This window comes from Onychomys torridus, chromosome 18 (assembly GCF_903995425.1).
Source record: "Onychomys torridus chromosome 18, mOncTor1.1, whole genome shotgun sequence".
NCBI lineage: Eukaryota > Metazoa > Chordata > Mammalia > Rodentia > Cricetidae > Onychomys > Onychomys torridus.
This window is the reverse complement of record NC_050460.1, coordinates 52944704-53088882: the sequence shown is the minus strand read 5'-3', so window position 1 is coordinate 53088882 and position 144179 is coordinate 52944704. Positions and strand designations below refer to the sequence as shown.

The 144179-nt window shown below is 45.2% G+C and overlaps 3 protein-coding genes and 1 long non-coding RNA gene across 4 annotated transcripts; 2 read left to right on the top strand and 2 right to left on the bottom strand.

The window, feature by feature from the left end:
- Positions 1–11350: 11350 nt before the first annotated feature.
- Ipmk (inositol polyphosphate multikinase) lies at positions 11351–47770 on the bottom strand. The gene is made up of 6 exons (XM_036168084.1): positions 47412–47770; positions 30515–30600; positions 27552–27648; positions 21399–21571; positions 18325–18406; positions 11351–12523 (listed from the first exon to the last, which is right to left on the bottom strand). The coding sequence occupies exons 1-6, from the start codon at positions 47548–47550 to the stop codon at positions 11907–11909; spliced, it is 1194 nt and encodes a 397-aa protein (XP_036023977.1). The 5' UTR covers positions 47551–47770; the 3' UTR covers positions 11351–11906.
- A 1415-nt stretch (positions 47771–49185) lies between these two features.
- Cisd1 (CDGSH iron sulfur domain 1) lies at positions 49186–64042 on the top strand. The gene is made up of 3 exons (XM_036168086.1): positions 49186–49358; positions 58096–58301; positions 63359–64042. The coding sequence occupies exons 1-3, from the start codon at positions 49328–49330 to the stop codon at positions 63446–63448; spliced, it is 327 nt and encodes a 108-aa protein (XP_036023979.1). The 5' UTR covers positions 49186–49327; the 3' UTR covers positions 63449–64042.
- A 23771-nt stretch (positions 64043–87813) lies between these two features.
- Positions 87814–98358, bottom strand: LOC118569698. Its single transcript, XR_004943086.1, has 3 exons — positions 98211–98358; positions 90284–90452; positions 87814–88675 (listed from the first exon to the last, which is right to left on the bottom strand). It is a non-coding gene; the product is annotated as an uncharacterized LOC118569698 (long non-coding RNA).
- On the top strand, positions 98232–129520 carry Ube2d1 (ubiquitin conjugating enzyme E2 D1). Its single transcript, XM_036167857.1, has 7 exons — positions 98232–98564; positions 120635–120698; positions 120787–120818; positions 122792–122869; positions 124083–124188; positions 127799–127892; positions 128585–129520. Exons 1-7 carry the CDS (start codon positions 98541–98543, stop codon positions 128628–128630), a joined length of 444 nt encoding a protein of 147 aa, XP_036023750.1. The 5' UTR covers positions 98232–98540; the 3' UTR covers positions 128631–129520.
- Positions 129521–144179: the final 14659 nt, after the last annotated feature.

Below are 144179 nucleotides of genomic sequence, written 5' to 3'. Positions count from 1 at the left end.
ACGGAAGTGAAAAGTACCCTCCCTGCAAATTGTGCCACAGAGACCGATGGAAAAATACTGTTGATATGACGTGAGCTGGGGATTGCCGGGAAGGAACCGGAGTAGTTTTTCTAAGTAGGTGTGAAACGCTTAGTGTTCTAGCGTAGTTGAATTATACTCTGAGTACGCTAGTTTACGTACTTCCTTGCTAATTGGTCAATGGCTTGAAGCCTCTTGGGTGTTGGAACTGAGTAAGGACTCATTATCAATTAGCTAATATTTAGCCACCACTAAGCTCACAGGTTAACTGCTAAATGAAATCAATTATTTTCATATATGTATATATAAACCAGCAAACTGAAAATAAGGATAGCCTATGAGCAAGATACCTTGCGCTTGTCTGGTTTAGGGATTTGTGTCTATCTCAATAAAGGGAGGGTATTCAAGTGTGTGACCAGCTCTGAATTTGAACACAAAATTCTGATCTTTCCTTTGCAATAAATGCAGTGAGCAGCTAGGAATGGAGACTGGGGAAGGATCTTTAACATTTGTAGAAGAAAACACTTCCCTTTCCAGCAGCTCTTGTCTGTCCTTTGAACTTTGTTTCTATAGGAACAGAATGTGTGTCTTACAAATAGATAACCTGCTTAGCATGAGCAGTCCTCTTAGGGTGAATCACTGTGCCTGCAATTTCCCAGTATGCAATTGGTCCTAATGTCTGGTTGGGGCACCTGCTGGGGTCAGCTCTGAGAGGCTCGCTCCGTCACAGCAGTCTTATCCTAGTGGTTAGGTGGGAATGGAGCTGTGACATTTAGGGCAATGCTTTCTGGGGCCACCTTGCCCTTGGGGCCAATTTGTGGCCTCTCAGTCCTGGCCTAACCCTTCACCCACAAGAAAAATGATCAATATCTTTGGAAAGCCAAACCTTGGTTATCTCCAGTTTTCCACCAACTTGAAACTTGTGCCTTGGAGCTGAAAATGTTCGGAGCAAACACAGCTGTCCAGCAGCAGCCCTTGAAGTTTATGGCTTCAAAGGACAGCAGTCTCTGGGTTCTGGGAAGGAGCCCATACATACGTGCCACCATCTCTACACAGAACCATATCACCAGGCCCCTTCATCTTCTCTTAATTTACCCGACCAACCCTTTTTTTTCCCCTAAGAAAATAGCAGCAATCAGGGGAATATGACCCATAGGACAACTGAGTGTTTGGCTGGGTCTGGTGGGGGTGACTAATGATGCCACGTCCTATCTAGCTGCTGAGGTCAGGTCAGCTGTGCCTTGGGGTTTCATAGTTCCACCAGGACCTGGCTTTGCCATCTAGGTTCTTCTTCTTGCCTGCGGGAGTGGGGGGGGGGGGAGCGTGGGTGGTGGGAGGGGTGTTTCACCTACAGGAGAGAAGCAGAAACCACAGCAGATAGAGTAGGGGACTCAGTAACATTGTAACATGTAGGGCATCCCTGCTCAGATGAGAGGCTGACGGGGAGATGAGAGCAGTGGTTGGAATTGAAGGGAAGGGACGGGAGACTTAGTGGTTAGGGTGCTGGGAAAAGACACCTGTGCACATGGAACTCACCAGGAAAACCGCTGGCAAGGGAAGTAAGTACACAAGGTACCATATTGGGCATGGGAACATGAATAGGTAACTACAGTGAGGATGGCCCCATCTTCACGGACACCTTTCTGTTCTTTCAAAGAAAGGGACTAAGGAGTCAGGCCACCCTACGCTATTTGCATATGGGTCAAACAGCCGCCACTTACCCACAACCCTTGTGAAAATACCAAGAAATGGGCAATGGCTTTTGAAAGGACTACTGTCAACAAGTTAAGGACACCTTGAAGGATACTTGAAAAATATACTTCAGTTGTTTGAAGCCGAGGTAGAGGGGAGGTTCTCCATTAGTTAGTTGCTATTTTCGGCTTTACTTCGAAAAGATAATGCCACGTTGCAAAGAAGCAAACACTCGACAGCCCTTTTGTAGAAGCGAGGTCTCTACAAACACAACGGAATAAGAGTTATCCTACAGAAGCCACGCGGTGCATTCGCAGCTACTGAGCACCCATCTGTCCATCCTCCTCCTCAGATCGGGAGGTCTGAGGAAAGGCTGCAATCTAGAAACCAAGATTAAGCCCCGTGACTAGATGAGTTACACCCAGAGTGTTGCATACTGTCCTAGGTCCTGGTTAGCTTTCTGTTGTCATAAACACCATGACTAAAAGCAACCCAAGAGTTCATTTCGGCTCACAGGCTGTAGTCTATATTTCAGGGAAGTCAGAGCTGGTACTCGAGGCAGGCACCTGGAGACAGGGACTGAGGTAGAGGCCATAAGAGTGCTGCTTAGTGGCTTGCTCCCATGGCTTGCTCAACCTTTCTTACACAGCCCAGGAGTGGCACCACCCAAAATGGGGTGGGCCCTCTCACATCAATCATGAATCAAGAAAATGCCCCCACAGCCTTGTCTAAAGGCCAACCTCATAGTGGCATTTCCTCAACCGAGGTTCCTACCTCTCAGATGGCTTTAGCCTGTGCCATGTTGACAAAACATTAACCAGTGCATCATCATTTGTCTGAGAAGACACAGTCCTGTTGCTAGGCCAGCAAAACAGACTCAAAGCACAGTAGGCAGACTGAACACTATGGAGGTCTGAGTGCTAGAAGCCCAGCCCTGTACAACCATGCCAGATGCTGCGACCTTTCACAGCTGGGACCTAGATAGAGGGACTTAGGTCATGGGGACCCCACCCTTAGAATAGACTAATTACGATTGCCTGGAGTGTATTGGTTCTGAGCAGAGGGAGGATATTATAGTGATTGAGCAAGGCCCCTGAATTAACTCTTGCTTCCCATGTTCCACATGATCTTTCTTTGGCAAGTCCCAACCACAACCGCAGGCTCCATGCCATGATGCAGACAGAACACTTTGTCCTAAAGTTAAGCAGATGGGGTCACCTTTCTGCCTCCAAAACTGAGCGCCCAATGGACCTGTCTTTATACAGTTCCTAGGCGAGGTATTCATCCTTGCAACACAAAACAGAAATGTTTGCTGCAGCACCTCCTCTAGGGGGAATGCATGAGGAGCACATGGGGGGGGGGGGGGATAATTATAAGCAGAAAACATGTTGGAGCTCAAATACTGCATTAGAGGCAAGCAGCTCTCTCACCTAAATTGAAACTGGTCTTTCAGAAGAAAAGTTAGTTCAACAGCCACTTTGTGAGCTAACATTGTGCTAAATATAGAACAAAAATCATTGTCACAAACTTTCTTCCTTATGTGCATTGGTGTTTTGCCTGCATGTATGTTTGTGTAAGGGTGTCGGGTCTCCTGGAACTGGAGTTACCAGACAGCTGTGAGTTGCCATGTGGGTGGTGGGAATTGAACCTGGGTCCTCTGGAAGAACAGTTAGTGCTCTTAACCACTGAGCCATCTCTCCAGCCCCTGTCATGAACTCTTAAGTTTCTGTACACGTAGGGGGAAAAACCATCAGCTGTCACTTGCCATCACTGAGGAAGTTCATGAATAAGATGCATACGATAACACTCTTTAAAATTGAGGAGGGGCCGGGCGGTGGTGGTGGCACACGCCTTTAATCCCAGCACTTGGGAGGCAGAGCCAGGTGGATCTCTGTGAGTTCGAGACCAGCCTCATCTACAGAGCAAGATCCAGGACAGGCACCAAGACTACAGAGAAACTGTGTCTTGGGGAAAAAAAGAAGAAGGAAGAGGAGAGGAAGAAGAAGAGAAAGAGGAAGAAGAAGATTGAGGAGGGTGGGTAACAAATAGGAATCTGGGTAAGAGGCAAAAAGGATATTTTTAAGTGTATTTATAAGTATCCAGTATATAAGATAGGGCTGCCCAATGAAAAAAGGACCATGAGAAGACAACTCTGGCCTCGGCTGATAAGTGGTATGAGGATGAAGTCTGTGGCTGATTGTGCTGTGGCCTCCAACATCAGAGCCCCTCTCCAGTACCATCCATGGGGACTGGGTTGGCAACCTAGACAACCCAAATGGTAGTTTGCAACCTGTTTGCATACACCCATTTCTCTTGAACCCCAGGCTAGCCTTTGCAGAGAATGTCCTGAGTTCATTGCCCCAAACCCCAGAGTGCAGAGTCAACTGTCCTCCGTCTCCTAATGGAGAGACTGAAGTGGAGCCCACAGGAGCAGATCCACCCACTCTGCTTAAGCCACGCTCCAGAGTTAAGCCAATTACACTGGGGTGAGCACAATGCCAATTACTGCTGGAGTGGCCAGGCCGACCAATTACCTGAATTGTTCTCTCCTCTGACTTAGCCTCAATGAGTTGGAGCCAGTTGCTACAGGGAGTAAAAATATGCCAACTGAAGCCGATGAGGGCCACAAGGCACTGTCGCAGTGTTACAGATGTGAAGGGTTTCTCTGAAAGGCATCCAAACCCATGAGTTGTACGCCTGTTCCATCTAGGTTTATGGTCCTCACACTGCATGGTGAGGTCCTTATAACCGACACCTTCCTTGTGCCTATCCTGTGAAGACACAACTACAGCTAATGGTTAAGCCACAGAATGTTCCAGATCTGGATAAATAACTGGTCAGTTATCTGTAGACTTTTAACATGGCTCAGCAGGGAGAGCCCTAACTAGCTTGCCATTTCTGCCCAATCACCTGCCTTCCCAAATGGTGGGGGGGGGGGGGGAGAAAGTCTCAATAGGAATCCTGGCCCACATTGCCCTATGTGACACTGTTCAGAACTGACTTGATACCTGGCACACAAACTGCTGTGGTGATATATTGTATACCCCAATAAAGCTTATCTGGGAATCAGAGGACAAGAGTCAGCCACTAGACTAGACATAGAGGCCAGACAGTGGTGGCACACACCCTTAATCCTATCACTTGGGAGGCAGAGATCTGCTTGGATCTCTGAGTTGAAGGCCACACTGGAAACGGCCAGGCAGTGGTGGCACATACCTTTAATCCCAGTACTGGGAAACTCATATACCTTTAATCCCGGGGAAGTAAGATGACAGGGAAGAAAAAGGTATATAAGGCATGAGGAGACAGGAACTCACTCTCTTGAGGCTGAGGATTTCATAGAGGTAAGAACATGGCTGGCTTTGTTCTGTTTCTCTGAACTTTCAGCATTCACCCTAGTATCTGGCTCCAGGTTTTCTATTAATAGCAATTTATGTTACAAACTGCAATTGTTTCCAAAATAAGTGATTCATTTTTGTCAGTTTTTATTGGCACAGGTGGGGTGCAGTTCAACTCCCAGAACTGCAGGGGAAAAGATCCTAAGAGATTTAGTCAGTTTTGTTAACATGCGATAGTTTTGTGTATATGGGGTGGGGGTGTTGGATGCTTGCCCTTTCAGAGGCTAGAGCAGGGAGGTGGTGTCTATTGTTCTCTGACTTACTGCCTCCACGCAGGTTCTATCACTGACCTCAAAGTCCAGTTTTTCAGGTAGGCAGGTTGATAAGAGACAGGATCTGCCTGTCTCTACCTGCAATGCTAGGATTACAAGCGCCTGAGGCTGTGGCTGGTTTTTATTTTTACACTGGTGCTAGGAATTCCAGCACCTTATTGCTTACATAGTACTCTTATTCACCATGCCACGCCCCCCACTCCAAGGCCCTCCAATAACAATTGTAAGGACTGCGGGTGTAACTCAGAGATCATGGTAATTTCCAGCGAAAACAGCTGGGCCGCGTTTGGATGTGCAGGGTGCTGTGGTTCACACAGAACATGCTCCAGAACTGGCAAAGCTATCAGCAAGCATAGCGCAAAGGCCAATGCACCAATAATAATAAAAAAAAAAATGGCGAGTCTAGTCTGTCATTCCAGGATGCCAAACCTACAGCAGAAGTGGAGTTGAGGTCTGGACAAAGCTAACAATCCTACCTTCTCAACTGCGAAGGGCCAGCACTGAACCACTTGTGGCTGCATCCTCTCACATCTCAAATCCATTTTGTTGTTAATTTTTGTTTGAGATAGGGGATAGGGTTGTTACTCTATGGCCCCGGCCAGGCTTAAACTTGTGGCGACCCTCCTACCTCAACTTCCTTGCCTATTTCTTTTTCCTTTGTACCAGCTCTGGCCAAGTAGCCCACCTGGTCCTGCAATCTCCACACCCAGGGGGTAATGTTCAAGTCTTGCTGCATACAAGTGCAATCCCACAACCAGCAGTACTACAGACGCCCCGGAGGCCAGACTTAGCATTTTCTCAGCAAACCCACTGACTTCACTTTTGGTTCACTTCAGCAGTTAGTCTTGGTACTTAGCCTATGATGCAGGGACTATGGCGTGACATTCTGATCTCTTCAGGACTTGAGCAGCCAGTCAAACTAAAGTATTGCTGGGTGATCGTGGCGCATGCCTTTAATCCCAGCACTCGGGAGGCAGAGCCAGGCGGATCTCTGTGAGTTCGAGGCCAGCCTGGTCTACAGAGCAAGATCCAGGACAGGATCCAAAACTACACAGAGAAACCCTGTCTCGAAAAACAAAACACAAAACAAAAACCTACAAAGAAAAAGTATTGACTTAATTTGGCAGATGTGAGGGCATCATGGCTCCCTGAGTATTAACTTGGTATGAACTGACAAGGAAGGGCCATGTCCTCTCTATGCCATCAGCACTGGTTCCCTGTACAGTTCTCATGAAGCAGCTTAGCCTCATCACTTGCCTTTCTTCAGTACTAGAGAGCACACATCTTGAGAAAGACTTATGGGACTCTATTTTTTAAATCTCAAGACAGGTATGTTGGCACATCATCATCATCTCAGAACTGTGGAGGTGAAGGTAGGGGGATCAGGAATTCAAGGCCAGCTTCATCTGTATAGAAAGTTCCAAGGTCAGCCTGGGCTATGTGATAACTTTGCTTAAAAGTCAACTGTGGATGGGCAAGGTAGCTCCGAGGGTAAAAGCACTTGCCTCAAAAGCCCCCCAGATCCCATCATTATCTCCCTCGATCAAGTTATCCTCTGGTGTTCAAATGAATCACAGCATGTGTTCATAAGCACCATACAAGACTGAACGTGGAAAGATGCTGAGCAGTCTACAAGAGGCAGGGAGCCTTAGTTCAGTTCCCGGCACATGTGGACTGGTTCACAACTGCCTGTAACTCCAGCTCCCAGGGAATCCAAGACACCGCTGGCTTCCAAGAGCACATGCACTCCACACACATAATTTTTCTAAATCAAAAACTCAAGCAGATCAATATCTCTAACTCCTCTTAATGAATGAAAATCCCATGGCCACTCAGTAGGAGACCAAGCCACAAAATTTAAATATACACAAGTCTTTTCAAAATCTTTTAAATACTTTTAAAAATCACAGTATTTTCAAGCCATGCGTGGTGTCCAATATCCCTAATCTCAGCACCCTGAAGGCAGAGGCAGGGAGATCTCTGAGTTTGAGGCCAGCTTGGTCTACATAATGAGTCTGCCTCACAAAACAATACACCACCCATAACATTTTTATGGCAGCACCAATTTCCTCAAGATTTTAGTTTGTATGATAGAAAAAAAAAAGCATTCATACAATCGATTCTACTCCCCCTCATTCAGTGAGCAAGCTTCTCTCAGCTCCGTCATCTGTGAATCCCTCCCGATGACATCACGTCTATGCCACGTACCCAAACATTTGCTGAGTGTCTTTTACACCATTGGTTTGTTCAAATGTGGTAATTAACGAAAGAAACTCCAATGCAAAACATTTTAATAAGTTGTCGGATATACAGTTATTAGAATTATCTAAATATCACTTATAAAAATTGGTATATCACATTAAATGATTCTAGAAACAGTGATGACCCCTGCACTCCAAGAATATCCTGTCAATGTACAAATTACAAACACTGAAAAGAAAACCGGACACATTTAGAACATTTACACCCAAGTACAGCAATACATTCATTCATCAAGTATGGGGGTGGGGGCTGGCACTGTTGCCTGTAGTTACCGTGGACATAACTGGGGTGCAATTTTCCATGATTTTGTACATCTTCAAGTAAAGATCCCACAGCAAAGTGTCTGTGTGTGCCTTTCCCCTTCTCTACAGGGGATCACAAACCGACCTTCAATAATGAAACTGTTAATCCTGTAAGTGGACACTAGGCCAAAGTTTAACCTCAATGATATATTTTTAAAAATTTAAAACAAAAACAAACAACCCTCCAACTTTCTACTGACTTAATGGCATGAACCGTGGCAACTCTTAATAGAAGCTAGCAAAACGAGTTGGAAGACTTTCAGTATTGCCAGCAAAGATGTGGACTCCTTCTCCAAATATCAGTATTTTATGTTGTCATGTGACTACTCTGAAGTGAAGGCGTAACTTCATATCCACTGACAAATCTGAAATACTGGTGATTTAAATCTGAGGTCAGAAACATTCGTACTAGTAAGGGCTGACCGCAGTGAAGCCATGCTGATATTGTTCTAGAGGTGAAGCTAAACATACCTTTACAAGCAAAAGTGGAATTGAAAGTTGTTTTACCTTGTCTATAATTGCCACCCAGTCAACTGGAGGTGACAATTCTGCACATCTGATCTCACCTCACTTTCACTTGGTCTCAGTCCAAAAGTCAAAAACTATCTGCCTTATTTGTTAACTCCATACTTACCACTTAATCTTTACCCAAACACTGTCCTTAACAGCTTATTAAATGCAGGTGTCTGTAGATCTCTGGGATAGAGTCCCTAGCAACCACTCCACTGCTAGAATGCTGGAAGTGGTTAGTCTTGACTGGTTCACAGATGTACACTCAAGAGAAGTTGAAAATGCTTGACATGGTGCATGCTTGGTAAAGGAATCTGAGTGAACCACCCTAAGGGTAATGGCATTCTAAAAAGGACTCGATGTTTCTGGGCAATTAAACCATTTTAGGGGGAAGAGACAAGACAACTGCAGCTACAAATATACAAAACTCAAGGTCAAGGGTCTGGAAGATGAGGACAGCGGCGTGAACAGCTGTTTAAACATCTGGCCTCAAGTGGAGTGGTACTAACAGTCAACCATTCAAAGGCCCATCTCAGCGCCCGTCATTACACAGGTCAGCAACTCCCTCCTGCCTACACATCCCAAATTCAAAACTCAACGAGAAGACTGCAACTGAATTATGGAAATTCATTTTCCCTCAAAACTTGATAGTTCCTAGGCCTGGTGGGAAGAGCATTGCCACAGAGATCACAAACCACTAAATTACAGGACATCAACATTCAGAAAATAGTTCTTAGTCAGTTGAGCAGCCTGCGGGGCCACAGCAGCAACCTGTAGTGTGGACAGGCCGGGCGCACAAGCCCCCTTCAGTCACACAAAGCAGAGCATCCCGTACTAATTTAACAGCTATTAGAGCCACTTACACACATTTTCAAACTCTCTCCAAAGACGATTTAAATATTTAACAATTATAATTTATGCAACTTCCATCCATATTAAAATAATTAATGTAAATACTTTATTATAAAACTATTTTACAATTTAAACTTTTATTTGAGAAACGTATGCACATCCACAATTTCTTAAAAGTCCTTTCCATGAGAATGCATCCCATAAGATATACATGAAAATCATGTTGGGGGCGGGGCTAGCATTTCCATCAGTCCAAGCGGTCTCCTCATTTGTGTAGTTCTTAAATACCTGTGTGTTCACATATGCTTGGCTAGTGATGGATGATGCCTCATCCCCAAAGTGGCAAATCTCAGCATCATCTTACAAGACAGGACAGACCAGAAAACGCCACAGGTTGGTTACATAAGCACGTTGATCACGTCATCAAAAGCATAATCAAAAAGTAACATAAAGTGGGCAACAGTGTTAAAATGTAAACAAGAAGAGTTGAGTATTAATCCCTTCCCTGAAAAGCAGAGATAAGAATCGCTTCCTTTTTTATTCAGACAAAACCAAGTCATCAGAAAGGCAGGATGCTGGCTTCCAAAATGCTTCAAACAGCTGTAGATGAAGGACTTTACTGAGCAACAGTGTGCCCAAAGCTCTGAGTACTTAAGTTGACTTATTCATCGCATATAGCCTGATATCACCCCAAACTGCCTCTTAAGATTCAAAATAGTGTTCACCAGATGAGCCTGAGAGTTACTGAATCACACCCAGGAACAAAAGCCAATATTGTAAGAAAAAAGGTAAAACTCAAAGTTTTCTAAGAATTATCACTTGAAACTCACTCCCACAAAATGAAAGAAACAAAACCATCTCTAGCCAGTACACACTTGGGCAGAGAACATAGAGTCCTTGTGGGGGAGACTTGGAGCCTCCTAAGTGAAAACTCACGAAACGCACATGCCGGAGGCACACTGGTTAATGACCCATTTATTCCTGGCTCATGTTTGGGCGTGGGCATTTGCAAACTACCCTGTGATGGGGTCAGGAGACTAAGATAAAACTTAGCATTCCCTCTACATTCAAGAAAATGGTTCTAGGGTATAACAGTTTAATTTGTAATTCTGAAGGAAAACGGGGGTTTTAAAAAAAGGTAAAGTCACAACTCAAAAATATTTTTCAGAAACGTGAAGCTGTTCAATTATTTTAACACACCAGTGAGTCAAAGTGCAAGCCACTACATCACTGACAGCGAAAGGATTTAAGAGTTTAATAATTTCAATTTTAAAAATATTTTACTGATAAATAATTAGTTTATTTGAAAAAGGCGGTAGCTGTAAAAATAAACACAACACTTATAAATCTATTTCTTCAAGGAAAAGTTGCCTGCCCTTACTCTGAGTGAAATTAAACTATGATGTCTCTGTTCAATGCCACGGGCGGGAATCCCACAGAGGATTCCGATCTACACCAGGTATGGCATTCTGTCACTACTTAACCAGATTCTGAGAAATGTGTTCATGTTAAGGCTTGAAAGTAAATGGGGATAGATTTTTTAAAAAATGGATTTTTTTAAATGGCAAAGGGTCTCAAAAATTATTTAAAGAAGAAACAAAACTAAGTTTTCACCATGTGCCTTTCCAAAGCCTCAGAATGGTAATAAAAAGCATCGTACTTTTCACAAGAGAGTAAATGAAGACTTTTCCAAAAATGAAATCCTTGAGGGGAAAAAAAAAGTAATTTGTTCTTTACAAATAACCTCTCTTCTCCTGACCCTAGGGAGGAAAAATTTGTGCTATTTAATTCCAAGACTGTTGCCAGCCATGTGCCTCACTCACCTTTCCCATGAGGCACAGCACGGAGCACAGAGAAGGAACTGCAGAGGACCCCGAGGGTGGACCACGCCCGGTTAAGCACCTTTCATCCACTGCTCTCTGCTTTTTGTTTGTTTATTTGTTGTTTTGTTTTTCGAGACTGTTTCTCTGTGTAGCTCTGGCACCTTTCCTGGCACTCACTCTGTAGCCCAGGTTAGCCTCGAACTCAGAGATACACCTGCCTCTACCTCCCAGGTGCTGGGATTAAAGGCATGAGCCACCACCACCCAGCTGTGCTCTCTGCTTTTAACATGAAACCCACACAACCTCATCTCTGTGTCAAATGTTCTCCAGTTTTAGGGAGCTCGAGCACACTGGTCCTGATGAACACAACCTGCACTTTCTAGATCTTGAGGTGGTCTGACAACGTCATAATTTAGATACAGCTCACCGGCAAGGTTGAGTGGACAGAGATTCCATGGTGACTGGCTATGGAAAGCTACATGAACTCTGAATGGCTGAGTAATGGTTTGCAAATGTGTTACAGCTGTTTACTCCCTGTCCCACACAATCCCTGCTCGACATTCCTGTTTCTTTATTCTTCATAGTTTTCTAATGAACAAATTAGTATTCCTGAGTAAGAATATAAAAAAGTTAACCTTCTACCAAAAGTATAAAGACAAATAAAACATTGACTCACAATACAAACTTTTTTTTTTTTACAGAGCATTACAGGGGCACAGCTGATGCCTGGGGCTCTCCACGGTGATCGGGCCGCTCCTTCACAGACTGCGGGGAGACTCAACTGTCTAAAATACTCCGGAGGACAGCAACTAGATGCTTCAGACCGTAAACATACCCCTCATCGACTGTGTTGCTGGGGAACACATGGGCGAAGTCTATCATCCGCACTTCCACATCTGTGATCTCCGGGCGCCCTGCAGGAAGGTGACAGAACACCTTTTCCAGTTGGGAGAGTACGTTTCCATTTAAGTGTTCCTGGGACACGCTTTTCCACCCGTTGTCTTGCTCCAGAGTCTCCACTTTCAGTGAAGTCTGACTGTGGTGCTTTTTTGCGTACAGCTTTCTGTGCCTGGCGTACACCTTGGATAAGCTTTTGCCGACTGATGTCCCATTGGCCATCGGGGAGCTGAACAGGTGAAAGTTGTTATTCCGCTCCAGCACGTCTGCGTCCGACAGGTGGCCTTTGGAGAGAAACTTCCCTGCCAAAGTTCTATCATTTGATTTTGTAGTAGCTGGCTGAGATGAACCTTCATAAACAAACAGTAATGAGCTGGCATAAAAGTTAAGCTGCTTCTGATTTTCAAACCATTGGAGAATCTTCTCAACCTTCTGAATACTAGCAGCAACCGCGTCTTTTCTTAAACAGAAGCCATTGTGGAAAAACTTGGAGACACCTATAAAGGAAATACATCAGAGTTAGCAGCACGGTTTGACCCTGTCACTTGGAGAGTGAGCTCATAGCAGATAAAATTCTTCACTTGGTCACAGCATGCCTTCCTTCTAGCTAATCAAATGATTAACTCCACAGTGACTGACACATAGAAACACAGACCACAAGGCTCTGATAAAGAACTCTACTCTTGATATAACTGACATTGGTATTGAAAAGGAGCTCTAAGGCCTGGGGTGCAGGCCTGTGCCAGCAATGCAGATGGCTGAGGCAGGAAGATTACATGTTCAAGGCCTGCCTGGGCCACAGTGAGCACAGGCTAGCCTGGGGGACCTGGCTAGTCTCAGACTCAAAATAAAAATCAAGGAGATGGTTAGGGATGTATATTGTGATAGAGCCCCTGCCTAGTGTACGCTGGAAAAGGAGAGAGGGACTGAGGGAGATGGGGAAGGAGATTATTAACCCTATTTTTAAACTACAACTTAATGGGGCTGAACAAATGGTTAGTATACCACAAGAACACTGGCTGCTCTTTAGAGGACTCAGGTTCAAGTCCCAGTACCCACATGGGGCTCCCAAGCATCTATAACTCCAGTCCCAGGGAATCTGATCCCTCTTCTGGCCTCCATGGGCAAAAGGCAGACATCCACAAGGTACAGTTATATATACACAGGAAGAAAATCCATACATATAAAATAAAAAATAAACCTTAAAAAAAAAAAAAAGGGCTACACTTTAATGTATTGAATCATACTTGGGATTTTACAGGTTTGGCAACTTGCTTTTATGTAACTTGTTCCCCCCAACTAAGAGGCACAAACTTAAGAAAGGAAGCCAATCATCAGGAAAATAAAAATCAAAACTACTTTGAGACTTCATCCTACATCAGTCAAAATGCCAAGATCAATAGAACAAGCAACAGCTCGTGCTGTCGAGGGTGTGGGAGAAGGAGAACATGCATCCATTGCTGGTGGGAGTGTAAGCAGTTACAGCCACTATGGAAATCAGTGTGGTGTTTCCTCAGGAAGCTGGGAATGGACCTACCCAAGATCCCGCTAGACCACTCTTGGCCATATACCCAAAGAATGCTTCATCCTACTAGAGAGACATTTGCTCAATCATGTTCATTGCTGCTCAATTCATAACAGCCAGCAATTGGAAACAACCTAAAGGTCTGTCAACAGATGAATGGATAAAGAAAATGTGGTAAATTACATAACTGAGTATTACTCAGCTGTTTGAACAAAAAATAAAATCATTAAATTTGCAGGCGAATGGATAGAGTTAGGGGGAAAAATCATCTTCAGTGAGGTAACCCAGATGCAAAAGATAAATATGGTGTGCATTCATTTATATGTAGATGTTAGCTGTTAAGGCTTTCATAAGCAGGCTGCAACCCATATAACCACAGAGGTTAGTTAGGTGTACAGGACTAGGAAGGACTTTGGATCATCCTAGGTAGGGGAAGGAGGATAGTTATGGATTGGGGGTGTAGTGCTTTGAATGAGAATGGCCTCCATGGGTTCATAGATTTGAATGCTTGGTTATCAGGGCGTGGTACTAATTGAAAGGATTAGGAGGTGTGGCCTTGTTAGAGTAGGTGCAGCTCTGTTGGAGGAAGTGTGTCACTGGGGGTGGGCTTTGAGGTTTCAACAGTCCGAGCCAGGCCCCTGGCACTCTCTTCCTGATGCCTTCAGATCTGGAGGTAGAACTTTCAGCTACCATGTCTGCCTGCATACTGCCATGCTCCTCACCCTCACGGTCATGGACCAAACCTCTGAAACTGTTAGCGAGTCCCAACTAAATGCTTTCTTCATAAGAGCTGCCATGGTCATGGTGTCTCTTCGCAGCAATAGAACACTGACTAAGTCGGGTGAGTGGAACAGAAGAATCAAATGGGGAGGAGGAAAGAGGGTGAGGGAGGGAATACGGGAAGCAACAGCTAAAATTAAGGGCCATTTGAAGGGTTGCATGGAAACCTAGTACAACAGAAGCTTCCTAAAATATATACATATTATGAAGGTGATCTAAATGGAATCGCCAAATAATGGGGAGATGGAGCCCCAGATGGTCATCTCTTGTCACTAAATGAAGCATCCGGTTGAAGGAATGGTTTACATCTAATGGAGTTGCTGACCAAAGGGAGCCCCATGGGAACCCCCAAGCAACCAGGATGGTTGCCAAAGTTATTGGTTGCTACCCATAAACTGATGCTAAAGACCTACACAAGTCATTGACCATGGAGAAGTCAAGCTGGTCCCTACCTAGAGCCTTCATCCTTAATGACTAGTGCTCATGGTATAGAAAGGTACTCTGTACACTACCAAAGGTGATGGTAAATACCAACCCAGTACAAACCCTTCGATCTATAAGTGTGGTCTCCCTGCAAGATGCACTACTGTAGTAGTGGCATAAAGATATGGGACTAACCAACTAACATCGGATTTGAGTTAGGGAGGCCCAATCCATGAGATGGAACCCATCCCCAGCACTGCTCAAGTGACCAAAAATGGAAGACTAGATAGGCCAGGCATGTAGGGGAAAACCAAATACTACTGTTCTGCTAAAGAATTGAAGCAGTAAAATGAAACCTAGCAACATTTTGCTATACCCACGTATCAGTGTCTCTCTCAGCCATCATCAGAGATGTTTTCTCCTGCAGTAGATGGGAATAAAAACAGAGACTCATGTAGCTGGAGTTTTCTCCAGTCCTGCCTGGCCGATGGTCAGAACAAATCTCTCTCACCTGTCAGTCCCACAGCCGCTCAGACCCCACCGAGTAAACACACAGAGACTTATATTGCTTACAAACTATATGGCCACAGCAGGCTTCTTGTTATCTAGTTCTTATATCTTAAATCAACCCATTTCTATTAGTCTACAAGTTGCCACGTGGCTCGTGGCTTATCGGTACCTTACATCTCGCTTGTCATGGTGGCTGGCTGGCAGTGTCTCTCTGCCTCAGCCTTTTACTTCCCAGGATTCTCCTCTTTCCTTGTCCTGCCTATAGTTCCTGCCTGGCTACTGGCCAATCAGTGCTTTATTTATTAACCAATCAGAGCAATACATTTAACATACAGATCATCCTACAGCAGCCCCACAGGCAGACAATGTGCAGAGAGTGAAAGACCTGGGGACACTCAGTCCCAAATGGGAGGTCTCCATCAATCCCCTCCCCTCATGTATCAGGGAACTCTGTGGAAGAGGAGGAGGAAAGAATGTAAGTGTCGGTGGGGATGGTAGTCGCAAAAAAAAAAAAACAAAAACAAAAACAAAAACAAAAAAGCCTTCTAAATACAGCAGGACCAGCACACATATGAACTCACAGACACTGTGGCAACATACACAGGGACTGTACAAGTCTGGGCCTGATGAGGGTTCCAGGGCTGAGAGGGGAAGTGGACATAAGCCCCCATCTCTAATGCAAACGATATCTCCAAATGATAACTGTTCTCAAAAGAAAACTCAGTCTCACTAGATATACAAAGAACTCTTCAGGCCAGGCCCTACGTCTAGCAGTAGATGGCCAACACAAAACAAACGCGGTGGCATTTTATCTAATTTTACTTTATTGCTTCCTTTCCTTCCTTCCTTCCTTCCTTCCTTCCTTCCTTCCTTCCTTCCTTCCTTCCTTTCTTTTTTTCTTCTTTTGAGATGGGGTTTCTCTATGTAGCCCTGGCTGTCCTGGAACTCACTCTATATAGACCAGGCTGGCCCTGAACTCAGAGATTTCCCCCTGCCTCTGCCTCCGGAGTGCTAGAATTAAAGGTGTGCGCCACTACCACCACCAGTCTATTATTATTTATTTCAGATGCTTGTTTGTATCCTAATGAGAAAAAGAAAAGGTGTGAATTTGGGTGGGTGGGAAAGTGGGGAGGATCAAGGGAGAGTTGGGGGAGGGGAAGTCATAATCAGAATATATTGAATGAAGCTGGGCAGTGATGGCGCACACCTTTAATCCCAGCACTCGGGAGGCAGAGCCAGGTGGATCTCTGTGAGTTCAAGGCCAGCCTGGACTACCAAGTGAGTTCCAGGAAAGGTGCAAAGCTACACAGAGAAACCCTGTCTCAAAAAACAAAAAAAAAAAAAAAAGAATACATTGAATTAAAAAAACCAAAACCTATTTTCAATTAAAAAAAGAAAAGGAAGGAAGGAAGGAAGGAAGGAAGGAAGGAAGGAAATCAGATAGGACCAAACTACAGCCCAAAGAGGGGGAAAAAAAAAACTATATATTTTTTAAATAGTCAAATTAAGTACTAGCCTGCTTTGGTTAAGTATGTCAAAACAGTAACTAACCATTAACCATACTGAAGATGTGTTTTCTGTATGTAACACTTGTATGTTCCCACAAGCTCTACATTACAAGTCAACTTTTCATAGAGCTAAGAATCACTGTCTTAGGGTCTCTATTGCTGTGAAGAGATACCATGACCATGGCAATTCTTTTTTGTTTGTTTGTTTGTTTAGTTTTTCAAGACAGGGTTTCTCTGGAGGCTGTCCTGGAACTCGCTCTGTAGACCAGGATGGCCTCGAACTCACAGAGATCCATCTGCCTCTGCCTCCTGAGTGCTGGGATTACAGGCGAGCGCCACCACCACCCGGCAGCAATTCTTATAAAGGAAAACATTTAATTGAGATGGTGGCTTACAGTTCCAGAGGTTTAGACTATTATCATCATGGCAGGGTGCATGGCGGCTATGAGTATGGTGGCAGGCAGACATAGTGCTGGAGCTGAGAGTCCAACATCTTGACCCAAAGGCAACAGGAAGTGAACTGACTCACTGGGTGTGGCTTGAGCATATATGAGACTTAAAAGCCCGCCTCAAAAATGACACGTTTCCTCCAACAAGACCATACCTACTCCAACAAGGCCACACTTCCTAATAGTGCCACTCCCTTTAGGGGCCATTTTCTTTTAAACCACCACAATCACCTAATGCAAAATTATTTTTAAAAGACAGATGTCCTTTTGTAATGTCCAGATCATCAGAATTTTACAGAAGCACGTATATTAATGGTTTATAAAGCCAATACCACCTGCTTATTCATCAATAACCTTAGAAGCGTCAAAGCTACACATGGGAAGCTATAAAAAGACACTCCACACGAAACTACACCTTAAAGTCTCCTGCACAGTAAGCACTTTAAATACAATTTATACTCAGTACATTTTGTTAATCTATAATTTAATCCCATAACTGCTGGGATTAAAGGTATGAGCCACCCAGCCCAGGAGACAATGACTGAAAAGCTGTGGTGCTGAGGTGGGCAATGGTGTTCAGCTGTCTGTACTTCAGGAGTGCACACAGCTAAGGGACAGCTCCGTGATAGTTCTGAGACCCCATGTTGAATACATGACACGAGGTAGCCGGAGGATTTTGAGAGGTGGGCTAATAGTACACAGGTCATGAGTGGCCTCCCTGCCTCCTGGTCACCAGAGAAGAGAGCACATTTGCTCCCCACGGCTCCTCCAATGATGTGCCTAATGCAAAGAATCCACATACTGAAACTGGACCAGAATAAAGGCTTCTTCCTGGGCGGACCTTATCACAGCAGTGGGAAGTGAGCGGGCCGGCAAGCTGACTAGTGAGGACACTAACCAAAGCGTAAAAGGAAGGGGCACTCAGAACCCACACTTGGGTACACTAGGGTCCAGGGGTGATGGCAAACCTACTTCTGTCTATTGCGGCTTCTTTTTTCCTAAAGTTTACGAGTTGAATCGTTATTCCCCAGGAGAATTACAACAAATATGATCAGAGCCATCTGGCTGACTGCCATAACAAAGCATTCACTGTCGGTGCTCACCTTCCTTTAGCGACTCTTTTGTTAAGCTTCTTCCATAGTGCTGGTTTTGTGTCTCGTAGCTGTCAGAAGGAACATGATACACCTGTCAAAATAAAAGAGCAGTGAGCAGTCAAACAGTAATATGGGCGCCCTTGGCCGTGTGGGGTGATTTCACCACTAGTTACATGATCCCCCAACGAGACGTGAAGGGAATCATCGCCACACAAACAGGCTGAAAGAGCACCTAGCATTCAGGCACCCCACTTCTGAAAAGCTGCTAAGGGTAACAGATTTTCAATATGACAGAATTACCTATTTCAATCCATCAAAAATTATTCACAAATTTACAGGGCCAAGATGACAGCATTTCTTAATATTGCAAGCTTAGCTGAGCTTAGCAACATATATGCCTCAACACTTGGGAAGCAGAAGCGGCAGGTCAGGAGTTCAAGGTTACCCTTGGCTACACAGCAAGTTTAAAGCAATGGACTACATGAAACTCTGCCACAGAAAAAGAAGTTCAAGTGGAGAGGAGCTGAATACAACACAGGGATACCCCCCAACCCCCCTTTCCTGCATGCAAACAGCCCCGGGCTCACTCTCCACAACCAATAAAAAGCAGGTGTGGTTGCACACGCCTGTAATATCAGCACTTAGTCTGAGATAGAGGCAAGAGGATCAAAGTTCGAGGTGAGCTCACCCACACAACAAAGATGCCAGTCTTCAAAAAACAAAAACAAAGGCTGGAGAGATGGCTCAGAGGTTAAGAGCACTAGCTGTTCTTCCAGAGGTCCTGAGTTCAATTCCCAGCAACCACATGGTGGCTCACAACCATCTGAGATCTGATGCCCTCTTCTGGCCTACAGGAATATATGCAGGCAGGATACTGTATACATAATAAATATTTTAAGAAAAAAAAAAAAAGCTTCCAAAAAATGTGTTCTTGCCACAATGTCTTTTATTATTATTTCCATCTAAAGTTGAATTCTAGAGTCAGGTGGGGGGTGTGGTGTGGAACCAGTTTAGGGGAGGCAGAGACAGGAGGATCTCTGTGCCCCAGCCTGGTCTACAGAGAGAAACTGTGTCTCAAAAAACAAAACAAAAAAAGAAGTAGCCATGAAAATAATTTTATGGTTGAGGGTCACCACAACATGAGAAACTGTACTAAAGGGTTGCAGCTTTAGGAAGGTTGAGGACCGCTGGTCTAAGACACTGCCAAGTGCCTGGCCAGGAGCAAAGCTCGCCCACCGGAAGCCTGATGCTCAACACAATGCCGACTGCCTCAGCCATCAAAGCTGTAGACTCACATAAGCCAGCACTCCACCTCAGACTGTGCCAGGACACACTGCACAGCGGCAGAGCGAGGCGGACCCATGGCTCACGATGGTAACACGATGGGTAAGAGCAATCACGGAGCCATCAAAAGGAGCGTATTCGATTATAGTATGCTAGTACGAGCCACTGAGACCTCCGGATATGTGAAACAGGAAAAAGAGCAAGACGCAGACATTTTGTGACTAACGAGAGAGCTATGTCACAGCAATGAAATGACTTTACACAGGAAAGGAACTGCTTTGGTTTTCAAGGGGAGACAGCTCAGTCTACAACTCACCATGGTAAACACGGGGTTTCTTAAAACAAACAACAGCAAAAGCCCGCAACAGGCAGAAGGTGAAGAATAACCAGAGAATCAATAGTGGAAGGTTTTGGGGAGCTGGGAGGGAAGGAAAGGCAGGGGACAGAGGAGAAAGAAAGCTCCTTTTAGACTCCTGAGAGAAGGTAAGAAAAGAAGACCACAGAGCACGCGTGGGGCCAGAAGAGAGCTCTGTACGTGAGCCCTGGGGACCGAACAAGTTGTCACGCTTTCACAGCAAGCTCCTTTACCCAGTGAGCCATTCTGCAGGCCCCTTTTTGTCTTTTCTTACAAACAGGCTCGTGTTTGTTATCGTTTTCTGAAATGAAAAACCGCTTGAACAGTTAGTTCTTCGGCTTTACTGATCAAGACATCAAGTCCAACACGGGGTCGAACTCTGCTGTCGTCACCGGCACGGTAAGTAATCTCCCATAAAGCCTCCTCCGAACGCCCGGAAGGAAGCTCATCCGTCACTTGAACGAGCTCGCAAGCTGCAATTGTCAGGCACATCTAGATCTAGACACACTACTGGTTTAGAGGATCACGTGACACCATTACTTCCCAGCTGTGGTTTCAATGATCCTTCCTTCCCATCATACGCATTCTGGTTGCGCCACCGGGGGTGGGAAGCGACCATGTGACAGCCCTACAGAATGACAGCAAGTCTTTCCCGCCTCTGAGGCTTCTGCTCTGGCCCCTCAGAATGTGGTCCCAGGGCAAAGACGCTCAAGTTAACCTCCTGCCAGATGGCATATGGACAAAAGGTCCAGACCACGAGAGACCCAAGCAGCCCCAGCCACCAGATGACGCCAACCCCGTATCTATTCTGAGGTGAACAGAATGTGCACATATCAAAGCATAAATATGAGATTCTTATGTATCAGCTAAAATAAAAACATTTAAATGCTAAGTCATAGAACTATGTGCAAATAAAAACTGTTTTAAATAAAAATATGAAATAATGTGGGCTCTTTTGCTATTTATAAAATAGTTCTTTTCCACAGCACTTGGGAGGCAGAGGCAGGTGAATCTCTGAGTTCAAGGCCAGCCTGGTCAAAAAACCAAGTTACAGAGCAGTCAGGGCCATATAGTGATACCCTGTTTCGAAAAAAGACAAAAAGTATAAAATAGTTCTTTTCTTATAGGGAAGCTACAATGAATATGTAGCTTTAAATATCTATTGTGCACTTAAGCTTAAAATGTCTTTAAAAGAAAATCACCAGCATTACCATCTTTGGGTCTGGTCATTGTGTATTAATTACCTACTAGGTTTCGGGACCAGTGTCACAGACCACAGACCAGCGAGAGACAGATAAAACCCCTGCCCTCGGAGCTCACAGGCCTCATGGATGACCCACCAGCACAGGGCCCTCATTCTTCTCTACCAGCACTGAGGTAGCACCTGCAGTCCTACGAGTGGTGTGTAAGGGAAGCACACACACCTCACCAAAACCACTCTTACCCTCATGCCGAGCACCAGGAACCCGATCTCCTCCATCAGAGGGTACTTGCTGACCTGCTGCTGGATTTTCTCTGATGAGGCAAAGGGGTCATAGCTCTTCCGCCCTATCTTCACATCCATTATACAGGGCTTATTAAACTTATGAGTCACATCTTCCAGTTTTAGGTATACATCTGTTATTAGAGGAAAACCGTAATTAACCACAGGCAATGAAATCACTCAAAAAAACCTCCAGAGAAAAACAAAGAGGAAATGCTGGCAGAGAACAGACTCAAGGTAAATCTAGAGTCAACAGATTCATGAACAAGCATAAACATCAGAGAACTGCCTCCCATGTGTGACCGCTGACGTCACTGGAGCAAAGCGAATGTGCAGCATTACAAAGCTACGGGAAGGAATTCCATCCCCTAGGAACACAATGCCACCCAGGCCCAGAAGGAGATTTCTTCGTATTTAAAAATTTTTGTAATTTGTTCATGTGACATCAGTAAGCTGGGGACCGAATCCAAATGATATCACCAAATTCCCTCCCGCCACTTTCAAAAGCACTGTTGCTCTGCCTGTCACTCACTTCAGGCCCCACCCTCCTATCATCCCCCCCACCCCAAATCTGCCCACAGAAGACTGGCTGTCTCACCACAAAAGCCCCTTCTGGCGGTTGACCTTGAAAGCAAGGACCCAAAAGCAAAGAGAGAAAGAAGAAATAATTCTCCCTCCTCCTAAGGAAAACAATCCTGCCAAAATTCTCAATGAAATCCTGAGTCATGTTTTCGTTCTCGGGGCTGAGGAGATGGATGAGTGGGTACAGTGTGTACAAGCACCAGGAGTGAAGTGAGTTAGCACCCCCAGAACTCATGTAAAGCTAGACAAATAACCTGCAGGCCAAGCCGTCCTACAGGGAGATGGGAGGCAGAGGTAAGTAAGATCCTGAGGAACTCGCAGGCTGGCCATCTGGCGTAGGCAGCAGCCAATAGGAGATCCTGTCCTAAACAAGGTGGAAGGTGACAGCCAACACCCAGGGTTGTCCTCTGATTGCTACATGTGTGCCATGGCTCATACATGTGCATGCATGCAAAATGTATGTGTGCACACACATCGTAAGGTTGGAGAAAGTTTATGTTTCCTCTAACCCAGGTAAAGGGCACCAGAGTAAGAGAAGCCCTGTGCACTAACTAATGTCCCTCTTTCCTGTCCCACCCAGACTGGCAAACTACAACAAAGATGTTCATGTGGAACCAAATGAGAACAACTCAGGCCTTGAAAACTTTCAAGGCCCTCAGACTTAACAGGGATAAACCTGCAGAGGATGAGGGCAAAGAGGCAAACGTTATCCCTTGATCAAGCGGAGCAGGCAGGTTAGCACTGTGTCAACGGGACAGCAGCTGGGAAGAGCAGTCAAGCAGTCTAGGAGCCTGAACCTGAAACAAGCTGCCCAGGCACCTCGACAACAGGCCTGGACACAGCCACAGCACAGGCCCAAACAGCAAAGGACAAGTGGGCAAGCCTCAGCTGGACATAGCCAAGCTTCTGTGTTTGAAAAGGCAACCCCAGGATGGGGAATCTTTCCAGGAGAGGATAGCTTTCCCTTACTGTACTGCTGGAGAGTGTCAAATGTCAAGGTTCACACCCCAAGCACAGTGGAGACGAAAGGCCTTTACCAGGGAGATACCCAGCATCAGAGCAACATCATCATTAACTTGGAGATGACATCCGAGTCATATTGAGGTAAGGCGGGGGTATGAGTGTGTACTGTCAGGTGGGGGGGGGGCTGCACACATCTCAATGGAAAGCTGTTTTCTATGTGTCAAATGAGGGTCTCCCTTGATAATTTAGACATTGACCTGCAAACCTAACTTAGAAATCTCTCTTTGGGGGTTGGGGATTTAGCTCAGTGGTAGAGCTGGCAAGCGTAAGGCCCTGGGTTCGGTCCTCAGCTCTGAAAAAAAAAAAAAAGAAAGAAAGAAAGAAAAAGAAATCTCTCTTTGTTCTTTCTTCTCCTCCCATACAGTGAATTCCTACAAAACATGGGTGTGGCTTTTCTCCTCCATTCCCAATGCACTGGACACTGTGGACCCAGTCCGCCTTACACTACAACAAGCTAAGTCATTTCCTCAGTAAGTAGGGCCCAAATGCACGGTTTGATGTTTAGCTCAAACAGCCAAGTGCATGTTTCCTTAACTTACCTGGTTTTGTGTGTCTATGCTTGGAATTATATCACTACTAGATCACTAACATTCAACACGAAAATGAGTTAAAGCTTTCTGAGGACTGAGTAGGTGTTTTCCTTTCCATACCCTGCGACTCTGTTACACACACACACACACACACACACACACACAGAGAGAGAGAGAGAGAGAGAGAGAGAGAGAGAGAGAGAGAGAGAGAGAGATCAGAATAATCAGAATGTCACCCCCTTCCCTTCTTTTTTGATGTTTTGAGACAGGATCTTCCCAGGCTGGCCTTGAACTCACAGCACTCCCCACTTCAGCCTGCCCAGTGCTAAGACTACAGGGTGAAATACTGTGCAGCTAAGACTCTCTTTTTTACCTTTTCTTCAAAGCTGTAAAAACTAAACATCAAAACCTGCTTTAGGCATGCAGAATTCTAGGCCTCTGGGGATGGGGATACGTGCCTGCCATCTCAGCACTCAGGAGGCTGAAGCAGGAGCACTGTAGAGCACAGACCAGCCTGGGCAGCGTGGCTACCAGGCCAGCACTTGTCACACAAAAAGAAAGGACCAGGAGTGTTCTTAGGGGAGAACTGGGTGCGGTGTAGCGAGCGGCTTAGCACAAGCATTTGAGAGAGAGAAATAAGAAAGTGGGCCACAGCGCGAGTGCCAGCCTGTGAGACTGACCGCTGTCTTGTCTGTAAGCCTGAATACTGGTTCACTTGAAAAGATGTTACTGGCAAATTCTTCCAGTGGTGTAAGTAGAATAAAAGCTCAAGTCCAAGCAGGTCAGTCTTGAACTCGGTTATGTAAAGATCAAAGGTATGTCTACAGGACTGTCGTCTGCTGAGGCCACTGCAAACCAAAACAAAAGATGTCTCCTCGTGGAGGCCCCTCTGGACCCACTGTTTTCCCATGGGTCAATTGCAACCGTCAGTAAGCTGTGCACTGAATGGGAAGAGGAAGAGATGCCTGACATGTAGGAAGTGCGGATGTGGGGCTGGTCCCCAGCAGAGAGAGATGTGTCACAAACGTCACTGTGTGTCATGGTGCAGACCTCAGAAATGCTCCTGTCACGGGAACCCAGCCCCCAACCACAGTCACCGCAACAGGCAAACATCTGACCCAGCCTGGAACTGGGATTTCAGAGGTAACCTGCTTAGGACAGTTCTCTGGATCTTCAGCTCACGCCAAAACACATAATTTCCTTTGTGAGAAGTGAGTGATCCCTTTGGTGGGAACAAAGAGGGAGAGGAAGGGCTAGGGTCATATGCAGAAACAAATGTCAGCGCCACCATGTGTTAGCCTGCGTCATCCTAGCATGTCCCTGTACCTGAAGGGCATATAAGATTAGAGAGTCCAGTGCGGGCCCACCATGAGACAGAGGCATCATGGTCCCTAATGCTAAGGATGTGTCAGTACAGTTCCAGAAGTACCTCCCATGGAAAGACACTGCTCTGAGACAGACAGGCAACAGCATTTAAGCCTTGCCTTCCAGAGCTGATCCTGAGGAAGAGAAGTAACACTTTATCCAAACAGTACCTGGAGCCACCTGGTACTCACGGAGCACTAGAACTGGATTGCAAGGATACATTAAGTATTAAACATGAGCATGACTGACAGGTACTAAAACCCATGCTAGGTCACCGTGCGTGCAAGCTGAACTGCAGCGCCCAGAATAAACACAAATGCAGGCTGATTCCCTGGAGCAAACTTTTTCCGTTCCCAGTAAGACAAACACAACGTAATAACCACAAAATAAAAAGGCATAATCACAACTCAATCAGGCACTTGATAACAGATACCCTCCACCCTGAAGCTAATCCTAAACCTTGGCCCACAGTTAAACATTAACAAGAACATCTATTTATTACATATTGATTTTATCTCAGGCTAAAAAGAGCTAAGGCAGCAAAATGTAATCTGATCGCCAGGCTCGTTCAGGCCCTTGCAGGTGCTCGGCTGTCACGATGTATTTTCCCAATTTCCTCCGTTCCCACACAGACACACCTGCTCACGCCGCTGCCAACCACACCCGTGCCTCCCGACTTTGCTCCTGCTAAAGAAAGTCTTATGGATTAGTTTCAACCGAAGACAGAAAAAATGCTGCACCAGATGTGAGAACTGCTTTTCTGATGCTATATATCCTTTCTAATATGCTATATCCACAGCTTAGAGACGATGGAAAACAATGATGGCAGGGGACACCTTCAATCCCAGCACTCTAGAGGCAGAGGCAGGTGGATCTCTCTCTCAAGGAGTTCCAGGATGCCTTGTCTGCAGAGTGAATTCCTAGATAGCCAAAGCTATGTAGAAAGTCCCTGTCTTAAAGAAAAAGAAAAGTGCTGACTATATATACATATTACACATGTTTATGTTCATCTAAACATAACTATCATGCCCAGTTCTCCAGAGAATTTCTTTTTAGTCTATGTATGACTGTTTTATCTGCATGTATGTATAAGGCACCAGGTGTGTGCAGATGCCTGCAAAACCAGAAGAGGTATCAGATCTCCTGGAGTTATAGATCATTATGAGCCACCTGGGTGCTGGGAACTGAATCCAAGAATAGCCGGCGCTCTTAACCTCTGAGCTATCTCTCCAGACCTTTCCAAGAACCTTGTTCAGCCGAGTATCTCATTACCCAGCCCTCCACCCACACTGTCCTCAGCACAGACTGTTCTGCGTCAGGCTGCCACTGTCAGCACAGCTCACTGGCACCCGGATAAGCAAGCTTCCTTCTCTGGTCTCATGAATGGCACTTCTGACAAGTGCCGCTCACAGCAAAGGGGGGGAGGGAAGACACTACAATGCGAAGTGTGTTTACAACCACGAGTAGGGCAGAACACGGAGAATGAGGACCCGTGGACGTGGCGGCATACGCCTTTAATCTCGGCATCCGGGCAGCAGGGGCAGGTCAACCAGGACTACAAAAGACCCAAGGGCAGCTACAATGGTCTGTGTGTGGAGTAGTTGCTCAGAATGCTATTCTCAATTACAAACATCTACATATATTTGGGACTAAGACCTTTAAGACAGACAGACAGACAGAAAAAAAGATGGACTCAATGAATCCAACATTGCTAATCCAAACATCTGAAATCCAATCTGGGCCACACTCTGAAAGTTTGTGAGCACCAACATGGAAATGGAAAATTCCGTGCTGGCCTCACAGGTTAGATTAGAGTCTAAACTAGGCACAGCACAAATGCCATCAAAACTGCCTTCAGTTTCCACAAAAGTGGGTCTCAAGCCTGGGCCTGGGGTCTATCACCAAGACACCTCTGTCTACGCAAATATTCCCAAATACTTCTAGTCCTGAGCATTTCAGTAAGCGGCACTCACCCTGAAGACCACAGAGCCTCAGCTCACTTGCTTTCTCTAAACTATAAAGTACAAGTGGTTCTTAAAAACCTCACACAGCCCTAGAATGACCACTATTCAGCTAGGAATTCCCACAGAGGGGAGCCTAAGACACCCCAGGAGTGACACCTGACACACACTAAGTTAGGAACCAAAGCTCAAAAAGTGTTACAATGTGTTTCAAAACCCACATCAGCAAAGCCTGCAGCTTTGGTTAACTGAACCCGTCACCAGACTCCAAGACAGATGCACAAGATCTCATTTCTCCTCTGTGGCACTTCCCAGGGTTTCCCAAAAGCCTGCAGGTTGGGAGTAAGGCGGGAGACAGAGCTATGCTGGGGAGGCACTTCTGTGTGGGTTCTTACTGTTTTATTCTTTAGATAAGAAACAAACATCTGTAAATGAGTACAGTACTAAGATGTATACTCATGCAATTGTAACAGATTTATCAGTTCATGTGTAACATGTCAATCAAGAAAATGGTGATTAAAAAAAAGTGAAAGTAGCAGTGAGTTTTGTTTAGTGAAGGGAGGAAAGGAAACCACACTCGTTCCATGTTTTACAGCCTTGACACGCACCCGAGCTTGGGAACTGAGCCTCGAGACGTACGTAGCATGCATTACCGTTTGGTGCAGTGGGAGGGGACCAGACGCCGTAGTACTTGGGCAGGTGTTTCCGCAGCTCCAGGAGAACAGCATCAGCGCAGTCAGCAGCGTAAACCTGAACAGAGAGGGCAGCGTTCGTCAGGGTTCCTCGACCCCTCAGGAGGACCACGCAGAACAGATTGGTAAATTCATCTGGCATGGCTTTGTAATAATAACCGGCTACTTACAGCACACCGGTGGTTCTGGTGACCCATGGAGAAGACTTACGTCCTGCCTGGCAATGTCTTTCAACTATCTGCCACTATGTGAGTTATACATAACTGACCCCAAATTCAAAGTAATTCTATGGACACAGACAAGTAAATTCTGGTGGGGGGGGGACAACTAGGCTAACTTTTTGAGCCATTTGTATTTGTATTTGTATTATCTATCTATCTATCTATCTATCTATCTATCTATCTACCTATCTTTGAGATAGGGTATTTCTGTGTAGTTTTAGTGCCTGTCCTGGGTATCCCTCTGTAGACCAGGTTGGCCTGGAACTCACAGAGATCCACCTGGCTCTGCCTCCCGAGTGCTGGGATTAAAGGCGTGTGTCACTTTTATTTGTATTTTTTACATTTGTTCATTTAATGTGTGTGTGTGTGTGTGTGTGTGTGTGTGTGTGTGTGTGTGTAGAAGACAACTTAAGGACATCAGTTCTTTCCTTCCACCACGTAGTGCCCAACCAAATTCAGGTTATCAGGCTTGGAGGCAAGGCAAGCTCCACACTGGCTGAGCTATCTTACCAGCCCTTGAACCACCTGTAACACTTGCCTGGTTTTCTCACTACATTAAATAGTTTACATATTATCTATTTTATATCTACGAAACAAGTTTTATTCATTTTAAACTCTGAGGGCCAGCTTTAATATATGTCTAAACGACACACAATTTTATGAGTGAGCACACCACACAGGTTAAAATGAAACTACAATAAACTTTTAAGAAATGTATAAGATAGAATTTTATTTACCAGAAGCTGAACTTCATATCTGAGAGAAAGGGGAAAGAAAATAAATTATCGTCTTTCTACCAGAAATCAACGAGAAACTACTGAGTGAGGGAACCATGTTTCATCTGCACAAGAGTGTGAACACACCACTCACACCACACACAGGCTAAACTGAAGATTGGAACACAGTGCCCTGACTCCAAATCTTCAAGCCTCTCAGGAGGAAAGGAAACAAATTTTCACTTCTTGGGAAAGGATCGTTTACAGGGTGAGCTATGAGCCACCACGATTTACCTGTGTGACCCGACCCCAGTGCCTCAGATGTGAACACACCGGGAGACAGCATGCATGACCATCGGGGTTGAAACCAGGGTTCGTCATGCTGAGGGTGTGCTCAGGAAGCACATTAAGACACAAACCCCACAGAAGGAGATCTCAGGAGACGGTGTGGGAGCAGGAGAGGAAGAGGCCTTCAGAAGAAACTCCTGACTACAGCCTGACCAGGAGGCTAAGTGTGAAAAACTAAACTTTGCTTCTGTACTTCAAGCCAAACAACTTGTGTTACTTTGTTATGGCGGTCCTAGTGAGTGAGCACACCATGGAAGAGCAATTTTGGAGGGTCAGAGACAACACGGGACAGAACAGCGGGTAACGAGAGAGGGAAAAGGAGCTCCCAGTGGGGTGGAGGCACCTTCCGCGCTCTCTTATCAGAGCCAGGAAAATCAATTCAAGCCCAAACAGAACCAATTAGAGTTGGGTGTGGTGGTGTGATGCACACCTGTAACCGCAGCACTGGGGGAGACTGAGGCAGGCGGCTGAGAGCTCGAGGCCGTCCTGGGCTTTGCAGTAAATTCCTAAGCTATAGAATAAGACCCTTTCTCAAAACAGCAACCGGAGAAACACAGATATAAGCTGGGCCTCATCGAAATGCATGGCTTTATGTTTGAGAGAACACTGCCAAGACAGAGAAAAGACAACACAGAATGGCGGGGAACACCTACAAGTGGTTGTGTTTGGTCAGGGCTTGTATCCACAATGTAAGGATGTAACTGGATGTTTTATACACACTTCAACTGCAAAATGGGAGAAATATCTGAACAAAATTACCCGAGAAGACACACAGAAGCCAGCAAGCATGTGGGGGGAAAAAGCGAACCTGTGGCTGGTGGGCAGGGAAGGTGGAGCCACGTGGTTAAAACATTTTGAAGTTGGGGCTGGAGAGATGGCTCAGTGGTTAAGAGCACTGACTGCTCTTCCAGAGGACCTGGGTTCAAGTCCCAGCACCCACATGGCAGCTCACAACTGTCTGTAACTCAAGATCTGACATCCTCACACAGTCATACATACAGCAAAAACACCAGTGCAAAGAAAAGAAAGAAAGAAAGAAAGAAAGAAAAGAAAGAAGGAAAGAAAGAAACAAACAAAGAAAGAAAGAAAGGAAGGTTTTGAAGTTAAGAAATAATTGGTAGTCACAGAACACTGTGAACACACTGAAAAAATATTCTGGGTCATATGATGAATGAGGTATTAGTAATGAGCCCTTCTCCCACAGTGCAGAGAAACACTGAGGACTGGAAGAGGCGGAGCATGGAGGCACACAGCACTGGGCAGGCTGAGGCAGGAACTGTGAGTCCTCAGCCAGCCTGTGATACACAGTGAGACCCTGCCTCACAAAGCAAAACAAACACGACTCTAAGAAGCCGTAATGAAAACACCAACTTAGCATTTCTGAGAGCGACAAACTCTCTGTTAAGTGTTTTTCAAATGGTGGGTCATGACCAGTCGATTGAAATCAATTCAGTGAGTCAGAATAAGAATCTCTAGAACGTGAACCAGAACAGAAAATACTACGTTGCTGGAAGATAAACCGTCTCCACAAAGCATGGAGCTTGTCTGTTACTCTGGGACCCAGAGCACGCTGTCAAGCATGTTTCTCGCTCTGAGTCACAGCAGAGAACTGAAGGGCAAAGCCTCCTGCGTCACTTACCGTGGTATAAAATTCCAGCTCTCTCGGGCCCCGTGGCGGCGGCTGGAGCTGCTTCAGAACTGTACCATCTGGGTGTTGGAGTATGCCTGCACAACAGAAACCAGGCGGTGGTCAATGCTCTGCTTCTGGTACCCGGCTTCACAAGGAGCATCTGCTCCTGAAATAGCAGGTCAACCACTTCCATTAAGTGGAGAGGTTTACTGTTACTTGGTGCGTACGTTTTAACATTCAACCAACATTTTCTTTTTCTTTTCTTTTCTTTTCTTTTTTTTTTTTTTTGGTTTTTCGAGACAGGGTTTCTCTGTGTAGCTTTGCGCCTTTTCCTGGAACTCACTTGGTAGCCCAGGCTGGCCTCGAACTCACAAAGATCCGCCTGGCTCTGCCTCCCAAGTGCTGGGATTAAAGGCGTGTGCCACCACGGCCCGGCTTTCAACCAACATTTTCAGTACTTGCTACAAAGAGAGACCAGCGCACGCTTAAGCATTATTATCCTCAGGGAATCTCTTATGGGCCCCTGGATTTTCTAGGAACTTCTCAGTCATAGATTTTCCTATGATATGTTATGATTACATAAAGAAAACAAAAGCAGTAACACAAATCCAGCTCATTTTTATAAACAGGAAAAAATGTGTGTTTACAGTAGCCGTATACGAATTTCATACTTGGCAATGTTTTATAATTCTCTCATCTTCCCAGCTCAGATGTACTGTGCACAGCTGTGCGAGGTCCCGGAGTGGAGCGGTCAAGGATGCCTTTCTATAATCCGTCCATGCAACACAAGAGTCTTTTTCTAAATCGCCATATGCACACCAACACTGGTACGATGTAAGTAACAGCACTCATTATATATTGAAATCCTAAATCTTTATCTGTTGGGATTTCACAGAACCATGGCAATTGGGACAAAATTCTACTTAGAATTTTATAAGATACTCCATTTGTATCCATACTTCTTTTTGGCAATTGGCATTAACTTTTTTGTTGTTGTTTGCCTTTTTTTTTTTTTTTTTTTTTTTTGGATTTTTTGAGATAGGATTTCTCTATGAAACAGTCCTGGCTGTCCTGGAACTCACTCTGTAGACCAGGCTGGCCATGGACTCACAGAGATCGTCCTGCCTCTGCCTCCTGAGTAATGGGATTAAAGGAGTGTGCCTGTACACTCTGCTGTGACGTTAACTTAACAATGGCAAAAATGTGTAATTTAAAGGCGAAGCAGAAGTCTAAGATCTAGACACCAGAAGGACAGAAGGAAGGAGAGAGTAAGCTACAAAAGAAAGCTCGGCTCTTGAGAAGATTCGAGGACTACAAGATTAGTCTAATATAACTGAAGATGACTGGAGAGAAACCTGTTTCTGAAGATGGGAATTTAGGGCGAGCATGCCCTCTACTCCTGCAGCCAAGAAGATCGGCATTTGCAGACTCCTGGGTTGAAGCCCACAGGGAAAAACGGAGGCATTAACAGCCAGGAGAGCAGTACATCTCCCCCCCCCCCCCCCCCCCTACCCCCCACCCCGTGCCTCTCACGGCAGGTCAACACAATTGGGAGCTTCCCAGACATACGCTTTATTTACAAGCAGCAATCAGCTGTGTGGAGGAGCGGACTGGATCCAAGACTATAACCTCACAGGAACAGACCACTGGGTCTTACGAAATAACTAAGTGTTCACCAGTCCCAGGTGAATGACGCCAACTGAACGGTGGCATCTGAGACCAAAGCCGCATCCCAACCAGCAAGCTCCACGCTGCTAGGACAACAGACATCAGCCATTAACTAAGAAGCAGCATGGTCCTCCTGCGCTTCGTGAAGAGGAGACAGGCCCTCCAGAGGAAAAAGCAAAGCTGTTCACCCTGCTTTCCCGTGTCCTGTAGGCAGGATGCCCTGTGTTCAACAGCAAATGACGAGGCTTACCGAAGAAGGGGAAGAACAGTGCAGTCAACAGATGCTGACGCAAGACGGCCACATGATTATAATTAGGAAGCAAGTATGTTCAACAAAAGCCCGTGTATGCTACAGAAATTAGAGAAAAGTGCAGAGACTAAGAGAACCCAAGGAAATTCCAGAACTGAAAAACACAGCACACGAGATGGGAATGTTCTGGGAGAGTAAATCAAATTACCATAGAAGAGGCAAAATGAACCTTAAGAGAGGCCAACAGCTAGCGGGATACCAAGGCTGAGAAAGGACTGCCACAGGTTCAAGGCCAGCTGGAGTAACTGATCAAGACCCTGCCTCAAAACAAAAGGGAAGTCGGATGTGGCGGCACACTCCTTTAGTCCCAGCACTCGGGAGGCAGAGGCAGGCAGATCTCTGAGTTCTAAGCCGGCCTGGTCTACTAGCAGGTTCCAGGACAGCCAGGGTTACAAAAGTCTCAAAAAACCAAAACCAAAACCAAAGACCAATAATAGCTGGGCGGCACACACAGCTTTAATCCCCGCACTCGGGAGGCAGAGCCATGCGGATCTCTGTGAGTTCGAGGCCAGCCTGGTCTCTACAGAGCGAGATCCAGGACAGGCACCAAAACTACACAGAGTAACCCTGTCTTGAAAAACCAATAATAATAATAATAATAATAATATAATAACAACAATAAAAAGGAAAGGGACAGGCATGATGGCACATGCTTTTAAGCCCAGCTCTGAGTCCCAGACCAGCAACAATCAAGTGTACTAGGTAAGGGGGCAGGAACATGCGCGGCTCCATCTCTGAGGCAGGGGCATACAAGGGGCAGAGTAAAACAATCGCTGAGAGCAATCCTCTGGTGAGTCAGCTGCACCGGAACTGACACCTAAGGCCTGTTTCAAAGCCATGGGGCTCGAGGTGACGAGTCAGCTGCAGCTGCTGTAACAAATGCCTCGGAAGGTGCCTGAGATAAGCCGGTCACAAAGAGCCCAGTACTTCAGGATTCCACTCACATGAAGCATCTAACACGCTCACACTCTTAGAAAGCAGAATGTGGCTCACAATGGCTAACAGCAAGGACAGGCAAGTGTTGAGCAGGTATGGAGTTCGCAAACACCCAAGAGTCTCAGACCAGGGCAGGAGACAGCTGGCTGCTCTGAAGGTGCCGGGTTCAGCTCCCCACACTCCATCAGGTGGCTCCCAATGTCTGCAACTCCAGCTGCAGGGGCCCCGATGCCCTCTTCCGCCTTCCACAGGCAACTGCACACACGTCGTACACACAAACTCTTGTAGGTACACATACACACATGTGTAAAAATAATGCACTAACAAACATTTTACAGATCACAGGCTGATGTGCGCACTGATGGCAAATTCAATACTGTGACTTTCACCAGAATAATCACTGCTGTAAGAGCTTAACATTTCAGTAACAAGCATTCAGAAAAACTGTAACCACATGCTCAAATTTCTATGAAAGGAAACCAGGTACAGTGGTACAGGCTTTTAATTCCAGCACTCTGAGGAAGAGGCAGACACAGATTTCAAGTTCAAGGCCAGGCTGACCTAGCAGAGTGAGACCCTTCCTGTTTCAAAAACAAAAACCCAAACAACAACCACAGAACAGATTTACATAGAAGGAGCATTCTAAGTGATTTCAATTTATATCTTTATGTTTTTCTCCCTTCCAGAAATTATTATCATAAACATCTATTAGGGTCGTGTGTGTGTGTGTGTGTGTGTGTGTGTGTGTGTGTGTGTGTGTGTGAGAGAGAGAGAGACAGACAGACAGACAGACAGACAGACAGACACTGACAGGGTCTCATTGTGTAGCCCTGGCTGGCCTGGAACTCAAATGACCAGTTCCAAGAAGGCTTTTCTATCTTTCTGTGATGGGCCACCATAAGTGGCTAACACATAATCCTTTTATTATTAGAAATAGAATTGTGTCACAAAAAACAAGCATATACTGAAAGAAATACACATTCTACTTAAGGTAATTATCATAAATTTAGTATTCAAAGTGGAGGGAAGAGTTTAAAAACGAGAGATTATAGAAATATAACAAGACTAAGATGTTCTAAAAATAAATTTAAAAAGTTTTAATCCACAGTCAAAGACATTGAGGATCCTAAATACATGGGGGGGGGGGGGGGGCGGAATCAAACCTCCAGACACTTCAAATATACAGATAAAGGTAAAGGTGGGTTATAAGTAAAAAAAGAAAGAAAGAAAATGGGCTGGGTATTCACTCCATGGGCACAAGGCTTACAGACAGAGAGGCCCTGTTGAGCCTTTCAAGGGGAAAGGAAGGATGGGAGGGAGGACTTGTAATCTCCAGTCATAAGGAAGATAACTACAGCACATCACATGGTAAGCTCCGCGAGAAGGAGTCTTGATTTCAATCTTCTTAAGTGTGTGTGTGTGTGTGTGTGTGTGTGTGTGTGTGTGTGTGTGTGTCTGTATGCATATGTATATGTATGGGGTGAGGGCGTATGTGGATCCCTAAAGAGTCCAGAAGACAGCAGCAGGTCCTCTGGAGCTGGAGTTACAGCAGATGTGGGTGCTGGGAAATCGATCTTAGCCACTGAGCGATCCTCAAGGAAATGAATCTTTTCATATTTAAGAAAGACATTTCATAATGACAAGGTCAGCTGATTATGATACAAAATTACAGATGTGTAACGGAGCTTAACATGGCTTCAGGACACAGGGAGCAAAAATGACAAACTGAAACAATAAACAAATTCACAGAGACCTTCTGGTATTTGGTAGAGAAGGCATTATAATGATATATAAAACCTGAACAGCAAAAAAACCGGCCAATTTATAGAGCAGAGAAGCTGTACCCAGCTTGTGCCTTGTGACTACAGTCCCAGCTGAGGTAGAAAACCTCTGCACAGTCAAGGTCATCTGGAAGACAGGACAAGAGGAAGAACTACATCCAGCAGAACACACAAGTCCTTCAAGCATAAATGCTCTATTTACCAAGCCCCAAATCGACAAGGATTGGAATCCCGCAGAAGATACCCTCAAACCACAGCAGCAATAGCAAGACGTGGGGAAATGCCAAATCACGGGAAGGAAAGAAACAGCCCTGCTGTAATTACACATGGATCAAACCACAGGAGATATGAGAAAGTACTCCAAGTGATAGAGAAAACACAACACACGAAGTGTGCACAGCGCAACTCACAGTGAAAAGTATAGTTGTAAATATTTCTGTCTGGGGCCGCTGGTGGATGGCTCGGTGGGTGTGGGTATTTGCTGCCAAACCTACGGACCTGAGTACAATCCCTGTAAACCACACGGTGGAAGAGAGAACATTCCACAAGTTCTCTGCTGACCTCCACACGGGCACCGTGCCCATCTCCTACCACCACCAAATAGATAAAGGTGAAAAGAAGGCATTCAATATTTCTATCATTTAGGAAAAGGAGCCACACTTAATATGTTAGAGAAAGATGTACTAACCACATAAATACATATGAACAAAAAGCCAATTCAATAAAAACTGACACTGGGCATGGTGATCCCCTCACTCCCAAAGCAAGGAAGGAGAGAGGGTCAAGGGTTAAAGGCCAGCACAGGAGATACAGTAAGAACATGTCTCAATAAATAATTTTTTCAAAGGACAACAGACAAAAACCAGTGAAATCAAGTGACTAGTCTACAAAATTGGTAAGCAACTTGCTGAACAGACGGCAAAAAGAAGGTAAATTATCGTTATTAGGAATAAATGAACATTCAAAGAAGAGGCTCATGAGGTTACCATCAGCAAATGCCACAACTTCCATGCAACAAATTCTTTTAGATGCACATTATTAAAATTGACACAGGAAGAAACAAATCTAGGGGCCAGGGCTGAGGCAGGGGCTGCTGACAAAGAGATCCTCCTGCATGCATGTAGCCCTGGGTTTAATCTTCAACACTGCAAAAGAGAGTGGGTGGTGGTGATGGGGAGGAGAAAGTAATCCAAATGCAGCCAAAATGGCCTCCTAGAGACTGTTCCCAACACAACAATACCAAACAAAAACAAAAATAGCAATAGTAATCTCATCAAATTTCTCAGGAAATAAGATAGCATCTTTCTGTAACACGAATCTTAAAGGGCCTTATAATTTAAAACCCAGAGTCAGATATTGGGGTGAATGCTGAAAGATCAGAGAAACAGAACAAGCCACAGCCAACCTCACCTCGCTAACTCCTCATCCGATCCTGTTTCCACAAGTCCTCAGACTGAAAGTCTCTGAGTTCTCACCCTAAAGGGTCTCAGTTGAACTGCTTAAAAGCCTCTAGTTCCTGGTCCTCACGCCTTATATACTTTCTGCTTCTTGCCATCACTTCCTGAGATTAAAGGCCTATGTCCTTCTCAAGCAAAGAGATCTCAAGTGCTGGGATTAAAGGTGTGTGCTACCACTGCCTGGCTCTGTTCGCAGTGTGGCCTTGAACTCAGAGATCCAGACAGTTCTCTGCCTCCCAAGTGATAGGATTAAAGGTGCGTGTCACCACTGTCTGGCTTCTATGTCTAATCTAGTGGCTGACTCTGTCCTTTGATCCCTAGATAAGTTTATTAGGGTTCACAATATATTGGGGTACACAATGTAACATCGTATCTTTCTCAACTTTGTTGTTTGTTTGTTTTGAGGTCAATCTGAGAGGGTTAAGGTGAGAGGCTGTTTAGCTAGGAATGATTTAGGACTTACTATCCATCCCATGCCAGCCTTGATCCTCCCTTAGCCTCCCAAATGTTATTCTCTATAGTCAATTCTCTATATCAGCAGTTCTGTGGGTCTCGACTGCTTGGAAGGTTGCATATCAGATATTTGCATTACTATTCAAAGGAGTAGCAAAATTACAGTTATGAAGTAGCAATGAAATAATTTTATGGTTGGGGGTCTCCACAAACTGAGGAACTGTATTAAAGGGTCTCAGCATTAGGAAGGTTGAGAAGCACTACTCTACATGAAATAGTATAAATGTGACCTTTAAAAACTCCAACAAAGATGGCTAAAAAAAAGTACAGACCACAATCTCAAATAAACACCATACAAGGGCTGGGAACAGCTCCACAGGTATAACCATTGCCTAGTTGCCAGAGTCCCTGATTCCAATCCCCAGCATTGCATAAATTAGGTAGGGTGGCACATACCTTTAATCCCAGTTTAAGAGGCTGGGAGACAAGAGTATCAAGTTCAAGGTCACGTGACTACATAATAAGGCCAGCCTGGGTTACATGACATTCCATCTTTAAAAAGCAAATAACCATAACTGCAAACATTAAAAAACAAAAAACCTGGTAAAGGGACTGGAGAGATGGCTCAGTGGGTAAGAGCACTTGCTACTCTTCCCAAGGACCCAGGTTCAATTCCCAACACCCATATCATGACTCACAACAGTCTGCAACTCCAGTTCCAGGGGATCTGAAACCCTCTTCTAGTCTCCATGGGCACGAGAGGTATGCAAGTGGTACACAAAGGAGGGAAAAAAAAAAAACCACCTCATAAAAATAAATAATGGTAAAATCCAGGTGCAGTAGGTATCTCATGCCTAAATAAGCTCTAGGACAACCTGGACTACACCGGAGTCCTAAGCCAGCCTAAGTAAGCTACAGGGACCTCATTTCAAAAAAACAAAACAAAAAGAGGTAAAATTCACACAGCAACAATACATATATGAGAACAATTTTCCAGGAACAAGAGTTTATTTAGGATTTCAAAGTGAGTAAACACAATCATGCTTTGAGAAGATGGGAGACAAAGCCCTAAGATGCTGGGCTCAAAATACAGGCACAGACCCAGGGAGAGGCCGCTCAAGCTTGTGTATGGGCGGGGCCCTGCCTGCAGTCTCCAGGGCGTGCATGCATGCATGCACACACATGCATGCAGGTAAACACACATAACCCTGATACATGAAGTATGAGGCTGTCTGTCTCTTACTTCAGTTTGCTCAAAGGACAAACAGAACCATACATGAGCACCAACACACCTGGAATCCAGATTTGAAATGCCGCTCGTCTCTAAAAGACACAAACAGTTCCTTCCAGTTCCGGGGCCGGAACAAGGAAGACACAAAACAAGCATGCATCATCTTTTTTACGCCAGAAACAGAGAAGACACTTTAAAAGAAAAAAAAACAGGAAATGTCAAAGAGACACAGGAGCAAGCCTCTAGAAGCTGCCACTGTCCAAATTTAGGAGAATGGCATTTTGGTGATGATTAAAAGTAGCAGCAACAATATGGATAATATCCGCTGACTGAATTTTGAGACATCTTAGTGCATCCTAGAAAAGAATTCACGGGGAGAGAGTGGATCCCCAACACACAATGCCAACCCTGGAGAAAGACAGGAGTATTTCATGGTGTGGCCTTCCCAGTGATACAAGAACTTGGCAATTCTTAGTGGATGCTTACAAAATAAGTGAGGAAAGTGGTATACAACACTCAAATTTTCCTCCCAAGTTACTTAATTACAATGGCAAAAAATGGTAAGTCCAAGGTGGAAATACCAACAGTGGGCACTTAGCCATGTGAGCAAAGTTCTGGTAATAGCAACGCCATTGATAACCTGTGCCATATAATCCGAGAACACATGAACTCATACACCAAAACTGCTCAATCTGTCTCTGACCCTAATTATAACGAAATAATCAGACAGTTTAAAGGTACATGAAAATCTCACATCTCAGATGCTGCAAACAGGTCATGATTATCTGATGTGGTAGTACACACCTATCATCCTGAACTTGGGCAAATGCAGGAGGATCAATTCAAGGTCATCCTCAGCTACACACTGAGATCCAGGCCAGGCTGGTCCACATAAGACCGTGCTTCAGTAAATAATAATAAATAAATACATTTAAAATAAAGGGGAGATGCCCCAGTGGATAAAGCAGTTACCATGCAAATAAGGTCCTAAGTTCATACAACCAAGAAAGCATGGTGGCTGCCTACTGGGAGGCAGAGCCAATGGATGTCTATGCAAGCTGGCTAGCCCAAGTAGTTAGAATCAGTGAGCTCAGGGTTAGCATGAGACCCTGCCTTAATGAATACAGTAGAGTAATAAAGGAAAACAACTGAAATCAACACTAAGTCTCCACATGCCTGCAACACACACACACACACACACACACACACACACACACACACACACACTCCATAGATGCACATACACCGTGCATACATGCAAATCATAAAACGTAGGCCAGGAAGAATGCTCAGTCGGTAAAATGCTTGCTGAACTATCATGAGGACTTGAATCCTGACCCCCAGCGCCCACTGAAAACAGTGGATGTGATGCCTATAATCCCAGCACTGGGGAGGCTAAGACAATGGCGATCCCTGGGGTCTGCGGGCCAACTAGTCTAGAGTCCAAGATCCTGACTCAGTGAGTGGCCTCAAAAAGTAAGGTGGGGGATTGTGGATTTAGCTCAATGGTAGAGCGCTTGCCTAGCAAGCGCAAGGCCCTGGGTTCGATCCTCAGGTCAGAAAAAAAAAGTAAGGTGGACAGACATAAGACATCATATACCCTCATTGCTGGACATAGAGACATCAAGGTAGAAATGGGCTAGTAGAACTTCCTCTCTCCTGGCCAGCCCTCAATGGTGGCAGAAGGTGCTACCCAGGCTGCTGTGGAGAACCACCACCAACTCAGTGGGGGACTCCATGTGTAGCAAGACTGACTGGTCAGGTGGATAGGCCAAGTCTGGTATGAAAGTCATCCATCACTTTGCTTTCTCATTGGACTGAAGGCCGAGGGAATTCATTTCTGGTACCGTTAGTTCAGGCTGAAGGGGCCATAGCCCTAATCCGGAAGGTACTAATGTTTTACCAAACTGCCACGATGAGCCCTCCAAACTGCCCTCTAAATAACTGTGTCTACACCCATAGGGGAAGGAGGAAGATGAGTGAGATACTGGCAGACTCTCAAGAGAACCTTCTGGCTGCCGCACACACGAAGGCATATACACCGCCTCTCTCCCACACATATACACAAGCTAATAAGTAAATAAAATAAATTCATGCTCAAAAAATATGAAGGCTGGGAGTGTAACTCCATGGTGGAGTGTGCACTTAGTTCAAAAGATTCTAGGTTCAGTTCCCTAGCACTACTAAAAAAATAAAAAATAGCCGGGCGGTGGTGGCGCACGCCTGTAATCCCAGCACTCGGGAGGCAGAGGCAGGCGGATCTCTGTGAGTTTCAAGGCCAGCCTGGTCCCCAAAGCGAGTTCCAGGAAAGGCTCCAAAGCTACACGGAGAAACTCTGTCTCAGAAAACAAAATAAAATAAGTCTCCAAATGACAGAGCACCAACACCAACAACTGGAATGGGCTACCTCGAACCAGAGGAAAGAACATGCCACGCAGGGCTCACAACACAGGCTACCGGGTCAGCCCCGCCACCTGTGAGGACACATTTGACATTAGGTTTCATTGGAATGATGGCACCTACCCAACACTGTATCCTACATTTTATTGTTTTATCCTAAGTAGGCAAGAAGAATATCATATTTTTTAGGAGATACATACTTATTCAAACAAAAGGTCATGATATGACTTATTCTTAAACAGCTCTACAAACCATCCACCTGCACACACCGTGCCATCGTAGTGACTGGGTACAGCCTGTTTACAGCCGTTCTGGCAATGTTTTATAGACTTGAAAGTCTTCCCCCAAAAAGTTCATTAAAAAGTCAGAGCAATTTAGGGTACCATTAAACAGTCTGGGAAGCCTGGTGAACTCTGTGTATGACCTCTCTCTTTCGAACACTGGCACCTACTTGCAGAAACTAGAGAAGGAAGGCATGGCAGAGAGAAACACCACTTGTTTGAGCTCTGGAGGGCTCGGGGCGGTAAAAAGATCAAATCAATTGTTCCTGAAGCGAGAAAGCATTGCCAAGCAGGACTTCATCGGGTTTCTTAGGAAAAGTGAGGAGGGGTTAAAAATCTACACCTGGTCACAAAGGACCAGAAAATAGCAAGGCCACCCTGAAATAGAAAGTAAGATGCTCACTCAGTTATCCTGATGCCTACCACACAGCACTGAGTAGTGAGACAGAGCAGACCCGAGAGACCGGCTGAATAAACTGTGGTCTACACACACCCCAGGGCACAGAGAGCTGAGAAGAAAGAAAAGCTGTATCCTCGATAGACAGCATACTGATTTTTAGATGATGATGATGGTGTGAACATTTAAAGCCACCCGCAAAAAGGTATCTACAGCATACTGCCCTATGTGTCAGGCAGAGGAGGAAAAATTATGTTATTAGAGAAACTCAGAAAGAATGCGTAAGAAAATATGGAAACGTGTTCCCTACAAAGACTGCTGAGGAATGTGGTGGAAAGATGAGGTCTGGAACTTGCTATGTAGACCAGGCTGGCCCTGCTTCCTCTGCCCCTCTAGTGTTGGGATCTAAAGTTTACACCACCACACCAACCCCTTTCTATGGTTTTGACCTTTGGAACAAAATGGGAAGGGGGAAACTAATTTAAGAAGAAACAAATGAAACCAACTAGATTTCTAAAGAGTATTACTATGAAAGGGGGTGGGGAGCAGTAACAATTAAAAAATCTAATCCCAAAAACCTTTGGGTAGTTTCTAATCTCATAATCTCTGTGTAGGTAGGAATCCTGACTTGAGTCTAGAGAACCGACTTAAAGGTTGACACACTTACTGCTTGTGCTGAGTACCCAGGTTCAGTTCCCAGCACCTACACCAGGTGGTTCACAATCACCTGTAACTCCAAATACAGGAGACTGATGCCCTCTGGCTGCCACAGGTACTGCACAAAAGTGTTGACTCTAAACTCGTGCAGGCACAAACACATACAAATACAATAAATAAATCATAAACTGAAAAAAAAAAAAAAAAAAAAAAAAAAAAAAAACCTGTTGAAATTTGGCTATAAAAATTATACCGTTATGCAACAGAATACATAGACTGAGAACACTAAGAGTCAGGGTTCTCACTGCGGAAGAGGAGAAAGGCAAATTTAAGAGTCCAGAAAGGCAAGGACTCAGGTAGCTATGCAGTTGTGACTTTTAAAATATCTACATACCATCAGCTGCATCCACAAAGGGCCTGCCAGCGATGACACCCCAATACCAACACCCCTAAGACCCAAGTCTTAGATTCCAAGGGTCATTTCCTGTGTCAGGAAAGTGGCCCTGTGGCCCCTGAGTTCAATCAAAGAACTGAAATAAGAGAGGGAAAAAAAAGAAAGAAGAGAGAGAGAGAGAGAGAGAGAGAGAAAGAAAGAAAGAAAGAAAGAAAGAAAGAGAGAAAGAAACAGCATTTACCACTAAAAAGGGAGCCAGGGTTCCTTGCACAAAAGGCTAATTCTACAGCTGGGGAGGGGAGATGTCATTCTACAGTAACTTGGAACAGAGAGGAAGTCCCCATGACCAGGGAAAACTAGTTCTGTGGTTGGGTCTGACAGGCGTCCCGACAGGTCATACATAAATAATGATGTATAAGCACTGGGGTAAAGAGAGGTGATTTCTTAGAATGCTGAGTGTCAACATTCTAAGTGGTGGAATTGAGGGGAAAATCATAATTTCACAACCATCTGCTTCAGACGAGAATCATCACTATCCATCAAAAGCTAGGGGTGAGGTCTGACGACGGTCCAGATACCCACACGGCGGCCTTCAAGAGTCTACCACAGACAGCTTACTCATTCCAGGGGTAAAAACACTAACTACGGGGTGAGAAGCCGGCCCATACTTGAAGCAGATGACCAAAATTAACCACTAATAAAGGTCAGACAGCTATTGTGGGTCTCCCGATGAACATCCTGTTCCAGTCAGAAACTTACACCCTGAGTCTCATCCTATGGAACCTTCATCAACTCGAGACTGGACAGCATTTCTTAAAATGTGTAACGTGAATTCTTGAGAATTCAAGAGAAAGGGTGGGGCTGTGTTGCAAACACAGCAAGACATAACTGAATGCCTGTGGTAAGGGTGGAGGGCTGCGGTCCAGAGGACAACGAGTGGGGGATAAAACACATTATCCAAACTCGACTAAGTGAGGGTGAGGATTATAACTACGGAGCTGTATCAGTTAAATCCTCACATGCCATAAATACACCCTGGCTACAGAAGAGAATATGGATGTTCTTAGGAAATCCACACAGAAGTGTCACTATATAAATGGCAGGACATATGCAACCTACTTACAGAAAAGTTCAGGGAAAAAGTCACGTGTGAGGAGCTGAGAACACAGACTGGGCAGCATGCCTCCTTCCCTCTCTCCGCTGCTCCCCGTCTCTCCTGAAAGCTTCACAATGCTCTGTACTAACTTCAGAACAAGCAGGCCAACAACGCCACCAACTAGCTGGGAGGGTTCCTACCACGAGCGCCAGCTTAAATGCACCCTCATTTCTCCCGCCAACTACCTCACTTCTGCATTCCAAACTTGGCCAAGGCACCAATTCCGGCTTTCAGCCACTTGTTTAAAATTTTGAGGGCTTTTAAGTGAAACTAGTGGTATGTGATTAAACTACGAAAACAGAAAAGGGGTCGTAAACAAACATTTGAGAACTCTGGGGATTGACACTGACGTGGCTGTTACATTTTGGCAGCACAATGTGCAAGGTGAGCTATTGTGTCCAGGAACGTCTAACACACCTTCTGTTACAGAAAACACAACGTCATCTAGAGAGAGAGGAACAGATACGTGGACTCTATAGGAGACACTCTGAAGTGGGGCAAAGGGCAGCTCCCAGGTGGCCACCAGAGAGCAGTGTGTTTGGTGAGGGTTGGTATCCCCATTGCAGGTCAAGGAACACCTCTACATCAAATGAACCACAAGGTACAGCACAGATCAAAAAAAGAGCAGATGTATGAAGGTTCAGAATGCTGTTAACATGCGTGCGTAGTAAGTGTCCCAAAACAATAGCCCAAGGACAGGCAGAATGCTGCCGCCAGTGATTAACCCTAGGACAATCAGATCTTTTCCTAAAAGATCATAAGATATATATATATATACACACACACACATAGTTTTCATAAGGCAAACATTTTGTAACTAAGTTTTCAACGTCCTTTTGGATGAAGTATGATCTCAGTGAGGAACATAAAACCGAAGCGGTGTCAGAAATCCTAACAGCTTTCCCTTGGCTATGGGTATTGTTCGCCGACTTGGGTCCCTCTAAGTCCCATGTTTTTCATTGTTTTAAAGATTAATTAAATCAACAGTTCTTTTATTTTTGGAGATAAGATCAAACCTAAAGTGAAAACTCCAGTTCCATAGCAAGAATGACAGCAGTTAAAAATGATAACAAGCCGGGCAGAGGTGGCGCACGCCTGTAATCCCAGCACTCAGGAGGCAGAGCCAGGCGGATCTCTGTGAGTTCAAGGCCAGCCTGGTCTACAGAGTAAGATCCAGGATAGACACCAAAACTACACGGAGAAACCCTGTTTTGAAAAACATATATGTGTGTGTATGTTTGTGTATACATACATATATATGTGTGTATATATATGTATATCACAAATACAAAGAGCCACAATGTCTTCAAAAGCTTATCAAGAGCTAAGGCAGTGCAGAATAGGGTCTAAGCCAGAAGTTCTCAACCTGTGGGTCGCAATACCTCTCACAGGGGTAAGATAAGACCTTCAGAAAACACCGATGTTTACATTACGATTCACAATGGTAGCAAAATTGCAGTTATGAAGTAGCAACAAAAGTAATTTTATGGTGGGGGTGTCACCACGTATGAAAGGGTCTGAACATTAGGAAGGTTGAGAACCACTGATCTCAACGACGTGACCTCCCTGTGACAGTGGAGGAATACTAAACAGCTGAACTTTGAACTGCTGACTCCCTTGCTGTTTATTTTTGAACAGGGAAGATGATGGCCAGTGAGGTCTACATGGTAAATATCTGAGAACTCAAAGCAACAACCAGCAGACTGCCAGCACAACATGAAGATTTATGGGGGCCAAAAGAATCTAGTGAAATTGGGGGGAAAAAAACTTAATACTAAAATTGGGGACTACTTTCTTTGCAATCTAAAATTATTCTTTTGATTAGGCAGTTTGGCTGAGAAATTAGCTCTCTCTGCACTTCAGGTTTGTTTGTTTTGTTTTGTTTTTTGTTTTTCAAGACAGGGTTTCTCTGCGTTGTTTTGGTGTCCCTGTGCTGGATCTCGCTCTGTAGACCAGGCTGGCCTCAAACTCACAGAGATCCGCCTGGCTCTGCCTCCAGAGTGCTGGGATTAAAGGTGTGTACCACCATTGCCCGGTCAGGGTTTGTAATCCATCACCGATGACTCTAAGGAGGTCGCTGGTATCAGAAACTAGTCTCAAGTGCCAATCACAGATGATTTTTATTTGGGTCTGTTCTCCTTTGCAAAGCAGCAGCTCTCCAGGACCCCCCGGGGAAACAATCACTTTCTTAACACACCTTTAGATTATAGGAATCCTGTCTTTCTTTCGGGGCAAGGTGACTCCAGACATGATGCATAGGAGGAAATATCTTAGCCAAGAACCTCAAGTTCCCTGACTCTGACGTAGTCTTTCAACATTTCCTGAACGTAGCTGAGCTCCAGTCTGTGTGTGCTTTTCACAGCCAAAATATACGGTGGGTGCTGGTTTCTGATTCTGGGACACAGTGACTTCAGTCAGGTGTGTCACTTAACCAGGACTGTCTTGAAATATATTACCTTAGCAGGACCCATGGTGGCTCATGCTTATACCCCCAGCCACTCAGGAAAATGGAAAGTTCAAGGCCTGCCTGGGCTACAGAAAGTTCCAAGTGGCACTTTGGGAACCCCTGTCTTAAAAGAAAAACGGATAAAGGAGAGCTGGGGAATGTAGGTCAGTGGTAATGCTCTTAACTTGCCTGTCTGAGGTCTTAAAAACATCTATCCTCTATACCACTGAAGAAAGAAAAAGAAAATGTATTACCTTACTAGCCTAAACCTGAACCACTTGATCAGCAAAATACAAAATACAAAAATGGTTGTTCCAGGTCAGCTATCCACAAAAGTCCCAAGTCCATCTTTCTCTTCCTATGTCCGCTGCCCATCTGCTGTGAGTAGCGGGATGAATTATAGTCTCTGCCCTGGAGTAGACCTTGTGCTGTTTTATAAATCGTGAACTCACAAACTACATGACAAATGCCAAGGAACGGTCTATAAAAATGAACAAGGAAAGACTGCATATTTTATTTGTGTACTGATCTATGCAACAGCCGGGCGTGTAGCCTACCCAGGAGGCAAGGTTCTGCACTGCTGAACCACGCCTCCCAGCGCAATCAAAGACACTGAGAACCCTCCTCAAGGGACAGGGAGTGATCTTGGATGAGCCAAGGCAAGTTTAAAAACATATAGCAGTTTGTTTTTTTTCTTCCCCTCCAGCGATGCAGCTGCACCAAGCAGAGAGGCATCGGATTAGCATCATATGCATTTGGGTCCCTTTTGCAATTACTACTCCCCATTATAAACAGATCTTGAGCTCCAGGGAGAATTTACTTCCCGGTCCAGAGAAGAAAACCAAGTTCCTTATTTTTACTAACAACGCCTTCTCCAATCAACACTCGCCTTCCCTGGGGCGAAGGGGCACGCCCCTCCGCACCACCAGGAGCCTGTGGCCGCTCCTGGGGGCGCCCGGCTTCCTAGCCCCGGGGACAGGGAAGGCTTGGGGCGGCGGGAGCTGGCAACTTGAGGCTAGGGACAGCCAGGATCCGGAACAGCAGAGGCCGGAGACAGCCGGGTAGGGAACAGAAGCGCCTTGGACAGCTGTGATCAGGATGGGAGGCCGGGGACCGCCAGGGTGGGGACAGCTGAGACCACGATCCGGAGGCCTGGGACTGCAGGGTGGGGACAGTGGAGGCCGGTGACTGTAAGGGTGGAAACGGCGAAGTACTGAGGACCACCGAGACTGAGGACAGCGGAGGCCGAGGACCGCCGGAGCAGGGCACAGCGGAGGCCGGGGACTGCCCGGCCAGGCTACAGCGGAGACTGAGGAAGGGGACCCGAGGCTGCACTCACCCACTTTGTCCTTGCCGTACATGTGGCCAGCCACCTGATGCGACAGCGGCACGCAGCCTCCGAGCAGGCGCGGCACTGGCGGGCTGTCCCCGGTGCTCCCCGGCGGCCGCAGGCGCAGCGCAGGGGGCTCGGCGGCCATCGGGGCGGCGACACTCGGCGTCAGGCGTCAGGAAGGACCGGGCGGCATCGCCTGCGCAGGCCCAGCGCGCGGACCCATACCGAGACCGCGCTGCCCGCTCCGCGGCCCGCACGCTGAACTCCGGCCGCCCGCGCCCGGGATAAGGGCGCCTGGGCTCCGCCTCTGCCCGCCCCCTGCTTGCTCCAGCCCGGACAGGACCAGTCTGAGCATGCGCAAATGCTACCAGCCTGGATCCGGCCCCGCCGTATTGAGCATGCCCAGAGGCTACCCTACTGGATCCCCGCCAGCACTTCACTGAACATGCGCAGAAGCCACCCGCTAGACCCGTGCACCCTTCCAGGAGCGTGTCCAGAAGATTGACCAGCACCGAACCGAGCAGGTTCCGAGTCTGAGCCTGCTGCCCAACAGCACTGAGCATGCTCAGGGAGCTGCAGGATGGGACTCTTGTCCCACGTATCCACCGTTTGCTTTATCATCAGCATCCCAGAGCTTCCCGGGACAAACGAGCATCCCTGGTACGTCCCAATGTGAGGTGCCCCGCTCCTGGGAGACGGCAGCAGGGCAACTTAGAGAGGTGGCTGGTGAGAGGAGGCAGGGACCAGAGCATCCTGAGTGAAGATGTTTCTTCTCACACCTTCCAGTTGGCACCCAGCCTGACTGTTGCCTCAAAGTATCATGACAAACTTATGTGTTAGAGATTGACAGTCATCCTAATTCACTTTTTTTTTTTTTTTTTTGAGCTGAGGATCGAACCCAGGGCCTTGCGCTTGCTAGGCTAGCGCTCTACCACTGAGCTAAATCCCCAGCACCCCCTAATTCACTTTTTTAAAAAAAGAGATTGTTAATTGTATGTGTATGCCGGGGCTCAGGGAGGCCAGAGGAGTAGGGTTCCTTGGAGCTTGAATAGCAGGTGTTGTGAGCCCACCTACGTGGGTGCTGGGAATCAAACTTGGATCCTATGAAAAGGCTGTATGTGCTCTTAATCGCTAAGACTCCGCGGCCTTCTCAATAGTTTTCCTAAGTGAACACTTTTTTAAAAAGAGATGAACACTCTACTTTTGTTTATTTATTCATGGCAGTGCTGGGAATTGAAGGCGGAGCGTTGTGCGTGTTGGGCAAGCACAATACCGTTGAGCAAGCACAGTAACCGCTGAACAGCCTCGCCAGCCGGAGCAAGTTTGTTTTTGTCTTCTTCGGACTCTCTGGGTAGATGACTGGCAAGGTCAAAGACCGAAGGTCCGGAGGCCCAGTGTGGCTAGCAGAGGTGCTAGATGCAGTTCCATCAACGCCTGTGTGTCCGCACTGGCACCCTATTGCAAAGTCTGGCCTTGCGGGACCCACAGAGGAGCTGGCCGGATTTGCAGGACCCAGCCTTGAACTAGCCACCCCTTGCATTACCTATAGCAAAGCGGGCTTCTGGCCCGCCCCAGGGCGCCAAGTCCTGCGGGTACTTGTCCTAAGTCACCTGAAATGCTCACAACTGGACCACCTGTAAAAGCCGGCCTGGATAGAGGCTCGCTCGCCGGGCCAGCGCAGACGCAGTCTCCACCTTGGCGCCTGGGGCTGTCCCGCGGCTGTCAAATCCTCACCGGTCCTCCGGGTTCGGGCCGCCGCGCATGCGCGACTCTACCGGCGCGCCCTCACACGCGCTGGCCAGCTTGCCGCGGCGCCTGCGCAGTGGCTGTGAGTGGGCCCGGAGGTTGCGTCCTGCCCGGGTCTCCGCGGTCCCCAGCGCTCGCCCGCGCGGTCCTACCACGGCCTTCCCGCTGCCCGCACCATGGGCATCAGCAGCGACTCCTCTTTGCGAGGTGAGCCGCCCGCGGCCGGTCCCCGCTACCCCTATCCGGACTGTCACCTTGACCTGCACAAGGGCAGGCGCAGGCCTGCCCGGAGCTCGCGGGTTGCCGGATGCTGGTGCGGGCCGGCATCCCGGCCCCTGGACCGCTTCCCCAGCCAGCCGCGATGTGCGCAACCAGGCTACCAGGCTAGCGGGGGACGGTCCACCCCCAAAATCCTCTGTCCCTCAGTCGTCGTCGTCCCCCCCTCCCTTCCCCAGGGCACCGAGAGGTGGTGGTGTGGGGAAACTGGCAGCTCCCTCCGACCCTGGCAGCGTCCGGGAATGGTCATGTCGTAGATATTTTGCTGGCTTTGTGATCCAAGGTGAAGAAACCCAATGCGAGCGAGGGTCTTCAGTTTCCCAGTTTCTTTCGCACCTTGCATCAGGCCACTGATGGCAGTGGTCCAAGAAACAACTGAAGTAGACTTCTTCCCAAAGCTTTGAAAACGGTGTTTTGAAGAAATCTGGCTGAAATTTAGGGAATTTGTGAAACTTGGCTAGTGTAAGGTGATAAACTGTTCAAATTGACCACAAGCTGAGCGATATGCGTGATAGACTCTGCCCAGGTATAAAATGCCACACCCCAGGGTTTGGTTACCTCAACCTTAGTTGAGGAAAGGAAAAAGTTAATTACGAGCCCCATTGATTCATTCAGCAAATACTGACGATTGTCTATAGTGCTCAATTCTGTAACCATTCCTAACTTGGACCTCAGTTTTGTAGTAGTTAGGTTCTATATGCCGGAAGGTTCTACCGTATGTCAGTGAAACTGACTTGTCAGGTAAGAGGGAGAAAAGCTTATATTTTTATTTTTTTAACATTTATTTGCGTGAGTGTCCCTGGTGCCATGGCTCATATGGAAGTAAGAGGAGAACTCGTAAGGAGTTGATTCTCTCCCACCATGTGAGTCCCAGGGATCAAACTCAGGTTATCAGGCTTGGCAGCAGGCACCTCTCCCCACTGAGCCATCATGCCAATGACCAAACATTTTAAAGTTACTAAACACAGTTCTTTTGCAAAATTTACTCCAAAGGATAGCCATCTTGGGACTCCTTTAAATGCATGCACTTTGGTGAGTTTAAATTTTCTTTATGGTTTTTAAAATCTGGGGTTTTTGTTTTGTTTGCTGTTGGACGTTTGTTTGTTTTTGTTGTTTTGTTGGGTGGTTTTTTTTTTTTTGAATCATAGTCTTTCTTTGTAGCCCAGGCTAGCCTTGAACTCAAAATCTTCCTGTGTCAACCTCTCCACTGCTGAGACTGTAGGCCTGTGCCACCACACCTGAAAGAACAATGCTCTTGGCAGTAAGACTGTTGCACAAAATAAAATCCTCATGTGATTTGTGGTGCAGTTGTTTTAATTTTGTAGGAACACTGTTGCACATATGTGAGGTGAGCCAAGAGATTGCGAAATATGTTTTTGTTTGAAATCTGGGATCATATGGTAGAAGCAGATACCAGACCATGATTTAGATAGTGTGCTGTTGAAAAGGAAAGTGAACCCCAAGGACCTGTCACCATTTGCAGACTAGTCTTTCCTGCAGTCAAAAGATAAGGTTTTGGTTTTGCTTCATTTGTGGGCACAAGGAAGCTCAGAGGTAAGTCTCCATTAGTTTACCATTATCTACGGAATATGAAACCTCTTGGGGAAACCCCCAGTTAGTTAGCTTCAACTTGAAGTCCTCGCCTTTGTTATATGGGGTAACTTTTTAAAAATAGGGAAGACAGAGAGATCATTATGAAGACCATGGGAAGGGTCCCAAAGGCTTTGCAAGCTTCCTCTACCAGCTCCTTCCCCCTCAAAGTTGGAATGTAGATTGCCTTAGAAATAAATCCCCTCCCTTTTTAAGATTTATTTACTTTATGTATGAGTGTTTTGGCTGTTTGTATTTTGGTATATGGTGTGCATGAAGCGCCCATGGAGGCCAGAAGAGGATGTCAGTCAATTACCCTGGAACTGGTGTTCCAGGCACATGGGTGCTGGGGATGGAGCCCTGCTTCTCTGGAAAAGCAGCCTATGCTCTCAACTTCTAAACCATCTCTCCAGCCCTTGCAATATTCCTTTTAATGTTTACTTCTTGTATGTTGTGAAACTGTTGTGGTTTGTTTGTTTGTTTTGTATAGAGTCTAGTGTGTAACTCAGGCTGACTTCTAACTTGCTATAATAGCAGAAAATCACTGTGAACTCCTGATCCTTCTTCCTCTAACCTCTTGGGTACTGGGATTGTAGGTATGCAATATCACACCCAGTTTATTTGGTACTGTGGATTTTATGCAGGGCTTTGTGGAACAAAGCAAGCAGTGTACCAACTGAGCCACACCTTGGACCTTCAGAGTTAACATGCCTACTGGTTTTTAGTTGAAAAATAAAATACTGATTTACAACCAGGTGTGCTTGCAATATACCTGCTATCCCAGCCTTCTGGAGAATCAAGAGTTGGAGGCCAGCTTGGGCTATGTAACATGACTATCTCAAAAAAAAAAAAAAAATTAAGGGTGGGGGGAGAATGTCTATGCTTGCAGAATTCTTTACATTGAGGATGGAAAGCCTGTGGTCCAGAGGGAAGGTGGTTAATGAAACTAAATGGGTATCAAACCAGGACTGGAGTTAGAGAGGGGCAATGCAGAAAAGTGATGGACTTGAGACCCTCCCCATAGTCAGTGTGAGATAGTTTGGACAAGTACCAGGGAGCTCATTATGGTTTCTGGAAAGTGGCCTTCGATGCCCACGTGTGCAGTCTCATGATTCTTCCTCTTGCCCTGTAGCTGGCCTTTCTGAACTCCTCCTGGTCTTAATGCCTCTACACCTCACAGAGCCAGCTGTCGCCCTTTGCCCTTCCATTCCCACAGGCTGACTAAAGAAAGTCATTCTCTCCAGGCTCTGTGCTATCTTGTTGCCAATGCTTGGTTTTTTGTTTTTGGTGTTTTTGAGCTGAGGATCTAACCCAGTGCTTTGCGCTTGCCTACCACTGAGCTAAATCCCCAACCCCAATGCTTGTTTTTATTTGTTTTGTTTGTTTCTTTATTTAAGTCAGGGTCTCTCTCTATTAACCCTGGCTGGCCTGGAACTCCCTGTGTAGACTAGGCTGGCCTCAGACTCAGAGGTCTGCTGCTGAGCAGAGTAGAGATCAGAGGACAGCTCTATAGTCTCTCCTTCAGTCTTGTGGGTCACATGAACAGAATTCAGGTGATGTGGCTTTTCCTGCAAGTGCCTTTACTCACAGAGCTATCCTACCAGCCTCTTAAATCAAAATTCTTGTTTAATAAATTACTTACTTTGTATGAGTTCGAGGGGAGGGAGGTCAAAGGTCACAGCACTTGGGTGAATCTCAGAGGACAACTTAACGGGCGTTATTCTCTCTCCTCCCATCGTGTGGATCAGGAATGAAACTCAGGAAGACAGACTTGGCAGCAGGCACCTGTACCCTCTGAGCCCTCTTGCCGGCTCGAGGCCTTGCCCTGCTTTTCTCTTGTACATTTTCTTACTTGGTCCTGTCCACAGGTTGTAAAGAGGGATTTATGTGTTTTCATGTGCTATGTTATCCACTGCAAGCCCGGGTCATCACAAGCACATAACCAATGCTGGACCATCTGTTTATACTCTTTATTTATATCCTTACTTTCTTCAGAGTCCTTTATATTTTTCCAGTTCATTCTATCACAATATATTAATTCAATAAGTTTCTCGAGTTTTGGAAAGGTTTTTTTTTTCATTTTTATTTATTTATTTTTCTATTATCGGTTTGATACAGTACAAATTCTTAATCCTAATAGTGAAATGTTTCACTGAGGCTTGCCCAGTGATTGAGTAAAACCAAAACTTATTCTAAGCCACAGTCATCCTAGGGTCTCCCCTGCTATGTAGCCTCCCTGGTTCTGTGGGTTGCAGTCTGATTGTTCTTTGCTTTATATCTAGTATCCACTTTTGAGTGACTACATACCGTGTTTGTCCTTCTGGGTTTGAGTTACCTCAGTCAGGATGATATTTTCTATTTCCATGAATTTTGGAAAGTTATTTAAAGGATTTTTTTTTTTTCTGCAAAAGAATGTACAGGTCACACCAAGAAAATAGTAAGCAGATAATGAGCAGTGGGATTCCGAGCTGGAGCTGAAATAAGAGCTGTTGATTTTGGTGGATGTTTTCTGGAATGGGAAAGAGTAACCCTGTGCATCCCTATGGGTGCCTGAGGTGCCCCTAGCTGACTGATGCTTTCTTGTTTTCTGAGTCTGAGAAGTAGATCTCAGGTCTAAAAACGGGTCTAGAAAAAGCTATCTGGTATAAGAACACTGAGGCCATGGAAGGGACAGATGAAAATCAAGGTGAATTGCTCATCCATCACTGTATAGTGCTCCCTTGTTGTTGACGCCACATGTACCAAATCTTGAGGGAAAAAACCATCACTCACAGAAGGTTTGGTTTCAGCACAGGGCCCCTCCCCCTCTCCTGACCCACGCACATTCCGGTTCTGTGGCAGTTGGTGGTAGTGGGTAGGTGAAGGTCCTTTAGGCAGAAACTAGTCTGAAGGAAAAAGAAGGGTGAGATTTCTCAGTCCAGGCAAATTAACCCTCCCAGTAAGGCATATCTGAGGGATCAGTCATAAAGAGGGCTGTGGGTTTAGGAGCACGTCCAAGAGAAACCAGAGACTGTAAAGCAGACCCGAGGCACACGAGGAAGCAGAGATTGTGTTGTCCTGTTGCCTGGCTCTAATCTTCCTTTAATGGTGTTTATGTAGAAGAAAACAGGTTTGGTGGATCTACAGGAACAGCCCACCCTTATGAACTGTATCTAGCAAAGGAAAGAGGATTTTGCCCTGGCGGAGGCAGGAAAGGGCTCACAGTCTGAAAGGAGGCAGCAGAGAACAGATCAGAGTCCTGTGTTGTCTCTGCAGTTGTGAGTGAACTTCAGACCAGCCCTGCCATGCTCTGAGTGTGAAGAGATACCCCAACAGGCACTCAGCCTCGGATGGCAGATGAGGGACTCCAGCCTGACAGTTACTAATTCTGAGACAGGCTTCTGCCATGCTCTGAGTGTTCTTGGGTTGTGTTATTTGCGTACTCTCTGATTCTTCCTCCTCCAGGCTGGCATTTGAATCGTTTTTATCTGTCTCTCTACTTCCCCCTTTTCCTTCTTTGCCCTGGACTTGCCAGAGGTGTTTGCCACTTTTTGCCAGAGAAGAAAAAAAAAAAAAAGAAAAAGAAAAAAAAAAAAACTGATTGAAGCTGCAGTAATAGAATAAAATAGCAACATTTTTCTTCTGCCTGGAAAGTAGCAATCTGTTCCTAATGAGATTAGAAATTAGAGTTTGGGAAGAAAGAAGAATAGAACTTTCCCCTCTAAGGCCTGATGTAGCTCTGTGAGTCTAACACTCACTTGACGTGACTCCAGCGCTGTTTCTGTAGCCCGCATATGATACTGTTACACTGGGCGGTCAGTGCCCTTGCTGGCCCTTTGGTCACAGAGCCTTAGTGTTGAGTCCCATGGGACAGACACCCTCGAGTACCGAGGGTGTGCGTCAGCCGTGACGTCTATGGTATGGCTGCTTTTCCGTGCCCGTTCCTCTTTCATTTCTTCCCTGGTCAAAAAAATTCTGGAGAAGGTAAAAGTTTATTTGGGGTTTGTTTTCTAATGTCACCCTATATGTTAATATAGTAATAGGAAAAAGGAGACTAGAGGAATGTTTCATACCTTGAACCAAATTAATGCCAGCCAGTTGTTCTACGAATCTCAGGACATTTGAAGTTTGTGGGGATCATTAAAATAAATATGAAAAAACTTCTCAGGAGAAGGAGCCTGAAATCCATTACAGCAAATAGGTATCGGGTGGGGTAATTTACCTGCAAAATTAAATTCCGGAAAAAAAAAAAAAAAGAACTAAGATCACAATATTCAAGGAGCTGTGTTAACCTAATTTAGAAGAGGAGTTATAACTTCCTTTTGAGTACCTCTTACATGTCAGCAGACACTATGAAATTGAGGTTTTCATCTTTTGAGACAGGGTTCAATGTCTAGCTAAGGTTGACCTCAAACTCTTCCGTCTGAATTGTGAGTGACTTCGCATTGGGTATAGCTACCTGCAGCTACTTCCTGAACTATTCATCAAAGGGGATGGGAGTCCGGCAAATTGAAATAAATTTCAGCCCTGCTTGAACACTGAAGTTCAAAAGAAATTTACACAAAATGTGTAGTTAGAAAACATTCTGAACGGCTGGAGATGCATCTCAGAGGCAGAACATTTGCCTAGAATACTGGAAGCCTTAGTCAGTTCCCAGTGCTGTAAAAAGAGAAAAATTCCTGAGGAGGTCAAAGGTTTGAAGTTGTCAGGTGATCGTTGGTCAGGTGGCACCTGGGTATAACAGAATACCAGTTAATGTTTATTCTAGGTGCTCTAGCAAGAAGAAATGGAAATGACCTGGGGTGGATTCTACAGAGAAAAATGCTTCTGTAGTTGCAAATAGAGTCCATGATCCATGGAGTTGGGATGGGTGTGAGGGCTCTTTATGTGAAGCTGTTAGGACTGAGCTCCAGCATGCCCTTAATCCCAGAACCTGGGAGGCAGAGGCAGGCAGATCTCTGAGTTTGAGGCCAGCCCGGTCTACTGAGTGAGTTCCAGGACAGCCAAGGCTACACAGAAAAACCCTGTCTTGAAAAAAAGAAAGAAAAGAAAGAAAGAAGGAAGGAAAGAGAAAAGGATTGTGCTCTAGTTTTGGTCTGTGTAGATGTCATCAGATCTGTCCCACTGTGAGACAGGAAAACAGAAGCATCCTGGGGTCCACTATGCCCATGGGGTTGTGTTTGGCAATAAAATGTTTTTGTACTTATCTCCCTAGGGCTTTATTTGATAGTCTGGGAACTCATTTCAGACACTGAAGACCTGGCCGAGGAAGTGCTAGGAAACAGCCCAGTGTGTTTATCCTGACCCCGATCGACTTCTTCCTGCAGCCCCTCCATGCTGGGACTAGACAACTCTCTCCTGAGGCTAAGGGCAACCAGATAATGCTGAACTTGGCTTCTGCTGTCACTGCCTGGAGCCGAGGTGGCTGCTAAGCACTTGGGTTTCTAAGGAGTCCTTGGATGCAGAAGGAATAAATACATGGCCTGTTAGTCCAACAATTTTTTATTATTATTGGGAAATAGAATAACATTTTCCTTAAAATGAAGTTTTAGGAAATTCAGAAAGAAAATAGAAATGAAGAATTTATTGAATGTTTGATATGAGACTATTACAGTCTGCTTTGTATTTTAGTGAGAAAGCAATTTGTAGATTTTGGTAGCCTTTGAATAACTTCAGACCTAGAACCATCCCTGCCAGGCAGATCCTGGGGATGCTCAGTGATTGGGGGGTGGGGGGAGTGCTTACAGGTCTTTCTTTGTCTTGTCTAGATCTGGTTCTATTTGTGTTAATGTCGAGGTGCACTGGGTTTTGGTAAATTAAAGCATTTGAAAGCCACTGCGGGATTTTGATGTTTAAGTGAACTCCTTTTGCTAATGAGTGCCATCACCTCCTGGTCTTTCTGTTTGGTTTATAACCTGAATCTCTTTTTCAGGTTTTGTTTTCTTCTTTGAGCAGTAGGTACTTGCAGGCACAGGTGCTACTGAAAATGTTGATGAGCACTTGAAAGATTATCAAGCTTTGCTTTCTCTTTTCTGTCTTAGAGAAGGGAAAATACTCATTGCTTTTCCCTCTTCTATATTAACTTAGCTGTCCACTCAGTAGTAAAATCACATCTACATTAGGGAGAGCGATGGAACGCCTTGAGAAAAGAACTCTACACCACTGTGTTTGGGTCATTTATTAACATTGAAAATCATTATCATTCAGAGGGTGAGGACCCAGGAAAAGCCACCACCGTCACCCACAGAGCCTCACCGTTCTTAGAATTTCTGCATACACTTTGCAAAATCACTTATACTTTTTTTTTGTTTGTTTTGTTTTTCGAGACAGGGTTTCTCTGTGTAGCTTTGGAGCCTGTCCTGGATCTCGATCTGTAGACCAGGCTGGCCTCGAACTCAGAGGTCCGCCTGGCTCTGCCTCCTGAGTGCTGGGATTAAAGGTGTGCGCCACCACCACCCGGCCATTTCTGCTTTTGAAAGCCAGGCCTAAATATCCAGGAGTTGGTAATGCTTGACTAGCATGCCAGAAGCCTGGATGTGGTGGCACAAGACAGTTAGCACATTACTGAGTGTGGAGGCAGGAGGGTCAAGGTCATAGATCTCAGCTGTAGGAGACTCAGGGAAGGAATGAGGGAGAAGGAAAAATGGAGGGAGGGAAGAAGGCCCAGGAGCTGCCTTCAGTTTTATTTGTTTGGCCTAAACCACCTGTCCAAACAAAAGGCGTGATGTGGAATATTGTTTTAAGATGTGTTACGTATTTTTCCTACTGCTTTTGTTAACAATGCAAAGACGTTACATTTGTTTGGTCAAAAAAAAAAAAGAAAGAAAAGAAAAAGAAAATCGTTATCAGACTGGCAGGATGGCTCAGCGGGTACAGGTGCTTTCTACCATGCTTGTAAACCGAGTTCGATTCCTAGGACCCACGCAATGGAGGAAGAGAACCAACTCCCAGAAGTTGCCCTCTGACCTCAGCGTGTGCTGTGATGAGCACATGCCACCTACCCATGTATAAGAAATGGATGTGCTTTTAAAAATGATGCTTGTCAGGCCGCGTGAGCTCTACTGCCTCTGACGGTCCCTTCCTCCCTTGCCTGTTGCAGTTGAGTGGATCGCAGCGGTGACCTTTGCTGCTGGGACAGCTGCTCTTGGTTACCTGGCTTACAAAAAGTTCTACGTTAAGGATACTCGTTCCAAAGGTATGGTGAACCTTCACGTCCAGAAAGACAACCCCAAGGTGGTGCACGCCTTCGACATGGAGGACCTGGGCGATAAGGCCGTGTACTGCCGCTGCTGGAGGTCCAAAAAGGTGAGTGTGCACCAGTGGGCCCTTGTGCAGGCTGGTGGCGAAGCTCCTCCTCCATGCTTCTGTGGAGTCCGGTCCTCCCTGGTTTCCACACCCTGCATTCTGTTTGCCGGACACAGGCTCTGGCCAGGGAGCTCAGACTAGCCTCAGACTTGCCACCTTCCTGCCTCTGTCTCAAGTGCCAGGATTGCAGGCTTGCCTCAGCACACACAGCTTTCCATACCGCTGTGGAATATGTTTTCTCAAATATACATACAGCTGCCATGCAGTGAAATTCCATCAGACCCTCAAGGAATTAAACTGGGTTAACCATCAGTGGTTTTGGTTTTGGGTGTTTTTTTTGTTTTTTGTTTTTTTGGTTTGGTTTTTTTTTTTTTTTTTTTTTTTGCTTCCCCAAAGATGAAGGAAAATGTCTTCGATTTTCTCTTGGGAATTCTTCCCCAAGGGGATCTCGGGAGGAAATTCCACAGCCTAAGTGCAATGAGAAACTGACTGAGCAAAGTTTGTGTGTGAGACAGGATCTTGCTGGGTAGCCTGTGAAGCTGCAGAGGCCCCTTGGAGCCAGGGTAGCCCTGCACTGGTGCCCGTCTTCCTTTTTGGCTCCTGAGTATGGATTATAGGTGTGCAGCACCTCACCTGGCTTAGATTTCTTCCTGGTAATATCCTAAGCCTTCGTCTAGCTGCAGTTCCCGTAATTAAATACCTGGCTGTATTGAATCCATTAAAACCCACTTGCTGTGATGAGAATTCTGTCTGTCAGATGGAAATGACGCCTGCAGGCTCTAGACGTGGACAGGGTGATGCACTGGGTGACGTCAGAATTCCAGCTGTCCCGAAAGGCCCAACATGCTAACACTGGATGTGCTGCTGTTCATATTCGTGGAAAATGAAGTTACAAAGCTTAATTTCCAAGGTCATGGCATGTTGAGCTGGGGGTATAGGCAGTGGTAGAGAGCTTACCAGAAGCCGTGAGTTTGGTCCCTAGATTAAAAAAAAAACAAAAACAAAAACAACCCACATAATTTAAAGTACTATTTTCTGAAATTGCAGTCTGTTAGAGGCTTACTACAGTGGGGAATGCTATCATGGATCTTGTCATAAACATGGAAGGGGCTATGTAAGACCTAGTAGAAAGTGTGTTTGGAGGAATATTTTATCTTATTATTTTTTAGTTTTTAATACCATTTTGTGTGTGCGTGTGTGTATGTGTATACATGTGTGTGCATGCACGTGCATATGTGTGCACACACATGTGTACATGCATGTGTATGTGTTGATATGATCACATGAGCTCCAATACCTGCACAGGCCAGAGGCATCAGATCCCCGCTGGAGCTTGAGTTACAGTTAGTTACAAGGTGCCCAAGAGTGCTGGGAGCTGGGATTCAAACTCGATCTTCTTCAGGAGCAGAACACACACACACACACACACACACACACACACACACTCTCTCTTAACTGCTGAGCCCTTTCTCCAGCCCTGTTGTGGGTGGGAGGGGGGATGTGTACATATTTTAGTTTTCTTTAGTTAGCATGCTAAGAAATGGGCTTCACTGTACCATTTTCTTTTTCTTTTTTTTCTTTGTTTTTTTTTTTTTTTTTTTTTTTTTTTTTTGGTTTTTCGAGACAGGGTTTCTCTGTGTAGTTTTGGTGCCTTTCCTGGATCTCAATCTGTAGACCAGGCTGGCCTTGAACTCACAGAGATCCACCTGGCTCTGCCTCCCGAGTGCTGGGATTAAAGGTGTGCACCACCACTGCCCGGCCACTGTACCATTTTCATGAACACACACACACACACACACACACACACACACACACACACATACACACATATGTGTATATATATATCTCTCGTCATACTTTGCCATCCCCCTCCCTGTTCTCCCTGCCCTCCTCCTTGTCACCTCTTACTGGTGTCATTTCTATCCCTAAGAGTTCCCCTTTCAGCACACTGGTACCCTCTCCTGTTCTGCTCCTCCTGCCTTCATCCTCCATCACAGTCCCGAGGAACTGTGTTTCAGTAAGCACGTCTCGTAGCTTGGCGTTGTGTGGTCCAGTGAACACAGATTAACAGATGTCACTGTGTCCTACAATGGCCTGGTGTGGACATGGAATGTGAACAGTAGGTGCTCCTGGAGCTACTAGGACATAATCTCTTGGTGCTCAGTAGTCTAGACTTGTTTTAAAAGGAAAAGTATGCGTACATAGGCTCCATTCTTGTTTGTTTGTTTGTTTGTTTGTTTGTGTTTGTTTTTGTTTTTCCAGACAGGGTTTCTCTGTAGCTTTGGAGCCTGTCCTGGAACTCACTCTGTAGACCAGGCTGGCCTCGAACTCACAGAGATCCGCCTGCCTCTGCCTCCCGAGTGCTGGGATTACAGGCGTGCCCCACCACCACCACCCCCCGGCTAAACTTTAGGAAATAAAAATGGAGAGTTTCCCCCAGTCACAGTAGCTCTCCAGTCAGTGATGTTAAATGTAAATTCCTAAAACTGCTCACTGGGTACCCCTGCTCCCATGCCAGCATTGGTGTCCCTGGTGAGCCCTGTCTGTGTGATTCCGGTGCACAAATAAATGTGAGTGCTTATGCAGTGGGCTAAATTGTCTGAGAATTCGACTGCCTCTAGAAAGTGGGAGGCATGTGCATAAGCATATGCAAGTATTAGCGGGGCTGGAGAGATGGCTCAGAGGTTAAGAGCACTGGCTGCTCTTCCAGAGGCCCTGAGTTCAATTCCCAGCATCCACATGGTAGCAGTGCTTTCTCAAAATGTGCAAGAAAGCAGTCATGAGGAAAAGGGGTGAGTGAAGGAAGGCTCAGGCCCTCCAGGGATGAGTCCATGAGGAGAACCAGTGTGAAAACTTTGCCTCATGGTTTGGGCCATGGGTCTTTCAGATGTAACTTACAGTAGGATGCTGGCTGTGGAAATGGAGAGAAATGAACAGGATCAGCGAAAAACAGTGACTTTTTAAAAAAGACTTCTTTTTATTAGTATGTGCATGCGTATGGGTACCCACAGAGTTGGGTCCCCCTGGAACTAGAGTTATAGGCAGTTGTGAGCTACCTGACATGGGTACTAGGAACCAAACTCAGGTCCTCTGGAAGAGCAGCTCACACTTAACCACTGATGTCTCTCCAGCCCTAGCAGGGACTGACTAGTCAGGGAGACTGGGGAAGAAACTACTGCATCTTAGCATGTGGTTTAAAGGGGCAATCTTTAACAGATACAAGGAATTCAGTTTGAAAAGCTAGTGTTTCCCCAACAGAGCTTAAGAGTTGAATTGCAAAGAGTGGGTTTGAGGTGAGGGTTGAGAAGAAATGTGCAGCAGCAGTCAGTGGTCCTGACTTAGGGGCACAGTGGCAGCAGAGGCCAGCAGAACTGGTGAGTCAAGGCGACGCAATAATTATCGGAGATGAAATCTCAAAGAATGTTCTGCGTTTGGACAGCGCAGTCAGATAGGGCAGGCCCTGGGGGAGAAGTAAAGACAGAGCGGCAGAGTGGGAAGGAGAGTTTCCCAGCTTTGGTGCTGAGCTGGCCTGTCAGCACGGCCAGGTGAGTGGGCAGTGATGGCGAGACTCTTGGATTAAGCAATTAGCAGCTGACCTTTTGCTGCCGTTTCAACAGAATAATTAAAACTCTGTGTCCAAGTTGGTGAAAGCCTATGTTCCCAAAAATCAAGTGCTACCAGTTTGAGCTTCTGTGGGTGAGAGCAGACGGGAGATAGGAGGGAAGAGCAAATGGGAGACAGGGCTCACGGAGACAGGAGGGAATGAAGTAGATATGGGCCTCAGGAAGAATCAAGAATAGGCTGTTGTAAGTAGTCCAACAGCACACCCCAGGAATACTCTTCCTCCACTGTTAAGACCCTGAACTGCCATTTCCTGTTCCCAGTACACATGTGGAAGCTCACAACAGTCTGTATCTCCAGTTCCAGGAATCTGACACCCTCTTCTGGTCTTCATGGACACTGCATACACATGATGCATTGATGTACATGGATACAAAATAGCCATAACGCATAAAATAAAATTAATTAAAAAAAATGAAGTCTGGCCAGGCCTTTAATCCCAGTACTGAAGGCAGAGGCAGGTGGATTTTTTTTTAGTTCCAGGCTAGCCTGGTCTACAGAGTGAGATCCAGGATAGGCTCCAAAGCTACACAGAGAAACTTTGTCTTGAAAAACCATTTAAAAAAAAAAAAAATGAAGTCTGCCAGGACTCAGGGGCTCCCTGGTCTGTGTTGTAAGCACAGAGAAAGCAAAACTGTGTCCTTTGGAAAACAGTGACAGAGATTAGCTTGTCCCTCTACCACCAGACACAAAAATGTCAGTTATACCTATGATGTGGAATTAGTAAAAATGAATGAACATTGGAAATTTATAATCACATTTCCAGAAAAAAAATGTCTCCATGGGACCCTTCAAAATGAACTGCATTAGAGGGGGAAATACTGGCGGCTCAGGGGCGAGCAAAATGGGAAAAACTGGGGCCAAGATTGCTGCGAAGATGGTTGACATAGGGGTCGTAAGCAAAGTGATTTTTCTTTTGTTTTTTTGAAACAGGATCTCATGCAGCCTAGGCTTGCCTTGAACTCTTGATCCTTCTGCCTCGCAAGTGTTGGCATTACAGATGTACATCATTACACACAACTACAAATTGATTTTAGTGGAATAAACTTGAATTCTTACAAGTAGAACCATGGGCATAATTGTGGGTAGAGTGCCTGCCTAGTGTGCACACAACCCGGGATTCAGCCCTCAGCACACACCTCATTTTTCTTTTTAAATTTTGCCTATTTACAAATAGGTAAAAGACATAGGTCACCAGAACGGTACCCAGTAGGTAGTCACAGCTAAAGCCTTCAGCGTGCATCACCAGATGTCAGGACATTGGGGTAGTGATCTGGATTTTATCCCCCTGTCCATTTCTCCCTCCTGCTCAATGAAGTACCTTTGCTAGCCAAGAACAGTAGAAGCCAGGATGTGTGGGCATCTGGCATCGCTACCCTCTGCTGAGCACAGACTGATGTGGGGATTAGACATTTTACAGTCTTTCTCTCTTCTAGTTTCCGTTCTGTGATGGGGCTCACATAAAACATAACGAAGAGACTGGAGACAACGTGGGACCTCTGATCATCAAGAAAAAAGAAACTTAATGGACAGTTTCAATGCTGCACCCCGGAGTGTTGTGATGTCACCTGATCATTTAATTAGAATTAATGAATGAGACACGCACTCTGTCTGATTGGCCTCCCTGGGTTCTAGATGTGGTTGGTACCTTGCGAATCGCAGCTTTCATATTCATGGCATTAGCCTTGCTATTGGAATATTGTGGTGCACATTTATTGAAGGAAGCAGGAGATAAAAAAAAAAAAAGAAAGGCTAAACCAACCTTGTGATATATGGATTATTTTGGTCTTGTAAGGATCCGTTCCTTTAAAATAATGGTCTTAGAATATAGTTGTATCTTGAGGTTAACATATTAAATTATTCTCAAAATCATGTACATTGTAAGTTTAAAGAAAAATCACCTTATTTCTTAGTTCCCTTGGAAATTAATGGAGTGTGATGCAGTTGTGTTGATTTCTTACAGCATAGGAGAAACCTGCCATGACCTTGACTGTCTTGTGGTCAATGTGATGACATGGATTCAGCTTGTGTGTTCTAATGTTTTCAGTCAGAATTAACTGAATGTTCTTCTCCTTAAAGTCGCCCAGGTCAACAATAAAGGGGCAACAACTTCCTTATTTTCATCTCTGGATATTTGATGGATCCACCAATAGCAGAAATCTAGACCACAGTGATGTCGGCCAAGTAGTCACAAAGAATGTTAGGGCAGTGGCTCTGTGGATAAAGTGTCCATGTAAAAGCCAGACAGGCATGGTGGCTTGCCCATAATTCCAATGCTTGGGAGGCAGAGGTAAGGATTACCAGAGCAAGACTAGCCAGAATCAAGGAGGTCTGCATTCAACAAGAGACCCTGCCTCAATAAATACAGGAGAGCTATCAAGGAAGACACTGGTATCAACCTCAGGCCTCCATTTGAGCACACATGTGCACCACACAATGTGAATGTGATTATACACATGTATATCACATATCCTTATAGCAAAACAAAATAGAATGTAGTCTTATGGAACTTAAGCCCAAGAACAGAAGGGCAGCAGACTGAAGGCTTTGGTGGGATTTGATGCCCATGTTCAAGTATATTGATCTCAAAGGCCACACAGCCTTGCAGAGCATAACTAGTTTCAATCAAAAGCATAGGACATTCTTATTTCCCACTCTGAATAATCAAGTGCATGGCTCAAGCTAGTAAAGGAACAACCTTTGAAGATAAAAGGGACCCCCTCTTCTTTTAAACTTACAAGGCTTGAAGACAAGTATTACTATGCACAGTTGCTGCTCTGCCTGAACACACGAGGCTCCAAGTGCCACCCTCATTGACTAACTGAGCCCTGGTGAACAGTGTGCGTCTTCTCTAGACCACTTACTGACCTCAGCAAAGCCACTCTGGCTCCTCGGCCCAAGTGTATGGATGTGTGTGTTCGTATGGGGTATGTGGTCACATGTGGAGGCCAGAGGTCACTGCTGGGTCTCATCAGTTTGGCTACATTGGCTCACCAAGGAGCCCCAGGGATCCTCCTGTCTTCCACCAACCCCCAGCACTAGATTCCAGTGCACCTAACTTTGGGAGTTTGGGGAGCCAGACTCCAATCTTCATGCAAACCATAGCAGGCACCTTACCCACTCACTAAACTATGTCCCCAGCCTGTTTCTCAGCCTTTAAATTGGGGAAATTGGACTAACTGGCCTTTCCAGGGTTTGCTTGCAGATTTTAGACAAACATAAAATGTGTGTCTGTCTCCCCAGGCAGGGGAGACAGCTAGAAGATGGTCACCCTGGACTCACTTTCTGCAGAGAGGCCTTGAGTGCTCTTAGAGTTTCCTGCGTGAGGGGCCATGCTTAGAGATGCAGTGACATCTGTCTGACAGAGGTGTGCATCCCATAATTGGCTATCACAGTTTGTGATGTAACTGGCAAGATAAGCGTTTAGTTGTGGCATTGTACGATAAGGGTTATTTGATAAATCATAGCTGCTTCCAGACAGTTGGACGGTTTTTTTGTTTTTGGTTTTTTTGTTTTGTTTTGTTTTGTTTTTTGTTTTGTTTTTTGTTTTTTTTTTTTTGCATTCATTACGGTGACATTTGGCCTTAAGATAAACGTTAACTGAGGTCCCCAGGTGGTAGCATAAGTGGTGTAGGCTGTCTTTGAGAGTGTATTCTGGTAGTTGACGCAATTGATGTATTAGAGATAGATAGAGCCTTACTGTGGAGCGTAGGCTGGCTTTGAACACAGAACACCTTGGCCACTCTCATGCCAGAGCCACCACGGTGGACCTGTCCCTGCCAGGCAGGGATGCCTCACTTTGCAGCTTTTTCAATAGACATGATTGTGCTAAGTGACATATGAGACATGGGGCCCCAAACTTTGACCAAGGAAGGAAAAATAATAATAAAAAGTATCAGCATGAATTTCCTTCTTATTCAATTCCACCATCTATGGCATTGAAGTATCCTTCAATGAACTGTTGGTAGCGGTATCAGTTCCTTTAAGTACTTTTCTTTCTTTCTCTTTTTTTGGTTTTTCAAGACAGGGTTTCTCAGCTGGCCTTGAACTCGCAGAAATCTATCTGCCTCTGCTTCCCAGAGTGCTGGGATTAAAGGTGTGTGCCACCACTGCCCGGCTATTTTCTTGCAAAATAAGAAGATTGAAGCCATATACTTGTTCCCTTTTAACTGCTCTGCAAACCTCACCAAGTCTGAGCTGCACCAAGCCAAGGTCCTATCGCAAGTTCTAGAATGTGTTTGCTGATGTCAGTGCAGTGTGATGCTTGACTTAAGTTTCAGATCTGATAGTGAGCTCAGCATGGTGCAGGTTCGTGGGAAGTTCGTCCTTGCCTTCAATGCTTCAGGCTTGCTGCTCCCTTTACCACCATGGGTCCCAAGCAAGGGCAATGCTGCGTGACTTTAGTTTCCCAAAAGATGAGTTTCTGCCTTTCCTGATTGAGCAAAGCCCAGGTTTATTACAGGCTTAAGAAGTCTGGCCCGGGAGTCAGCTCAGTGATGTAGTCCCTGCCTCCCACTGCAAGGCCCAGGGTTCAGTCATGAGCACAACAGTTTCTCAAAGTTCCACAGAGCGACTGCACACATTAACATAGCTGCACATCGCCAGGGTTACTGTAGAGAACAGAGATGAATAAGATTTTCCATCGGTCAATAGGATACTGTTAACCTCTTATGTATCTGGAATTAGTTACTTTTCTCCTTGGTCTGACAAAAATACCTAACAGTTTGGGGGTACATTTCACTGAGGCAGCTGGTCACATGGCATCCACAGTCAGGAAGCAGATGAGTATTGGTGCTCAACTCACTCTTCATTTGTCAAGGACCCCAGGCCATGGGATGGTGCCGTCCTGTGGGTGGTAGATCTTCCCATCTCTGTTAGCCAGGTCACAGACAGATCCTGGTGTGTGACAGACAGTTCTTGATCCTGTCCAGTTGGCGATCATAATTATCCACCACAACCCTGAACAACAAGAAAGCCATTTCACATCAAACGAGTGCTGGGAGAATGCCGGGCCAGCCTTGCGTTCTGAGGATCTTCCTCACTGGTGATAGATCCTGTAGAGAGAGGTCTCTGGTGACAAGACTGTTCCTCGTGTTTCCATCCTGTCTCCTAAGGACAGCCAGAAGTTGATTCTTCACAAGGCCTCAGGTGAGTTAAGCAGAGTTATATAGATTTACCAGTTTATCATTCATTATTCCTGTGTGTGTGCATGATTGGTACGTGGGGGGTGGGGGGTGGCGAGCACTCTCCATGCTGTGCCGTCTCACTGGCCCCCAGTTTTATTTTTCATTGAAAATAATTTTCAGCATTACCTGCTTGCTTACCTATGGGGATGAGTTGTATCTTTTTTTTTTTTTTTTTGTGGAGCTGAGGATCGAACCCAAGGCCTTGCACTTGCTAGGTAAGCGCTCTACCACTGAGCTAAATCCCCAACCCAATGAGTTGTATCTTTACTGTTCCCATCACAAGCCCGAGTTCTCTCTTTTGGGCGAGGCTCGTCTAAGTGCGTGGAAGGTGTACTCCAGGTCCCAGCATCCATTAAACTCAGAAAGTCTGACAGTCCCTCTGAAATCCAGTCTCTTATGTCATCCGTCCCTGTAGGGCAATCCTTTTCTCTTGTGTTTATTTGGGCTTTGTTTTCGTTTGTGTTTGTTGTTTGAGTCAGGGTCTCCCTATGTAGCCCTGGCCTTGAGCTCCCAATCCTCCTGCCTCAGCGCTGTGTCTCCAGAATCTTTGTTTGATCTGTATTGACACAGTCCAGCCATGTGTTCAACTCATCATTGTGACTTTAAATTTCTCAGCAGTTGTCTTTCCAACACACTAGCCCTATGGTGAACTTTTCTGAGTCTATCCATTTTTCACTCTTAAAGCAACCTCCCCCAGAACCCTGCAAACCCTAGATGATTTCACAGTCTTTTGGCTCCTGTCTTGGCTCAGAGTGCCACCTAGTGCACAGCCTCTGGTACTGACAACACAGAACCCTAAATTACATTTTGTGATTTTTTTTTTTCTTTTTTTTTTTTTTGGTTTTTCGAGACAGGGTTTCTCTGTGTAGCTTTGCTCCTTGCCTGGATCTCGCTCAGTATACCAGGCTGGCCTCGAATTCACAAAGATCCACTTGCCTCTGCCTCCCGAGTGCTAGGATTAAAGGCGTCCCCACCGCCCTGCTTGTGATTTCTTTTTTTTTAACTCATCTGGTTGAAGTCCCTGGCCTTGTGTACTCCTAAAGTGGGGGTCACTTTCAGCAGCTGACATTGGCTACTTCCCCGTGGTTTGGACATCTGCTTTGGGAAATAGCCAGTAGTGTTCTTTGGGGGTGGGGTTCGAGACAAGGTTTCTCTGTGTAGTTTTGGTGCCTGTCCTGGATCTCACTCTGTAGACCAGGCTGGCCTCGAACTCACAGAGATCCACCTGCCTCTGCCTCCCGAGTGCTGGGGTTAAAGGTGTGCGCCACCACTGCCTGGCACCAGTAGTGTTCTTGATCCCTGAGGGAAAAGTTTTAAAATTTTGGTCACTAATGTTAATGACTAGAGCAGCACTCAGTGAAAGTTTCAAGTTAACATCTGTAATAGAATGCAACTTTAAAGGCTACAAATATAATTACCCAGAAGCCAACATTCCTATTTTCCCCTCTCCAAACCTGAAAGTCCATTTTGGCTTGTTTATTTTATTGTTTTTGTTGCTGTTGTTGTTGTTTTGTTTTGTTTTCTATTCTGGTATGCTACATCTAATATGCTAAACTTGGGTTGGGGTTTTTTTTGTTGTTGTTGTTGTTCGTTTGTTTTTTGTTTTGTTTGTTTTTGTTTTGTATTTTCTCTCCCAACCAGGAAACTATCCTGAATAACCTGCCCTAACAGGTTTGGCTGTGATGTATCCAGTCAGCAGTAAAGCTTGACTTAGCTGGCATAAAAACCAACCAGTAAGCCAAGTTTAACCCAGCTGAGGGTGCAGCTAGGCAGTAGAGTGCTCACCTGGTGTGGCGTGACCCCAGCACCGCAGAAGTACAAGCCACACACCTCTGTCCAGGCTGTTCGGAGTTGGCATGCTCAGGGGACAAGAGAGGGGTGGTGCCCTGTGGCGCAGCAGCTTTCTTGACACAGCCCATCACCCCATGACAAGGCTTCGTTGGTCCTCACCCCTCCTTTAAAAATGATTTGGGGCTTAAAGAGATGGCTTAGAGGTTAAGAGTATGTAGTTAGTGCTCCTACAGAGAACGCAGGTTTGGTTCCCAGCAGCCACACTGGGTGACTCATGACCACCTGTAATTCCAGCTCCAGGGATCTAACACTTCTAGTCTCCAAGGACACTTAGACACATGTTCCTATGCCCACGTAGAGACATAAATGCATGTGCATAATGACTTTTTAGACATTCCTTATTTACATGTATATGTATTTGCCTACTTGTGTATGTGTGCACCACGTGAGCACAGGCGCCCAGAGAAGTCAGAAGAAGGTGTCAGATTCCCCCTGGAGTTGGAATAGGCAGTTACGGGCTGTCTGATGGGGATTCTGGGACCTAGGACCTCTGCAAGAAAACCAAGTGCTCACAACGGCTGAGCCATCTCTCCAGGCAATCCCTATCCACTCTGTAGTCAGGAGAGCCTCTTAGTAACCAAGCTGACCGCTGTCTACAGTGCTGCCCCAACAACCATCCATGTTGCAAGGTGATGGCCAGCCTTGACAGCTTGCTTGTCTCCCATTCCCCTGACCTCACTTAACACTAGTCACAGCTTCCACAGATGTTTCAAGATGTATGACAATGGCAGCTGCTGCCACAGTCGGGGTGCCAGGCTCGAGGGCTGGGCCATACTGTGTGGGACCCTCATTGTTAGGCCAGGAACCCTTTGAAGCAGCAGCCCTTCTATACCTCTGGACTTTGTCCCTTTGGAGGCCAGGGTTCCTAGTCCATTTGGCTTTTCCCATCCTCTTGGACATGTAAAGGAGTATCTCCACCTTCCATTGTTTGCTCCCATCTGTCCTGTGTGCACCATTAACTCTGTGTCCCTGACAGTCCAAGCAAAGTGGTCAGCTCAAGGTTAGACAGAGGGAAGGACAAATAGACATTTCATTATCTGTGAGCAAAAAAGAAACTGTTCTGACCAAGCTTGACATGGCTGGTGTTGGTCTGCGAAGCCTGCTAGCCACCTATCACCTCCTTGAGATGGCATGGATGTATACAGAGATTGCAGGCTTCTGAATCAGACTGAGCTTCAAGCCCCTTCTCGCTCTCACTTTGTTGAGTTCTTGAGGTTACTCTCTGCGGTGGTTAGTTTTACATGTCAACTGGGTAGGACATGGGATACTCGGACAACTGGCCAGTCAATAATTGGTGTTGTAGGTGTGTGTGTGAGCATTTTAGAGTAAGATGAACTTAGAGCAATAGACGAAATAAAGCAGATTGCCATCAACAAAGCACCCCAGACCTCATCCAGCCCTCTGAAAGGATCAGGAAGGCTGGCGTATGGTCCAGTTTCAGAGCCCCAGGCCCTGGATTCACTCCTCAGCTTGGGTGCACACACTATGTGCACCACTCCCAGCTGCTGTGGGTACACACTGGAATCAAGAGGGTGAAGCAGAAAGATGACAAGGTTGGGGCCAGCCTAGGCTATACTCTAAAAGAAAAGTTGTGTATTTCCCTGCCTTGTAAAGTGCAAGTGGATATTGTGTTCTCATCCCTGATCGTCAGGGCAGAAGAGGCCAGAATACACAGGAGTTTACCTACCAGGACCTCATCGGAGAGCAGAGAAAATCAGTGGCTGCTGCTTAGGAATTATCATTACATAATGAAGAGATGCCCAAGCCAGATGTTTCCTGACCTATGTACAGCTATAACTGAGTACCCATCCCTCCATCCCCTTATCATCCCGAACATCCAGTGACCATGGGTCAGCTTCTGAATGACCATCTATGAATGAAACTGCAAGATGGCTTATTTCACTTAACATGTTGTCAAGTTCCATCCATGTATGTTATAGAAAATGACAGGTTCCACTGAGTTACAGGCACCACATTTTCTTTGTTCGTCTGTTGACAGACACTACAGCTGATTTCATGTCTGACCGCCACTGCAGTAAACGTCAGAGAACAGATGCCTGTTGTAAATTAAGCTACCCTATATGTAATTGCAAAGGGGATTGTGTTAATTATATATAATAATAATAATGGTGCAAGAGCACTTGGTCGGGTCATTAACCTTCCTGAACCCTTATAACACAGGTGTAGTAGGACTGTCTCACGGAGTAGTCATGAAAATAAAATACAGGTCATACATTTGTCAAAGGGAAACTCTGCAGAATTAGTTACAAATCTAATTGGCCTTTGCTGGAGATTCATGAAATTGAAGCGGCCTCCACTCTACAAAATCATACAAGGGCTCCCACTGGGCAGGAGTAAAGCAAGGTTTTGTTGCATGATAACAGTACACAGACAATAAAAATTGAAACTGATCTTTACAGCTCTGGGGACTGAACCCAAGACCTCATCCATGCTCGGCGAGTACTTTACCACCGCAGTCCATCCCCACCTCACATTACTCTTCTGCAAAGACTGAAGCAAAGGCCAGCTTCCTTGTCCAGCTGACTCAGCCTGGACTCGGTGTTTGGGAGAGCTGGTCTGGCTGGGTTTTATCTGCTTCCTTAAAGGTATCATTTGGTTGGGAGCCATTTCATCTCCGTTCTGACTTTGGACTCTTAGAGCCGGTAACAGGAGCTTGCTCCAAACCATGACATCCCATAATTTTTGCCCAGCCTCTAAGAATGTTGTTACTCATTGTCACTCAGTGTTAAATAGCATGCCACCATGCCACAGGAATTCTGACCAGTTTGTGTCTGAGAAGCTGTTTCCTTGACCAGAGTCTACACTTAGTCATAATCCCAATAGACGAACCATTTCCTGCAGGGCTGGGTTGCTTTGTTTGCATGGCCCTTGGGTGACCAGACTCCCTAAGAGGAAACTGGAGAGGGATAAGAAGAACAAACACCCACCCACATAAGGGGAGGACCCTGGAAATGAAGGAGAGAAGCAGTAGGAGCAGCCCTGCTATTCCACTGCCCCCCTTCCGTTCATCCTTGGTTCATATCTGCCTGCCTGGTGCATAGGGAAAATGCAGGGTCTGCAGACTAAATAAGTGCAACAAAAAATGCAAAGAAACACCAAACACGGGGTAAAAAGAGAGATATGTCATGGTGTTCAGCAGCAATGGTACAGATATCCTGCCTCTCCCTTGATAATGTGGGGAGATAGGTCAAGGCAGTGGCAGAAGAGTGTGCTATGATGTGGAATTTCTAGTGCATTCATGCCCATACAAACACCATAGCATTTCCCTTCTCTTCACCTAATCACTTAAGCCATGACCTGAACTAAGACAAGTGATTGCCTAGGACTCTGCCCTCAAATGAGGCGTATTTCTCGTAGTATCTATCACCCCAGCGGATGTCACAGTAGAGTCAGGTTTCTTGCTCCTCATCTTTGGATGGCCAGAACAGGTAGATCCACCTTGCAAAGGTCAAACTATTAACAAGGGAAGGAGAGAAGTCAAAATCAGGTATATACTGATCTGAAGTCCTGCATCTACAGGTCACCTCCTGTGTCATACTCAAACATATAAATGTGGCTTCCTCCAGCCGTGGCTTCTGCATGCATGGATGAACCCAAGCACAGATTGAGAAGCTTGGGGACACACAGTGCTCAGAGCTCAGTCTCCAAAAGGAGGAAAGGAAAAGCTGAGTTGAGACCAGGCTGCACCATGGTCTTAGTCATCCTATATTGTGTAGGTGTTCGTGGTGTGTCTTTCCCTGAGAGACTCCATTTTCCAAGCATCCCTTAACTCTGTCTGGAGGGTGGAGGGTGACTGTACTGCCAAGTGGACAAGTGAACATCATCTATCCAGTACCACTCACACACCACGGTCTCAAAGACTTATTCCCAGGAGTAGAGAGGGAGCTTCCCTGTGGTTTACCAGGGTGGATTGAGACTGTAAGGTCACATGGATGTGTTAAAACAGTATCAGGAAAACCAGGACCAAGAACTTCGAAGATGGGCCAGGCCAGGGAAAGGGTCCAGCTCCCTTACCCGAACCCCATAAATGAATGGACCTAGCACTGCCATGGCAATAGTCTCACCAACCTGTCTGATAGCTGGTGTGCAAATCAAGAACTGGCAGGCAGAGAATGCCTGACTGTCCCTGGGGCTTCATCTCGGCTCTGCTCCTGTCGTTGATGCAGCCTACTCCACCGCTGGCCTACCTCCTCACCTGTTCGGACTTGAGCCCATCATCTCCTCCTGGTCCGACCCTGTTCTGCCCTCTGGCCTCTGTAGCTGACACCTTGAATCTCAAACCTCACTTTCTGACTGCCTGACCTCTACGGCGAAAGCTTCCTTGGGGCTGCTCTGGGTTCCCTTATTATCTATACAGGTTCTAGTTGCTTTTTTCCCAACCCATTTCTAGAAGCTCATGAACTCTGTCGTACCCTCTTTACCTTGTATTTATTCTGAAATATACATACATATATATACATAAGCATATAGATTTCTAGATACACTTACTGTGTGCTGTGCAATATGAGAGTTAATATTAGTGATTAAGTCTGGACTAAAAGGAGCCACGTTGCCTTGATTAGGTTAACAAAGAGGGTGGGATTCTATAGCAAGGAGCTAACAATAAATCTATCGATGTTCTAACACTGTGGGAAAGGACAAATGTGTTCATCCGTTTCTGGCATTCCATGGCAGTCGCTTCCTGTAGAGGACTTGTGTGTCCAGAGTTGTGTTTTCCTCTTCTGAGCCTCCTCTGTCTCCACTTCTTTCAAGTTTTCCCCTTCGTTTCTTTCATCCCAGCAGACATTTCTCCTCATGGTGCATCTGACCTTTCACCTTCGGTTACACTGATCTTTCTCTCTCTTTTCTATTCCAGCTGTCATTAATTTTTTTTTTTTAACCAGAAGATATAACTATTTCTTTTGTTCACTTATTTGTTTTGTTTGCTTTTTGGCTTTTTTTAATTTAAATTTTTTTAATTGAAAATGAATGTTTTCATACAATATAGTCTGATCATGGTCTCCCCACCCATCCAATTCCATGCTTTATGCTTTCTTTTTCTTTCTCTTTAGAAAGCAAGTGGGGGGTGGGGGGTGGAGGAGGGATGGGGTTGGGGGACAATGAAGAAACAAAGAAAATTCATGAGAAACACAAAAAACATAAAAATGCAAAATTAAAAAATATAATCTATAAATATAGATATACATATATAGTATATATATATATATATACTCTACAAGCAAAAGGCAAGTAAGTGTTTTTAAAATGCAAACAAAGCAATATGAAAGAAGAAAAAAAAAATCTCCAAACATCCCATTGAGTTTGTTCTGTGCTGCCATCTACTGCTAGACATGGGGCCTGCCCTTAAGTGTGGTTTGTGAGGCTCCACTGGAGAAAACTGAGTTTTCCCTTGCGAGCGGCTGTCAGTTGGAGGTAGATTCTTGGTTAGGCATGGAGGCTTGTGTTCACTTACCCTCTCAACCCTGGGGCCTGTGCAGACCCTGTGCATGCTGCCATAGTCTCTGTGAGTTCATACGTGCATCAAGTCTGTTTTCTTGTTGTTGTTGTTGTTGTTGTTGTTGTTTTGTTTGTTTTTCCCAAAAGGATCTCATGTAGCACAAACTGGGCTAGAACTTAGCATTCAGCCTAGAAGGACCTTGAATTTCTGACCCTCCTGCCTCTACTACCTGAGTTCTGGGATTACAGAACTCACTTGGTAGCCCAGGCTGGCCTCGAACTCAGAGATCCGCCTGCCTCTGCCTCCCAAGTGCTGGAATCACAGGCGTGCGCCCACCACTGCCCAGGCCTTGTATTTTCTTAGAGAGTCTTTCTGAGTATTTTTAATTTGCTGTGCTCTGTGTATGAAGTAAATAATGTCCATGTAACTTGTGGCAGGACATGGTTAGTCCCAGTACTTCAGAGACAGAGGTAAGAGGATTGCTGTGATTTCAAGGCCAGCCTGGCCTACATAGGAAGTTCCAGGGTAGCCTCAGCTATACAGTGAGACTGATTTCAATAAATGAGTGAATGAATGAATGAATGAATGAATGAAAAATAAATAAATAAATAAATGTTACTTGCTTATAATCCAACCATTCTTCCTTTTAATATTTTTGTTGTGTTTGTACTGGTACTAGTAATCGCAGTCCTATCATTTTTAAAAAATTTCTTATTTTTAGCTTCTTTTAAAAAGTGACTGTGTGTGCCCTGCTTGTTTCGGGTTGGTTTGTGAGTTTCTCTTGTCGAATTTAAAGACTTGTGGGTTTTTTTTTTTTTTTTTATTTGTCTCCTTTATTACAAAGTCTATTTAACCCCGTATGGGTTCGGTGGCCTCTGCCTTCTGCAGGTGAACACGCAGCTTGAGATGGACCGGATGTAGTGAGAGGGAGGAAGGGAGCATGCGCAGGGATGCTTAACCTGACACTGGCGAAGCTGAGAGTTACGCCTAATGTTAAACTGCAGTGACGAGTGAGCTGATGTGAGAAATGGAGGGGGGATGTAAAAAGAAACATCGAGGAGGGAAAAACATCCTAGAAAGGACCTTAGTCCAAATGGGACTTTAACATAAAAGTCACCACCATTTCAAGCCATCAAAGCAAAGAAAGATAAATTATCCAAAGCATATTGCTGAAGCAGCTTGGGGAGGCAACTGGGGAAATGTTAGAGCCCTTGTACAAATATAGCAGTAAACCCAATGATAATTTATTAATGAAGAATTTTAAACCAAATTCCAGTTCCATTCCCTTCCCAAAAATATAAAGGCAAAGAGACTCTGTAGTTTTGGAAAATAGTATGGTATTTTTAAACTTTTAGTAAAGAGTTTATAACAACATCTTTAAAATAACATTTTAAAAGAATATTACACTACTTAGAAAAATAGAAGTCTATAGAAAATTATATATGCACAAATACTAATTTTCAATACTCTATAACAATTTTATTCAAAAACAAAAACAACAACAACAACAAAAATAACCTACCTCATAGCCTGGTGATGGTGGTGCATGCCTTTAATCTCAGCACTTAGGAAGGCAGAGCAGAGGCAGGTGGGTCTCCGTGAGTTCGAGGCCAGCCTGGTCTACAGAGCAAGTTCCAGGACAGCCAGGGCTACACAGAGAACAGAGAAACCCTGTCTTGAAAAACAAAACAATGTAAAACAAAAAACTCATAACATTTAGAAAAATAGAACTCTGTACAAATCCAAGAATTGGGATAATTCTGTTTGTTTGTTGTTTGTTTTTGAGACAGGGTCTTCCTGTGTAGCTGAGGTGGTCCTCAAACCAGCCCCTTCCCTACCCTCCGGTTCACTATGAGCATCTATTGCTATAGAGAAGAACCCAATCCCAGAGTACCGGATATGGCAACAAGCTGGATGAAAACATCTTAGCAGGGCTGGATGGAACTCTGCATTTTAAGCAATGAGACCTGAGCCCCTTCCCTCCTGCTTTCCTTCCTTCCCACCCCCTACTCACCCCCATCCCAACATGCAAACGAAAAGAAATGTTGACCTACCCAGAGACCCTAACATATACCCACCCATCGCTGCCAGCTGAGAGTGAATAGCCAAAGACCACAGACTTCTGAGCTAAAGATAATGTAGATTAGATAATATGGAAACCAGGAGCAAGCAAACAACAGAGAGAAGAAATTTGAAATTCTTAGCTACAGTCTAAGCATTATGACTTAGGGATGTAAGGGGACCTGGGGATGGTAATGGGAGACCATTGCTTCTTGCTGGAGCCATGAGTTCAATTCCCAGCACCAGATGAAGAAGCACAGGATAGCCTTCTTCTATGGTGAAACCACTTACCTGATTATAGTCATTAAATTGTTAGTCTCAACTTTTTACCAAAACTGGACAGATGGGAAAGGACAGCACTTTTTTCTGCTTTTAACATTTACCTGGCTACTACAACTGGACACAGGTAAATCCTGGAGGTCTAGTCAATGGTGGGTATTCAGGGGAAATCAGGAATGGGGTAGTTTACAATTTCTGGGGTTCTAGTCCATGGTGACCCCATGGTTGTTTCAGGCCTATGACAGTGTGGTTCATCATGCTTGAAATGCACGGCATGAGAAGCCTATTCACAGCAAGCCAGCTGGGAAGCAGAAGGAAAGAGGAAGGGGCCTGGGTCTCAACATCCCCTTCAATGACACGCCTCCAATGACCCCATTCCCTCCAGCCATGGACCCCTCTGAAGGAGTCTACCATTCCCAATAGCGCAACTGGTGGAGAGCCAAAACTTTAACACATGGCTCCCAGGAGGGTGGCATTCAAGATCTGAATTATAATAGATACTAAAATCAGGTAAAGTCTAGGAACCAAGAACAACTAATATTGCAAACCATAAATATAACAAAAGATACATAGATTTTTATGGAGAAATGTCTAAACTTTCAGTTAAAAACAAGAGGGTTAGGGAGATGAGTCAGTCTTTAAAGTGCTTGACTTGCAAGCATGAGAACTGGACTTTGGGGCTCCAGCACCTACATACAAAGCCAGGCAAGGTGATGCCCATCTCTCATTGTTCTAGGAGGTGGAGACAGGTGGATCCTCGTCCCTGGTCAGTCAGCATAGCCAAATAGATGAGCCCCACATTCAGTAAAAAACCCTCATCGAACAAGGTGGGGAGAGATTGAAGGTGACCCACAACATCAACCTCTGGCAGCTGCATGCAATCATACATGTGTGCATATGCACCAGCATGCCAGCATGCACATTCCCATATGAACATATACATAGAACACATATACACATGAGAGAGAGAGAGATTTTAAAATCCAAGCAAGCAAACACATGCAAGGACATGAATAGATGGAGCATCTAGCGTATGAAACAGTCAGGATTGCTGTGTTAGCCATGTCAATTTCTCCCAGAATAATCTTTGCAGTTAATGCAATGACAATCAAATCCCCACGCTTTCTATGGACTTTAAAATCCATATGAAACAGTCAAGAATAGCTCCATTCTGGTGTTCCCAGCTGAAATCCCAGCACCAGACAAGTTGAGACTGAAGAATACTAAGTTTGAGCCTGGGCTGCGTAGTGAGTTCTGAGCTAGCTTGGACTACACTGAGACTCTGTCGAAGAAATAAAGAATAAGCCAAATACAACTCATTATAAAGCTGGAGTAGCTGGCGTAGCCTGATTCAGTGTGGTCCACTTAACACCAGAGAAAGGAGCAGAGGCACCGTCAAGATTTCCAGAGCTTAAACAGTGACAGGGCACACTGTCCACCACAGGAAGAATGACAGACTGGCTTCCAGGACCATTCCACACACATTCCCAGTAACAAGTCAAGGATACAATGCAGACACCAGAGTGCTTAGAAGAGCTAGGTTTGGCCACATACATCTATAACTACACTGCAACCCAGCGTTCAGGAGATGAAGGCAGGGACAGCCAGGTTTCTAGGCCAACTTGGGACTCAAACAAAAACAAGGTTTTAGAGAAGGAGGAGAAGGAGGACGAGGAGGAGGAGGAGGAGGAGGAGGAGGAACAAGAAGAACAACAACAAGAAGAAAACACACCAAAATACTTTAATGACCTTGAGATGAGGAGAGAATAAGATTCAAAAAAACACAAACTCAAAGGGAAAAATCTGATTGCACAGATCCCTTAGGGATTTGATTGCATACATATTTAAAACTTTCATCTAATATGCAGAATGTATAAAGAAGAATAAGGTTTAAAAAAGGAAGGGCCAGCAGAGTGCCTCAGCCCGACAAGTTTGAGTTTCAGCCCCTGATCCACGTGCAGGAAGGAGAAAGCCTACTGCTCCAACCGCCCCCCCAACACACCCCACACACCCCGAGCATGCCAATTTTACACAGCAAAGGAAGGGGAAGTGCAAAAGGAATTGTGGAAGCAGGGACACCTGAGCAGGTGGGAGATGTGTCACCTCCTGAGCAACCAGGAAATTGTCGCTTTAAAAATAATAGGATGCCAGTGAATGTGCATCTGATTATCAGAACAATCTAGTCATACTCAATTTTCTTTTCTTCAATTGTTTGTTTGTTTGTTTATAAGCTGAAGATCTAACCCAGGGCCTTGCGCTTGCTAGGCAAGCGCTCTACCACTGAGCTAAATCCCCAACCCCTTTTTATTTATTTTTTAAAGATGTATTTATTTATTATGTATACAGTGTTCTGGTATGCCTACATGCCAGAAGAGGGTACCAAATCTCATTACAGATGGTTGTAAGCCACCTTGTGGTTGCTGGGAATTGAACTCAGGATCTCTGGGAGAGCAGCCAGTGCTCTTAACTCTGAGCCATCTCTCCATCCCCATTTTGTAGTTTTTATATATAAAAAAAATTACAGTATATTCTGATCATGACTTCCCCTCTCTCATCTCCCAGATCCTCCCAACATCCCCATCCATTCAACTCCATGACTTCTTTCTTCCCCTCCTTAGAAAACAGATACGTGTAAAATTTAAAAATGCTTCTAAAGGAATATTAAACTCTGGAGGAAAAATAGTTCTAAAAATTCAAAGCTGATTTTGAATTTTTGTCCTTTAAAAACTCCTGTGTCACGGGTTTCTATATATTTACAATACGTGAAGAAATAAATGCCTGGTGGTGGTGGTGATTCACACCTTTAATCCCAGCACTCATGAGGCAGAGCCAGGCAGATCTCTGTGAGTTCGAGGCTAGCCTGGTCTACAGAGTGAGATCCAGGACAGGCACCAAAACTAAACAGAGAAACCCTGTCTCAAAAACAAAACAAAACAAAACAAAAAAAAAAAAAAAAAAAAAAAAAAAAGGAAAAAAAAAAGTGCTTGCTGTTCTTACAAAGGACTAGAGTTCAGTTCCCAGAACCCATGCCCCATAACTCACAACTCCTTATAACTCCAGCTCCAGAGGACCTGATACCCTCTACCATCCAAGGGTGCTTTACCTACATGTACAAACCTATACACAGGTACACAATACACATAAATAAATAATAAGTCTTCACACAAAACTATGGCATAGGAGCTGTCTCTTCAGAAAGAAGTATAATTAGCATAGTTTTATCTGTGACATTGAATATTATGTATACATTATACATAATATATACACACATTAAATATAGATGGTAGGAATACAATATGGGGGTCTTTCACATAATTTTTGCATTTTCCAAATGTCTTAAAACAATTTAAGAAGAGAAAGAGAAAAGTAGATAGTCTTAATCTAGTGCCCAGGTCTTATGTATCATTGAAGGATTTTAAGGAACATACGCTGTTTCCTTTTTAATTTAATTAATTTATTTATTGCTCCCTTCCCAACCAGTGTTTCCTTTTACAAACGAACCTTAACAGATACAAAATAAAGTAATATTAACAGTGTAGCAAGAGCTGCTTGGATACACATGTACATTTTATGATTTTATGTTATTTTAAAATCAGGTTAAACATCCTGGCAGTTAATTTTTACGGTCAAAAACAAACAAACAACCTTCTTTGTTCTGGCCTTTTGAGGTACTCAGCACATACCTTCCATCTGTTTTCACTCTACCATAGACAGTACATCAGGACTTGTTTTTTTTTTTTTAATTTATTTTATGTGTATTGATGTTTTGCTTGCACATATATCTGTGTGAAGGTGTCAGATTTGTGAGGGTGTCAGATCTTGGAGTCACGGAATCACAGACATGTGTGAGCTGCGTTGTGGGTGCTGGGAATTGAACCTGGGTCTTCTAGAAGAGCAGTCCGTGCTCTTAACCGCTGAGCCACGTCTCTTGGCCATTGGTTGTTGCCTTTGTTTTGATAAAGACAAGGTCTCCCTCCCCAAGCAGCTGAGACTGGCCTCCGACTCCAGACTCGCGATTCTCCTGCCCCCTGGTGTTGGATCATGGCAGTACATCACTCTAAAGTGGAATCCACTGATCTGCCCTTCTTCTGCTCAGCTACTGGTACCCAGCTTGCCTTTTACTTTCGGTTCCTATGAGAACTGTTTTGCCTTCCACATGCCTAGATGTGCTGAAGGGAATCCTGAACCGTACCATATTTCTATTTTTAATCTTTTGAGGAACACACTTCTATTTTGCATGTCTGTACTAATTTACATTTCCACCAATGATGATCAACAATCTATTTTCTTTCCTTCCTTCCTACTTTTATTTGTGGCACTACTTATTGAACCTAGGACCCCAGGCATGCTAGGGAAGAGCTCTGTCGGATGGATGGAATAAAAAGTGGCATGCACCCACTAGGGAAGTAAAGAAGAGTGAAATCCTGCCGTTTGCAGGAAAGTGATGGGACTGGACGGCGTGGCGTTAAATGCAGTAAAGCCAGACTCAGAAAGACAAGTGTTGAGTATTTTATCTCATATGCAGAATCTAGATTTTTTTATTCAGTAATTATATTTATGATATTCATTAATTACATTAATTGTATTGATTTATTACATTCATGATAGTATGTCCTGATACTGCTGTCCATCTGTGGGGTTTTTCCATCACACAAAACAGAGATGCAGAATCTCACACACACACACACACACACACACACTCGATAAGAAAGTTGAGCAGTTCTAAGAGGAGGAGGAAGAAGAAGTCTAAAAGGAAAGGGTAGGGGAGCTAGCGAGGGTAATGAGAGAATAAAAAACACAAAATCCAGCATCCTTGTATGCAAAATCTAGATTTAACTCTACATACCTCCATGGTGAGACAGAGAAGGGGCTGTGTGGGGAGGAAAGGGTCCAGCCGGAGAAGGCTGGGGGAGGGGCTGGGGAAGACGGTGTGTTCAGTCAACAAGAGTGGGGTCCAGTGATAATATAGTGAACCTCACTATTGGGAAGGGATTCCCGAGGCCCACCCACCGGAGGATCTCGAGGCAGCTACTGTTGCTTGGAGAGGGAGATGATCCGGACCCATGTCCTAGAAACAAATCTAATGGAACTTAGTGAGTCATTAAAAAAAAAGAGAAGAAAAATTAGATGAAGGTAGAGGAGGGACTAGTTAGGAACTAGTTAGGAGGGGATTATCAGGAGGGAGATGAGAGAGTAGGTGAATATGATCATTATACAATACATACATGTATAATATTGCCATAATGAAACTCATTATTGTGTATAATTATTACATGCTAACCAAACATACATACACAATAAAGTCATTGTTCCAAAATCGTTTAAAAGCAGGAAGGAGAGATGTGGACCACTGCTTATCAAAGGAAAACAGAAATTAGACAGAATGATTTATGCAACATAGTAAGTGAACTGAGTTACCAACCCAAGAAACATGATGAATATTCATAAATCCAAATGCAGAAATTTGCCCTTTCTCCAGTGTGTGTCCTTAGCACCTTTGCCAAAAATCAATTGATGCTCAGGTATGGTGACGTCCGTAACACTCGAGAGGCAGAGGCAAGAAGAGTGGAAGGCTAGCCTCAGCTACGTAGTGAGTTCAAGATTAGCCTGAGCCACAAGAGAGCCTGCCTCAAGAAAGAACGAATAAAAGCCCTCAGCTGCCTGTGGATATGAGCATGCCCTTGTCTTCTGATCTGTCTTTTGGTGGTTATACAACCCTGTCTTGATTGCTATGACTTTGTCAAATGTTCAGGGCACTCTCACACCTTCCACTATGTTGCATGTTGTGTGACTGGCCTTTTAACCCCAGTAAAGGAGCGATTTACAATTGTTATTCCTAGTTCTGTGAAAAATTTATCTTACCGTGTCTGCAGATTGCTGAGTTGTATTTTAATAACATTGATACTTCTGTTATATAAACATATATTTCAATTTGTGTGTATGTGTATGGATGTGCGTGTATGTCTGCATGTGTATCTATGTAAGTATGTATGTGCATGTATATGAGTGTATACATGTGTGAGTATGTATATGTGTGTTTGTGTGTTTGTATGTTTGTAGGTGCGTGTATGAATGTGTGTGTTATCTTCACTTTCCATGATCAGTATTTCATAGTATTCACTGCCGAGATCTTTTATCTCTTTGATTAGATACATTCCTAGGCCTTTGGTTTCCTCGTGCCTACTGTAAATGGTTTGCACTCTTGATTCTTGTCTCCGATAATTCCCTGTTACACAGCAATACCAGCAGCAAAGTCACTGATGCAGGGCTTGGGTTTTATACCTGGCCACTCTGCCATATTCATGTGTTAGTTCTAATGGCTCTTACGTGGCATCTTTGGAGTTTCTATATATAAGATTATGACACACAAGGCTTCCACTCAGATCCCGACTGAGCCACGCCTCCACCCTCACGGTGAGCTAGTCCTCAAAGTTTCCCACGGAGAGCTGGGGGCTAAAAGAAAGAAATGCTGCAACTGTGAACTGCAAATACAGTCTCCTCAAATTCTAGAAGGGACAGCTGTTGAAGGCATGGCAGGATACATCTTTCCCTGCGCCCTTTCTCTGCTTCCCAAGGCTGTGGAAACAGAGGACCTGCCAATAAGGGGGACAGGCACTTCCCAGTGAATGGAGCTGTGCCGGCTAGAGGCTAAATTTAACAGGGAAAGGTTAGCTTCCTTGAGGCACTCCAGCAGTAGCTGGCAGTTGCTGGCATTGCCAACGAGGCTGCTAGCTCCAACCCGGCTCAATCCAGCACACTGTCGCTCTCTACGCACCTAAGCACAGGTGAACATTGGGGAAGCTAAGTGAACGTATCCAGTTTCACACAGTTGCTTCTGAGAGGGTTTGGGAGTCAAAGGCAGTTGACTCTGTCTCTGAAGACTGAACTTCTTGGAGTTTCCTTTCTCACTCGGTGCTGGACATAGATGAAGGCCAGAGGGAAGAAAGCATCTCTGGATGAGGCTAGCAGGTAAAGAGAGCAAACAGCGAAGGGGAAAAGACGTGGAAGAGGAGAGCTTGAAGGGAAGTATTCACTTTAGGTTTTGTAAGGTTTTGTGCATATATGAAGGTAGATGTATGTGTGTGCTGTACATGTGAGGGTGGGTGTGCACATGAATATGCATTCATGCGGAACCAAAAGTTGACACTGTGTATCTTTCTTTGTTGCTCTCTACCTGATTGTTTTTATTTCATGAGTGTAGGTGTCTACCTGCATACATGTCTGTGCACCATGTGCATGCCTGGTGCCCAAGGAAGTCAGGACAGGGTGTCGAATCCCTGGGAGGAGCTGGAGTTACAGATGGTTGTGAGCCATCATGTGGGTGCAGGGAATTGTGTCTGGGTCCTCTGGAAGAGCCAGCTCTGAAACCCTGCGCTGTCCCTCCAGCACCAACCCACCTGCACTATTTTTGTTTATGTGTTTAGTGACAGTGAACCTGGAACTGGCCAGAAAGTTCCATGGATCCACCTGTCTCTGCCTCCTCAGTGCTAGGGGTTCAGCCACTCACGATCACCCTCAGTTTTTTAAGTGTGTGCTGGGACCTGCAGACACTTTACCAATGGAGGCATACCTTAGCCATGTTTTACCAATGGAGGCATACCTTAGCCATGCTTTTGTGGGTTCTGTTTTGTTTTCAATGGTGGAGAGTTGAATCCAAGACCTGGTGCACACCGGGGAAACATTCTGCCAGTGAGCTGCACCTCTGGCCCTTGGTTTTCTGACACAGGGTCAGGATGCCCTTGAACTCACTGTGCAGTCTAAGCTGCCCTCTACACCATCCCTCTGTCTTCACCTCCTGAGCGCCAGGGTGACGGGCATAGACTGCCACATCAGGCTACTTATTTATTGTTGTAGCTCTGGATTGCCCAATTATAGCAGCTTCAGATATCATTAATCATAATTTTCACCAGCTGGGACCCAGGTTCCAGTCCAGGATCTCACGAGGCTAGAATCAATACATTGGTCAGACTGTGGCTTCACATCAAGACAGTTAATGGAAAAATTCACTCCACCCGCATGGTCATCAGCTCCCCACCGTCTGTGGCTTGCTGGTGTTCTCTCTTCCTGGGTTGTTTTTTTTTTTTCAATCCCAAAGTTCTCCTTAGCTTCTTACAACAGGGACCGCTCCCTTCAAGAACGTAAATAAGCCAGGCAGTGGTGGTGCATACCTTTAATCCCAGCACTAGGGAGGCAGAGCCAAATGGATCTCTGTGAGTTCAAGGCCAGCCTGGGCTACAGAGCAAGATCCAGGACAGGCACCAAAACGACATGGAGAAACTCTGTCTTGAAAAAAAAAAAAAAGAAGAAGAAGAAGAAATAAAAATAATGTAAATAAGTGAAGGGTTATATTTCTTTTATACAACTCTTGATAATAATCACAGAGTGCAGGGCAGGTGCTGCATGGGTAGCAAAACGGCTCAGAGTAAGAACCTGGCTCCCTCCCTCCAGCTGCTCTTCCCTGCACTACTCCTGGCTTCCGTGGCCTGTGGATGTTACGTGGCCTGAGACCGACCACGAGATCCCTGACATACACTCTGACTTTTGAGCCTCTGACTTTAGGAAGGTTTCTGCTTCTGTCGGGCATCTCTCTTGATGAAAGAATTCTTAAGAGAATTTTTTTTTTCTTCTAATTTGAAAGACACGATATAGTAGAAAGATCTGGGAGTTTCATTTCAGCAAAAGCAATCCTTCTCTTGCATCCAAGGTGTGATGTGCCCTGTATGTCTTCTCATGATGGAAGACCGGTGCAGGGACAGGATGCTGGCTGGAGTTGGCACTTGCAATTCAGCGCATCAAGAGAAGAGTATACGAAGAGGGCAGGGCGAGAACCCCAATGTCTTGGCCTGTACCACCGGAGAAGGACAGATCGAACCTTTCCAGTGAAGATAATGGAGACCACTTCAGTCCAGGTGTGACGAACCCACCGAGAGACAATGACAGGGAAGATGTGGCGATGGACTCCTCCAAGAGTGTCCTCCCTCTCCTCCCCACAAACTCCCTCTCCTTCAATCATGAGTTCGAACCCTGCAGAACTTTCTGCTCCCCCAGAACTCTGTCCTCTCCTCCCCCACAGTGCAGTCACTGTCTCAAATGTTTACTGAAGTGTGACCTCTGCTGCCGGCTTCCCCAGCCTAGCTTAAGACAGGAGGAGCCAAGACCTCACTGCTGACCATCCCCGGTCTCAAGGATTTCACAGGTGTCAAAGGAAGGACCGAAGCCACCTTCCTTTACGATGTCTCTGTGTGAAAGGGGACACCTCCCCCCCCCCCAATCTTGTGCTTGCAGTACCCATCATTCTTCCTTTGTGTACAGTGCGGGTTCCAGCCATGGGAGCCGACAGGAAGTAAGAGCCAGGGACCCTCATGGAAGGCCGCCTTGGTGGAGCCCGTAGGGACAGTTCAAAGCACTAACAAACCCACCTCTCACCTTTACAAGGAAATAATGACATTTCAGATGAGATTTCATGACACTACCTCTAAAAACCTAAGATTCATATGTCATTTGACCTAGAAACGCCACATCTAAGAATCTGCCCTAGGAATTTTATTCACATGTGTGTGCGTGATGTAAGTTTAAAATTATTACACGGTATTTTGTAATTGCAAGCGAAAAGAGATGGCCTAAAAGTGAACAGATGGAGGTCAGATAAAGCACAGCACAGAGCGACATGCCAGCGGCAGCCATTCAAAGAAAGGAGGCAGCTCTGTTTACACCAATAGGAAACCCCCCACAGTTAGACAGACAAAACTATGAATTTTCACCTGACAGCGGGCAGTGGTGGCAACACGCCTTTAATCCCAGCACTCGGGAGGCAGAGCCAGGCGGATCTCTGTGAGTTCGAGGCCAGCCTGGTCTACAGAATGAGATCCAGGACAGGCACCAAAACCACATGGAGAAATCCTGTCTCCAAAAAACCAAAAAATAAAATAAAATAAAATATGAATTTGCTCTGTCCATTGTCCCCAGTCCTGGTGGGGGGGGGGGGGGCTGTACCTGCACATAGGTGCACATATAAAATAACTTAAATATCACATGGTTTCAGGAAAAGTCAGTGTCAAGCTTTATTCCTAGACACGATGCTATAAATATCTGTTGCTCCGACTGCAGGGGTATTACCGCCTCACATCCAGTCATAAACTGGAAGGGGCCTGGGAATGATGGGCTCTCCAATCACTGAGTCTTTCATGAAAATGACCAGAAAGCACAAGGAAAGTGGAGTTTGCCTCCCTGGCGGAGAAGATTGGTGCAGCTGTCTGTTTCACATCAATCGGAGAGGTTTTCAGATGTCCCAAAGAAGGGCTGGGGACATGACTGAGTGGGAGAATACTAGCTTAGGCTAGATGAGGCCCTGACTTTGATCCCAGAGTCGAGAGACAGGGGTTGGGGGAAACTCACATCTTTTCCTGTTAAGTTTTGATCTGTTCTTTAAAGACACCAATACACAGCAGGAGGTTGGAGGCAAAGCCTGCCCAGAGACCTCAGGCAGCTCACAACATCCTGATCTCACCATCACAACCAATGTGTCTTGCTACATTCAAATAAGAAAGGGGCCATCCACACAACTGGGAAGCCTCCCAGGTAAGAGCCAGCACAAAGCTGATCAAGAATTAGCAGGCAAATGTGTTAATTAGAAGTTTCCACATGTCATCACTAAAATTCAGTTGGTGAAATGTTCCAGGCTTACAGCTCTATGAATATAAATGCTTTAAAAAAAAAAAGTGAATGCATTTTTCTTTGATCTTTTCTTTCTTTTTTTTGTAGGGGGGGAGGAGGGAGAGTTGAGACAGGGTTTCTTTGTGTAACAGCCCTGACTGTCCTGGAACTCACTTTGTAGACCAGGCTAGCCTGGAACTCACAGAGATCCGCCTGCCTCTGCTGGGATTAAATGTGTGTGCCACCACGCCCAGCTGCATTTTTTTTTTTTTTTCAAGACAGGGTTTCTCTGTGTAGCTTTGGAGCCTTTCCTGGACTAGCTCTGTAGACCAGGGTGGCCTCAAACTCACAGAGATCCACCTGCCTCTGCCTCCCAAGTGCTGGGATTACAGGCGTGCGCCACCACCGCCCAGCTGCATTTTTTAAATAGATGGATGTTATGTTGTGGCAATTTCCACATAAAGATGTAAAACCCACAAAGCACCACAGAGGACCAACTGGACTGTTTTCCTTTGAATCAATGACATATTTTGGAAGATTGGAGCATCTGATCCATTTCTGTCTAATATTATTTTATTATTATTCTATTCTATTATCCCAAGGCAGCACACACTTGTTCACCTTGGCACATATGCAGTTATCATTCCACATCATGTAATGGTCATAGCTGAATTCTACTTGGGGCTCTAAACCTGGGAATCTAGACACATGACCCATCCTATGTCATTGCTGCTCAAAACCACAAGGATCCAGGGGCTTGGACCCTGGCGGTAAATGACATTTATTCAGAGGTAATCTTGCTGGCTCCCTGCCTCAGAAACTGAGTGCCAGGTCCTCAAGTTCCTTACCTGAGCTCCTTCTCCCTTTCCCTGCAACCACCTCCCCCTCTTCAGGGTGTATTGTTAGAAACCTCTAAAAACTACTCCAAGAGCTTCTGGTGCTCTGAAACTTGCTAGCAGCCTGAGACTTTTAACACCAGCCGAAGGAGGTGATCTTCAGACGGGGCGAAGACAGCAGCTGTGCTCACACTCATCCCCCTCCTCTCCCTGCCAAGGCAAGAGGGGCTGCTATCCAGAGGTGCCTCATGAAGTGGGATCCTGTGTGGGACAGTCTCGTGAATGGTTTGTTTCATGAGCATAGTGTTCCTGAAGGTTCAGTAAGCGGAGACTGTCGTTCCCGTCTTCTGAAGGCCGGAGGTGTGGGTTCGAAGCTGAAGGAATGTTGCATCTGGGGTCCTAAGGCTTGAGTGAAAGGTCTCTGTAAGCCTGGTTGGAGAGGATGGGCAGGAAGAGAGATGGGGAGGGAAATGGCAGAGGAAGGATATTGTGGAGTCAAGATTCAGACAGCAGAAGCCTAAAAAGCTCCCAGGGGGCAGGCAGCAAGATGATATGGAGGAGCAAGGCAGGAGAGCAGGTAAAGGCATCTCCCACCAAGCCTGAAGACCTGAATTCAGTCCCCAGAACCCACAGGATGAAAGGAAGGAACCACTCCCGAAACGTGTCCTCTGACCTCCACCGGTGCAGCATGGAACTGTGTCACATACACACAGATGCACATACACTCACGCACACAAGATAAACAAATAAGTATTTTAAAGGATGACATCAGGGTACATGTTTTGGAGTATATGTCTCCTGGATAAGCCTAACCACCAAATCCCTTTAGCAGAGAGAGGAACCCCTCTCTACCTTTTCGTGAAGGTCCTGGCAGGTGGGTGGCTCCTAGAGTCCTCCCTCTTTCTTAACTGACGATAAAGTCAGCCCTGCATCTATTGCCTATAATTAGATCCTGCTCGGCTTTGCAGCAAACACGGCCAGCTATGACTCAGGGATCCTGGAAGTGGGTTTGTTAAAGGGCTGTGTGTCATGTAGACTTGTTCAACAACTTTCATAAAATTAACATGCTTATTGCAGCTTACACTGGGGGGTTGAAGTTACAAACATCCCTCCTTCAGTAAATTGCAATATACTGTCCTGTATGACCCTAAGAATGAGCAATGTGGGAGATCCTTCACAGCATCAAAGACTATTAGATGGCTGTATGCAATGGTTCTACTGAGGAAATGGTCTCAAAGTGACCCAGTGTGAGAGTCAGGTTGAAAGGCCCTCACAAGAGGATTTACACCACAACCCAGCATGAAGATTCACATTAAAAAGAAAGAGACTAAGAACCCTGAAAATTCCTGTGGAGGTCACAAGACTTCCGGGTCTTGGAGAAATTGTTAATGGAATTGAAAAAAAAAAGTTCCTTTTAACAAAGATTGTGGGTCAAGTCAGTGGTTTCCAAACTTTTCCAGTCTTGTTTAAGTATTAGAAGTGCCCAACACTCACTCTCTCTCTGTGTCTCTCTCTCTGTGTGTGTGTGTGTGTGTGTGTGTGTGTGTGCATGCATGTATATGTGGGTTCACGTGTGTAGAACCAAAAGTCAACCTCAGGTCTCCTTCTTCAGTCATCAGACACCTTATTCCTTGGCAGGGTCTCTCACTGGTCTGGAACTACTTAGTAGGCTAGGCTGACTGGCCAGCAAGCCCCAGGGATCTGCCTCCCAGGGCTGAGATACAACCTCGAATCACCACTCCCAGCCTTTTTTTTTTTTTTTTTTTTTTTGAGCTGAGGATTGAACCCAGGGCCTTGCGCGTGCTAGGCAAGCACTCTACCACTTGCTAGGCAAGCTACATCCCCAACCCCACTCCCAGCCTTTTTATGTGAGTTCTGGGGGTTGAATTTAGGGCCTAATGTTTGTGAGAAAAGCACTTTCCTGACAGCCCAGAAGCCATTCTCTCTCTCTAACAAGTTTCCCTACGAATCCAAGCTGTGTAACAATGTCTTTGAACAAGCGTCAAGCCCTCCACGCTGCAGGGTGAACTAAGTTACCTCTTCTCATCCTCAGACAGCCAGTGTCTCCAATCCTTCCAGTGGGCTGGACCTCAAGCTTGGTCCACCCTTACCATTCAGTCCCAGTTTCCGGTCTTCACATCCTGGGTGTGTCAGACAGCACCCCCTGCCTCAGAATGGACTGTCCGGAGCCTGTCCACTGGGTACTCTGTCAAAGATGGGCAAGGCATCAGCCCTGTGTGAGGAGGGCCACTTAGACAGAACTCATCCTTCTTTCCTTCCCCCTTCTCCTTCTCTCCTCTCTTTGTTCATTTTTTGACAAAGGGACTCATTCTAGCCTAGGCTGGCCTCACTATGCAGCCAAGGCTGGCCTTGAACCCCTGGCTCTCCTGCCTTTCCTTCCCTCATGTTGAGATGGATCACAGGCATACACCACCACACCTCCCTCGTGACAACTCTCTCATGATGAATTACAATTAGGATCACAGGTAGGTTTTCCTTCTCAGACTTCATCAATTAGAGAAAAATAAAAATAAATACATAAAAACAAAAGGGAAATAAAACAAAAGATAACCAAAAGACACTTAAACGTGAGTTGGCTGGCTATTCAGTATTCAAAACTATTTATTTGGTTGGGTTTTATTTTATTTGTTTGTTTATTTGTTTTAACATCAGAAAGAAAAGAAATGCTGAGTGGTGGTGGTGGTGGCGGCGGCGGCGGCGGCGGCGGTGGCGGCAGCAGCAGCGGCGGCGCACGCCTTTAACCCCAGCACTCAGGAACCAGAGACAGGCAGATCTCTGTGAGTTCAAGGCCAGCCTGGTCTACAGAGTGAGTTCCAGGACAGCCAGGGTTGTTACACAGAGAAACCCTGTCTCAAAATAAAATAAAATGAAAAAGGAAAGAAATCACAGACAGGAGCAGTTTCAAGAGAAATGTAAGGCGCACAGGGCAGGAGCACTCTGGAAGGAAGCTGTTAATCCTTAGAAGGGCCGTGGTTAGAGGCTCTCTGCTATTCTGTACTAATTTCAAATAGGGCCTCAGTCAACCCTGGCTCTATGGAGACAGCAGAGAGCCCCTCCCCAAGGAAGTTCCCCCAGTCTTCTGGCCTGCAGCTGACAGTGCAGGAATCCACGAGCCAACACCCCAGACAGCTGTGGGTAACACATGGGCAATGAATGATGCTTGTATGTATGGGAGCCAAACACCTGTTAGCAGCCATTCCCAGCTCTCCTGCTAAAGCCCTGCCTCCTGGGGATTCTGGTTTTACCACTCTGGGACTTGTAAACCACAAGCAGGAAAGGGCTATGTTGCATATGAAGGCTGGCATGGCCCAGAAACTAAGAGCTGTCCCAGGACAAAGGGGAGATCTTTTCAACCCAAAGAAAGCAGCCAGGGGTGGAGACAACTTTGGGGTAGTCTGCTCTAAGCATGGATAATGGCTGGGCAGCACAGTCTCTGAGAGGAGACACTAAGGGGTTCTGGCATTTGCAAAGACAGACAACAGACACTTCTCCCACGAGACCAGATGAAGGAGATGCAAAACCCACAATCACAAATCAAGTCACTTCTGTTTCAGAGGGCCCAGTTGGTGGCAGTCCTGGCAGCTCAGCCTCCCTCTGCTGGCCTCTCCTGGCCATAACTGTACAGCCTGGACTCCAGGCACACATCCTACTGACTGTAGTCTCTTGGACATCTGACTCTGTCCCCATGTTATTTCCTCCAAAGTCCTTGAAAAATGTCCACAGGCCGCTGACTCCATCAAGTAGGTGTATCTTGGTGGGCACACCCTGCCTGGTTCCAGAGAGCTCCTCAGTCACCTCTTCTGCTTGGTCAGGGATCCTCTTCGAAGGTTTCTCTAACTGTTTCAATCTCCGTCATTCAATTTCATTATTCCATCAAGATCCCACATCCAGGGCTGGGAAGATACTTCAATCTAACAAGATTGAGAACCTGAGTCTGAATTGAGAACTCCAGCACTAGGGAGGCAGAGGCAGGCTGCTCCTTGAATCAATGCATTGACTATCTAGCCTAGCCAAATGAGCCAGTTCCAGTCAAAAGTGGGAAACCCTGCTTCAAAAACAAGTTGCAGAGTGACTGGAGAAGACACCCAAGTTTGACCTCTGGCCTCCACACACATGCACACATAGCTGTGTATGCATGCATGCATGCGCACAAACACACACACACACACACACACACACACACACGGAAGTGTACACACACAAAGACCCAGCATCCACTCTGTTCTGGGACTGCTTGAGTCAGGCCCCAGGGAACTGAAGCTGGGGAAGCCTGCAGAGCTGAGCTGCTGGGGGAACCCTGCAAGTGCATGTGCTCCACCCCCATCCCCCCCCCCCCCCCCGCACGCTCCCTTGCTCCCCCCCCCCCATCCATCTTGTACTCTCAGCTTCAACTGGGGTTTCTCAAATGTGATCACAGATTTTCCAGTGCACAGTCAGGGCTCTTCTTGTTTTACAGATGTTGGTTGAAGTGAGGGATTCTGGGCTCTTCATTCCTTCCTTCCTTAGATGAAAGTACAAAACAACAAACTTGGAGAATGTTACAGATAGGGCTGGCCCTGGGGAGAATCTAGGAAAAAGAGTGGTTGTCATGACACCTAAAGATTCAAGTCCGAGTGTGCCTAGAACAGCCTTCCCTTGTAGCAGTTTTATTGAGATATAACTATGCATCCCAAAGCCCGTGTACAATTTAATGATTTTAAGCATAGAGTTCTGTAACAATAGCCATAATCTAATTTTAGAACAATTTCCTTATCTCCAGACAAGTCCCCCACACCCAATTCCTTCTAAACATGTCCAGCCCTCCTCCCAGAACCTTGACAACCTTTAATCTACTTGTCAACCCATTTGGACACTTCACGTACACAGGATCACACAGTATGTAATTTTCCTGTGACTGGACTCCTCACTGGCACACTGGAACATTTATTGCATGTTATTGCAAAGTAATGTTCTCCAGTACAGCAGACCACATAGCTTAGTTGGGCTTTTGTTTATGCATTTTTATTATGAAAAATGCCAGGGTGAACACTCAGTGGGCAAGGTTTTTCATGGTTGGTCATCTTCACTACTCTTGGTAACTTTGTGTTTAGTGTTTAGGGAAAACCCCACCACTTCATGTTCTCACCAGTGATACATAAGTGAGACAGTCCCTGATCTTGCCAATACTGGCTGCCTTTAAAAAAAGATAGTTCGCCAAGCAGCAATGGCGCACACCTTTAATCCCAGTACTCAGGAGGCAGAGGCAGGCAGATTTCTGTGAATTCAAAGCCAGCTTGGTCTACAGAGATCCAGGACAGGCACCAAAACTACACAGAGAAATCCTGTCTCAAAAAACAAAAACAAAAACAAACAAACAAACAAAAAGTTCATTAAGTTAATCTCTCTCTCTCTCTCTCTCTCTTTGTGTGTGTGTGTGTGTGTGTGTGTGTGTGTGTGTGTGTGTGTGTGTCCCTGTGTGGTTATGGTGCTGGGCATTGAAACTCCAGATCCTATGTGCTTAGCATGACTTGAAAGGTCTGAGCTAGGTCCTAAGAGCATACATTTCTGGCATATTCTCAAATGACAACCCTCTATGTATGGGTCAAATCTCAAGTAGTAATAGGTCCTTGGACCCTGTCCTTATGTTGAAGTCTTTTTTTTTTTTTTTTTTTTTTTTTTTTTTGGAGCTGAGGATTGAACCCAGGGCCTTGTGCTTGCTAGGCAAGTGCTCTACCACTGAGCTAAATCCCCAACCCCCCCCCTTTTTTTTTGAGACAGGGTCTCATGTAATCTTGAACTCATTATGTATCCAAAGATGAGGTGACCTTGAACCCCTGATATTTCTGCCTCTACTTGGGACTATAGGCATGTAGGATGGTGCCTGGTTTAAACAGAACTGTGACTCACACCCAGGGCTTCCTGCTTACACTTCATCCCGAGTCATCCCCCAGTCACTGTCAACTTAGCTAGGTTTAGAATCACAATGGGCACACAGCACTAGGCATAGCTCTGAGGTTGCTTCTAGAAAGGTTTAATGGAGGAGGGAGGGTTTTACCCTGAATGAGGCAGCACACCCCACGGGCTGGGGTCTTGGACTGAATAACAAGAAAGAGAAAGCCATGCTCTTTCTGCTGGAGCATGGATTCTAATTGGTCTTAATTAAAAAAAAAAAAAAAAAAAAAAAACCCAGAGTCAGATATTGGGGTAAAAGCTGAAAGATCAGAGAAGCAAAGCAGCCAGCCACTAGAGAGACTTCTCACCTCTAAGAATCCTTAGACCAAAAAGAGGGCTGAGCTCCTGTCTCCTCCCACCTTATATTACTGTCTCCACCTCCATAGTGCTGGGAGCTCACGCCTTTAATCCCAGCACTCATGTAGCTCAGGGTGGCCTTGAACTCCTGGTCTTCCTGCTTCCTCCTCCTAAATGCTGGGATTAAAGGTATGTGTCACCACTGCCTGGCCTCCATGATTAATTAGTGGCTAGCTCCACACTCTGATCTCCCGGCAAGCTTTATTTGTTAGAGCACAAACAAAATATTACCCCACTTTTGCTTCTTGACTGTGGATGCAATATAGCCAGTTGCCCTCTCCTGCCTCCATGCCTTCCACTCAAAATAACTTTGCTCAAACTGTAAGTGAAAATAAACCCTTACATTGCCATTGGTATATCAATGAGAAAAGCAACTAGATTCTTACTCAACTGTAAGGTCAAAAGCACATCTGCTGTTGGGCTCAAGACAACTCCTCAAGTGATGCAGAGGCTGCTTGTCCCATGGACCATCCCTGGGAACTGCAAAGATCCACAGCAGTGAGTATCACCATGTGGTCCAGACCCAGCAGCATCAACATCTCAGGGGATGTGTTAGAAACACCACTCTTCGGACACCACCCCAGAGCAAGGATGTAAGCAACTATAGTCCATATTGCCATTGGAGAACACACTAATGCAAGTATCACTGATTTGAAAGAACTTCCTTTTAAAAACAGCCTGCCACTTGCCTCGGGAAGTCTTCCTGGAGGTCTTTTCTAAAAGCTCTCTGATTATTCTATTATGCATTCAGATCTGCACACTGCAGTTTGAAAATTACCTACTTGAGGAGACACCACATGTATTCTCAGCAGGACCTTGGACCAAGCATGGTGATGATGGTGTCTTCTTTTCACACACTCCTTGTTTACTAAGCACCGGCTCTTCAGCATGAGACCAGTCCTGATGTCTGTGGAAGAATGTCACATACTCTGTCCCTCTGTTCACATAGGGACAGAGGTGCGCTGGGGTAAATCAGCTCTTCTCTTCTCCTCTCTTTTCCCCTGACCCCGCCCCGCTTCCTTCTGTGCTAGCTAATCTTGGATGTCCACTTGACTGGATAATCAACTAAAATAAAAGCTGTGGGGCACTCAAGTGAGGGATTTTCTTAGCCAGATTATTTGAAGGAGGAAGACCCACCCTAAATGTGGGCTGCACCTCTGGCGGCAGCCCAGATAAAAGGACATGAAAGAAGGCTACTGGTTTCCCCCTGCTTGCCCTTATCCTTGCTGGCAATTAAACTCTCCTGCTCCTTTGGCAATATTAGAACCAACTCCTTTGGACTTCCAACATGCATCGAAGTTCAGCAGCTCTCCGGGAATCTTCCAGGCCTCCAGCACCAGACTGAGACGTCCAGCCTCATGGACTGAGCGACTACTGGATTCTTGGACTCTCCAGTGTGGGACAGCCATTGTTGGACTTCTTGGACTCTGTCTTGTATGCCGATCTAACAAATTCCCTTTAGTATATATCCACTATACCAGATTTGTTCTTTTAGGGGACCCTAACTAAGGCCCTTCCCTTCCCTCTCCTTCCTTCTCTTCCTTTTCTTCCCCTTTGCTTTTCTCCTCCTCACCTTGGTGGATAGACAGAGGAAACTCTCCTGGGGTGTGCTTTGATGTGTTATGTCTAGGATGTGGAGGAGTTCACCGGGTAAATGGCAGGAAGTCTTTCTATGCCATGGATGGTGCACAAAACCACAAAGCATTCATCAGTGACAGCAAGTGAGCTAGAGTTGGAAAGGAGTATGGTGATACATTGTGGCCGGCATTTTGCACAAAGCTGGGCTTTGGGTGCCCACATCTTTAAGTATAAGGGTGATTCCCTTAGTGATTCTGTAAGCAGTCTGTAGGACCTCCTGGAAGAGAGAAAACTTGATGTCTCTGTCCTGAACTCTCAGTGACTTTGAAATGAAAGTTTCCTATCAACAGCCATGCTGGAGGGTGTGTTTTTATCTGTGGGGTTGGTTAGTACCAACCACTGAATCATCTTGCAGGAGTGATGCTTTCCCATGATGGTAGCACATGACCATGACCTTACTTCCGACATAGCATCCGAAGGCCATCAGCATGGGAATGCAACATGGCAGACTGGCCTCGAACTCACTGAGATCCACCTGCCTATGCCTCCCAAGTGCTGGAATTTAAGGCATGAGCTACCATTGCCCAGCTCTGACTCTACTTTCAAGGGCACCCCAGAAGAGCATAAAGGTAGTGTTCCAGTTCCAGAGCACAAGGATGTTGCTCAGACTTCCATCTAGCCTCTGTACAGCTCTGCAGAAGGCAGGACTTAGCTGGTGTTTCCCAGAAACCTCTCTGACCAAGAGTATTTCCTTACATCTCCAAGCTGGGTTTTGAGGTATGCTCGGTGGTTCACTGTGTACTTATTATACTATGCATGAGACTCCGGGTTCCATGATCTGACATGAGAAGAGTTAATCTAGGGTTTGCTCCCTAGCTAAAAAGATGAATTGCATTAATGCCATTTGGGGAGATGAAACAGGAAGTATAATAAGGCTGGTTGGTGCGAAGACACTGCCACGAAAGTGCTGACCAGCACACCTAAGGGCTCTATTTCCATCCCCAGTGCCCATGTAAAAATGCAGGTACGATGAGGCTTGTGTGTAAAATCAGTGCTGAGGAGGTGAAGACAGCCTAGCCCACTGGGTGAGCCCCAGGTTCCAGTAAGTGACTCTGCCTCAAAAAATAAGGTGTACAGCTCCTGGGAAATAATTTCTGGCCTCCACAAGTAACCAAGCAAGTGCGTACACACGTTCGTGAGCACATGCACATAACACACACACACACACACACACACACACACACACACAGGGTAGAGGGGTTGGTTTGGTCCTGAAGCAATGAAAATAGCACCTGGAAGAACACTGCAAAGTGGAGGCGAGGCAGCAAAAGGCCCATGCCATGGGAAAGAGAAGCTGATGGAGACAGCAACGTGGTCCGAATGGGCAGACAGAGCAGGACTGCTTGAGTGGGCCTCTACAAAGCCCAGCCCCTTCTGGGCTGCAGCCCCGCTCTAGCTTGTGCAGAGGGCACGAAGATGGTCTCCTGCGGAGCTCTAGAAGGGAACTTCACAGAAAAGGCTGACCCAGCGGCAGAGGACGCTGCTAAAGCCCAGGGGCAACGAGTGTTTTGAGAAACAAAGTGGGATTCAAAAGCATTTCGGATAGGAATCAGTTGACTTTAGTCGTCAGAAACCCAAGGCCAGAGAGAAATCTGAAACTGACCAGAGCGAAAACCCATTCCGCCGGTGTCAAACCCAGAAGTCATGGTTCAAAGGGCAAGCAAGATCAGAGACTTGAGAAAGGTCTCGAGGACAGCTCCCTGGGTAAATTGTTTGCTGCACAAGCCTGAGGACCTGAGTTCGGATGCCAGAGACCATGTAAGGGTTGGGTGTGTGGGAAGTCGCTGCAATCCTATTGCTGTGAGGTGAAAACTAAAAAGGGAAGAAGCCCCGCGTTCAGTGTGAGACCCTGTCTCAAGAAAGAAGGTGGAGTGCAATCGAGGAAGATTCCTCTTGCCTCTAGGGATCAGCGGAGAAGAGACAGAAATATCTGCAAAGGAAGTTAAGATCTGCGGCAGGGTCTGTGCGAGGAGGAGCGACTCATGGCCCGCAGCAGCTCCTAAGAGAGACAGCTTACCTGCCGTACGGGTTTTGCAGATTCGGCACCTTGCTCTGCAGAGGGCTGCAGGGAGCAGCAGCCTGGCCTCAGCTGTCACCCACGAGTGACCGGACGACGTCCGCGCGGGCGGCCGAGGAGGCCAAGGCTGGAACTACACTTCCCAGTGTGCCAGGCGGGCGGGGCGCGGCGGGGAGGGCGCAGGCTCCTTCCCAGCAGCGAAGGCGGAAACAAAAGAGCCCGGCGCCGACGCCCGCACACTCGCGCACCGCGCCCGGGCGCACACGGAGCAGCCCCGCGAGGCGGCAGCCCGGGACACGCGGACCCGCCGCAGCCCCCGCCGCCTGCCCCATGGCGCTGAAGCGGATCCAGAAAGTGAGTGGCGGCCAGGGCCGACCTGGGCGCCCCCGAGGGGTCCCTAGGAGTCCCCGGCGCACGGCGTGGGAGGGGCGTGGGCATCGGGGAGGCCGGGGTGCCGATCGGCCCCGCACAGGTGAGGCGTGCCCCCACAAGGTCCGGGTGCCTGGAACCCGGGGCGCCCCCAACCCGCCATGCCCTCTCCCGACTGAGCCCAGAGCCCTGGGTGTGGGTGCCGGTGCGGTGGCCAGATTGTCCCCGGGTGTGTGCATCCTCGCTGGGCCGGTGCTTGCCCCGCAATGGGCGGCCTGCGTCCCCTATCACGCTGTGCGTCCTCACAGTGTCCCTGGAACCCTTCTTTTTATGCTCGCACCCCGGGCTCCCCGGGAGGACAGGGAAGGTGTGGTGGGCCTACGGCCTTTATTCTCAGAGCGTGGGGCTGGGTCTTTCTGGGCTCTGCAGTTGGCTGGTGCTCAGTGGGAGGAAAGAGCTGGGAAAGCGAGACTGGGACCGAGGAGCCAGCAGAAAGCTCTTGCCCTTGCTATTTTGGTGGCTCTGCATGCAGCTGCCACTTCAGGTCACATAGCTGTACTGAGAACATAGTTGCTGATACACAGCAAGATGACCTCCTGGCTGTGATTCACGGAGAGGCAAGCCAAGCAGGTTGCTTTTTTTTTTTTTTTTTTTTTTTTTTTAAAACACCCTCATGATAAACTCACGTGTAGAGTTGAAGACACAACAGTAAGGACCACAAATTAAATTGTTTGGGTGCTTTGACGAATGAGTAGAGAATGAGGAAGAAATACAAACGGTCAGACAACACACAGGATCCATCCCAAGGCTTTCTTTGTATTCTTTACCGCACCCATTTCTCCGGTTGGCTTGGCCCCTTACTCAAGACTTAACATTTACAGCGATAGTCCTTGCCGGGAACATGGTGTTTGGGAGCGCTTTGGAAGCAACTGCGCCAACAGTGGATAATGTGTTTGGTAATTGATTTCACAAGAAATGGATGGCTCCCCAAACATTTTATCAACCTTTCCAGCTACACTTCACTACAAATGTTTTGAGTGTAGAGCGGTAGTAGACAGGCATCTTTGAGTACAGAGGACAGCAACTTTTACACCCAGCCAAATCTTTTTTTTCCTTTTTTTTTTGACACAAACATTAGCTGTGTAGATCGTTGCTATTCTTTGTACCATTGAAGGTCAGCTCACTATAAAATGTAAAATCAGCATTTATTAAGTAGTGACGTCTCTTTTTAAGATAACACGGTTGCGTTTTATTTTTAACCATATAAACAAACAGACCTAATTTTGAAGGTGCAGTCATTATCACCATGTGGACTTCTGAACACTTACTGTAATGTTGGCTCCCATTTGGATCAGACAACACACTTTTTTCCCAGGGAAGTTTTCAAACTTCACTTCCTTTCACGATGGTGAGGCATTTCCATGTGGCTTCACACACACACACACACACACACACACACACACACACACACACAGTAGCTCTTAGATACCATAGGATTTATCTATAGAATATCCATTCAGAAACACAAAACATTATACGTTATTGTAAGTGCAGGCTCGATGAGCCTTGTCAGTCAATGCTAAGCCCATGTTTTGACTTATGTTAGTATAGCAAATGCCCACATCTTTTTTTCTTTTCTTTTCTTTTTTACTTTTTTTTAGTAGATGTTGTTGAACAGAGTATGAACAAAGTTGTCCATTACAAAGATGACAGTTAAGTCCGACTGATGTCAGACCTGTGGCACACTGATATTTTGGAGAAGACATTGGAGGTTACATGATACTATGTTTCAGTATCAGACTTTGGCTTCCCTTCCTGCCATCAGACATTGACTGCCACAAATCATATCAGTCATACTTACCAGCCAACCCTTCACAACCAACTGATTCTACAGTCCTCCTCCTTCCTCACCTGCCATCTTGCTGAGAACCAAGTCTAGGCTGAACAGGCTGCCTGATGATCAGCTTCAAAGCTCCCTGATATCCTTAGTGTTCAGATTTTTGTTTGAATCTTCTTTATTCCAACAAAGGGAGTTCAATGCTAACCTCTGAGCTTAAAAAAAAAAAAAGATTTATTTTTATGTGTGTGTTTGTGAGTACATGCCACATGTGTATGGGTGCCCACAGAGGCCAGAAGAGGACATCTGGTCCCCTGATGACAACAGGCAAGTTGTCAACTGTCTGATATGGGTGCTGGGAATTGAACTTGGGTCCTCTTAACTGCTGAGCCATCTCTCCAACCCCAGGCCTTCTTTTTTGAGTATATTTTAAAGTAACCAAATAACTTCAGGTCATTGGGTTGCACTGTTTCTTTACCTAATGTATCAGGTCTTGGATCTCAGAAACCCAGGTTTGCAGTGGTGTAGCCAAGAGTACAGGCATGGAGAGACAGTCCCTTAGAGCAGGGAGCAGTTACTGCAGAACCCACTGCTCCCAGTGGGAAGATGCTGAATCTCGACGTTGAATTGGGGGTCAGCGTAGAAAGGTCAAAAGCCCTGATGTTCTAGTCTGTTCTCTTTACCTAAAGAAGGAACCTGAGGCTGGAGTTCAGATGGGTTTTACCCAGAGTTAATCTCTTGAGAAGAGATTTGGCACGTTTGAGAACAATGTTCACAGCTTCTCATTTCTCCACCTGCGAAAAGAACAAAGATGTTGGATTAAAATTGTGTCTTTATACAAAGCATGTGGACATCAGCGCTTCAAATATATCTCTGTGCTAGAGTAGACTAAATGATTTAATGCTCTAATTTAGACACTCTGCGCCAGTTTTGCATTTCAGCTCATAAATTTACACACCCATGGCCTATTTTTAGACATAGAGAAAGATGTTATTACAGTCACCTAAATCACTGAAGGAATAAAGTTTGAACAAAATCTGAGGCAAGAAACCCAAAGCAGATCTGAAAAAAAAAGAGAGCAGCTTTCGGTTGGGTGTCTGTCTATTGTTAGTTGTTTTCTAGGTGTTTCTTCTGTGAATACTGTTTTTTAGTCTTCAGTACACTTTGCTTTGAAAAATCACTGTTTAAACAATCAATGTTCTGCTATAATACTGAACACTTGGAATCCCAGGGGAGAAAGGAACCCCCATGCAGCGTCATCAACATCTTTGTCTCTTTCCCTTTGTGCTTATTTCCCACGAGGAAATGTAGGTAATAATCACACCGGATGGTATGTGCTAGACCTCGGCCTTTCTTTTTGTCTGTATTCTGAAAAGTGAAACAAAAGGCTTTTCTTTCATAAATATCGCAACACAGATAATTATCCTTTCAGAGTTCTGCCCCAAAATGAAACATTTGGGGCTGGGAGTATGGCGCAGTGCTAAAACACACACCTACTGCTTTCAGAGCCCTGGGTTCAACTGCCAGCACCACAAGAATAAATAAGTTGCATTTGGTTCCAAAAATTGAACACTGGGTGTTTTAATAATTAATCTAAATTGTGTGCGTGAACATACAATGAAAATGTAGTTTTGTTAATGTTTTGAGCTGCTCGGACTTTGATTTGTGCAATTCTAAGTCACAGTGTTTGTGCTAGTCTAGCAAACATGGTATCTTCAGCAGCTTGACCCTCTGTGTCTGGGTCATCATCCAGGGAAAGAGGATGTAGCTTTTGTTCCTGGCTCTGTGGCTTACCAACTTCTGTTTTCTTATACACACGATGTCCCCAAGGATGACAGCCACCACTGTGTGTGGAGGTCGCTCAGCCTCAGTCCATGCCAAGAGCTTGACCTCCGTGAGTTACCCCCATCGTTCCTGAGGCCCTGGAGCTAGAAACAATCTAATTCTCACTCTGCAGATGATGAAACCGAGGCTCAGAGATGTTCACCGGGGTACGCAGGATCGCCTATCTGGCCTATGGAAATGGCCAGGATTCCAAGCCAGACAATCCTCTCCACCGTGGCAGGCTTCTTCCATCATGTGGACCTTTATGTTGTTTTTCTAAACTAGGAGACACGGAGTCAAGGGTCTGGGACTTTAGCTCATTGGTGAAGTGCTCACCTGACACTCATACATCCTTGGCGTGGTGGCTCACGCCTGTTATCCTAGCACTTAAGAGGTAGAGATGGGTAGGATCAGTTCAAGGGTCATCCTCACAATACTGAGTTGGAGGCCACCCTGGGCTATACAAGACCCAATCTTAAAAACAAACACAGATATAGCGTCAGGTGAGTTTATAGAGACCAGTGCGTAGCGATATGCTCACCCATGCAATTAGGGCTCTGCATATTTTAATCACCACAGCTCAGCTGTGAGGGATGCTCGGTCACCCTTCTCCTCAGAGATGACCCTCATCACTAAACACTGGAGAGTAATAGCTTCCTTCTTCTCCCCCATGCCACCGGAAATGTTGATGCCTCCAAAAAGGTTCAGAAAAAACAATTGCTTGTAGTTCTTTAAATCTTCTGTGGGTATCATTTCAGTGTGGGATTCTCATGACATCATTGTAAATTGGTCCAACTGTTTGCGTAGTAAATATTCACATTATAAGATTACATGCGGGCTGCAGAGATGGCTCAGAGGTTAAGAGCACCAATTGCTCTTCCAGAGGTCTCGAGTTCAATTCCCAGCAACCACATGGTGGCTCACAACCATCTGTAATGAGATCTGGCGCCCCTTTCTGTATACATAATGAATGAATGAATGAATGAATGAATGAATGAATGAATGAATGAATGAATGAATAAGTAAATAAATAAGATTACATGCAAGACAACAGAAGAAGGGTAATAGTCCTAAAGAAAACATGAGAAGCCAGGTATCTCTTACTATTTGTGGATGAACAGTTTGCCTCAAGAGGAGAGGAAACGGTATTCTTTCTCAAGGAAGCCACAGTGGGGATTTTCCTGCCCCTAAGCCTCTGTAGTGGTTAAACTCAGTTTTTGCCCCGGTGTGTACTCTTCTTCTTTCTTTAACATAACAAAGGTGCAAGAAGATGAAAATAGTTTATTGTAGCCAAAAAGTCCTGAGGAAATAAGTAGCGTGGACCTAGATGAGACTATTGACCCCTGTTTAGGGGGGCCAGACGCATGGAAACCAAGGGAGGTGGATTGCCTCCAGGAAGCCAGGAGCATCTCTGCCCCTTCAGCTCCCTGAAACACAGGCAGACACATTTGGGCCTGTGTTTTCGTTGGGTGTTGCTAATCAAAAACAAAAAGCAAACAAACAAACACACAAAACAAACGATATAAGGAAGTTAACAGTTGCCTAGCGATGTGTTGGTCCTAACCCCGCCCACCGTTTAAATACTGGAAGAAATGATACTTTGTTGAAAACAGGTATTAGGTGACTTGTCCCTTCCCTCACCCCTTAAAGTCCTGGAGTGACACTGGGTTGCACATATGCCCAGATTTGTATTTTGGTGCTTTGGAGAGGTTCTCAGGCCATCCATCAAAGAACATATGTGTGACCTTGCTTACGGTGTTTTAGGCTGCCTTGGTCTACGTGACCCCAGAGAAGCTGAGATCACGTACATTTAGTTTGCTTCTGGTTAAGCTTTACACAGACAGCCCAAGGGCCTTCCATGTGCCCCTTGGGGTAGAGGGGCAGCAATGTATGGTGTAGAAGCACAGAGTTCCACTGTCTGGCCTCTTCCTGGGTATTTTGCCAACTGCTCTCTCTTCTGGTTCCCCGTATATTGCTTATCTTAAGGGACACCATGTTGCTTATTCCAAAGCAATAAGCAACAATAGAAGAATAAGCAATAAGAACAAAATCTTCTTCAAAGGAGGGAGCTGGGCCTCATCCTTCACATTGAACTTGCTCAGATAACCCTCTTGCCTGCGGGCCTAGGGGTGGCTACTTTCCCCTGGTGCCAGAGTTTGGAAATAAAATAGTTGGGTGGTACAGGGGACTGTGTGTGTGTGAGTACCAAGTCATGATGTCTAATGTATTTCTTAATGTACATGGCCGAAAGGAAAGGTTTGAAAATTACTTATTAATGTGACCCAGGGGCAACTCTCCCCAAAGCCCTGCCCTTGGGTGTGCTCTCCCTTATTAACCTGAGCTTAAATCTTTGTTAAAATCTTCGCTTAATAAATTCCAACTCCACTTCATTAAAAAAAAAAAAAAAAAAGTGCCCACCAGTCATCCTTACACAAGATAAAACTTCTGCCCTTGGACTCATTTCCAGTTAATACAAAGTGTCAGCACCCATTGTTTTCTGCCTCAAGTAGCAACAGAGTATACAGTTAGTGGTGTCCAGCCACAGTATTCAAGATTAGCGCCTTGATTATTTTTATTATTGTTAATTTGAGACAGACTCTGTATAGCTGGCCTTGAACCCATAATCCTTCTGCCTCAGCCTCCTGAACGTTGGGATCATAGGTGTGCAACACCATGCCCATTTTAAGATTTTTTTTTTCCAAACACAAACAATTATTAAGCACCTATTCTTTGCCAGGTATTAAGAAGGGAACTCTAGGAGCTGGAGAGAGAGATGGCTCAGTGTGTTTGTTCTTATTTCAGAGGACCAGGGTTTGGTTCCCAGCACCCACACCCTCTCGTGAGGCTTACAACTGCCTGTGACTCAAGCTGGGGGTGTCATCCCCTCTTCTCTCTGCAGGCAACTACACACAGAGAGAAACATGCATAAAAATAAAATGATAAATTTTTAAAAAAAGAATCAAGCTCTGAAAAGCACTATTTACTAACAAGTACTTTGGTAGGTATGTTCATGTTTCATGTACATTTTAAAAATAGATTTTTCTCTCATTTTCTGTTTCTTACCCCCAAGCACCATCTTTCTTGGTTTCTATGAACTAAACGGTAAGTTTAATAATGTAGCACTCACACAGCAGCATGGGGGCTGGAGAGATGGCTCAGTGGTCAAGAGCACTGCCTGCTCTTCCTAGAGATACTGGTTTGATTCCCATACCCACATAATGGCTCACAACCGTCTATGACTCCAGTTCCAGGGAATCTGATGCCCTCTTCTAGCCTCCACAGGCTCGAGGCATGCTGTCATGCAGTCAGGCAAAACACGCACGCATACAAAATAATACAATAACAATCATTTCAAAATCAACCTATAAAATAAGCAGACAAGACTAAAGGGGGGGGCGGGGTGAGGAGGCAATATGTAGCATATTGCCATGTGTTTTGTGAAGGTGTGGGCTGTCATTTCCTGTCATGTTTTTCTTGGTTCTGGGAGTGCTTTGAACACAGACTCCTGCAAGCCTACAAAGCAGTGTTATTTCAAACCTTTTGTGATAGACAAAGCTCTTGAGGGAGAGGAAAAGAATTCCCTTGTATTTGCTTGCTCTTGGCTGTTGTTTTTCTTGAAGCACGTAACCTCACTTCAGCACAGGGGCCTCGTGGAGAGCAAGGCACTCCAGGTATCACAGTCCCGGAGTGAGTGGATCGGGGGAGAGATGAGTGCTAGCATGGAGGTCAGACAGTCCAAACCTTTGTTCTAGCTTTATCTTGTGACCTTGGCTAAGACAACCACTCATTATTTTCACCATCTAGAAACTCATGAGTGAATATGGTCATCAATGGGCCTCTGTGTGTGTGTCCATTATACAGATGTGTGTTTGTGCGTGTGTGGGCCTAATATCAATCTCTAATTCTCCGCTCCGCTCCGCACCCTCCGTGGTAAGGGGTTGAACCCAAATGCTGCATAGAGCGCTCTACCAGTAAGCAATATCCAGAGCCTCCCGCTTTATTTTTAAGCAAACTTCAGTGTTATTTGCAGTCCGTTTTGTTCAGCAGCCCTCTAAACTTGTCACCAAGGCAAAAACCGAGCTGTGTGCTCTGCAGCCGTAAGAGATAAATTCTGTTGACTTTGGGATATAAAAACTTTGCAGTATTGGCACCCGAATGTGTTCTATAATGTTTGTAAGTCCTCTGATTATAAATCACTTATTTGTGATGCAAATCAGACGTGTCTCTATGATGGGCTAATAATGTACCCTGCTTTTCTAATTCTATTTGGCTTCCGTCTCTTTGACAGACCTCTTTGTCTTTCAGGGTTATTTCTTCCAGGTTTTTAGAGAGCTGTCTCAGAGTTGCCCCATCTGTAGTGTTTTAGGGATCCTGAGTCGTGCATTTCTAGAACACCTTCTGATACAAGGTATACTAAATGAATAAGGAGATCCACAGGAAAGTAGACATAACCAGTAATAAGGGTAAGGCAAAAACTGTAACTATAAATAGATAGACACAGAGAAATGCCACAAGGGAAGAACAATGTATTTATGCAGGAAGGGAGTCAAACCTGGGGAGGGCAAATTCGTTTGGAGGAGATCAGGAGCTCTTCAGTGGGAAAGATGGGCTGAGACATAGATCTGGAGGAACGTGAAATGATTTGAAAGACACGGAGAAGCCCTATTTGTACAGAAAGCTCCAGAACTGGAGACACTGAAAACCTCATGACTAATTTGGAGCAGATAACCATGCCTTTCGGTAGCATTGGTGGGGTAAGGCGTGGGATCTTGGTTAAATGGAGGACCCGGAAGGGCCGTGCTGAGAACCATATACTCCATACAGAGCCTGCCTGGCGAAGCCATGAAACATCTGTGTCTCCTAGTCTGGGGCTGGCCGTGCATCCTTGCCCTCAAAGGATGCAATGTTGTTCCTTATGTATGAGTGTTACTCTGACGAATGTCCTGAACAAAGATGGGCAGGGTATTCTGGGAATAGAGTCGGGACCCACTGAGGGTGAGAGAAAACTTCTAATTAAATGATGCTTAAGGCAAGACCTGAAGAAAGAAGTGAGGTTGGTGCCAGGAGTCGTGGCGCACACCTGTAATTCTAGTGCTTGGGAGGCATAGACGTGTGGATCTCTGTGAGTTCGAGGCCCACCTGGTCTATAGAGCGAGTTCCAGGACAGCCAAGGCTACACAAAGAAACCTTGTCTCAAACACACACACACACACACACACACACACACACACACACACACACGAGAATGGTAAAATGAACAGGAAAGGGAGGGAGGGAGAGAGAGAGGAGGGTAGGGAGAATATGAATGTGTGTATGGGTTGAGAGGGGACGTGATTAAGAACCTTCCTCTTAGGAAGATTGAACAATGCAGGCAAGATAATATTTTGAAAACCTGAGAGTCACTTTAGTAGGGCAAAATCTGTCTTTCCTTCTTCCCTCCCTTCCTTTCTTTTTTTCTTTCTCTCCTTCAAGGCTGGGCCTGGCCGGGCGGTGGCAGCGCACGCCTTTAATCCCAGCACTCGGGAGGCAGAGCCAGGCAGATCTCTGTGAGTTCGGGGCCAGCCTGGGCTACCAAGTGAGTTCCAGGAAAAGGCGCAAAGCTACACAGAGAAACCCTGTCTCGAAAAACCAACCAACCAAACAAACAAAAAAGACTGGGCCTAGCTATGTAGTCTAGGTTTGCCTTAAAGTTACTATGTAGTCCAGGCTGGCTTTGAACTCATGATTCTCAGTGTCCTGAGGTCTGAGAACGACAGGCATATACCACCATCCCAGCTGTAAACCTTACTTTATGTTGAATGGAAAATACTGCAAAGGCCTGACGTGGTGCCCTGTGGACATGTTGGTATCACCGGTGTGTTAGGTGGAAAACCCAAATAGCTGTTCAGGTGTTCTCAACGAGGGGGTCCAAGCCAGGGTGATGGCAGGGAACGCTGAAGGGAGCAGGTAAGAAAGCTGATGGGCTCTCTGCAGCTCTTCTGACCCACTCATTCCTGCCCCCACCAGCCCCACCCCCTTGCTTGGCCCTTAGAGATTGTCTGGCTGGGAGTCTCTTCAGGCTCCTCCACTTGCTGTCCAGTGTGCTCCTGGATGCTTTAGCGAGGTCTCTGCTCTGACTACATCAGACACTGTCACGCGGTGGCCCTCCATTGGTTTGTATGAAGTTGCCTTCTAGAACCCTTTTGGGGAGGGATGAGGACCGAGGAGAATCAGAACACTGTGGGGTACTTATTAATGAGAGGGTATAGGAAGCTAGGGTGGTCAGGATGGGAAGGAGTCAGATGCCCAAAGCTAGAGTTTAGGTCACTGGCACGAATAACTTTAAGACTTCCTAAAGTAGATTCATACATACCATGGATTTGTCTAAAGTATATTTGACTTAACGTAATTCCTCTGGTGGAAATATATATGCATTTGTATGTGTACATGGAAGTAACTGAGTAAGGCTGGGGAGCTGGCTCAGTGGGTAAAACACTTTGCCACCCAAGTGTGAGCACCTCTGAGTTCGAATTCCCAAAAGCCACATAAAGCCAGATACGGTAGCACGCATGTGAAATCCTATAATCCTAGCACTCCTATGCTGAGACGGGTTCAGAGGCAGGAGATTCCTGGGAAGCTCCCAAGTCAGCTAGCCTGGTGTACACAGAGAGCCTGTTTCAAACAAGGTGGGAGGTGAGGACCAGCCTGAGGTTACGCTCTGACCTCTGCATGCCCTCCATGGTACACACATGCCTGCACTCACACACATGAATGTGCACACACACTTACATGAGCACAGACACACACACACACACACACACACACACACACACACACACACACACTCAATTAAAAAAATTAAAATAAAACCAAAGGGCTCTTTGAAATTAGACACAAGATAGCAGTTGGGGAATGCAGCCATTGTGCCTGCTCAGAAGTCTGGGAAAGCGGATGCTGAGATGAGCGTTAGGTAAAAATGCTCCCAACTCTTACCTTTACATTGTATTCTAAATTGGTCCCTGCTTCCTGACGCACATCAATGGGACAAAGGCACTGGGGTCATGGCTGCCTTCACTCCCCTGTCCCCCTATATTGTCTCTTGGGAAAGCCACCTTGGGCTGGGACAATGACTTAGCAGGTGAAGTGCCTGCTCTACATAATGGGGGGACCTACGAGTACCCATCTAAGAACCTGAATGTGCTTGGAATCCCCATGCTGGGGAGGCAAGAGGGTTCACTGGGTTCACTGGCCAGCTTACCTAATCTACATTGCAAGTTCCAGGCCTGTGAGAGACCCTGTCTTATAAAAACCCCGGGGCCCCGGCGGTGCTAGTGCACACCTTTAATCCCAGCACTGGAAAGGCAGAGGCAGGTGGATCTCTGTGAGTTCGAGGCCAGCCTGATCTACAGAGGGAGTTCCTGGTCAGCCAGGGCTGTTACACAGGGAAAGCCTGTCTCAAAAAAAAAACCAACAAACAAGAAATAACAGGGCCTCTGAAATGGCTCAGTGGGTAAAAGCCCTTGCTGTACAAGTCTGACAGCCTAGGTTCGATCCCTGGAACCCATGGGAAAAAGCCAGATGTGGCGGCACACATCTGTAGTCCTAGCACTCCTATGGCAAGATGGGAGGGAGAATTCAGAATCACCTAGGAGCTCCCACATCTGGTGTAACCACCCCATCAAACACAATAGGGACTTGTCTCCGTGAAGAGAACCGGCTCCCAAGAGTTGGCCTCTTCACCTCGATGTGTGCATAGTGGTATGCTCACACTCATGCTCACACATACACATGCACCACACAGATAAACGTGTGCACGCACACTAATAGTTTTTTAAAAAAAAAAAAAAAACAAACCTGAAAAATAAGGTGAAGGACTCTTGAGGAGGTTAACCTAAGGCTCCCACGTGGACTTGAGTCCACATATACTTACACTCACAGAGACCCACTAAAAGTAGCCTTTGACAGCCACACCTGATGGGTGAAGCAGCCAGGCCCAGCTGGTGGAAGTGAGCTCGCCTCCTCTCGCTTCATTAATTGAATGTCAGCATTTTGAAATCTCCCAAGGGAGAAACCGTGTGGTATGAAGTCAAGATGTTCTTTAACTCAGATGCAGAGAGGTCCTGTGTGGGAGATACTGTGGGCTGGCACCTCTCTCTTGAAAGCGCTCCAGTCTGCTGGGTGAGGAGGTCAGCCTGGACTATAAACCCACCACATGTGTATTCACAGGCAAACCAAATGTAGCTCATCTGCCCCTTTCAAGGTAACAGCTAAGCAGGAAAAGAGACAACGAAGTTCTGTAAGAGTCACTGGCTGGGTTGGGGTTTTGAGGGAGAGATGTTTTTTGTCCTGCTAATTAATTGCTGGTGAAGCCAGGGGCTTTGAAATAATGCTTTTCCGGGCTTGGCACTGAATCATTTAAACTTGAGGCCATAAGTCAACCCCCACCCCCACCCTCTGCACAGGCTGTGCGCCTCCCTCTGCACACACCCATGCCGGTGCATATTATCTCATATGCAAATTCAGACCGTCTGCCTGTTACAGCTTAGAAAACCCACAAAAGCCTTCTCGGTATGCTCCGAGTCAGTTCTCCACAAGAATTTACTGTGCAGAGTCATATTAAACCTTAGGGTAAATAAGCCCGAGCTGGTTCACTGGTCCCCCTCTGCTGATGCTAAGGGACTGCTGCTCTTCTGGGATCCAGGAGATGGACACAGCCTCCTTGCCACTCCCAGCTTTATTTCCTTGTATTTGTTTACTTTCTTTGAATTAGGCGGGCCTCATCTACTTTTAGATGTTAAGTCCCTGGAGGCAGGGGCTATGTCCTGCTTGGTTTTTGTGGAGAACACTTAGCATATTGTGGGGGTATTACAAACATACCATCTGTGCCCATTTAAATTCAGTTGAGGCCTCCCAATGCTTCTCTTTGTGTCTTGCTGATTATAGAACTCTGCACTGGAATAGACATGCCTAGCCACAGAAGGCTCTAGAGATCCCTTAAGTACACGTTTTTGCAGGCTTGCAAGATTGTTTTTGATTTTTAAATGGTTCTAGTCAAGTTATAAGGACGTTGGCCTGTAACCTATTAATAGCTTGCATTTTGAAATTTAGATACCCCTACTACACGCCCATCACAAGAACTTAGAGAATCACTTCTTTGGCAGAGACCGTTTTCCTCTGGGGAGTGTTTTTCTTCCGTGTTGATGGTAATTATTCATCGCTCAGTCTATATTCAGATATAGGGTTTGGCTTCTTTTAAGCGTTACCTCAGATATGAAGAAACCCAATCAAATCAATAATCCCACTTTCGGATTTCGGGAATGACATTGAAACACACGTCTGTCTACAAGGTATGCTCGAATTCACCCAGTGAGCTTGCCATGACGTGTTCAACAGCCATACTTCACACAATGTGAACTCTATACATCCTTGCCTATGCCTATACTTTTAAGATTCTGTTATTCACTGAGGGAAGTCTCATTTAACAAGTCACAAAGTTGGGCCACAGAAAGGGTGGAGTGGGTTAAGAGCGCTTGCTGTTCTTTCAGAGGACCCAAGTTTGGTTCCCAGGACTCATAATCACCTGGAACTTCAGCTCCAGTGGATCCAAAACTCTTCTCTGGTCTCCTCAAGCATCTGTACTCACCTACACACACACACACACACACATCGTAAACTTTTGGTGAACTATAAAATACACGGCCGGGGCATACAGAAAGGTGATGGGTTTTTACAAAAGAAGAAAGCTGTGACACTGGCACTCAGGAAATGCATCCCAAGAGCCCCAGATGCGTCTCTCCCTAGCTCCACCCTGTGCTCAGGTGAGCTGTTGGTTTTTTTTAATTACTCTTAGAAGTAAAACCTGCAGTGTGTCCCCTTTTGCCTCTGGGGCCTCCTGTGTGCTGTTTCTGACCTTTATCTGAACTGTTTCTTGGAGCTCAGGTTTCTTTGCTCTGGCTGCCTCCATCTACAGCAAGTTCTGCCATCATTGGTGGACTTTCAGGTTGTCCTTGGGTGGGCGCTGTCGCAAACGAGACCCCTAAGATGAGTCTCTGTGTCCCTGTTTGTGTCGGGTGTGTATTTGCCAGGGGGACCGCTGTGACACACACTGTGTTTAGTTGGCGCTCATCCCGGACAGTTTTCTGCGCACAGAAATTAAGGGTTCCAGGGGCTTCACGTTCCCCAGCGTTGATACTTTCATCTTTATCTTCTTAGCCATTGCAGTGAGCATGCTGGAGTAGGGTTTGATTTTGATTGGCTTGTCCTTGGTGATCTGGGCCCATTTTGTGTGTGTGTGTGTGTGCATGTTGCATGCATCTGTTTGTATGCAGATGTGCACACAAGGAGGCCAGAGGCCAACAACCCAGTCTCTCTACTTTATTTTATTCATTTTTCATTGTTTCTTATCTATCTATCTATCTATCTATCTATCTATCTATCTATCTATCTATTTTGATGCAGAGTCTCACTAAGTAGAGCTTGGCTGGCCTGGAACTCACAGATCTGCCCGCTTTGCCTCCCAAGTGCTGGAATTAAAGGCATGCACCACCACCACCTGGCTTCCCTTTGAACTTTTTTTTTGTTTTGTTTTTTGTTTTCTGAGGTAGGGTTTCTCTGTAGCTTTGGAGCCTGTCCTGGACCAGCTCTGTAGACCAGGCTGGCCTCGAACTCACAGAGATCCGCCTGCCGCTGCCTCCCGAGTGCTGGGATTACAGGCTTGCGCCACCACCGCCCGTCCCTTGAACTTTTATAATTAGCCCAAGGGTTAAACTGATCAGGGAATATATCCTTTTAAGATCTCCATGCACACCACAGACCACACAGCCTGTCTGGGCACTGCTGACTCTGAGCAGTGCCAGTGGTCAGGGTCCCATGTACTCTGAGATGAGGTTAGCCTGACACAAACCCTCACTCCAATGGGAAGAGCCACTGGCAGCAGTGACCTGAAAATAGGTCAACAGCCTCCCAAAGAATCAGGAGGGAATAGAATTCTGAGGTTTTCTAAACAAGAAAAAAAAAAAAAAAAAAACAAAAAACCAGAACATTCTAATGGGCATTCCTTCTGGGCATAGAGACTTTTCTAGAATGCATCTTACATACCATATTACTAGAAATCCCAGTGAAGTAATATTCAATGGTTGTTAGTCTCTTGGTATATCTTCAGGTACCATGATGTTTGTTTGTTTGTTTGTTTGTTTGTTTGTTTTCTTCTTTGTTCATATATCTTCACTTGCAAGTGTTCATTGGGAAGAGTCATTGGTCTGGTTCGAGGCCTCTGGTTTCTACTACACTCTCAATGCAGAGCCATCATTGGACTCCTCTTGGTTATCTGCTGTTGCTGCATGTTGTGGAGATTCTGCAGCTTTGGGTCTGCAGGACTGAGGTACCATGGTGTTTAATGATACATTATTACAAAGGGCATTCCAGGTTAAGTGGCCTGTACAATTCTCAGGTGACCACTAAAGTTTTTGCTTCATGTAACCTACATACCTGTCAAAGGGATTAAGTGGCTTTTGTTTGCCAAATCTATTCATTCCCCATTTCTTCAGAAATTTGACCGACATGTGATTCAAATACTAGCAGACATGTATGTGTCAAAAGCACCCTGCCAGGTGTTGTACAGGAACGCAGGGATGGAAGGCATGAAGGTCTCAGTTTCAAAACAAAAACATTCCAAGTTGGGCGAAGTGCACACATTGGTAACCTCAGCACTGGGGAGGTGGAGGCAGGAGGATGGCAATTTTGAGACTAACTTGTTTACATAATGAAACCCTCTCTTGAAATAACAAGTGAAAATGAAAAGCAAAAAACATTCTAGCAAAAGAGGAAAGGGAGGGGAAATTAGCATTTATTAAGCATCTATTACAGGTGCCCAATACTAAACTTTGTGCCTTTTCTCGAACTCAGTAGAGTTCAAGGTCACCGGTAATGTGCCCACATTACCCACTGGGCACTTGAGACTCAGGGGTGTTAATTACTTAGGGCTTCATAGCTGCTAGCGAAGGTCAACAGCAAGGCTCAACATAGCCAAATTTGACTCTAAAACTTTTATTTCTAGAAATGGTCTTTGAGGCTACAGAGCTGGCACAGTGGTTAAGAGCACTTGCGGCTTTTGCAAAGACCCCAGCTTAGTTTCCAGCTCCCACATGGCAGCTCACAACCTTCTGTTATTCCTTTCCAGGGAATCTCATGCTGTCTTCTGGCCTCTCTGGACACTTGCGCTCATGTGCTCATGTGCATATGTGCACATACCCCATTCAGACACAGGCTCGTGTGCACACAAGTGCACACACACACACACCCCCAACCCCCCCCCACACACACACTAAATCTTCAAAAATAATGACCTTTGAGAGCTTAACTCAGTGGTTGCCCAGGTTACAACCAGAGGTGGGTTCAACACCCACAACATTCATTAATTAGTAGGAAATAATTGTAATATTCCAGAAAGATTTCAGCATGATCTAGAAAGTGGATGCATATTGTCCCCCTGATGTCCACAGCTTATGTTACCATGGTATAGTTGCTAGCCTGAGGAAAATGGCTTACACAGAACACTCAGCACCCTGGTTCTCCCACTCGGTCCTTCCCTTGCGCCAGGACTCAGCTAGGCTCTCACTGCATTGGCTTGCCCAGTCTTTCGTGTATCCACCTTGAAGTCCATGACAGTCACTCAGTCTTTCCTGGTCTTACCAGAAGTGGTTCATGGAAAGAGAAAATGCTTGAAATATATGGAGAGGTTTAAAACAAAGAAAGAAAAACAGTGCCATTCCACCTCTTTTAGATTGTACAAAAACCTGACTGAGGCAGGAGGATTTATGTTCATGGCCAACTGGGGCTCCGTAAGTTCCGGGCCAGCACGGGCCATGTAGTGACACACTCTCTCTGTCTCTCTCAAACAGAAAGATGACACAGTAGAAGTAGCAAGGATATTTTAGGGAAATACATTGCCCGTAGCTCCATGTGTGTGTTTTCAATCATTTGTTTTATGTGTGTGTGTAGTATATAAATCTGGAGACTGTAACAGCCGAGACTGATAGTGTACTCTCTTTAAATGCATCCTTCATTGTCAGCTTGTGGGATCCATGTTGTTCTTTTCAATGGCTGTCAGGATTTCATAGTGTGTGGTTTGTAAGCCATCCCTTTCTTTACTGGTGGACCAATGGGTTACAGTCGGTGTTTTATACTTAGACAAGATGCTATGCCAAACATCCTCTGTGTGTGTGTGTGTGTGTGTGTGTGTGTGTGTGTGTGTGTGTGCGCGCGCCTGCCTGCATGGTGACTTGTATGAGATAAGTGACTGAGCCAAGGACCAAATGCATTTTCCACTGTCATAGTCATTACCAAATTGCCCTCCCCAAAGTTGTCTTTCAACACACACCCCTCCCACACAGAGCCGCCTGCTCACTCCCAGTTGAGCTGTGAATGGGAGTATTCTAATCTGCTAACAATGGTTTTGTTTGGGTCATGGTCTGGCGGGTGTTTCATCCCTTGCGCATTTTGTTGGCCTACTTTGAGTCACAGCTTTGCTCTTATGTGCCCGTGTAGATGCCATCATGAGTCTAAAAAGAATGGTCTGAAGTACTTCCAGCTCTTTTGGTTCAACATGGCTATGAAGGGGTCTGCCTAAAGCCTGAGGGTTCCATAAAACACGAGAAGACTACCTGTGGTGTGTCTGAGATTCAAGGTAGAATTTACAGTGTGGTTGGCTCCTTTGAGAACCCTGTATTCTTGAGCAAATTGTATAATTATAGCATCAACTCTTCGAGAACAGAAGATTAGAACAAGTGGAGAGACAGCTTAACCCTAGTGTGTTATCATTATTGTTTTAGAATTATCTAGTTCATCCTTATTATTCTGGCTGTGATGGGGGTGTGTGTGCTGTACACACATGCTAAATCTGGAGGTCAGGGGACAGCTTGCGTGACTCAATTCTTTCCTTCTACCATGTGGTTCCTCAGGATCAAACTTGGATCATCAGGCGTGTGGCTTCATGTGCCTGTACCTTGCTGGCCCTAGCATCAATAAATTATTTTTATGTTATATTTTTTAACACTCCAAACATAAATCTTTAATCACACTGTTAGGGTATCTGTGACAATTAATTTTAGAGCAGATGCAAAGTTCGTATGTCAAAATTAGATATTTTCGATTGACCTACTAAAATAATTGTAAAAGTAAAAATACCAAAAACACATGGATGAGACAATAAAATTAACACTGATCACTCAGTGTCCAGCATTGCAGGATATGCAAGTAGATTGAAAAGAAACAAGTGAGTGTGAAGTGTTTTACTGTACTATTGAAGTCCGTATTTTATTTTTCATATTAATATAAAAGTATGCCCCAGTTGATAAATGCAAGGGAAGTGAATTTGATGAAAAGTTTAGATGAAAATCAGCTCTTAGTATACAAATATAACACAGTAATGTCATTGCTGCACTTGAGAGAGCCGCAGGGGCTGGAGAAATGGCTCAGAGGTTAAGAGCACTGGCTGCTTTTCCAGAGGTCCTGAGTTCAATTCCTAGCAACTACATGGTGACTCACAACCATGTATAGTGAGTTCTGATGCCTCTTCTGGCACAAAGTCAATAGAGCACTCATATACATAAAATAAAAAGGGCCTTAATTTAAAAGAGAGAGAGCGAGCCGCAAAAGGTAAAGGAGGTTCAGATTATTATAATGGAACCGTCTGATTGGTGCTAAATGATTAGTGTACAGTGATTGAGTAGTCAAGTAATTTAGGTGATTGAACTTCATTTATTTCACTAAATTATTTTTACTATCGAATATATGATATGATAGAAGTAGGTATGTAATAATGTCAGTTAAAGCAGAGAAAGTACCACTCAGATTGTAAGGGAGTTTGGAAAGAGCGGATGGCTGAGTGACCCTTGACCTCTTGTGTCCCCTCAAAACTACCTTGACTGCTGAGCTGACTCTGACAAGTCAGCTGTATATTCCTAGCTTTATTTTTTCACTTCATTAGTTCATCTCAGAATTCCCCGAGTCTCCTCGTTTCTCTGTTTTGCATTTAAGATCTGCATTTTTGCAGCTGAGGGAGGAATGTATGTCCTGCAGCCTTCCTGTCCGTTGGTCATTCTGCCTGAACTGAGGCTGTGCTTCCATATTCCCTGACAGCCTAGCAGGGTGGAGTTAAGGCTGTTTAGTGTTCTGTGGGCTCTCTGGCTTATAGTGGGTGAGCTTTCCATAGTCACTTTAGGAACCTGCCCTTTGCAGAGTTTGCTTGTTAGGTTTGTTTCTTTATTCCTCTCCTCCATCACCCACCCTCCTCTAAAGAGGGAGTGGAATTAAAAAAATAATAATAATAATGAGAAAATATCGTTTTAAAGGTACCTTAAAGAGATTTGAAGAACAGCTTGACATTTGAGATTTGAATATGGTTCAAGGCTGTTGCAGCTAAAATATGGTTTTGGCTCGTCCTGTTAATAAACAAAATTAATTAGTGAGCATTTGTGTCCATGTCTGATTTATTTGTATGCACATTATCATGATGCAAGTGTGTACATACAGATCATGAATAGTTTTTAAGCCATAGTTGGAGACTGCATTTTTCTCATTAACTAGTTAAAGTGAATGCAAACAAGTACTATTTACATTAATGTTTAGAGCTGAGCATGTTGGCTCATGCTTTTAATCCTAGCATTTATGAGGCAGAAGCAGGCTTATCTCTGTGAGTTCAAAGCCAGTCTAGGCTTCATAATGAGTTCCAGTGTAGGCAGGGTTACATAGTGAGACCTTATCTTAAAAAAGAAGAAGGAGTAGGAGGAGGAGAAGGTTTGGATACATTCGTGTTGTTTAGAAGACTCCAGAAGTAATTTTTAAGGCATTTCCCAAAACACAAATTAGAAAACACGATCAGAAGGCAGTCCTCTGTAATGGGGTTATAACCGGGAACAGCTCCTCTCCCACCCACTCACGCTATTTAAACTGTCATCTTTTGCTACCAGAGAACTGGCAGGTACTACTTCCATATTGTCTCAACATTTATTGGGGTGTTTGCTATGGGCTGGGGAGACCCTGCTGCACGTTTGACCTGTAGCATGTCCCATGGTTGCCATGGAAACTGTAGATGAACCAGTAATGCCACACTGTATTTTAAAGACACCTGGAAAAGCAAAAGTTGTTTCCCATGGTCGCCAGGTGAGGGGCGGCGGTGCCCAGGCTGAAATGTCAAGGCCTTGTTTTTAAATATGGGGGTGGGGGTGGAGCTGGGGAGTTGGGGGGCGTGGAGGCAAAGACTGGAGTCTCTCTCACTGTATGTGAAGCAACAGAGGAGCTGACTGAGTTAGTTCTTTCTTGTTTATAAGGGAAAAAGAAAAAAAACAGAACAGAAATGAAGATAGCAAGAAGCCCTGAAGGGACCTGGGCTTGAAAGAAAGCCTCTGGGCTTGCACTGGGCTCCTGGCCATGCATCAGGTCACGTCCTGTCCTTGTCTTTATGAGACACCAAATTGATGGTGTGACTGCTTTGCCACCGTCATGAGCTGCCATCTTTCAGGTTTTAGTATTTCTCAAGTGTAGGCACCTGAAAAACTGGAGTTACAGGCAGTTGTGAGCTGCCATGTGGGTGCTGGGAATTGAACTCAGGACCTCGGAAAGAGCAGCCAGTGCTCTTAACCACTGAGCCACCTCTCCAGCCCGAGTCCACTACTTCTTAAAACCCATCTCTGTGCACTTTGTATAACACTGTGTCCTGTGTGTGTATGTGGGGGGTGGGGGGTTCAGTTTCCTGTCTGGCTTCCACATGCCTTGCCAGGCTCACCTTGTATCATTCTACCCACTCAGTGCCAGCTCCCGTTCATCCCTTATGGTTCAGCTTCACCGACTTCCTCAGGAATAGACCGTCTTTGATCTTCCAAACTAAAGTGGGTTCTTCAGAGATGATCTTTTCTTTGTGTAAGGGTAAGGATGGCGCCCAGGGCTTTCACATGCTGCTGCCCCCAAGCTATATCCCCAGTCTGTATGGTCTTTGATATTGTTTTTCATCTGTAAGATTCATCTTTGGTTACAAGCGTGCATGTACACATGCACACATAAGTGCGGGCGCCTGTGGAGGCCAGAAGAGGGCATTGGGTCCCCTGGAGCTGGAGTTACAGGTGTTGTAGGCTGTTCTGTGAGTGCCGGTAAGTGAACTCAAGTCCTCTGCAAAAGTAATGCCTGCCCTCAGCTACCGAGCCATCTCTCCAGTGGGCTCCCGGCGTTTAATACTGAAGTCCTTCCTACCTTTCTCATTTGGGAAAGTTCAGTTCTTTCCCAACCAAGGCTAAGGAGGTTAAGTGTCTTCTTCAAAGCGGTAGAGCCACTTACGTTTGGGATTCTGGGTCAGGGCTGGCCAACCTGAAAGCTTTGTTTGCCATTGACCTTTCTTTCCTTCAAAACCCTAAGGATAGAGAAGGGCCCATAAATCAATACTGTAGGTTTCAGAACATGGCCTGGCTTCCTTCCTACTCTGTACATATGTTGTGTATGTGCGCGAGTTCGAATACACATGCCTGTGTAGGCATTTGGAGGCCAGATATTGATTGGTGTCACGTGTCTCCCTCAATTCCTTTCCATGTTACTTTTTTGTTTTGTTTTGTTTTGTTTTGTTTTTCGAGACAGGGTTTCTCTGTGTAGTTTTGGTGTCTGTCCTGGATCTCCCTCTGTAGACAAGGCTGGCCTTGAACTCACAGAGATATGCCTGGCTCTGCCTCCCGAGTACTAGAATTAAAGGTGTGCACCACCACCGCCACCAGCCCCATGTTATTCTTGAGGCAGAGTCTCTCACTGAACTTGGAACTTACCAGTTCAGCCAGGCTGGCTGACCAATAAACCCAAGGATCCTCCGGTCTCTCTCCAGTGCTGGGACTATGGATGTGCATCATTGCACTTGACTTTTTACATGCATGCTGGGGACTGAACTCAAGTCCCAATACTTGTGCAGCAAGTACTTTATGGACAGGTCATTGGATCCTTCAAGTCATTCCTTAAGTACCTATTTTCCCAAGCCCTCACTCCCCCCTCATGAGATTGTCACTTCCTGGAAGTCGGACCTTGTTTTTAGGGGCCTGGAAATGAAACCTGGGGAGCTCATGGCATGAGTGGCAGTGCCAGCCAGGACCTGCTTTGCTAGTATCATCTGCGTAGCAATGACGTATATGATCTTGCATAAGGAGATGCTAATAAAGTGCTTTTGTGTTGGGAATCTTAAAGGAACACACCGTTTTATTCTTCTTCGTCTTTTCAGAGGCTGGAGCTATCTCATAAAGGATCTCAGTGGCAAAGTCCATTGTGAACAGAATCAACTTGAAATCATTTAAAGAGACGTCACTAGTCTGCGTCTTTCTGGGTTCTTAGTGCCTTGTTTCCTTGGAAAGGGAAGGATTAACTGCAGGTATTTTCTGCTTTCCTTCAGGAATTAAGTGATTTACAGCGTGATCCACCTGCTCACTGCTCAGCGGGACCTGTGGGAGATGACTGTAAGTTCACTCTATTGCTAGGTTGTGCTACCATCGAAAGGATGGCTTTTGAGCAGCTATAAGTGACTACCATCCCTCTGTGTTTCAGTGTTCCACTGGCAAGCAACCATCATGGGGCCCGTAAGTACAACTCACACGTGTGGACTAACACCACCCCCACCCCTGTGGCCGCTCTTCACTCTTGCCTTTTAACCTGTGAGCAGATGTTTATGACTCAGGTTGACTATTCTCATCCTCTGAATCACTCATGAAACAAAAACATGATTGAGGGTTTGCAGTGATTTTTTTTTTTTTTTCTAAAGCAGGGCTGGCAAATACCTGCTGGGTCACAGCGATATTTTCCTGTGTATGTACCAACCCCATTACACAGCGAGGTCATGCTCTCTGTGCAGACAGTCTGTGTTGGCCTTATTAATTTTTTTTTTAATGCAGCGTCAACTGTTTTTAAAGGAAGTGGAGCCTTCCTCACCCATCCACAGCTCTGATAGGTTTGAAATAAGTCTGACCCGGGAATGGAATAGCTACATCTGGCAGGTGTCCGTTCGCAGTAGGCCTCATCATGGCTCTTGACTGCTGAAGAAGTGGACTGCTGTGGGTAGTCTCTGTCACCTTTTGAGTTTGCTGCACTGCCCTAAACTGGCCCCTCCCTTGTCACCGATATTTCTTTCTACACTCGAGAAGCATCAAGGGCTTGACACGGGCTTATCTTTCTATGAACAAGATGCTAATTGTGAAAGATCAGACACTCCGTTCCAGTCTGCTTTCTGGATGAGAACCCGCTAGCAATATCGTTCCTGAATGCCATACATACTTCCCCTCGGGTGCTCTATCTACTCAGGAGTGGATTTTTAAATCATTTGCCCTCATATCCAAACTGGAAAAAAAAATGCTGAATTTCAAAAAAAAAAGTCTCTGAGGAATTATCCTAAATGACTCAATTATTCTATTAAGTTGTTATGTTAGGGGGGAAATGCACCATATTTACCTAACAGCTTTCAATAAGAAGCTAGTTCCTTCTGATTGTTGCTGGTTATCTGCTACGAACCTTCTCGTCATCTAGAGGTGTGCCTCGCCATCAGACCCCGGGCCTCCATGGTATTTCTCAGGTGAATCATGGGCAGTAAGCAATTGTGATGTTGTTTTGCACGCCTCTCTTATTTTAGGAGCATAAACACACTCCACCCACCACCCTCTGTAATATCACCACTTGACTGTCCACGCAGACCATGCTTATCTTCGTAATTTGTTAACCTTTTTTACATTTCCTAAACTAGAATTAAGCAACATAGTAAGAATAATTACATAATACAATGCTTAAGCAGGGAAAGAAGGACAGAGTTGCTTTTATTACCCATGATGCATCCCAGTAAATATGAAGGAATTAAAATAGAATTGGGGGTATATTTTGCTACTATTTTTTTCCTTTTAATCTTTCGTGTGTGTGTGTGTGTGTGTGTGTGTGTGTGTGTGTGTGTGTGTGTGTGTGTGTATTTCTCTTATGGCCACTTAGGAGGTGGTAAAGTTGATGCTTAATTCTGTATATCATGAATAATGAATTCACCCAGCTGGGTTTGGGAGTTTTATCATCTACTATAAAGTACTAGCAAATGAAACTTGGGGGTAAGTTGTGTGATGGTGCCACCTAACCCTCTTACTAACTTATCCCCTTTTGGTCATACTTAAGTGGACATTGGCACTTAAAATTTGGAAATTTAAAAAAAGGTAAATATTAGTCATAACCTTTAAAAAGTACTAGTGACTGCTCTAGAAGATTATCTTTCCTCACAGCAGTCCTCATGTCTACACTGGTACCCATAAGCGATGTGTTTGGTTAAATCATACTGCTGTTCATGTCTGCTTCTCTTTAAACTTGGTGGGCGCCTTGGAAAACTTCCTTCCTGGAAAGGAGCCTGCTGTCCAGGTAAATTACCTAAATGTACGCTGCTAGGATCATGTTTTTGACAAGCTGATATTCGACGGCATTGTTGAGAAGATATGGCCATCTCTTTCACGCTGTTAACACCCGGGGGAATCATTCAGACTCGTGTACGTGTTGTGGCCAGACACTGATGCGCCCTGTTGTGTAATTTCAGCCTGACAGTGCATACCAAGGTGGAGTCTTCTTCCTCACTGTCCACTTTCCGACAGACTATCCCTTTAAACCACCAAAGGTATTTATTTCTGTGACTGACATGTCCCATAGAAGGGGTTTTCACTGTTTGTCTAGAGATGGTCTCATGATGTCACAGACTGTGGGTAGGTTAGCAAGGCAACCTCCTTTGTACAACCTCCAGATTAATATAAATATAAACTATAAAACACCCTTTCTTAGTCAAGTATTTTTCTTTGCCTGTTAAACCAATGGTGGCATTGGCTACAAGTTAGGCTTGTGAGCTTTTCCTCTATTATGAGATGTGTGTAGTCTGGTATGTTCTTATAGTCAAGAATCAGGCTTTTCTGTCCAGTGTCATCTTTCCAGAGAGGACTCTGTTTTCTTTCTTGAAGTATTCAGTGAACGTATATGGAGCATCCACCATGCCCCCTCACAATGGGCACCACAAAGGAAACACACCGAATGGCAGAAGGGGATGAAAACACACTCTGAGGCTTAGAGTCCAAAGAAGAAACAAGTGATGGGGGTGTGAAGGACGGAGAACGGACATCAGCTGATAGGAAAATAATTATAGCACTTTTTATTATTTTATTATTATTATTTTTATCATCAGCTTGATACAGTACAAATTCTTATCCTAATAGTGAAATGTTTCACTGAATCTTGCCCAGTGATTGAGTAAAACCAAAACTTATTATAAGCCACAGTCATCCTAGGGCCCCCCCCCCCCCCTACTACATAGCCTCCTTGGATCTGTGGGTTGCAGTCTGATTGTCCTTTAATTATAGAACGTTTAAAGCACCTGGTTGAAAATCATATGGATGACATCACAGGACAGTGGCTCTTGTCAGATTCAGAATCTCAGTGGGTTTTATGGGACAGGTGATCAGCTGACGCATCTCACTTGTGCTCCGACAGACTTGGTGACCTGTTTATAGATCCAGGTGGCCTGCTGGGAATTCTTCCGCGGGCGGGTTAAGGGGAGCTTTTGGAGGTGTGATGAAAGCCAGAGCAATTGGTCCAGGTGCCGCTCAGCCAGTCACACCAGCTATTGCAGACATCCTCATTACACCCCAGACGCTTCCCAACACCTGGAGGAGAAAAGGAGGTTAAGCTGACTTAGTCTCCTTCAAATTCCCCAGTAGCTAAGCTGCATGTAGACGTTCCCGTTGCAAAGTTGAGCACATTTTACCCTTGAGTGCATCGGTTCTGTTTGTTCATAGTTTGTGACGATCAACACCTCTTGTTCTTTTTTTTCTTTTAATGTGTAGATTGCTTTCACAACAAAAATCTACCACCCAAATATAAACAGTAATGGGAGTATTTGTCTTGACATCCTGCGGTCCCAGTGGTCGCCAGCTTTGACTGTATCGAAAGGTAATTTTATTTATCAGATTTAAAATAGGCATGGGGAGGATTGTCCAATGTCTAGGGACCAGAGTTGAAGCAAAAACCAAACATCAGCCAAAAAATATAATGCCTCAACCCTCTGCTTATTCCTGTTTTGATTTTGCTTTCTCTGGGAACTCTTTTGTCTTTTAGTAAACTCTGGAGCTGGGAGAAATGAATGGATGGGCAAATCCAAATGAAATCTGAGATTTAAAATACTGGAACTAAGGGCTGGGGAAAAGGCTCCAAGACAAAAAGTTCCTACTGCTCTTGCAAAGGACCTGAGATAGGTTTCCAGTTGGGCTGCTCACAGCCACCTGTAACTCCAGCTCCAGGGGACCTAACACCCTCTTGTGGCCACCACGGGCAACTGCACTCACATGCGCATGTGTACATACCTCCATGGACACACACACACACACATAGACACATAACTAAAACTAGAAAATAAACCTTGAAAAGTTGCTAGAGTTAGAAATTTTATGGTACGCCTATTGACGTCTGCCCTTCTGTCTTCACCAAAGAAGTTAAGAGCTGTGTCAGTAAAAAGTGTTTGGTTGTCTAAAAGGGAGAAAAACAGATCTGGGGACTCTTCCCATCCATTAAAGTGTCTGTTGACAATAAAAAGTACAACTCCAGGACGGGCTGATAAAATAAGCAGTTAGAAAGGAAAGGTCTGCTTCCTACTGCAGAGCGATGCCGCGCAGATAGCCTACGTGTCTTGCTTTAAGAATCTGTAGCATCACCATGACCGACACCTGACTCCTGCTGGCGCCCATCCTTCAGAGGTGACATCACCTTGGTCTTTGCTGCACTGTCAGCTGCACGCAGGGATCCTCAGAAACCCATTTGGTTCCATTCATTGGCCAGTGTTGGACAGGGCGGGGCCAGCAGCCCTCATCTTGTTTCTCTAGTGGAATAGAACCTGGCAGATGGAAGAAACGGCTCGGGTCTGCACACTTCTGCCCCTGAAGTGGCTACCACAGTTTCCACTTTTTATAAATTCAAGTCAGGTGTTTTCCTGGCAGGTTTCGTGAGGCATTGAACTCCCGATTCTCCTGCCTCAGTGTCCTGGGTTCTGAGATGACAGGCATGAGCCTCTGTGTCTGGTTTTATTAGATGCTAAGGATAGAAACCTGGGCCTTGTGCATGCTAGGCAAGTACTCACTACTGAGCTGTATCTCAGCCCTATATAGCTTGTTCTTTTGTTGTTTGGTTTTTTGTCTGTTTGTTTATTTGTTTGTTTGTTTTTCAAGACTGGGTTACTCTGTAGTTTTGGTACCTGTCCTGGATCTCGCTCTGTAGACCAGGCTGGCCTTGAACTCACAGAGATCCATCTGCCTCTGCCTCCTGAGTGCTTGGATTAAAGATGTGTGCTATCACCACCCAGCTCATCTTGTTCTTAAAAGGGATAGTCTTACTAGAGGCAGGGGGCACAGCTATCATTGTTTCAAGTCTTAGGTAAAGCCAAAGACCTCCAGGTCAATTATTTATAACTGTTCATTTTCCTGACCTAAAATGGCCATGTAGCATTCTTTCATAAAATTTCATCAGTGGGCTGGGCAATGGTGGCGCACACCTTCAATCCCAGCACTTGGGAGGCAGAGGCAGGCAGATCTCAGTGAGTTGGAGGCCAGCCTGGTCTACAAAGCAAGTTCCAGGACAGCCAGAACTGTTACACAGAAAAACCCTGTCTCAGGGGGAAAAAAATTTCAACAGTGATTACCATAAAGTGAATAAAGGAAAAGATTCTGTCTATAGTTATTCAGATTACTATAGTTTCTCTTGGAATGGTGTCACAAAATGGCTCTCATTTGCCACAAGCCGCTAAGTCCTTGTCATTTAAAGAAATGGCAGGCTGCCAGGTGCTCGGTGCCTATCTGCTGATGCTGTGGCTTTTTATAAAAAATAGTATTGTTAGCCTCTGGAAACTTTCCTCCAGTCTCATTACATGCAGAATAGGATCGTGACAGAATTTCCAAAGTCGGCTGCTGTGCACCTGGTGCATGCCTAGCACCCGGGGTAGACACCTCTGTCCCTATCCTCCTGGTCATTGAACATTTGCTTTGGTTTGTGATAGTGACATGGGGGTGATGCTTCCTGGCAGCCGGAGTAGGGAGATGGGGAGCTTCACACTAGTTCAAGTTCAGGAGCTAGCTCAGACCTCACACATCATTTGTTCACTTTTCTGTATTTAAAGGCCTTGGTTGACTTTTGCCGGGAGTTGAGTCTGGATGTCCGAGGGGGGCGGGAAAAAGGTACCTTGTCCTCTTGGTTTAATATCCAAGGCCTGAGCCTCATGGGGCAGGATGAGGAAAATAAATACAGTTTTCCCTTCATTCTTGTTGTCTCTTGTCCCTGTCATTTAAGAGTCTATTTTGGGTTGGGCGGTGGTGGGGCACCCCTTTAATCCCAGCACTCGGGAGGCAGATGCAGGCGGATCTCTGTGAGTTCGAGGCCAGCCTGGTCTACAGAGTGAGATCCAAGACAGGCTCCAAAACTACACAGAGAAACCCTGTCTCAGGAGAACTAAAAAAAAAAAAAAAAAAAAAAAATCTATTTTGCTCTATAGAAGAACTTAGCAGAGGAGAGTGAGTGGGGAGTGGGAGATACTTCCAAGAGGCTCCTTGGATGTACCACACACATATGAAGTGGGTGAAGGTTTTGTCTCTTCCAGTTTCAGACACTTAGGTGAGGTTTTGTTTTGTTTTTAGACAAGGTCTCACTATGTGGTCCAGGCTGGGGTCCAGTTGGTGGTTGTCCCGTCTTAGCCTCTCTAGGGCTGGGGTACGGGCATGTGCTTCTCTGCCTGGTGTAGGTTTTTTTTTTAGGTCTAGCTATTTGCATTAGTAGTTTTGACATGGTGTAGCCACAGATACTGTACAGTTTCTGTTTATCTTTTAAAATACACCAGTTAAACAGAGATTTTGTTTGTAAGTGAATATAACTAAATATGAGGTGTAAGGAATGGAAAAAGACCTTACGTTTCATGGACACACACACACACACACACACACACACACACACACAAGTTCTTGACTTGAAAGATTGTTAATAGCTGCTTTGAGTGCTGGAGAGATGGCTCAGAGGATAAGAGCACCGGCTGCTCTTCCAGAGGTCCTGAGTTCAATTCCCAGCAACCACATGGTGGCTCACAACCATCTGTAATGAGGTCTGGTGCCCTCTTCTGATGCAGGCCGAACACTGTATACATAATAAATAAATCTTAAAAAAAAAAAAAATTAGCTGCTTTGAATCCACATTGTTTTAAGTAAATGTAGATAACTTTGAATTAAAAATGTCAAAAAAAATTTCATTACTTAAAAAAAAATGGTATTTACCTACCAACTGAAGTTAATATAAAATGTAACCCCCATGTGGCTTTTATATTTTCACAGTGATGGATTTTTGTTTCTTGCTAGGGCCTCAGGCATGCTTGGCAAGCCGCCGAGCTGCTCACTTGCCTCTCCATGTTCTTCTCCTCTTTCATTTTCTTTATATTCGGTGCAGTTATTTTCAGGCGGGTAAGTTCTATAAAGCAGCCACGGCCTCACCTAATGAAATGTTTTCGGTTTTTGTTTTTTTCCTCCCAATCTAGTGTTGTTGTCCATATGCTCACTGCTCTGTGATCCTAATCCAGATGATCCCTTAGTACCTGATATTGCACAGATCTATAAATCAGACAAAGAAAAGTAAGTGTTTCCTGCTGTACACTTCCTGTTGGGTGCATTTCAGGAGAGTTTGCTGCCTGGGTGTGATAGTGAAAGTACACTTAACTCTGTGTAAGCCCCACCCTCCTCCCCCATAGACGACTTCTTCTTCTTCTTTTTTTTTAACTGTCTTTAAAACAAAAACAAAAACCTCTCTCCGGGTCAGTGTTTAGTAGTACATGTTCTCTGTCTGTGCTATGTCCTCGTCATTTCTAGCTGGCAAATTAAACATGGAAGGATTTAACCACTGGGAAGCACTGGGCATTGTTTCCCCATCTTCTCCTAGGAAGAGAAGTTATTTCTCTTGCCCACCCACAGTGACCTTCTCTTGTGGCTGCCTTATTCTCCTGGTGCCTGATATTCCCTCCCTCAGGGTTGGCATCTACAGATTTCTATTTGAAGTTGGTTTTTTGTGTCTTGGTTTTTTGTTGTTGTTTTGTTTTTTTGGGTTTTGTTTGTTTGTTTTTAGCTGAAGTATATTTTCATACAGATTGCTGAGGAATCTAGGAATTTAAAAGTCATTTGTTTTTGCTTTTATGTTGGCATGCGTCTGTGTTACCTCAACCCAGTGACAGGTGTAAGCATGGTGGTCTGCATGAGGTTTCTGAACAGAGAGAGGCTTCGGCAGGCTAAACGTGTGTGTTTTTACTCTCTCTCTTTTTATATGCCTACAGATACAACAGGCATGCAAGAGAATGGACTCAGAAATATGCAATGTAATGTTTGAAAACACTTTCACTTATACCAGAGTACTGTAAAATCTGTCTTTTTCAACATTAGCAGTGAATCCGGCGCTGTTCGCTGTCTCCTTTGTTCCATGAATCCTTTGGTTTTTTACTCATTTTAAATGTGTTTCTGAAGCAAGACAGAACAAACTTCCAAAAATACCCTTCAAACGATGCTGACAGCAGTTAGCATTTTGCGCTCATCAAGGAGGACATTTATTTTGGTTCCTGAGACACTTGGACACCTGCATCTTCTGAGCAAGATCTGTGAGACACGCCTGAGAAGCAACCAGATGATTTCTTTTTTATTTTGTTTTATTTTATTTTACTTTATTTTATTTTATTTTGCTGAAAGGAGATGTTTTTACACGAGAAACACTGTACGTATTGTCCAAGATGTCGTCACTTTTATAAATCTGAATTCAGATTTCATTCTTTGTTAGCTCACTTTATAATTTGTATTTTTTTACTGTATAGACTAAATATATTCTAGGTCAACTCATGACCTTTTTGTCCCCCCTGTGAACAGTATTGAAGCCCCCCCGACAGCTGATGATGATGAATTAACTGTGCCCCCCTCTCCTCCCCCATCTTAGGCTATTCTGTGAGTTGAATGCATCTTTCTTAAACCGGAACTGATCTTCACGCTGTCTTTCTCAGTATACCGATTAGAATGGAGAAACACTTGTTTGGGTTTATTGTATGTGACTTAACTTTATTGCAATGTGAATTAATTGCACTGCGAAGTAGGAAGGTGCCACTTTTCTTTTGTTGTTGTTGCTCTTCACATTTGAATTTTTTTTCCTGTATAGGCAATATTCTACTGACACCTTTTACAGATCTTACTGTAGCTTTTTCCATATAAATAAAATGCTTTTTCTACTATTTGTCTTGATTACTTACTGCAAAAAAACCAAAACTGCTTGATCTATTCCTCAGGATCAAAACCCTATAATTTTGCATGACAACTATTTCCAATGTGGAAAATGTGGAAATTTTTTTTCTTTTCTTTCTTTTTTTTTTTTTTTTTGCATTTAAAAGAAATTTGTTTTCACTTATTTATGTGGGGGTGAGCTCCATGGTGCACGTGAAGGTCAGAGGATGACTTGGAGTCAGTTCCCTCCCTCCACCCTGTGGTTCTTTGAAATCCAACTCAGGTCACTTTGGTCTTGGTGGCAAGCCCCTTTAACCCTTGACCATCTGCCTCCTGTCTTGGCATTTCTCGTAACCACTAATTGCATATAAACCATCGTAGAAGGTTAGTTAGCACCTCTTTACCAGGTTGTCCGCTGTAAACTGGTCTGCTTTGGTCCCTTGTTGTAGACGTGAATTTAGAAGCTGGGGTTCATCCACATCCAAGATGGAGTACTCACTTACAACTGTCCGGAAAGGAGTGTGGGTGTGTCTTCCCGACTCTACAGAAGAGCCTTGATAGCTCTGAGGAACTGCCAGGTTGACTCCGGAGAATGACTGACTGTAACACTGCCGTGACATCACTCGATGTTTGAAAGTCTAGAATCTTTAAAGTAGACTTTTAATGCCATCCCAATTTTAAAAGCATCTCTCTGTCTTTACTATATGTTATCAACCATTTTAAAAAAAAGGGTACTTCTGTTTTTATAAATTGCCAGCTTAAAATTGATTTAAGTGAGCAAGTTATCTTTCTAGATTTTTAAAGAAAACCAAGTTCTATGTTTGCGGTTGAACATACATCTCATTAATGGTTCATAGGCACATCACACTTGAGAGTGTCATCATTGACAGTGGCAGTGGTCTTGATTTAGCACAGTAACTGTGTGAATGACTAAGAATTACTTGGTAGCAAAAGATTCAGCTCCATTGTTTATTTTATCCTGATTTGTTATTACTGAAGCACAGGCTAGCCTCTTGGGAAATATATCATTATGAATGACTGTAAAATAATCAAATGAATTGTGAAATGGATGTGTAAGAAAATACAGGCTTTGAGAAACAGAGATATTAATGTCTTGAAGTAGCCATCTCATGAACCAAACACGTTACTATCCATTCTATGTAAACTTCATGTCTCCTGAGGTTGGGTGCTCTCATATTTAGATAATATTTAGTATACCTTGAAAGTAAGAGATTTTGTTTCTTGAGTATCTAAAGTATCACTGTGCTGACTGTGGTGGTACATACCTTTAATCTCAGCATTCAGGAGGCAGAGACAGGAGTATCTCTGTGAGCATGAGGCCAACTTGGTCTACCTAGCAAGTTCTAGGCTAACAAGGGCTATAGTGTGAGAGTTCATGTCTCAAAAACAAATAAAAAATTTTTCCCATTTGTATGGCATTTACTTTTGGAAGTGTCTTTTGTTTTCTTTTTAAAGTTCTCTCTCTCTCTCTCTCTCTCTCTCTCTCTCTCTCTCTCTCTCTCTCTCTGTGTGTGTGTGTGTGTGTGTGTGTGTGTGTGTGTGTGTGTGTGTATGCACATGTGCATGCTGGTGCCCAAGGAAGCCGGAGTGGCCATCAGATCCCCAGCAACTGGAATTATAGCCAGCTGTGAGCTGCCCAATGTGCATGCTGGGACCTGAACTCTAGTCCATTGCTAGCGTGGCCAGTGCTTTCACCACTGAGCATCTCTCCAGCCCTTCTTTGTTTTTCTAATTAAAGCCTGAAACTTGTTTTAATTCTGGTTTCTCTTTGCTTGTTTACATCTGGACTCCTCAGGGGTAAACAATTTTTTTTTCTTTTTTTTTCTTTTTCTTTCTTTTTTTTTTTTTTTAACTAACAAAAATAATCTTACTCCCCAGGGAAGTATGGACCAGATCACCATATGGATCTGTCGTTCTTGCTTAATACTAACACAAAACATGAGTTCGATTTTAAAACTGCCTTTTCAGGGGCCGGGGTGATAGCCAGTGAATATAGATGCTTGCCACCAAGCCTGGTAGAAACAAAGAGCCAACTTTCACAAGTTGTCCTCTGGACTCCACTGTAGCATGCCACCCCAACCCCAAAATAAGTAAATGTAAAACAATCCCACTTGGCTTTTCATAAATTAAACATGAAGGACTTCAGACTTCCAAAGGTGGAGTCTTAGGGCCTAGGGTCTCCCTTTTTGAAGTCCTGGGTACTTCCTGGTAGTTGAGAACCTGTAAACTGGACTGTAGGTATTTGTAAATGCCACATACAGGAAGCTTTTGAGGTGTGGCATTTACAAATACCTACAGTTCCTGTCCCCAGCTGTCTCAGCAGCCTGTGGTTCCTGAAGACCGTCCTCACACACACTTGCTTGTGGAATCGAGTGTAATTGCCAGTGGGTGTGCTTCATGTCCTCTTTGCAACCTTACCACTAGCAAAAGCCAAACATGTTTATCAGCCTCAAAAGACCCAGCGTAACTTGATCACCAACAGAACAGGAGAGCTTGCTTTGTAGGAGAGGATGGTCTTGAACCTCTGATCCTCTGGCCTCCACCTACCTGCTAAGTACTAGGATCACAGGTTTGTATGTTGCTGGGGGTCGAACTCATGGCTTTGTGTATGCAGGCAAGCACTCTACCAACTGAGCCCCAGCCCCAGCCTTTACATTTGCTTCATCACAATACAGGGTGGATGGAATTCAGGACTTCAACATTGCAGGCAAGTGTTTTCATGTGGGTGTACATGTCTACTTCTAGTTCTGGTTTATTTGTTCGTTTGTTTTTTTTTGGGGGGGGGTTGTTTTTGTTTTAGATGAAAGATTGGAAAACCAAGTTTTCTTACCAGATGAAAAGGGACATTGACTTTGAAGTGCTTCCTAGGACTGTTTACTGATGGTCAATTTGGACGGGCCTCAGTTTCTAGTCCAGCTGATGATGTTTGAAAATTTGATCTCTTGTAGAGTCACGAAGTCCTGTTACACATTCATTTTAGAACCAGCCATGGCATTGAGCCTAGGGCCTCTTGCATACTTGGCAAGTACCCTATGGCTGAGCACCATTGGCCCTTCCATAGTCCTTTTCTCGTTCTTCAACTGCATTTTACAAATGAGGCAGCTCGTAGAAACCCATGAGATTTCATTTGTTAAACTGCTATATGTAGATAACTACTCAGCTTGCTGAGTAGCTTATGTAAGACCTTGTCTTTTCCTTAAAAAAAAAAAAAAATCCATTTATTTGTGTGTGCATGTATCTGTCCACACGAATGTGCGTACAGATCAAAGAACAACTTGAAGTCGGTTCTCCCATCCACCGTGTTGGTCCCAGGGATTGAACTCAGGTCATCAGGCTTGCTGGCAAGCCCCTTCACCCACTCAGCCATCTCACCATCCCTGTGAGCTCTGCTTAAGCGTATGCCTTTTAGTCAATCATCTTGAATTTCAGTAATCATAATAACTGAGAATCTGGATTGAGCTGATGTTGGGTTGTAAAAATAATTTGTAATGCAATAATATTTTCTTCCAAAGAGTTGTTTTTATTATCTCTTAAGTGTTTATGTGTAGCTGTGTGTATGTGAGTGCAGGTGCTCAAAGAGGCCAGAAGAGAGTGTCATATCATGTCCCTTGGAGCTGGAGTTATAGGTCATTGTGAGCTGCCCTACATGGGTGCTGGGACCTGAACTCTGGAAGAGCAGCAAGCACTCTTAACTATTGAACCATCTCTCCAGCCTCATCCAGTAATATCCTGATGACAATTTAATACCTGTTACATCATTTATTAATAGTTTGTTACATTTAAATTTGTTTCCCTAATCCTTTTATATAAGAATGTGCATTTAGATTGTGAGCTGAATTGACCTAACAGGAAGAAAAAAAAAATCACCTAAAAGTATTAGTATTGGATGTTCTGTACAATGAAGTTTATGTTAAAACCTACTTGGGTCCTCCTGTTGTGAAAGGTATGTGAGCCTTTCTCAACTCATTCAGAAGCTGTTTTGAATACAGTTTTGAAGTACAATACACTTTCCCATACAATTTACTTATTAGGAAAAGCAATTCTAGTATCTCAAGCTAGGGGTGCTGCTGTGTGGTCAGGAGTCTATTTATCTTGTGAAGGAAGCTAACTTTAATCCCCAATCTCCCTCCCCCCAAAGCTAAGCTCTCTAACTTCATAGGCCATTGAGGTATGCACAAACGGATGCCCCTATTATGACACCAAGGAAAACATTGATAGGGTTTAGCATCTCCTACCCCCAAAGCTTAGATTTCTCACCAGGACCATGCACAGATCCATAGCTAGGCAGTTGTGGGGAAAAAACAGATGGGAAGCATGTGTCTGTGTAGGCTGTCAGTGTTCGCCTTGAAAGGGCCACACAACAGAGCTTCCAGCAGTGACCTGGTGCACCTTTGCCTGGAAAGGCAGAATTCAAACCCATGGTTCCTTTTTATTGGTATTATTATTGTTGAATATAGATTTTTAAAAATATAATATATTCTGATTGTATTTTCCCCTCCTCCAACTCCTTCCAGATCCTCTCCACCTACTCAAATCCACACCCTTCCTTTCTTTCTCTCTCTCTCATTGGGATACACACAGCATCTAACAAATAATAACAAAATAAAATAAAACAAACCAGAATAGGACCAAAAAAAGTCAGAAGAGAAAAAAAAAAGCAAAAGCAAAAGGAACATATATATGCAGAGAGACACCACATTTGCACACACAGAAATCTCACAAACACAGAAATCCTAATAAGGACCTATAAGGTAGTTTTTGGTTTTTTGTTTTGTCTGTTTGTTTTAAAGGCCCTGAGAAAGCATTATGAGACAAAGAGCCTCTAAAAATGCTATTGAGTTCATTTTGTTTTGCCCATCAACCGCTGGACATAGAGTCTTCCCTTAAGAGTGGTTTGAATACTCAGTGGGATTCCATTTCAGAAAACTCATTGTTCATTTGAGAGCAGTTATCAATTAGAGAGAGTGTCTGTGGTAGGGGTGGGAGCTTGTGCCCACTTCCGCTCTCACTGGGACCCCATCTGGTGCAGACCCATGCATGCAGTGCCTGTGCATGCTGCCACAGTCTCTGTAAGTTCATAGATGCATCATCCCTGCTGTGTCTAGTTTCCTTGGTGTCTTCCACCCACTCCGGCTCTTACATTCTTTCGGCCCGCTCATCTGCCGGGTTCTCTGAGCCTTGACGGAAGGGCATTGAAGAATCCCATTTAGGGCGGAGTGTTCCAAGGTCTCTCACACTCTGCACATTGTCCAGCTGTGGGTCTCTGTCTTCGTTCTTATCTACTGCAGGAAGAAACGCCTGTGTTGATGGCTGAGCAAGACACTGATATATGAATATAGCCGAATGTCATTTTATTGTTCTAACCCTTTAGCAGAAAAGTAGTATTTAGTTTTCCCCTGGGTCCCTGTCCTATCTATTTAGTCTCCAGTTCTTGGCCACCCGAGCAGTGTTGGGAATAGGTTCCATCACATGGAGAAGACCCTAACTTAAATCAGATCTTGGTTGGTTGCTCCACCAGCTTTGTACCACTACTGCACCAGTGCATACTGAAGGCAGGTCACCGTTGTTGATCGAAGACTTACTTTGTAGCTGGGTTGGTGTGTTTACCTTTCTCCTTTAGTAGTGTGCAGAGGACGTTCCAGTAACTAGTCACTAAGGGTAAAGGCTCTAGGTAGACACCAGCTTGACTTCTCCATGTTTAATGAGTTATGTAGGTGTTATCTGCCTTGTTTTCACTTTGTGGGGAGCAATGATTAGCCTTGGCAGTACCCTGGATGTTTGGGTTTTCCCATGGGGCCCCTTTAGCCAACAACTCAGATGTCTAAGGCCATGGTTCCTGGGAGCTAACCATGCTGGCACTCTGTGCTCTTCCAAATTCCCAAGAAGGAAGCAGGTGCTCGCCAGAAACCACATTTATTTCGTTCACTTTAAAACTCTGGGAGGATTAGCGTAGCAGGCACAAGCTTCTGCATTTGGGAAAGTTATCTTGCAAGCAAGGCTTCCAAATAGCAGACCTGTACAACTCATTTAAGACTTCTTTCCCTGGGCGGGAGAGATGGCCCAGTGGTTAAGAGCACCAGCTGCTCTTCCAGAGGGCCCCGGTTCAACTGTCTGTGATCTGGAACCCTTGCACAGACATACGGGCAGGCAGGCAGGCAAAAAATAAATAAATAAATAAATAAAGTCAATGCACATAAAAATAAATTAATTAAAAAAATAAACCCTTAAAAAAACTTCTTTCCCCTTAAATCCTTTGGCACCCCCCCTGTTGAAAACCCACCAAGGCTTACTTGTGGATTCTCAGTTGTATCCCATAGCTTTGAGGTCACTTTTTAAATGAAGTATCAGTCTTCCAACTTCATTCTTCCCTGGCTGGCCCGCTCCGCTGTAATTCCCCGTGCACTTTGGAATCAGTTTTTATTTTCTCTGTGTGTGCACCCAGGTAGATGCAGATGTGCACGCGTCTGCATGTGGAGGCTGGTGGCCAATCTTGGATTTATTTCTTCAACTCTCTATCTTATTTATTTATTGTGTGGGGTGTGTGGCGTGTTGTAGTATGTCCCGAAACCAATTATAGGTAACGTTTTAAAAACTTGATGGAGAAGCTGGATCCGCCAGATGTGAAACCTTCCTTTAGTAGCTTCCCCGAAGTCAGTGTGTGTGTGTGATCAGCAAGCGGTGTGATGAAAACAACCATTTCGGGACATTTACGCGGAGCATGCTGTTTGAATGGGCTACAGCCGGTCAACCTCGAATTCAGCCACAGCTTCTGCGCATGCAGCTGGCCAATGAATTCCGGGTCGCACGCCTGCCTTGGGTGGTGTGCCAGCCAGCAGAAGCTCAGCTCTGCCTCCCAGCCCCCTTCCTGTGTGACAGCAACAGCTTCCTTTCTGGTCTCTTCTGTTTTCCCCCCTCCCGTCTCTCGAAATGCTCCTATCAAAGGTTTGCTTAAAATCTGGCTTGGTTGTGCCAGTAATTTGTGGCAAACGTTCCGCCCATCTCTGCAGACAGACCTCTGGCACCAGGCTCGGTTCTTCCCAAGCTAACCGCGCCCAACCCCATCACCGTTGCTTCAGTCTCTCCTTGGCGTGTCCTGTCTGTTCTCTTCAGCACGCCATGCCCTCACACACCCCCGTGACTTGCAGCTTCCCTTTTTTGGGGAGCACCCCACATTTTCTGCACTTGACAACAGCAGTTCCAATGTCACCTGCTTTCCCAAGCCGTCCCCTGCTCTCCCAGGCAAACAGAAGCAGATGGGCCAGGCCTTAGTCAGCTTGGTATTTTTAGAACTTATCACACAGTGTGTAACATAGGACAGGCCTGTCTGAGAAACTGAAAACCTTTCTAATTATTACCGAAGTGTGTAGGTATTTTCAGTGTTGCATTTTAGAAAAGGTCGAAGTAACAGGCATATATGTAGTAAAAATAAAGATTGCCCACTTGTTCCTACCAGACATACATAGAATCACCACTACCTCAAGTTTTTAATAATTTGCACTCTTGTTTTGTTTTGTTTTGGTTTTGGTTTTTTGGTTTTTTGAGACAGGGTTTCTCTGTGTAGCTTTGCGCCTTTCCTAGATCTTGCTCTGTAGACCAGGCTGGCCTCGAACTCACAGAGATCCACCTGACTCTGCCTCCCGAGTGCTGGGATTAATGGCATGCACACCATCACCGCCCGGCACACTCTTCTTTTTAAAGTTCCCTAAAGTTACTTTTTGAGATTATAATTACCTCTTTTTCCTATCCCTTTCTTCCCTCTGAACTCTCCTATGTACTCCACCTTGCTCTCTTTCAAAATCATGGTCTGTTTTTCACTTATTGTTGTTACATACATACCAACATGCATATGTAGTGCATGCATACATACCTACTCCTAAATACGTAAGTACAACCTGCTCAGTTAGTACAATTTCACTTGTATCTGTACTCTTTTTTAATACATGGGGACCCATGAAGGTCTTTTGTTTTCTTTTCTTTTCTTTTCTTTTCTTTCTTTCTTTCTTTCTTTCTTTCTTTCTTTCTTTCTTTCTTTCTTTTTCTTTTCTTTTCTTTTTTTTTTTCTTCCGAGACAGGGTTTCTCTGTAGCTTTGGAGCCTGTCCTGGACTAGCTCTGTAGACCAGGCTAGACCCGAACTCACAGAGATCCATGTGCCTCTGCCTCCCGAGTGCTGGGATTATAGGCATGCACCAACACCACCCGGCCTTTTGTTTTCTTAATGCAAGCAAGCCTCATTAAGAAAATCATGAAAATTAAGAGTTTAGATAAAAATGTACTCAAAGTTGTACAGAGTGTTTGTGTAAAAGAAAAAGAAGCATGGGAAGAGAGTCCGTGGGGCTGTGGAGTTGGCTCAGTCTGTAAAGTGCCTGGCCCACAAGCGTAAGGATCTAAATTTGGATCCCCAGCACGCAGGTAAAAAAAAAGCCTGAAGAGGCCGACATGGGAGGTTGAGACAGGAGGATACCTGGGATTGCTGGCCAGTCCAGCCAAAGTGATGAACTCTAAGTCTAACAAGACACACACAAGCCGGGCGGTGGGGGGGCATGCCTTTAATCCCAGCACTTGGGAGGCAGAGCCAGGCGGATCTTTGTGAGTTCGAGGCCAGCCTGGTCTACAAAGTGAGTTCCACCAAAAGGCGCAAAGCTACAAAGAGAAACCCTGTCTCGAAAAATAAAAAAAAAAAAGAACAAGACACACACACACACACACACACACACACACACACACACACGCATGCGCGCGCTTCATTACGGATTTGCTTCTATCGTGCATACATTGCATACATTGCATACATTGCATACAATATAATTTAAAACCAGCCAACTGTAGCTTCAGAGCTGGAAATGTTGGTTAAGAAGAGGCTGACAAGGATGGTACCCTTGGCATGAATGGTTTTCTAAATACAATAGAAGAAACAGCACCTTGCCCGCTTCTCGGAATCTTTAGTGGTGTGTCTGTGAAGTGCTTGGCACAAGGATGAGCAATAAATTCTCATCCTCATCATTGGCATTCATGAGGTGCTTGCCGCGACACAAGGGCAGACACAGAGGCGTGTTAGCTTATTAATAGCGTCAGCCTATCAGTGTAACAATTATGGATTCTTCCTGATCTTCAAGTCCACGTCCAGGAATTTTCTGCAGTAGTGAATTATGGTCCTGTAAATTACGTAAGTGCTCATCTTTTTTGCTTTTCCTGTCTCCTGCTGATGCAGACAATTGGCTTCAAGATAGAAAAGACTGTTATTTGTGCTATTTTTATAATGACGAGACAGCTAAACCCATAAATCTAGGTTTCCTATCCAGTGTGTTTTGGCAAATGTACATTCCTGTTGTTCACCAGTTATAAGGCTTAGGACATACTCAGTGGTGGTGGTACACACCTTTAATCAGCACTTGGGAGGCAGAGCTGCCCCTCTGAGTTTGAGGCCAGCCTGGTGGTCTACAGAGAAAGTTCCAAGACAGCTAGAGCTACACAGAGAAACCCTGTCTCTAAAACCAACCAACCAAACAAGCAAATTAAAAACCCCAAACAAACAATAAAAAGACTTAGGACAGAACTAGAACTTCAGAGAGATGGTTTGTGTCCCATCCAGTTGATGATGTTTCACCTCAGTTGAACTCTAAGGTAGCTAGTCTGATTGCATCCACCATACACTACTAGTCTTATTGCATCCACCATACACTAGTCTGATTGCATCTACCATACACTAGTCTGATTGCATCCACCATACACTACTAGTCTGATTGCATTCACCATACACTAGTCTGATTGCATTCACCATACACTAGTCTGATTGCATTCACCATACACTAGTCTGATTGCATTCACCATACACTAGTCTGATTGCATTCACCATACATTATTAAATGTGTGTTCTGCCTAAATGAAATCAAGTACCATATTTTTCTCCAGGTCTGGCATCTTTTGCCCAGAAATAATTAAGCCTCTTCTATGTAGAGTGTGTCTAATTGTTCCTTTTCACCATCTGTCAGTATTGCATTGAATTAGCATACTTATTTTGTTTAGTTATTCTCCTGTAAATGGGTATTTTAATTGTTTCTGTTTTTTTGTTTTGTTTTTTGTTTTTCAAGACAGGGTTTCTCTGTGTAGCTTTGCACCTTTTCCTGGAACTCACTTGGTAGCCCAGGCTGGCCTCGAACTCACAGAGTCCACTTGGCTCTGCCTCCCAAGTCCTGGGATTAAAGGCATACGTCACTACTGCCCAGCTTTCCTGTCTTTTTCTGACAATATTCAAAGACTTATTCAGCCGGGTGGCAGTGACGCCTTTAAGCCCCGACTTGGGAGGCAGAGGCAGGTGGATCTCAGTAAGTTCGAGACCAGCCTGGTTTGCAAAGTGAGTTCCAGGACAGCCAGAGTTGTTATACAGAGAAACCCTGTCTCAAAAGGGAAACACACACACACACACACACACACACACACACACACACACACACACACTAGCATTTGCTAAGAGTAATTTTATGCCCCTTTAATAATTAAGGCTGCTTGCAGACTTTTTTCTTTGGGAAGTTTCAGAATCTAGCTAGAACAGGTGGGAACTGGTAATGTCAATAGATCTTCCCTCTGATCTCTATTTCCTTTCTCTTTCTTCCTTTTACACAGCGTGTCTCAACCCTGACCTCTTTGGGGGAGGGTCAAATAACCCTTTCACAGGGGTCACCCAAGACCATTGGAAAACACAGCTTTTTTTACATTACCATTTGCAACAGTAGCAAAATGACAGTTATGAAGTAACAGTGAAAATAATTGTATGGTTGGGGGTCACCCTAGCATGAGGGACTGTGTTATACAGGGTTAGGAAGGTTGAGAACCACTGCTTTTGCACAACCAACTCCAGCAATGTGGAAACAGGCTGTGAGTAAATGAAATGGTTAGAAAAAAATGAGACACATAGCTTTCTGTACATGTAATCTATGAAACTCCTGATTTACTGAAAAAATAATACTCCAGTTGTGTTTTTTTTTTTCCATTTCACTACAGTGAGATGTTATCCTTTAGAAAAAAAATAAAGTGTGTATGTACCTTTGTAGGCAGGTGCACATTAAGAGAGATATATGTGTATGTATTAAAGTGTGTGTGTGTGTGTGTGTGTGTGTGTGTTTGTGTGTGTGTGGTGTGTGTGTAGGCCAGAAGTCAACCTCAGATATCATTTCTCAGAAGCCATCCACCCACCCTTTCTTTGTTTGTTTCTTTTTTTTTTTTTTTTTTTTTTGAGACTCAACAATTGGGCTAGCCAGGCTGGCCAGCCAGCCCCAGGGGTCCTCCTGTCTCCACTTCCTAGTGCTGAGATTATAAACGTGAGTCACACCTGCTCTTCACATGTGTGGGTGCTGGGTATTGAATCGAGGTCTTCATGCTAGCAAGCACTTTATCAACTCAGCCACCACCCCGGCCCAGGTTGCTAGACTTCTAGTTTTTGTGTGAACAATCCTTTTTCCCACAACCCGAGGATGACAGTTTCTACCACTCTGCTCTGTAATTGCTGCTGAGTAAATTAGCTTTGCAAGTGGCGTTTAGAGTATATTGTATTTCCAGAAATACGGTTTCCTTCAAGTTGGGAGAAGCATCTCTTTATTGTGATACCTCCTTTCCGTTGTAATATACATTGTATTCATTACATTAGTAAATAGTCCTGTGCTGTGTGAGCTCACTGAGACTCTGTCCTGGGAGTCAGGTTTGCACATACACTCACTCACATATACCCAAGCACGTTTACTTCACACTGTCCTCCAAAGCACCTTTTCCGCCAGCTCCGTGACAGAGAGGACAGCGAACATTATGTCCTTGAAAAGCTAGAAGGTAAATTATTTCTTTTTTCTTTTTTCTTCGAGACAGGGTTTCTTTGTGTAGCTTTGCGCCTTTTCTGGAACTCGCTTTGGAGACCAGGCTGGCCTCGAACTCACAGAGATCCGCCTGCCTCTGCCTCCCGAGTGCTGGGATTAAAGGCGTGCACCCCCACCGCCCGGCGGTAAATTATTTCTAGTAGCTGTTGCTGTTGTTTATCCCACGAAAGTGCCTGCAGTGGGAAAGAGAAGCCTGAGGCGCAGCCGCGGAGGGAAAGCTCACCAGCTGACTATGACTTCCACAGTCAGTACTGCCCAGTGTTGTGAGCACCTGATTTTGATGATGTTCTGTCTGCAGTGTGTTCTTTTACTGGGAAGTCTCACTGAGGAGACATTCTGCTCTGCCCGGGACTCCCAACGCTGCCTTCCTCCTAATGTTTCTGTTTGTGAGCTCCCAGTTTGATATGTTACTTTGTTACTTTTCTGCGGTCATTTCTTCTTTTACGGTGACATTCTGCTTTGCTCAGGCGTCTCTTTTGGGATCCCCCACCCCCACCCCGTCTATATCCAACTGTGACTAAAGTATTTGCCCATCATAACTATAGAAACAAAACTGTCTTCTGTTTTAGGAATATTTTCCCCTTCATTTGAAGGCTATCCATGCATCTACCTCCATTATTCAGCATGGAATTATCCAGGCCTGTGGTCACTGATGCTAATTAGGAATGCTACCTTATGATACTTACTATGTAAGTATCAATTAAACAAAACTAATATCATCACTTTCATATGTACACCATCAAAATGTGCTCCTCACATCTACACAGAGCCACCCTGTCTACACAGAACCACCCCGTGTAGATTTAGTGTAGAAATAATTTAACTTTTGGCGGTTTTCAAGGACATAGCCTTTTCACTCACGGGCTATTTACCGTACTCTCCTCTCTGTCATACTGCTCGGGAAAGGGTACAGTTTGAGACAAACATACTTGGGTCTGAATAGGCAGCGGTGATTGTTATGAGCAACCCTGGCTCCCAGAACAGAGTCTCAGTGAGCTCACAAGGCACACAACAATCTACTAAAATGACACTTTGGACAAAAAACCATTGTTCCCCACGGGGCCAAATTCTTATTTTAAACAATTAGACAGATGCTAATATTTTCACATCCATCCATCCATGACTCTTCCATCTCATCAGCTGGACATGCACCCATCCATCTATCCATATATCTGCCTACCCATCCACTGCTGGTCATCAGCCCACACTGGAAAGCCAAGAAGCTGTGTCTTGATGTTGTCACTGAAGGCTGGTGGCATTGGCAGCCACAATGTTCCACTTACTCAAGGAGAGGTAACAACAGGCAGACAACACTGTTCTCCCCTGGGATCTCTTTATGGCTGGGCTACTTGTTGGAAGGTGCCACTCACTATGAGGGTAAGGCTCTCTGCCTCAGTTAATCCTTACTAGAGACACCCTCCCACACATGTCCAGAATTATGTGCACATCATGTGGATGTGTGCCCAAGTAGGCATGTGTGCATGGAGGCCAGAGGGTGATGTCAGATTTCTTCCTCAATGCCCACCTTATTTTTTCAGACAGTATCTCTCACTGAGCTTAGAGCTCATGAGTTTGGCTGAATTGGCTGGCCAGCAAGCCCCAGAGATCTCTCGGTTTCCATCCTCCAAACCCCAGCACTTGGATTATGCGAGTACGCTGACACACCTAGTTTTTTCACCTCAGTGCTAAGATCCAAATCAGGTCTTCATGCTTGAACTGAGCCATCTCCAGAGCCTCAGGTACTTGCTTTCTATCCTTTTCTATTTCCACAAAGACTCCCTTTCTTGACATTGAACACATTTTCTCTCTTTTGAAGAGAAGTGATTTTCTTCTAGTATATTTCTTGCCATGACATCAATGAGGATGTATGCTGGAAGGTAGACCCATCCATCTGCATCAGCAGTGGTTTAGTAAGTGGCCTGTCAATTCAGAGATTTGAAAATGATTTAAGAAGTTACTGATTGGGATGAGTGATGTGGGAAATTTAAGTAGAGTTGGAAAGATCATTACTTTTGTTCATAGAATTTTAAAATCTGGGTGTCAGTGAGACATCATGGTAGAGATGTCTACGGCAATGGGTCTGAAAAGAAAGGTCTGGGTTCTGTAGTAGAGACCACAGGAACCATAAGGCAACAACACTCAGTGGGTCTGTGGACATGGAGCTGAAAGGAGAGATCTTGATTACATATAGAATACTGAAACCATGGGGCTATGACAGACAGTAGAATTATGGGCACCGAGGGCAAAATCCAGGGAAAGGCTGTTTGTTTCTTAGAGTAGGTGTAAATGAAAACCACAGTCTTGTTTTGTTCAAAGATAATTTAAGTAATGTTTCCTTTGTAAATGTGCATTTACAATAAAATCATTACACCGTAATAGTTGCTATCTGATGAAAACACAGATATGGTCTACTTGACTTATAATAGCAAATTATTTTAAAAATCACTTGATATGGGATTAGAAGGAATTATGTCCTGTGCAAACCTTCATCTCATCAAAATGCTATAATTTCTCACAGCTCTGCTTCAGCCCCTGGGCTTCATGGAAAATGTGTTTTTACACCTGTTTGGATACACTCCAAGAGCAAACCTGAGCTTGTTGCTGCTGTGACAGGAGGTTTGAAAGGATGAGCTGGAAGGTCCCCCAAGAGTGTATAAAAACGTAAGTGGTGCTCAGTGTGGTCTTGGTCCTCGGTAGCATGAAGGGCCAATGCTTCAAAGCTACAGAAAGACTCAGTGTTACATTAGTAAATTGTTGCGATTCTTTTCCAGAGAAAACAACTACAGG

What these genes read in the sequence shown, in the direction of transcription:
- Ipmk (XM_036168084.1), bottom strand. Translation starts at nt 47,550, where the DNA reads ATGGCCGCCGAGCCCCCTGCGCTGCGCCTGCGGCCGCCGGGGAGCACC. An exon ending in AGCTGGAATTTTATACCACG is followed by an intron (nt 27,649 to 30,514) that starts GTAAGTGACGCA and finishes CTCTCTGTTCAG; the next exon opens with GTTTACGCTGCTGACTGCGC. An exon ending in AAAAGAGTCGCTAAAGGAAG is followed by an intron (nt 12,524 to 18,324) that starts GTGAGCACCGAC and finishes TTTCCTTTATAG; the next exon opens with GTGTCTCCAAGTTTTTCCAC.
- Cisd1 (XM_036168086.1), top strand. Translation starts at nt 49,328, where the DNA reads ATGGGCATCAGCAGCGACTCCTCTTTGCGAG. An exon ending in CAGCGACTCCTCTTTGCGAG is followed by an intron (nt 49,359 to 58,095) that starts GTGAGCCGCCCG and finishes TGCCTGTTGCAG; the next exon opens with TTGAGTGGATCGCAGCGGTG. An exon ending in GCTGCTGGAGGTCCAAAAAG is followed by an intron (nt 58,302 to 63,358) that starts GTGAGTGTGCAC and finishes TCTCTCTTCTAG; the next exon opens with TTTCCGTTCTGTGATGGGGC.
- Ube2d1 (XM_036167857.1), top strand. Translation starts at nt 98,541, where the DNA reads ATGGCGCTGAAGCGGATCCAGAAA. An exon ending in AAGCAACCATCATGGGGCCC is followed by an intron (nt 120,819 to 122,791) that starts GTAAGTACAACT and finishes GTGTAATTTCAG; the next exon opens with CCTGACAGTGCATACCAAGG. An exon ending in TATAAATCAGACAAAGAAAA is followed by an intron (nt 127,893 to 128,584) that starts GTAAGTGTTTCC and finishes ATATGCCTACAG; the next exon opens with ATACAACAGGCATGCAAGAG.